This window comes from Sciurus carolinensis, chromosome 15 (assembly GCF_902686445.1).
Source record: "Sciurus carolinensis chromosome 15, mSciCar1.2, whole genome shotgun sequence".
NCBI classification, from domain to species: Eukaryota; Metazoa; Chordata; class Mammalia; order Rodentia; family Sciuridae; genus Sciurus; species Sciurus carolinensis.
In genome coordinates, this window is record NC_062227.1 from 38,619,373 (window position 1) to 38,763,551 (window position 144,179).

The following is a 144,179-nucleotide window of genomic DNA, read 5'->3' on the forward strand; positions in this document are numbered from 1 at the left end:
TGGATAAAGAAACTGTGGAATATATACACAATGGAATATTATTCAGCCATAAATAAGAATAAAATTATGGCATTTGCAGGTAAGTGGATGGTATTGGAAAATATCATGCTAAGTGAAAGAAACCAATTCCAAAAATCTAAAGGTTGAATGTTTTCCCTGATAAGTGTATGATGATATATAATGGGGGTGAGGGATGGGGGGTGATAGAAGAATGGAGGAACTTTAGATTATGTAGAGGGAAATGAGAGTTGGAGGGATATGAAAAATGGTGGACTGAGACAGATATCATTACCCTATGTGCATGTATGACTACACAAATGGTATGAATCTATATTGTGCACAACCATAAAAACAAAAATATGTACCCCCTTTGTATACAATTAATCAAAATGCAGTCTGTAAAAATTTAAAAAAATTAAAAAGATTATTTACTGACTGCATTTTGGTTCATTGTACACAGTCTGTAAAAAATTCAAAGTTAAATAAAAATAATAATAAAAAAATAATATGAAACAGTGAGAAAAAAAAGATTATTTACTCCCTTTGCATGTTTTGAATTTACTTTGCTTTTTTTCAAGTATGTAAAGTAGGAATTGAATTACTGATTTGAGAATTTCCCTCTTTTCCAATGCATTTTTACTGCTATAAATTTCCCTCTAAGCCCTGTTTTAGTTGCACCCCACAAATTTGTTACGTTGTATTTTTATTTTTTTTCAGCTACATGTATTCTTTATATCCCTTAGTACTATCTATGATCTGTGAGAATTACTGAGAAGGATTTTCTTTAGTATTCAACAGATAGAGTATTTTATTGTTACTCTCTTGCTATTGATTTTTTTTTTTTTTATTTTACTTCTTGTGCTATAGGAGACTTATTAAGAAAGTTGGTTCCTGAGCCCCTTTGTTGGAGTGTTGGGCTTACATTTTCTTCTAGTAAGTCCAGGGTTTCTGGTCTAATACCTAGGTCTTGTTTCCACTTTGAGTTTTATGCATGGTAAGAGATAGGGTTAAATTTCATTTTTCACTGGGAGTAGTGGTGTATGCCTGTAATCCCAGCAGCTCAGAAGGCTGATGCAGGAGCATCATGAGTTGAAAGCCAGCCTCAGCAACAGCAAGGCACTAAGCACCTCAGTGAGACCCTGTCTCTAAATAAAATAAAAAATAGGGCTGGGGAAGTGGCTTAGTGGTTGAGTGCCCCTGAGTTTAATTCCTGATACCAAAAAAAAAAAAAAAAAAATCATTTTGCTACATATGGATATCCAGTTTTCCCAGCACCATTTGTTGAGGAGGGTATCTTTTCTCCATTGTATGTTTTTGGTACCTTTGCCTACTATGATATAATTGTATTTATGTGGGTATGTCTTTGCATTTTCTATTCTCTTCCATTGGTTGTCTTGCCTGTTTTGATGACAAAACTATGCTGTTTTTTTTTAAAGTGATTATTTTTTAACTATATAAGGATGTTGCCTTGAATAGTTTCATCCAGTTTTAATCAATGTTGTAATTGAAATGTTCAGTTGAAATTTAACATTTTTTTATTAGTTTCTTATTTGTCTCATCTCTTATTTTCCTATTCTACTCTACTGCTTTTCTTTTTTACTTCTGTACACTATGTTTTATTGGATTCTATTTTTTTTTTTTCTGCCAGATGGGGACTTCGTTTTCGTTATTTAGTAGTGCATTCCCAGGGTCTAAGATTTTTTTTGACCCCTAAGTCAACATCACTTAGGACATGTTGAAGGACAATGAATGAATGAATCCAGGAACAGAAGTTTTGAGATAAATTTACCTACAGAGTAAATTCTATAAATCGTTGTATTTGAGAGAAATCATGACCCTGTCCTTTTCACTAGGGAGGTTGAGAAGGAAACTGCAAGCACAGAGGGGCAAAGAGGCGTGTGTGGCATCAGGCAATGGCTCTGCCTCTAGCCTCTCATGCACCACACTGAAACACAACAGCATGCTGTGTTGAAGTCAGAGTCCGCTCAATGATGTAGACCCAGTCAGGGTGCTGGAGGAAAATACTATCATCTCTCTTTCTGTTTAAGTTTTTATTTCATACTTCTGTAGTTACTGCTTTTATTTTTACTTTACATTGCATAGTCTATATAAATTAAATTGCACCTATGTAGAGAGAGAGATTAGAAAATACATTTGTGAAATCTAAGTATACGTGTACAGATTAAAAATGTATATGTGGAACATATTTGGAAATTTTTTTCCTGATGGATGTGTGAACAAGAAGTCTCAGAAAGCATAGTTTTTATCTTTCTATTGATTTTTAGTTTGATTTCTTTTTGATCAGAGAATACACTTTGTATGAGTTCAAATTTTATAAATTTGCTGAGATTTTCTCTGGCAAAATGCAAAATATGGCTTACCTTGGTATAGGTTTTTTGAACTCCTGACAAGAATGTTCATTATGTTGTTGAGAAATGAGTAGTCTATACATGTCAATCCTTTTGATTGATGATATTGTTGAGTTTCTTTGGTATCTTTGTTAATTTTCTGTCTAATTATTCTATGTCTTACCTAAAAGGTGTGTGAAAGTCACCAAGAATATTTGTAAATATATACTATAAATAGTACAAATATACTTTATTTATCTTTTTAGTTTTATCATATTTTGCTTCACATATGTTGTTGCTCTTTTCTTTTGCGTGTGCATAGATATTTAAGAATATTTTGGTTTCTTGGTTGATTTTTCCACTTACCATTATATAATGTATTTTCTGGAAATTTTGTTTGGTTGAAATCTTATTTGTCTGGTAGTTGTATAACACTCTTGCTTTCTTTTCATTAATTTTTGAAAGATATATATTTTTCCTCCCATTCACTTGAAAATTACCTATATTATTATATTTGAATTGAGTGTCTTAATTATTATATATAGTTGGGTCCTAATTATTAATCCATTCTCCTAATCTCTGTCTTTTTATTGTTATGTTTAGACATTTATGTTTAATATTGTATTTGATTTATTATGGTTTACATCTAAAATTTTTTCTTATCTTTTTGTTTATCTTTTTGAATTTTCCTGTCTCATGTGATTTATATAAACACATATCAGAAATCCATTTTGATTTATCTAAAGAATTTTTTAGTTCTTTTTTTGTATAATGTTCTATGTGGTTGTTTTCAGTATTGAATTATATATACATCAGTTATAAAAATACCCTTGAATCACAATTTTACCAGTTCAAATGAAGTGTAGAAACCTCTTCCTGTGTGTCCCTACCCTCTTGCACTTATTGTCTTATTCATTTCCTCCACATACATTTAGGACCATATCAAAAAACATTCTAATTTTTAGTTCAACCCTCTGATGTAAAAAAATCTAAAGAAGACAAGTTTATTCTGTTCATTAATATTTTTACTTATCATGTATTTTTTTCTTTATGTTCAAAAATGTCTTTATTTATTAATTTTTTATGTTTTGAGAAATCTTGTCTAGTTCCATTATTTCAGGACTGACCTGCTGGTGAAGGAGTATTTTAAGCTAACTTAATTTGAGAAAGTCTGTATATTTACCTTATTCCTGAAGAGTATTTTCATTGACACTTGAAAAGGTTATATCACTTTCTCACTTTCTTTGGATCTTTTTTTTTTTTTCCCCTGATAAGAAAGCCTGTTTCATTGAGAAAAATTCCCCCTCTCTAGGTAATATCATTTGCTTTTTGTTGCTTTCAATAATTTTTCTTTGTCTTTATATTTCAGAAGTCTGGCTCTGTTCCTTTGTATAGATTTCTTTAGACTTCATTATGTTTAAGGGTTCTTAAATCTGTAGTCATACATCCACTGCAGTTTGGGGAATTTTTCAGCAACTTTGCATACTTTTCAACAATACTTTCTTTTTTTCCATAATTCTCCAATTCATTTTAGGGTAATGAGATAGAATTGGTAAGTTTTATTAGAGGAACTTGTATCATTAATCTTCTAATGAGGAATAAACCATCCCACAAATTAATGCTTTAAAAGAACAATTGTTTAGCTCACAACTTGGTGGACTGACAATTTTCTGTGTCCTCTGTAAGGAAGTATTTTTCTTAGTCTCGCCTGTTCTTACTCACGTATCTTTGATACGCTGCTAAAGGGGGTGCAGACTAATTGGACTAAGAGATCTGCACAGAGATGACTTGTTTATATCACATATAGTTCCCTCACCTTTCAGCATATGATACTGAACTTTCTCATATAGTAGTGGAAGTTTTACAAGAACTGTAAGAAGCAAGAACCAATGTGCAAGAAACTTTCAAGCTTCTATTGTCATGCTTATCAATGTCCTTTAGCTAAAATAAGTCACATGAGCAACCCAAATTCAAGTGTTGAAAAAATATACTTCATTTGTCTTAAATTGCAAGGAAGGACCTTTGCCATCTACCCTGGGATTCTTATGATAAGACTTACCTTTTTAAAAAGATTATTTGATACTGTAAGGGATATTTTCAGGAAGCAACAGTTGAAACTGAAAGACCAGTTTCAATAAAGGGAGAGATATTTAAAATATATTTAAAATATACGTAGGGGTTAGCATGAACATATGATTGGTCATGCATTTGTAGGGGAGGAAGGACAGCTATTTGGAAAGATGCATGGAACTATTAGTTAACTTTTTTAAACATGCTTGTGAAGACTAGTGAAATTGAATTGGGAACCCTTAAGGTAGCCATATAAAGATGGGTAATGAATTCAGTTTTTAGATGTTTTATTTGAGGCTAAAAGACATCCAAGGGTAAATATTGACTACATAGTTCATAGGGTCAAAATCATAGAAAGTAGTTCTGGCCTGGAGAACAAAATTATGAATCATCAACTTATTGACTATAACTTTCACTATAGAAATAGATACTTTAAATCTTAATATTCATGTTAGTTGTGTGGTTCTGGAAAGTAAACCGATAGAACAAATGCAGAAATCCATTGAGTTTAACATTCTTTAGAGTAGTCAGAAAGATATGCTGTTTTATCAAATATTTTAATTTATTAAACCAAATACTTTTAACATTAACATTAAAATATATATATATTTAAAATATATATTTATATTATAATATGAAGTTTATTTTATATGTATATGTGTGTATATATACATATATATTTAAGAGACAAAAAAATGCAAAATCTAAACTTAGTTATCATCACTAATAGGATGTACAGACTTTATGAGTAGTTAGAGAGGAAATAGGTGATGTGTGCATTTGTAAAAAGGAATCAGGGTTATATGACTCTGATAATATCATATTCCTCATGGTGTTATGTAACACTTGACACAACAGCTTAAAATAGAGATTATTCTGTCTAATCAGGGTTGCCTGTAAGAATCTACTCAGTAAAATGATGAGAAGAAAACACTCCAAAATATTTGGGATAACATCTGACTTAATTTCAAGTGATGAGAACTGAGCTACGTTTCTGAAGTGTAGAAACCTTGGCAAACCAAAATTTCTGGCCATAAGTGATATTTGCAAATGTGCACACTCTTTGGTGTGTATGCACCTTTAAACTCTAGGAAGAAGGAAGGTAAAATAAAATGCAGATGTATTATAAGAGAAATAGATTATTTCTTATTTTGGGATGAAATCTAGACATCAATTTTTTGTAAATATGAAATTTAATTCGACATGTTTGAATGACAGCTCTGTTCTTTTTTATTGTATTATAAATACAATTTAAAATATGTTATTGAGTAACTGATTCAGAATGGTGATTTGTTAAAATCTTGCTAGGTTTATTTACATACATTATGGACATTTATCCAAATTCAAATTGTACCATGTTAAAAGTTAATTTCTTGGATTAAAAAAAAAAACAACAACTAATATTTGAGAAAACTTTTAATCAGAAAGCCAAAATTCTCTAAAAAGAATCTTAACGATATTTTATTCATAGTTCTTTTTTAAATTCTTGATATGTTTAACTGTCTTTGTATATGTGATGAAGTGATATTCTAAGCCCTTTTAAAGACCTTTGTCTTTTTAGGTTTTTAAGCTGAATTTTCAAGTTGAATAGAATCTGCCAGTTACCCTTCAGTATCCAACAAAGTAGGGGTTTGAATTTGTATCTTCAGTGAGTTGGGTTAAAATAGTATAAAACATTGGAAGTCTTTCTTACCTAAAAAATTACCATGAACTCAATGATTTAAGGAATTAGGTTACAAGTCTGGTGTACTGAATAAAAAGATCAGGTATTAGGGATACTAGAAGAGGACACTTTGGTGGCTTAGGGCCATGAGACACAAAATAGCTCCAGTATAAAACTCACCAACCTGGAGTCCTGGGATCTTGAGAAGGAATGACCCGAGGCTGTCCAGCGACTTGTTGAGGCTCATGTTAATTCTAATGTCTAAGAATAAAGACAAAACAGACACTAACAAGCAGAAAAGTGAGGAGTTGTTCCCCTCACCCTCCCACAGAGCCACCTGGAGCCCCATTTTAAGGGGCAACACACTTCTGCTCAGTTCTTTCACTCCCTCCAACTTCAGTCTTGCATAATGAAGGTGAGAAGAGCTGTAGGGATGAGTCTGACCACACTGATTGGGGCGTTGGGAAGGGAAGGGGTAGGAGCTAGAGAGAAAACCACGAGCTCGTAAAAGCTCAATGTGATTCTACCCATGTTGGGCTGGCTCCTGCTCTTTTCCCCAAATTGGAGAGATAACATTTGGTTTTCTCTTTTCTTCATACTTTTTTAGTCATACATGATCCACATGCCTCTGAGATTCAGCGATAGAAAACTTGCCCTTCCTTTCGTTCTCATCTACTGAGATTTTAATTCCTCTCTCTACATTCGTTAAAAAAAATAACAGCTAGCTGGAAATATTCTGCTCCCTAGATCCTTCCTCTATTCTGGGTGACTGCTTTATCACCAACATACAATTCCTTGCAATACAGTGACTGCGATTCCTTGACAGTCTCATCAATAATGATTGTTTTCCCCATTCAAATCCATGCTTTTCCTCCCATACCCTCATCCTGAATCTTCTTTCTTGGAGCTATTGTGCTTCTAATATCATAGAGGCAGTGTTACAGAAAAGTTCAGCATCCTACTTTCCTATTATCATACTTAGACTATAGGAAAATTGAGGCTAATAAAGCTGAGGTGGCCTGCTGAAGGTTTATGGTATCTGCACTGGGTGAAGTTGGGCTCTGCATTGAGACAGTCAGGTCCTGCCCTCAGAACCACCCTCATAGTCTAGCAACAGAGTAACCCCAGCCTAAGGCACAAAGAGTAGAGTTTCATATGTGAAACAGTGTGCTTTCAAAAAGCCAGCACTTGATGTGTAAATAAAATCCTATTTACTAGCTCTCTGGCTGGTTTCTATTTAGAATTCTACTTATTTGTAACCACCTGACCACCTCATGCTACCTGTGGTTCTGAACATCATTAGATATTTTTAATTTGCATTGACATTCTTGCTAAAGAGACATAAGATGATTGATCTTGGGGATGAAAATAGAAAGCACTGTTTGCCTCTCTTTTTATCTGCTAAAAAGTAACCCGAGCTCTTGAGAAAAATACATTGGTTTAATGAGGAAATATCATAGAGCCTGCCGTGGCAACACAATGAAGCTTACTGCCAAGAGCTTGTTTGAGAACTGTGGATGAAGTGCCCTTTCCTCTGAATTCCCTGAAGGAGAGTCCATTTCACTAATAGCTATAAATACTGCCGGCACAGAAATGACTTCTTTTGCACTAAAACGTCATACATGCCAATGGAGCGTGCACAATAGCCTCGCCTGATGATGTCGAGTCTCTACACCCTGTGTTATTAAGCAAAGCCCACAAAGCCAGGGACCAAACTCTCCTGGAGGAGGTTTACATTGAGTGTAACTGAGATGTGTGGGATGGGGTGAAAGGCTAGGAAGAAGAGGAGACAAATGAGACTGAATGCATTTCCCATTTTAGCAAAAAGGTAGGTGTGTTGGCATACTTTAGTTTATTCACTTGCTCTTTCCTGCATTTTTATCATTCATTCATTCATGCACTCATTCAGGTATGCATTCCTTTAAGTTTTGTGTTATGAATTCAGGCCTATGGATCTAGGAGAAACATATTTTTACTCAAAGAAAGATACAACTCCTTTCCAGAATGACTTGAACCCAATGCAGACTTAAGACTACAAAGTCAGAAAGTATCCTCTTACCATGACGTGTTGATTTAAAACAGTAAGACAAAGAAATAAGATGTGAATAATTTTCATTCATTATTTATTAATATTTGTATTATTTACATATTTCCAAATATAAAATTCAATCAAAATTAAGTCATGAAGCAGTATTAAGTTTAGAAAACTTAGAATATATCACATATCTTTGATTTTTACCAATTACTATTTGATTGAATTTCTATGAATATCCTATTTCCCAGAGTCCAAATTTATTCTTTTAGAAAATGAGGACAATTTGCTTTTTGTATTTCATGAAGATTGTGGAAAAAATTTGATAAGGCACTTTGTAGACTCTAAAGGATTATAAACATGTTTATAATTACAATGGCGTGTTGTCTGTTATTTTCCCAGTTAAGCCTAGTAGCACTTGCAATTATTAATTCAGTATTCATGCAGATCATATCATTCAGAAGACTCCAGAGATCTCTTAATGAGATTATATAAAAGCAAATATTTTATCCAGTATTGAAATGTATCACCTTTGAAAGTTAATGGATCAATTGCCTAATAAGAACAATAACGATAATGGTTTACAACAGAAATATCTCTTTCAACTGACATTCTAAAGGGAGTTAGGTGGGAGGAAAACAATTATTCAAAGTGGATAACAGTACTCAGAATTGCAAAAAGTGCCCTGGAATCTTAAATAACTTTAAGCAGACAGCTGTTTAATTGCATATATCAAAGCTAAAAGAAATGGTTTTCCTATTGTTTAATTAAAAATAATCTAAATTAAAAAAAATTTAAATTAATAAATCTAAATATACTTTCTATTTCCTTCAGAATAATTCGTGTAGAACTGATACTTAGCATTTTTGAATTTAAGTCATTTATAACTGTTTTCTTTTCTAATCTGTTAATGAAGCTCTTTTATGGAAACCAAATCTATATAATTTAAGCCGTTATTTTATTTTTAAAGTAGTTTCTCCTGAGGCTTATCCAAAGGAGCATAATTCTTTAAAGAGAATTCTTGAAAAAATTATATATATATTTTTCAATTCTACAGTCCAACTGGGAAACACTGATTATCATGCACATTTGTCAAGATTCAATAAGGCAATTCAGTGTGTTAAAAACTCTTCATTTTTCTTGTTGCAGAGAAACATATTTCAATGTGTTTTTCATGTTCCTTTGAGTACCGAGGGTCAATAGTTCTTAGTGCATAGCCTCAAAAACCAGACTGCCTAGGTTCTATCCCAGTTCCTGTCATTGACCTCTCTCTACCCAAGTTTCTTCACCGATAAAATTTTGGTCATCATACACATGGGTAACCAGGTTTGTATAACATTATGTGCAGCATCCTTTGTGAAGTTGCTAGAACGTGGTTGGCAGGTAGTTACACAAGTGCTTATTTAAAAAATAATACATAATTTCCTTTCTTGCCCATTTTTTTCAGCACCCTGCTACTTTGTGAGATGACCTAAACTGGAGGGGAAGATCTCATTTTGATAACTCCTAGAACTGTAGGCTGAAAGAAATTAAATAATTTGCCCATACCCTAGAGATAGGTGAAAATTTAAACTGAAACAGTTTTGGGTCCTGATCCTTACACTTAATCATTGCACTAAATATATCTGAGGGAAAAATAACAGAGCATAGTTTTGTGTTAATCCTCTCCTAGAAATATTTATTGCAAGTAAGTGTTCATTTTCTAAAGCTCTTAAAAGATCATTTTTTTGTTACCTCTAGATTCTAGTCAAAGAGGACCAGAATTATTCTAATCCTTTGAAAATTGGCTCAATTGCTCAACAATCTTGGCTTCCTTTTTCACTTAAATAAAAGGTGAGAATCAAAAAACAGATGAAATTGAATATAAAATTTTCAACCAAAATTTTTTCAAATACTAAATCCAAATAAGAATAACTACAGAGCGTTATATACATTGAAGTGCAACTAGGTGGTGACAGGGAGAAAGGATATTATATTAAAATAATTTTATGACAAGCAAGCAAACAAGAAAGAGTATAAACAATTCTCCTATTTTTCTTTTCATGTTGTTGGGCATTTTCAAGATGATTGCAGATTTATATTTACCATTTGGAATCATCACCATGGTTTTTTCTTGTTAGTTTTCTGAGATAGCTACTATTTTCTACCTTCCTATCTCAAAAATACTTTTTAAATAAGGAATTAAGAAAATTTTATGGCACTGCTAAAAAGAAAAATAACTGAAGTTAACATTATTAAAATGACATAGTCTGTCTTCTTAGGATATTGCCTGGTTTGCTTGAAAAATGTATACTAATTATTTTGTACCTAGCATTTGGCTACAGTGATAAGCAGAAATATATTTCTTCAATCTTGTTCCAATTTTTTTTTTTTTTTATAAATGTTTAGGAGATTCTATCTGAATTAGTTGTAGTTCTCTAGAAGGAAAGAATCAATGGAGGTATGATCCTAAAAAAGGGGATTTATTAGATTGGCTTACACAACCAGAAGACAGATAGTACACAATGGCTGCCTGAAGACTGGAGAATGGGAGGAACCAGTAGCTGCATAGTCCAAGATGCTGAAGCCTCAGAACAAGAGGATCAAAGATGCTACCCCAGTCAGAAACAGAAGGCTCTGGAAATTCTCTGGAGAATCACTGGCAAAATCTGTTTTAAAAGAGTGAAGGATTGAGTCTGATGTCCTCAGGTGATCACAGCAACAATCAAGAACCTGTTCAAGAAGAATGGAGCTTGCATCTGTTGCTGCTTCCTTGTTCTTCCAACTTTCATTCCATCCAAGCCTCCATTCTATTGGTGCTGCCCATACTTAGGGAGGGTCTGCACTTCAGGGTTATCACGCATGCCAATCATTCCTAGACACACCCTCATTGACACACCCAGAAGTCTCTTAATTTTTGACATTTATTAATCCAATCAAGCTGACAATTCAAACCAGTCATTACAGTATGTGACATGTATGGTTAAATAATTAACAAATGAAATAATCAGATTAAAATAATTTGGAGAATTCAAATAATAAAATATGTGATAGATTGCTAAAGAAAGAGATCTGAAATATCTGGACTCAATTCATAGGTAAAGTGTGTCTACATTTTGCATAAGCAAAGGTTAGGAGAGAAGGACCTGAATTTAGAATATTGATGTGAATGGATTAATTTGGGTTTGGTCAATGTGTAATGGGATGAGCTGCTTCAAGCAGTAGCTACTTCACTGTCCCACAGCATGTTGAAGTAAAGGCCTCCTGTCATATGCTGTGCAATGGGACTTTCTTTATCTAGGGGAAGAATGAATTAATTTGACTCTTAGATTTCACAGATAAATGAAATCATACAGTATTTGCTTCTGTGTCTAGTGTATTTCACTTAGCATAATGCCTTCTAGGTTCATCCCTGTGTTGCAAAGGTCAGGATTTCTCCTTTTATGGCTTAATAATATTCCATTGAATATGTGTAAAACATTTTCTTTATCCAGTCATCTCTCAGTAGACTCTTAGGTTGTCTCCATATCTTCGTTATTGTGAATAATGCAGAAATGGACGTGAGGGAACATATATCTTTTCACATGATTCAACAATCCCTGTTCTTAGTATTTGTACACATTTCTTATGCAACTTCCCTCTTATTCTATGACTTGTCTCTTCTATTCATGATCTATACACTAGTGTTTTCTGAATTATGTTACCGAATAGCCACATATGCTTTATATGCTACGTAAAGAAAAATCATGACTGAAAATCTGTATGTGGTAGATTAGGCCAAGTTATATTAATCTCTTTGCTACAGAATTCTAAAAACCTTTCAGCATTCTCATGTACAAATTGATGATTCAAAAGATGACACTTTTAGGGTTGGTTAAATGTTTTTACTTTGGAAACATATTTTATCACAAATATTACTACATAGAACTGAGTGGTTTAAGGAAATAACTTTAAGAAATGACTAGCAAAGGGGTTCTAAAGTGTCTTCCAATAGCAAATTGTTACAAATTAAAAAGTTCTTGAATTGTGAATTGTGTTATTTGATGGATAAAAATAAAAGTGCTTCTAATGAGTATTCTGAATATATGAAATGCTGGACAGTGAGCTACCTCACAGTCTTAAATGATGAATAATTTCTTTTTTAGTTTTAGTCCAGAAATTGACATTTCAGATATATGTTTGTCTTCTTGAACTTTGCATATGCCAAGTAAATAATGTTTAAGATAAAGGACATAAAAATTGGGAAAATATTTCTTCTACTAATTTATGATAACTGGCTCTCTTTTACAAGGCAAATTGCCTAGAGGTCAACAATTTCAGAAGTTAAGTAAAATTTCAGAAGATAAATAAAAATATACTTTGCTTTGCACATGTAAGTTTGATTCTCTATGGCTTTTTGATTTTTGAGGAAAAAACTGTTAATTGTCCCTTATCAGAGATTTTTTTTTCCCCAATAAAGAGAGAGTTGCAGAGTAGTATGAATACTCTTTGGAGAGAGAAGATGTGATATTATTTTATTGTAGTTTTTCTCCTGACTTGTGACCACAAGCAAAATTTTGATGGAGCAATGCAGTACACAGGTGCAAAGCATAAATATTGGAGATCTATGGTTTGAGTTGGAAGCACGACTCTATGTTGAAGACATTTGATAATTTATTTAAAATCTTTGCTTCTCATTTTTTCTGTTAAAAGAACATGATAATAATACTAAGCTTGTATAATAATGACTAGTACAAAATAAGCAATATTTAGGTCTGCTATAATTATGAATTATTCTGAGCTTAAGTATCTTCAACTGATGAAGTTGGGCTAATTATCTTTAAAGTATTTTGCTGCATATATCCTGAATCTTGCAAATTAGGTCACCAGCAAAGAAATTGAGGCACGTCTGCCTATATGTGCATGAAGAAACTATATAAAATCATATTGAATTATACATAAAATTCAATTATATAAAAATGTAAGGAATATGCTAAAATGTCATCCAAGAAGCATGGGATGAGACAGAATACCTCTTCTTTTCTCAATTTTGGAAGAATAGAGATGTTTCTCATTCCATAACCATTCCAATTACCGCCCCCCCGGACTCTCCCCTCTACAAAGAACACCAAGTGTAGAATGATTAGGCTATTTAGAAAATAAAGGTCTATGCAGCATAGAAGTTCAGTTTGACTCAATCCATTGTAATCATTAAAGTTACTATTTATAAATTATTCCACCAAAAAGAAAAAGAAAACATATGGCTTTTCTTGGAACTTAATATCTAACTAGAGATATAGTTTGTTGGAGCATTCCAGGCTATGTAACAGCCCAGTACTTGGTTTTCAGTGAATCTTGAGTTGTGCCTTGAGAGATGGACAGGATTCCAAGGAGTGGAGGTGATAGGGAAAGGAGGGAAACACACACCGCAGGATGAAGTCATGAAAAAGAGAAAAAGAAAGAATGTGTAAAATTTTTCCCACGTACCATAGATCAGTTAGTTTAAAGCAAGATTTCTTAAAATCAGTGCTATTGTCATTTGAGGCATGCTAATCCCCTTGTAGTGAGAGAATCTTCTGTGCATTGAAGGAAGTTTAGTAGCATCCCTGGGCTCTACCAACAAGATGCCAGTAGCTACTTACATAAAATGGGTAACTAGGATCAGGCTCAATTCACAATAGTTAAACTATGGAACCAATCTAGATGTGCTTTAACAGATGAAAGGATAAAGAAAATGTGGTATACATACACAATGGAATATTACTCAGCCTTAAAGAAGAATGAAATTATGGCATTTGCAGGTAAATGGATGGAGTTGGAGAATATCATGCTAAGAAAAAATAAGTCAATCCCAAAAATCCAAAGGCCAAATGTTTTCTCTGATATGCAAATGCTGATCCATAATGAAGGTGGGGAGCTAGGGAAGATCGAGGAACTTTGGATTGGGCTGCGGGGAATGAGGAGATGGAAGGGCATATGAGGGTGGGAAAGGTGGTAGAATGAGACAGACATTATTACCCTGTGTACATTGTGTTTGCAGGAATGGTGTGACTCTGCATGTGTATAGCAATAGAAATGAGAGTTTGTGCTCCATTTATGTACAGTGAGTTGAAATGTATTCTTCTGTCATGTATAACTAATTAGAACAAATAAATTAAACACACAAAAAAAATGAAAAAGAAATGGGGAACCAATAGAGACCATGGCAATGCCATTATTCCTACTGTTATTAATTTTAAAATAAGGTGAAATTGATCTTCTGCCCCCATGAGAAAACTCTACTAAATTCTTAAGAGTGTTAAAAAGAAAAATCACTGCTCATCAATGTTTCACAATAACTGGGAAAAAAAAGAAAACAGTGATATTTTGATTTCCTTTTTGTGCAAGTATTGCCTATGATGGGCGGCATGGTGCACTTGCATGGACTTGGCCCCTCCAGCATGTCTCCTGCTCCTGAGCCCTGAGAGATGAAAGAGAAGCAGCCCAGTTGTACATCCAGCAGTTGCAGGAGGCAGATTTCTGTGAGGGGCCATCCCAGTTCAGTGAGAAGGAAAAGAGGGAGGGCAGAAACATTAATTTTGGGAAAAGGGGAGAGGTCAATATATTTTGTTGAACCTTTCAGTGAGGTCTTCAGTCAGTATCAAGTAATCAAAACATACTTGCAGTTTAAACTCTGTTCTGTCAAACTGAGAACCAAACACAATCTTGGTCATAAAGCCTTTGATGCCACAAATGAGAAATGAGTAAAGGTTGTTATATGACAAATGTATATTGTTTAGCTTTTCCTGTTTAATTTTTTTTTTCAAAACAAGATGGAAGAAAAAGAAGACATGTGTTCTCCATGGGAATTATATAGAGAAAAGATATTAATTTTCAGTTTTATGAAAATCTACGGATGTGTTGTTAATTTATTGTTTTAGGAATATCTACTGCAGAATCTGAAGAGAAATCTGTGTCACTGGATAGAAACAGGATTCTGAGTTGTATGCTAAAACCGGAAAAATCATACCTCTCAAATAAAATTGTGGGCGCACACACACACACACACACACACATACACACTGACAATTAGACAACTGAGGGATTACTATATTCCTGACAAGGACTGTCAGTGTGCATGATTTTAAATAATGTTCATGGCTCCTATTCAGGTCACTATCTATAATTCAGACTTATTCAAAAACATTCCACTTTGTCAGTTTTCAGTGTGCTATTTTTAGTGATAAAGAGTTGCCATTAGGGAGAAAGAAATATGGTTCTTTCTCTTTTGTTAAAAGATACCTTTTTTGCAGCAGAAATACGCTATTTTTCACTTGTTCTCTAGCATTTACTTACACTTTGACATGGAAAGCTCGGGGTCTTTTATGGCACATTATTCCAGTCTTACCTTTCTTGTTGTTAAGGAGACTCGATGCTGTTATGAAATGCAAGTATGTCTTAAAATTCCTAGCTATTTTAGGAAGATCATTCAAATATTCTGAAAGACATTAGTTTACCATTTCCAGGGATGCTAAGTTTATTGAAGCTTTCAAATACTTTCTGCTTAGCTCGGCTGTCATCACACCATCAGTTGTGAGGTATATAAATAACTTCACTTTAACATGCGAGAAATAATAAAAAAGACTCCTTCTGGATGTTAAGATGTGGAATTAAACTCCAGGTGCTTTTCGCAGTTATTTGGGACATTTTCCAGTTGTCAATATGGAAATCCTGTCACTCAGGGCAGGAATATGTTGCCATGGGGAAGAAAAAGCTGCATCATTTGACAAGTTGGCAGTTGTTACAGTTGGTAGGAAAAGAAAAACTTGAAGACAGGTATTAAAAGATGGCTGTTCACCAGGGACTGGTGAACTGGCTTGGAACTGTTAATTATTTTTCTTTTCCTTTTACAATCATTTTGTATATGCATAAAGATTGCTGCCTTTTTGGCCATATTGATTCTAAGATTTAAAAATATCCTTTTTTTTTTGTTTGTTTGTTTGTGTGTTTGTTTCTTTTTTTAGTACTAAGGATTGAATCCAGAGACACTTAAGCACTTTAACCACATCCTCTGCCTTTTTTGGTTTTATTTAGAGACAGGGTCTCACTGAGTTGTTTAGGGCCTTGCTAAATTGCTGAGGCTGGCTTTGAACATACTATCCCCCTGTCTCAACCTCCTGAGCCAGGATTACAGGCGTACACCATTACACCAGGCCTATCCATGACTCCTAACCACATAAATGCGTGTGCATTCAAGCATCAAATGGAATCATGATTCCCTTTGGAATGATGATGTATTAAATGGAAAATTCTGTATTAACTTGGACTTGGTTATGACTTCCAAGAGAGTCAAATACTGAATCCTTACATAATTAGGTTAAAGACAGACTTCTTTTGTTGAATCCTGATGAGGTTTCCATTAAAGGTATTGCATTGCATTCCATCCCTATGGTACCTAAAAGAGCTACGCAGCAGTTCAGAGAAGAGTTAAAAGATTTAAGGAATTGAGATTTAAGGAGTTAAGAGATTTAAGGAATTGATTTTCAGCAAACCACAAACTCCACACCACACTTAAATAAGTGTGTCAATTATTAATTTCCCTTTAAATTCAGAAGGGCACCCTTTATCCATTTTCTCACTAAACACAGAATAAGACATCTGCTCTCTCTTTAATACAAAAACCCACAATAGTCCAGATTTGCCTTAAATCTGGTAGGATTCAAACCCTGCCAAACATTCTAACATTTGGAATTGCTGGAGTGTATGGATTTGTCCCTTCTCTTCTATGTAATAACATGATTGCCTGATTCTTAAAGGGTATTAAAATGTAACCCTATTTTTTCCTCTAACCAAAATTATCTTTAATTCTAGATGGAAGTACTTGGACTTTCAAATTACATTTCCAAAACAGGCTACTGTGGTAAGCAACATATATATAGCCCAGTGGAAGAGGTATTTTAAAAAGTTGTTTCCTCTATGTGTGTTGAGTAAGCTTCTGTTAAAACAATTCTTACAAAAGAGAAGGCCATAGGGCCACTCTTTCTTCCTTACAGATTGAAGCAATGTGAAGATGCTCCTGTGGCAAAGACTTGTTCTAATTTTATTTTTATTCTTGCATTGAAGCAAACAAAGTTTCAAATACAGTGAAGCCTTCAAGTAATATTCAAGTAAATATGTTGGAAGGAGGGCACAGAACCCTGGGGAGATTAAAAAGAAATTAGGGAAGATGGAGTAGCTGTCGAAATTTTAGATGGTCAAGTTCTATCTATGACCTAAAAAACTACTGAATAGATTGAATTGTAACTGGAAAAATGCACTTGGCTTGCTCTAAAAAATATAGTTTCCTTCTAAGATTAGTTTTAGAAAATTTAAAGGTAGACCTACTATTACAGATTTTGAACATTAAATGAAATAATAAATAATTGCTTACAAAGTGGTAGATTTATTTAGAATAACGTGATAAAATGAAAATATTCATAATAGTAAACTTACCATATATCTAAAAGAAATTTTGGGGTTCAGAGAACACATTTTCCTTTACAGAGGAAATGTGCTATGAGTTTTATGTATATTTTTCAGATTCACCAAATTCATTAGTGATTAAAAGAGGTGTCATATTTTAAAATGCAAATATTACGTTGTTCATTATTGCTTTCCAGTAAGATAGATTTTAAGAATATTGTATTCTTGCTCTTCCTGTAATTTCAAACTTAAATTCTTGACACTTCCATTTATTCATCTCCTCAAGTCTGTCTATTCACCCAATTGTGTTGCTTACTGCTTTTTCTTACCTGTTCCTTGCCATCTGCTCTCACATTATCCACATTGAGGATTTTCCTACCAGCAGATGTCAAGTTTTCCTGAGCTGCTCAGCTCCAATATGCTTCACCTCTGACAAAGAGTTTCTTTTGACTAAACCTAAGTCAGGTACCTTTGATCCCTTTTCTCAACTAGGTTTTGACCTTGGGTTTCCATGTCAGGCCTTGCATCGCCTCATCAGCAAAGATCATAAGTCAAGTTATAGAAAATCCTCCACCTTTAATATCTGATCTCTTTCGAAATCTGATCAAATTCCTCAAACCCCAACATGCCCAAATGATATCTGACCATCTGAGTCACCCTGCAGCAGGAATCCTATGAGGTAGGTTTAGCTAGAATCCCTCTACTAATGATGGAGCCCGTTAGTAAACTATCCATCAGCCAACCCTCCCGCTCTTTGTTTATAAATCCTGACTTGTCTTTGCTGCATTAGGAATTAAACTCAGTTGTCCACTGAGGTTTGTTTTCCCTTATTGTAATATTTCCTGAGTAGAATCTGTCTATTCTATTGTAGCTCATGTCTACCTTTTGTTTTCTTCAACACTTTCACTCCAGAAACGTACAAACTCAAAATTTGCATTTAGCATCTTTCACTCTCAAATTTTTTTGACTCTTTCTGATGTTAGGTACTTACCTTCACTTTCAACACATCCTAATTAGGGTGGAATCAGTTCTTCTCACTCATTTTAAACTCCCAAAGTGCGTAGGGATAAGAAAAATGGACACATGCCATGTAGAAAATGAAATAGTCATACTGATTCCTTCATCTGTACAGAAGTTCATATTATAAAAGATGTTTTACATAGATTTTTTTCAAGATTAGACATCAAGGGGGCTGGGGTGGTAGCTCAGTGGTAGAGTGCTTTCCCTGCACAGGTGAGGCACTGGGTTCAATCCTTAGCACCATATAAAAATAAATAAATAAAATAAAGGTATTGTGTCCATCTACAGGTAAGTATATATATAAATATATATATATATATATACATATATTTAAAGGTAAGTATATATATATAAATATATATATATATACATATATTTAAAGATTAGGCATCAAATGCTAGAACTCTATATTTTAACACATTTTCTTTTTCTCCCTTTCTCTTGAAACACACACACACACACATACACACATGAGTTCTGGCTATTGGAAATCCAAAGAAAAATGAATAAAATTAGGATTGCTCCCATATGGCCTGTTGGATAAAAACATTCTCTCTTCCTTGGAAAATCTTTAACTGACAAAGGCAGTAATATTTTCTGGAGTTCTTCAAATTGTAAGTGGTTTCATTTCATTTCATTTCAGTGGTTGTAAGTGTTCTAGAACAGGGATTATATTTTTGCTGGGGGGCAGGGGGACAACCTTTTAGAATTTATGCCTCTATGGAATTATCTGAAAATTCATCATAAATTGCTCTGCAGTAGGTACTTCTCATTATCCTCTTTATTTTCTAACAATAGTCCTAAAATTTGCATCAGATTTGCATTCTAATCTATGTGTAATACAGACTTATGCTGTCTGCTACTGGCAGTAGCACAACTTGCCCTGTTTCTACTCTGCTGTTGTTGAAAGAAACATTATTTGCTCTTGCGGAGTCATTGGTAGAGGACAAAATTCTGGTACACTGGTTGCTGTAAAGTGAAAGGTCTATGTTACAGTGCAGTGAAAAACTTCCGGACTGTGACATGAGAAAGATTTTGTGTTAGGCCTGGTCCTTCAACTTAATAGCTGTGCTACTTAAACTTCATGATATTTTGCTTTCTCAACTATAAAATGGGAATGAAAGTATCTACTTCTCTATGTTGCTGCAATAGTAGCTGAGATTAGATTTGCTAATAGCTAGCATTATGTATGGCATGCATAGGAAATGCTTTTTAACTGGCTGCTCTTCTTCATATTATGTGGTCTTTCTTTGGTAATTCTTATGAGATTGTTCAATGCAGTATAACATTTTAAGTATTTATTTTTATGGTGAAATTAGGATTCAGTTAAATTATGGAGAGAGAAAGAAGAATGGAGGAACTTTAGATTATGTAGAAGGAAAAGAGAGGGAGGGGTTATGAAAAATGGTGGAATGTGACAGACATCATTATCCTATGTACATGTATAATTACATGAATGGTATGAATTTACATCATGTACAACCATAGAAACAAAATTTTGTACCCCATTTGTGTACAATGAATCAAAATGCAGTCTGTAAAAAATAAAATAAATAAATAACTTTAAAAAATTATGGAGCCAGGACAGAATTTTATACAGTTTGCTGCTGTACAGATTTCTTATTTTTAAATTGTATCCTATACTCAGTGACAATGGGAAGGGAAGAGGTAAAGAGACCAAGAGAGATTGACAGAGAGAGAGAGAAAGGGAGAGAAAATTGAATTGACCATGGAGTTAAGAGATAGCTAAATATAGTACATTTTTTCTATTTTGGAATATAAACATCTAAGAGGGTACAGGTAAATTATGTTACTTAATGAAGAAAGGGGAGAAGTTCTGCCCATTATCCAAAGACAAACATCTTCTCATTATAACTAGTGACAGTACAGAATGAAGAATGGTTGGGAAATGAGAGTAGTCTCTTTGGAAGCTTCAATAGCTCTTGAGGCACTTTGACTGCAGTATATTTTTTAAGTAACATTTGCACATTATGCACATACAACTTAAAGACTTGTCCCTTGGTATGTTCTATCAACTAAAGAGTTGACCTCCCTCCAGATATGCCCCTGCCTCTGTCCACCATTAACTTGTAAGACCTCTGCTAACATGTTCAATTACCTTGTGCTTTTTCTAATGTCCTCCTACCTGTGAGGGTTTTTCTTGTCTCCAGTCTCAGCAGTAGAATCTCTTTCTTTACCTATCTCCTCTGCCTCATATTCACCTACACATGGGAATATTCCCTAAGGAAATGTTCTAGATCTTCTTTCAATGCATTTTGAACTGCAGCTTATTTATGTAAGTGAGCCTCTCCAAACTCTGGTTCCACAGTTATACTGGGCATTTCTTTGTCATTATCTATGATCCATACATTCTCCTAAATTCACTGTATTTTAAAAATCATAACACTATACTCCTAGTCACCTAATCTGGAAAACTGAAGTCTTGGCCAACTTTTCCCTTTCAAAACAATCCCCAAATCCTTCCCCCGTTGATTTCTGTCTCTTTCACACCTGTTTTCTTCCTTTTCAATTCTCCTTCTGAAATTGTCCTTTCAACATCTCCCAACTCAGACAAGCATTGTTGCTTCTTAGCTGTCTTTCCAGAATCTCTGTTTTAGACTCTTATACATAATGCTGCCAAACTTAACATATGTATTGAACCTACTCTCATTCTAAATGAGTGTTACTAATCCCAAGCCTGTGGAATACATTTCCAACTCTCAAGCTGAATGATCTTGCATTCCCTCTGCATCTTGAAGTCCTATTACTTCCATCCAGTGTAGCATTTCCTCCTCTCTGATATTTCCACTATTGCCTAACAGTGTTCCCATTTTTGCCTCTCTCTGAAAGAGATGCTCCTTTCCTTCCTGTAGCCTACAGCCTGCCTATCCATTATACTTCAACTCAAATGTCATGAGAGTCAATTCCCTTAATTTCCATAATGCTTTCTTAAAAATTTATCTTAGGAAATTTATCAGATTCTATCTTGCATAACAGTTTAATATTTGCTTGTGCTCTTTTTATCTCTTCTATTGTAAACGCCTTAGGGATGAAGTCATCTTATTCAATTCCATAGCAAATATCACCATTCTACTATGAGTCTTGGTTTTTATAACCAAAGTGTGGAGGGAGAAGAATTACTTTCAGAAAATGGCTATTATGTGATAAGTACTGTGTATTTTCAACATATTGACTCTGAGAATAAGTTTATTTTACTCTTTTTGTTGAAGAGAACCTATATCTCATAACAATTAAATAACTAGCACAGAGTTGCAAGCTTTCAGGAGAGCAGCCCATCTGTTTGATTCCTAAACTCAAACTGGATCATCTATTCCATATTACCACTTCTTTGGTCCTTCCCAGATTTACTGCAACGACTTAATGATAGGCCTGTCTTCTTTCACTGGTGTTGAGTTTCAGAACAGAAGTCTAACATGTAGTAGGCAAGTAATACAAGTTCATGAAATGGCGCTTGAGAAGAGAAATCTGCACCACTTTGAAAATGGATACTCTTTGGTTATAGGGATCTCTTAGGTAGTTTTTGCTTCTACTTTTGTTAAAGGCATTTACTGCTATATAACTAACATTTAGTGTTAAAAGATAAACTGAGGTTCATAAGAATATTAAAGTTTATTTGAGCTATGATTCATAAATCAGGCAACTGAGACTGATACCAGCAAGGGCTTGTTGCCCAACTCACATAGAAGTAATGGCAGTGATTTGTGCTAAACTACAAACAAACAAACAACCAAACAACAAATAAAAACCTTTAGTGCCAGTCAACCAGCCAGGACAAGAGGAGCTGAAAAGTGAACTTGAAACTGACTCACTGATAGGCTTATATCAAAGGATTTTATAGAAAACTACTTTTTGATCAGATGGCAAGAAATGGGTAGGTTTAGGGACTTTTGCTCAGGGTAGACAGTCACCATGCCTCTTCATAGATCACATGTTTCTTTTTGGTGCACTTATCATGTTATGCAGGTGGTTGACAGTGGTGAATTTTGAGTTTGTAACATCCAAAGGTCATTGATTGGACAAGCCAGCTTCTCCCGTGAGCCCCCACACTGAGTGTGTTTGAACTCATTCTTGAAAAGCTGATTCCAAGTCATCCTTGAGTGTATTCTGAACACTTTTCCTAAAAAAAAATGTAATGACTTTGTAATTTAAAGAATATGTGTTCTGATGTGTCCAGACCTCAGCTGATTTCAAGACTGCAAGTGGTTTGTGGCCTTCATAGGGCATAAGAGGAAGACTTACATAGGGTGAATGCAGGAGTAAGATGAAGAAGTTTATGGTTGTTTAAAGTGGAGCAGTAGCCTTCTTTGGATCATTCCAATAGAAAGTCACTCATTAGAAGTTAGTTGGCAGTTTTTGATCAGTTAAACTTTAAGTTCGATTTTACTTTTTCCACTGGGCTGAGTTTCATTTCTTATACAGGCACCTAGGCTCCATGTGTTCTTCTGATTAATAATTTTAACAGAACATTTGAAATTTCTGTTCAGTGAAAAGAACAAATGTTGTATTTACTATTTTTGTTTTGTATTCTGGGAGTCTAGAACTTTTGCCATGTAAAGTGTTGTCCTTAAACCAGCAGCAGGGACACCACCGGGGAACTTGTTAGAAATGCAGACTCTTGGGTCCCATCCAAGACATGCAGAATCAGAATCATTATTTTGTAAGAACCCCAGGCAATTCATATGTACATTAAAGTTTACAAAGCACTACCTAAGACTGCAAGTTTTCTGAAGGTACAAGCTATATAAAAAAAAAAAAAAATGCTATGAACTTGGCTTTGCTTAGTCAATTCCTATGATGGAGTAGCAGGTTTGTGAGCAAATGCAGATGTAGCCAATCACCCTTTTCAATATAATCAGAATTAACAGGCAGCACAGTATACAATTACTGTCAAGAGACCTTATTGCTCTCCTTTTCCTTGCCCCTGCCCAAGCGATTCCATTAACGGAGCCCTGGGAAACATTTCAATGACAAGTGCAGTAAATGGTTTGATTTCCCTTTCAGTTTACATTTGCAAGCGAAAAAGAAAGGAGGAGGAATAAAGAAAGAACATTAAAAACAGCATAATGCAAATGAGGCTGCATTAAACAGCAAGCAATCAGCATAGGTACATGCCTTATGCTGTAGTCCCAAATGCAATCATTAGACTGCCTTTCCACTAGGGGAAGGAAAGGCATTGAGTGCTATTGAACATTGCCAATTTTTATAGTGGATCAGCTTGAAAATATTTAGCACAGATGTTTCTGTAATTGTGACACACTGGGAAAATTCACATGTTCAATAGCCCTCTAACTCTCTCTTCCATCTGTGCAGTGTGATGGTCCACAGTTACTGCACAAGACCATTATATGAAACAGAGAGTAATGGGGTCTGGCTCAAGACCTATAGAAAGGTTCTCTTGTGCCATCTGTGCACCTCGATTTGCTTGCAGGTAAGTATATATTTTCACTTATTTATGGATATTGCCATCTCATACCTAAGAAGATTGCTTATGTTTCCTGCACTCCAGAAAGAGCAAAACTTTGCCCTTAACCAGGACCTGGAGAAATAGGCAATTGAAACCCAGAAATCCTTCTTTTCTTTCCTTGGCTCCAGCCTCAATTCTAATCAAGGTCAGTAATGGCTGAAAGTTTTTTTATGAGCTGCTGGTTGTTTGGTGTATGCAAAGTAAGCTAACCGACTCACTTGGGTTCCCAGTGAACAGTTGCCCAAGTCACAAGCCATTGGCTTCATGGTTTTTATCTGAGCAAAGAGATCTCCTAGCAGAGTGTTCTTTCAGTTATTCCAGTCCTCAGTGTTCTGTCTCTTCTCTCAAATCCATTATTCTCCATCCAGCTTCTGTGCCATACTGTTAGCTCCTGCTCATAACCTCTCCTTTCTCGGGTATTGTTTGTCCTAGATTTGCTCTGTTTGCTACTATCTAGATTATACATTCTCCAGGAATATAGAGGCACATTCTTATTGTACATCCTGACTCTTGGCTCACCAAATTCCCAATTTGTGGCTCTCTGAAGACAGAATTAAAACAAGTACAGTTAATATCCATAAGTTTATGTCTACTTGCATAAAATACTTTTGAAATAGTTAAAACTACTTTAGGGATATGAAGATTGGACTGTTCTCTTATGCTATGATACATTTTCCTCTAGCCATTGGCCTCTAAACATGTTGACACCAAAAACCACTTGCAAAAACTGTTTATCTCACTTTTTTCTCCTGCAGCAAGTGATAAGGGCAACAGATTTTTAAAACCACTCAATCATTTTTAATGTGACCAAAAAAAAAACTTTAGTACAGTATTTTCAACTAGAGATATAAACATTTCATACATTTTGTAAGTAATTTGCAGGTTGAATAACCTATCCTTCCTAGATTGCTCATAAATTGAGGTATGCCTCATTATCATCACAGCCACCTTAGAAGAGCTACTAAGCCAAATTAGGAAGCTAATTTTATCTTTAAACAATGTTTACCAATTATAAAGTGTTAGAAAATAATATACTTGGGTTCTGACCTAAGGAGATAAGGAACATTTCTAATTTGATGTTCAATATCAATGATTATATTACTCCTTGCATAGCCTGAAATCATACATTGAAATTATTAATATTAGATACATATTTTTTGTGTAGGGATCCTAAAATCTGTGTCAAAAGCAATTTTTGCACAAAGACTTCAGTAATTTAAGTGGAACGACTATATTCACTTAGCTATACACATTGTGAGAATATAAGAACAAAAGTGGTTGACATGTTGCTTATTTTTTCAATCATTTATTCCATTTTCATTCAACACATGTTGATTGGGATATCTGTTATGGATTGATAGAGTGATATATAGTGATATGAAGAAAATAGAATAGATATGGTATCTTTTTTCTTAAATGTGATAACTGATAAGGGAACTAAGAAAATAAGTGGGCAATTAAAATATAGTTTGATGAGTTGAGTCAACACATGGATAATACAGGGTGTCATGGAAGGCCACAGAAGACATCTAAATATTACAGCTCCTCTAAGATACAACATCTTACAGATGTATGGAGAATAAATAACATTTCCAGGAAAATTAGCAAAAGTATGTTGCTTCAAAGGAGGAGGATGTTTGAAGTTTTAGAGTCAGATACATTGCAGAGGATGCTTTTATTTTAAATTTAGTAATGTTTAACTTCAGCTTATAGTCAATGAACCCATTTCACAGATAGAGTAGGTAGAACCTGGAAGATATATCTGTATCCATATGCATATCTTTATCTATATCTAATCTAATTTTATGGAGATAGAAACAGAGAAACATACATTCTTTAAACTATGCTTTGCAAAATTGTGCAATAATACCAAAATGCTCTTGGAAAAATTAATTTGAACATAAAATTCAAAAACCACTAATATACACAAAAAGATAGGAATTTAATAAAAAGATTTGTACAGTTTTGCATGTGTTAAAAAGTTAAGAAATACACAAATGCTCAATGAATATGGTACTTTACCTTGAAAAAGACCTCAAATTTACTGGTGAAGGAGGATATCAGAAGGGTGGTGGACTGTGAGTTGTATGAAATGCTACAAGGAGAAGTTCTCCGAAACCAGATGGGAAATAGTTCCCCAGATATGGAAGGGTATATAGGAAGACATCCCTAATCCAAAAAATTAGTTTAAAATTTAAAATTTAGATTACTTCAAACCCAAACATTTTAAATGCAGGCCTGACACCACTAATTGAATATTCCACACTTGACCTCATATGACAGATTGCTATAAAAAATCAAGACAAATCAAGACAAAATTTCATAAAATATTCTTCAGTCTACATTTATAAGGTACATATGAAGCATAAATGAATTTTATGTTTAGCATTGGTCACATTCCAAAAATATTTTACTAATGTATATGTGAATATTTTCAAATCAAAAAAAATCTGTAACATGTCTGATCCTAATTATTTTTTATAAGAATTAGAAGAACTAATCAATCTGTATTAGTTTAACTTTTTTACCAGAACAAATTATCACTGATTTGGCAGTTTCCATGAGTCAGAGATCTGGGCACAGTGTGGCTCAGTTGGTTTTCTACTCTCAGGTTTTATAATGTCTTAGTTGACTGGGCTGTTCCCCATCTCGAGACTCTGGTGAACAATAAGTCCATTTGGAAGTTCATCCAGTTGTTGCAGAATTCAGCTCTTGAGGGACCCAGGTTGAGGTCTCTGTTTCAGGAAGGCGCCCTTAGCTCCCACAGACCTCTCAAGTCCTTGCACCTGGTCTCTGCATTTCAAAACCTGGAATCTCTCTGCCCTCTGTTGTGTTCTATGTCTCTTGACTCTAACTAAACAAAGTTCTTTGACTCTAAGGGCTCATGTGATTAGATGTGGTGCACTTGTGTGATTCAGGATAAATCTTCCTTACTTCAGTCAGTGTTTAATAAACTCAATTACATTTACAAAGTTCTTTCATGCTGTATTCACAGGTTTTAATAACTGGCAATAGATATCACTGAGGTTTTCTACTATATATACTATATATAGTATATAGTATACTATATACTACTACTACTATAATGAGTGTCGTTCATAAGACACATAATAGGCTGAGGTAGCTGGTAAATATCTAAGGTGTGTGTATTTTGTGAATTCTTATTTGGTTTGGTTCAGCTGTGTGATGATTTCTATGCCAACCAGTACTTCTCAAGGGTGAAATCAAGCATAAGCAAACATGAACTTTGTGTGTTGCCCAAATTATTCCTAAAATGTCAGTTTTGTTGTAACACATTTGTGTTTTCTTTATTTTTTTATGTTTATCTTTTCCAAATTTGTGTTTTCAAAACAGTCACACTAACAAACTGATGGTACATATTTTAAGGAAAGGAAATTAAAGTTTTAAAGTTGGCATTACAAATGAATGTATAGTGACAGGCTCATAAATACAGTGAGTGCAGAAATATGTCTCACCTCAGAACTATTTACTATAGAAATCCGGGTTTATTATCACATTTCCCTAGATCCTACTTTCCTTATAGGTAAAATAAGGGCTTTGACCAAATAGTCTTGCAAGATACTTTCAGATAAAAAGTAAAACCCATAATGAACTAAAGTCTTAATAAACATAATTTATTAAGAAGATTGGTAGAAGTAAGGACTGTTTTCACATTTGTGCATGAGTACATCTGATCAAAATCTGTAAGTTTATTATCCAATGAAATAATGTTTTTATATCTATGAAATCAGAGAAAAATATCTTTGAATGTATTTTATATTAATATATTCTTGACCCTTGGAATGTGAATAGAAAGACTTACAAGTCCTTGGGGTGGGGGAGGATGACAGAATCTAAATAGTAGCTGGAGATGAAATAGATACATTTTTCTTTTAGGAAATAAAAATTACACAGAAAGCTTTTCAACTGAGTTAATGCTACCGACACTTGAATTCAGCTATTGTGATTTAGGCATGATTTTAGGCATTGCCAAATATATCAGAAAACTGGCCAGAGAGCTAGCTAGTCACCCCAATGACAATATTACCCCTTTCTTGGCGTAAGTTCATTTGAGTGCCCCAAAACTGTCAGTTAAGGAAGAGAGAGAGAGAGACACCTGTGTTCAAGTATGCAGCAAACAGTGGCTGTTTGGTCAAAGGTAAAAACTATCCTTCCTGGTAATGAGGTTTTAATTTAACAAAGTTAGTGTCACTTTTTAGGTTTCTTGCTACGTTATATAGGAACTGAAAAACCATAGTCTCAGGCTCCATTGCAAAACCGATATCATAGTGCAGTTCTTTCTCACTGTACTGAGGTGTGTTACCCACAGCTAACAGGAATGAGTCAAAGGAAGTGCCATTTCATTTTGGTCATTTGTTGTTCCCAAGAAATTCCTTTCTTTATTGACTATGAGTCCTGATGAGTGCCAGTGACAGCTTGTAGGCAGATAACATCACAGAGTATCTGAGTCCCTTTTCCCTTTTTTTTCTTCTTCACATCCTCTTCCTTTACTTCCCTTCTTCCCTGGGAGTGGAATGAGTTACTTATAGATTTTCTGGTTTCCCTAAGCATCTTGTGATCTACCTCTTGGTGCATGTGACATATTGCAGATCCTTGTTGGCTTGCCTGTTTGGCTTAGCTACTAGACTGTGGACTTCAGACTGTGCCTCTTGGTCTCCTCTACATTAGGAACTCTGACTAAATTACAAGAAAGGCTCCGTATATGTGCATTGAATAAATAATGTCAATGACGGTAGCACCAGTGATTATCAATTTGATCCCTGTCAATAGGACAGGATTCAAGAAGTCAACATTCTGAACTGAACATCATTCTTCATGATATGAGGTTTGTAGTTTAAAATTCTTTCAGGTCATAGTGAAATGATTTAATTAGAGTTGATATAAATGGGAAGGAAATTTGTGTACTTAACATCTATATGGTCAGTTGGCTTCCTCAAATTTCCTCAATATATCAGGGTGTTTATGTCAAAAGTGATCATATGGGAGAATGACAAAACTTACAAAAATTTATTGCAACCCATAAGCAGCCAAAAACCAATTTAATAGTTGTATTTTAATGTTAAGCAGTATTATTATCAAATAAGAAGGTGAGAATATTTCACTCATCCTTGAAATGGAAGAATATGGGACTATATAAAAACTTGAAATGTACTAGGATTTTGTTTTGTTTTGTTTTAACATAAAAATAAGAACACACTTGTGTTTCTGTATCCAGAGAGATATCTTGTTTCTAGGGTAGGAAACATTAAAAAAAGAAAAGAGTCAGTTAAATTTGCTTCATTATTCTATGGCTCTGATTAAATACTGAGATGATCAGAGTAAAAATCAACAACAGCAGCAAAAAAATCAGTCTGGTCTCTAGGAGCATGTGAAAATTTACATAATGATAGGCCTTGGATCTCAAACTGATGGTGTCATAAGCCTTTACTAAACTGATCTATTTATTTTTTAAGAACCAGAGTATGTGGAAGGCAGTCTGGTTACAAGAAAGAAAATACACAAGATAGAAGTCATTAAATCTTTAATATAACATGAGGTTTTGAAGTTTCAGTATTATCTTAACACTTTCTTAGTTAGCACATGTGTATTTTAGTCCTGATTCTGCCATTGAAGATCCACTTAAATTGTTGAGGATCACAGTTTTGTACTTAAATTTCCTTTTGTGAAAAATGAAGAAGCCAAAACAAAATGAATCCTAAGATCCTTTCCACCGTTTTTCCTGTCTTCTTTACACACAATATTTAAACTTAGTTGAAAGGAATGGAGCCAATCTCATTTTCAACTTCCACTTCAGCTCCGCTTCTTGAATAACAAAAGAGAGGTTGGTTGCTTTCCTTCTGTCTGTCTCTGTCTTTGTCTCTGTTTCTCTCTCTGTCTCTCTCTCTGTCTCTCTCTCTCTCTCTCTCTCTCTCTCTCTCTCTCTCTCTCTCTCACACACACACACACACACACACACACACACATACACAAACAAACACACACACACACACACACACACACACACACATTTAAGTGGGGGAAAGAAAAGCATCCGTCAGGAGACTCCTATTTCAGCTAGGGTTTGTTAAGGAGTTCAGACCACATTTTGCAATGGATGTAAATTCCAAGGGCACACTTTCAAGAGTTGAGAGACAGCACAAATGCAAAGTGGATCTAGATGATGGATTGGTGAAAAAAATATGTGTGCTGAATAAGACAATTAGTGATCAAATAGGTTTATATTTTAGGAGACACCTGAGGATGGTAGAGCTGTATGACCTGAAAAGAATGGACTATTTTAGTGTAATTGTTGAGAGCATGCTTTGGGACCTAGGCAAACACAAGCAGGATGCTGTTTAATAGCAAGAGAATCAGGGATAGCTACTAGCCAGCACTCTTGTCTGTGAAATTGGGTAATTAATAATTCGTTAAGAGAATTTAATTATATACCTAAACAGCATAGTGCCCATGATATTTTATCTTATTACAAAATTTCCAAAAATAAATCTTATGATGGCACTCATAGCAGGCCAGTGCCTTGCTTTTCACTTGTGAAAGGAAATGTCTTGGGGGACATTATCCTTTCTGGAAATAAAATTTGATAGTTTTCAATTCAGTGTAGCTGAATGCCCCTAGCAATAGTCTTTCTGCCAGACATCCCACCTGTTTTCATATCACTTCTCAGTTTGGGCCTCATTCTAATACATATGTAAATGAGGCTGACTGCTTGAGAGAGAGAGGTGGACCATTCAATCATTCATTTACTCAGTAGGTAGTTATCCAGTGACTAACATGTGCTGGGCACCCTGTTGTGTGTGAAGACACAATGGTGATTAAAAACAGACATTTTCTCTGCTCTCATGGAGCTTAGAATCTAAAGGTGAAGAAAGATAATCGAATTGCCCCATATGTTAAATTGATTTTGTGGAAGTTCTGTCAAGGAAAGGGACACAGGGTACTTGGAGAATTGAGAATGAACTATCACCTTCAGGAGGTCAGGATCAGGCTGGGAAGAGGATCCCATGTTGGAAAAAGGGAATGGGGTTAACCGACATTGACTTACAATTTAAAAATTAGAGTAACAGGGATTGAAAGATAAGGAGAGAGAGGTAGAGGTAGAAATGAGAACCAGTTCATTCTGACAACATTAGAGAGCTGACTGGGCATTTTAATTAAGAATGCAGGATTATATTATCTGGCTTCTTTGTGCTTAATGGTGGGTGAGAGCAGGCTACTCAGAAGGCTAAGTTAGCGCAGAGGTGAGTTAATGGATAAGTGGTGGAGGTGAGATGGAGATGGAAGTGGTACTAACAGGAATGAGGACACCTCCAGAAAAGCTGGTTTGAGAGTAATAATAGAAGATGCAAGAACAACATTTACATAAGCAGTTGAACCCACAAGATTAGACCTCAGATAAAGAGAACTGACTGGTAATAGTAATGAAAAGGTGTGAAGCATCTGCATGTAGGTGATGACCAAAGTCACTTGCAGAATAAGATAAATAAGCAAAGGGGAATGGCTTATGCATCATGAGGCTCTTTCACATCTAGAGGCCAGGGAGAGGGGACAAAGGTTGACTCAGAGACAGGGAATGGAAAAAGAAGTAGGAGGGAAACCAGGAGAGTTTCATGAACTTCAATGTCAAATAATCATCTGATAGCCTTAAAAGTCAAGTTTGACCTAATTAATTAATACAAGACCAACTAAGATGAAAATGGCAGGTTTATTGCAGAAAGTTTATATGCAGAAGCAACTTGTTTGCATTAGCTTTACATTTACAATACTACTATCTAGCAAACTTGACTCAGTGTAATGAGGTCCATATGAGTCTTTTTTATAAAACTAGAAACCTTGAAAGTGAAGGCGAGGTTTCATTAGCAAAACCAGATTTACTTTAATCAATTCATTGCTTATTTCTATCTTTGTGTTTTCCTAAAGTATGGTAAAACTTGTTTCTTTTTATGCATGCTATTTACGTATCCTTCAGCATGTTAGGCATAGTTGTTGATCTATGTAAAATGTTTAAACTTACGTTTCAAGACTAACTTAAATCTTAAAGTCTTGGGTGTAAATTTGACAAAGAAATGCATTTTTTACCAATGAATCAGCTAGCTTTGCTAGAAGAAATTCATGGGGTGATACTTTGAGATTATCTTGATAAGCTGTTCAATTTCAAATCCATCCATCCCTCTTAATTTGGCAGCTATTAATAATGTTTGCTTCAATTAATTTTTAGTATAACATACCTGCAAAATGGTGATTTTTCTGGATCCATTATTCTTTCTATATCATTTTGTTCTGAGGAAGTGGTGGTAACCCAATATTATCTTTATTTCATTTGGAGTACCCTTTCATTTGCCCCGATTTAGCCTCTTCATGCTAACTTCTGTGTTGTTTTACCTTGCTTTTCATATACATTTTAGCATATTTAATTACATTCTGATCCATGCACCTTCCCTATATCCTGGTCATAAAATCAGTCATTTTGTTACCAAACTGGATCCATTTTGCCCACTGTGTGTTATGCCAATGTCTGAGACAAGCTTTCAAGAAAAGAAAAAGTGACCACACTGGAAAGCAGAGACCTGACTCTCAAATATACTTCCCTGAGAGCAGGGTTTAGTGCTATTTATGTGATTAAAAAAGCAGAGTGATTTAAGGCAGGTAGGGGGGCAGGATAATGGAGGTGAAGAAGCCAGTGGTCTATGCATGCATGATTAATTTCATGGTTCCTCATGGGATTCATGTTCAGAAAATGGCAACATTAATATGATCCTAGGGTGGAGTTTTCAGTCTGCTGACATAAAGGTCACCTGCTGGACACTTGTGCAGGCCCAAGTGAAAATGCAGAGGTTTCAATGGAAGTGAATTTCAAGTCCCTGAAAAGTAACCTAGGCAACCAATATATCATGACCCAAAAGCCAGAGGTGTTATCTACAGCAAAGCCAGTGGGAAACCAACAACAAATTGTTCATCTGTGTAACTCACAGAATGAATGATTTTTAAAGTTCACTGTAAGCAAGTAACTAAAAGCAAATGAAGCTAGAGGGTTTATTTGGGTTTTCCTTTGGTTTCAATATCCGTAAGAATTTCTGATTCCTTTCAGTGAAGAATAGAAATTAGATACCAAAATGTAGGTGCTAGGTATGTTCAGTAGGGCAAACCTCTCTAACCTTGGGAAAACAGATCAATCAGTCAATCAAGAAACAAATAAGAATGCGAATTGTTATACTAAGCTTATATCAGACAGTAGAATATAGGTTGATTTTTGTAGCATTGATTGAAAATGTTATAGAACTTTCATTATCTAATTATATACATCAAAAATTTATCAGGCTTGAGTCAGGAGGGGTGGCACAAGTGTGTAATCTCAGCAAATAGGGAAGCTGAGACTGGAAGATAGCAAGTTCAAGGTCAGCCTCAGCAACTTGGTGAAACCCACAGCAACTTAGTAAGATTCTGTCTCAAAATAAAAAATAAATAAATAAATAAAATTACTGGGGTATGTGACTCAAAGGTTAAGTGACCACAAGTTAAATACCCAGTACAAAAAACCAGTTTATGAGGCTTGTATTAATTAATGTAAGAATTCAACACAACCAGGCAGAAGGATAGCAAGTTCAAAGCCAGGTTAAGCAGTTTAACAAGGCCCTAAACAACTTAGCAAGACCCTGTCTCTAAAACAAATATTAAAAAAGGCTGGAGATGTGGCTCAGTGATTAGGTACTCTGGGTTTAATCCCTGGTATTAAAAAAAATAGATAGACTTCATAATACTTAATTAGGATTTTAAGACTTAGAAATTGCATTCCCCCACATCTTAACTGAATTAAAAGAAAGCTGGATGCATTTACATTTTTGTTAAATATTATGAAATACCGTTTTTCTAAAATTCTAAATTTCTTCCCACAACATGAACTAATTGCGCAATTTTAAATTAATAACTTGGTCATATACATCTTTTTCATAATGAAACATTTGAGTGAGTATAAAATGTGGACTTATTTTTACTAAGGCCTATACTGTTTTAGATTTAAACTAGTCTTTGTACTAAGAAAAAAGCATAGCTCAGGTTCAGGAGTATTGAGTTAACTAAATGATAAATTTGGTTATGATTTCATGGGAAGTTAAGAATTTATCTACTAAAGAGAAATACTTTATGATAAGCTCTCATACACTGTCACTTAATCTACCCCACTGACCAGTTACTGGTGGTTGCTGCTTATAGCACTTAATCAGACCTGCTATTGTTCAATGGTTTTGTTCATTTGTTTGCTGTCTCCTTCTTCCATTAAATTATGTTTTCTGGAGGGACTAGGACAGTTAGTTCTTAGCACCTGAATAGTACCTGACCTGTAGCAGCTACCAAATGCATAGTGGTTGATTTAATAAATAAATCAGACACAGTAGAAGGAATGGAAACACAGAGTGGATTGCTACTTACTGCTGGGAGGACTTGTGATGATAAATTTTATTCTGAGCAATCTGGCAAACCAAAAAGAGTTTAGAGGTGGGTGGCATGGGAGTATGGTGAGAAGTGGGTCAGGTTATGAAACTCAGGACAAATAGGTCAGAAATATATCAAGAAATGTAGTGGCCAGAGTTCCCATTCTTATTATATCCTCAAGTTAAGTGTTCATCTAAATGGAAAAGAAAAGGTTTTTGCTTTGGGGTTAGATTGCCTTTTATCTTAAATAAGTAAAAATTTAATTATAATTAGAAATGTAGTGTAAATTAATACGTAAGCAAGAAATCACTAAGTAGTTCAGGGAATTCTGAATCACAAATGAAGGGAAAATAAAAAAAAATTAGTTATAACATCATGGTGCTCTCTTAGCAGTATGTGGTATTTTATGCACACGTATGAAATAAAAAGAATAGTGTCCATGTGCATGGCACAGTGTTTCTCATTTTAGCCTCATAACTACATTCATTAGATTGGAATTATTATTATTATTATTATTATTATTATTATTATTATTTACTTTTGGAGAACTTAAATCATTTGTCTATACATACTTCTAGTTACCTTGTCTGATTTTTAAGGCAGCCATAATTATAGTTTTTCACTCATAACTATGTTTCTATGCTTGAGTATGAATGCAATGCTTCCTGAAACTGGAAAGGCTTCCTCCCAAACCTCCAAATCTGGTGTGTTCTGATGTGTGTGTGCAGTAATCAGAGAGGATCAATGTCTTGCAAAGTTTACAATTCAGAAATCATGGCAGATGTCCAGGCAAGTAAATCATTACACAGGGACAGAGAGAGAAGATGGGTCTTGGTACATAGCCAAGGCTCAAAGACCAGGGAGAGTACATATACGAACAATTTCAAAGGAATCTGTTCAAAGTAACGGTTCTGAATTTTTTTTTTTTAGGTTGTCTTCGACCTAAAAAGTGAAACAAAAAGAGAACAGAGCTAACAGTAGCCTAGAATGGACCAGACCACCAAATTTAATCCAAAGAAGAGAGAGCTGAGTCATCCTACCTCTGGATCTCAGAATTCCTGCCTGAGCAGGAGGAGAAGTTGAGGGGTGAGAGCTCAGTCAACACTTTGCTCTGGCTGAAGTGGCCCAGGTGGGATTAAAACTCCAAAACCCAGGGTCTGGGAGTACAGCTCAGGAGTGGAACACTTACAACGCTTCTGTTAAACCCTGGGTTCAATCTCCAGTACCAAAAAGGGAAGCAAACAAAACGCTCCAGAATGCTAAGTGCTGGACAGGACAGTTATGGATCTTTTGAATTGCATGAAATTATTAATTTATTAAATTATTAATAAGGTAAACAACTGCTCCCATCCATTAAAAAGCCACATCATTTCAGAGATAATTCTGGAGGTGGGAAACTTCCAAGACTCTTTGTAACGACATCTCTTTTTCCTTCATACTGCTGCCAGTCCTTAAATGCCACCCATGCCTTGACCATGACATTTATCTCATTGCATTGCAATTATATATTTATATGTCTTTTTTTCCGTGAGAGAGCAATGACCTTGCTTCATTCTTTTTTTTTTTTTTTAATTCAAGGCTTAGCAGAGTGACTGGTACCTAGAAAGCATTCAATGTACTTTTACTGAATCATTGGATTCTCTGTTTGCAGATTAAAAGATGCAGCAATTGTGCTAGAGGAAAGGTCATGTTTAGAGATGATGTTGTTTGAATGCTATGAGAATGAAGCCCAGAAACTGCCATTGTCCTTAAAACATTTGGCATCAAGAAATCCAAATATATGTAACAGAGGGAGTGCCAGAAATGACTTTATATTGATAGAATTCAGGGAAAGGTGCTTATGAATATTTTTGTGTTTGCTCCAAAGTTCATTAATGTTTTGAGCCTAAGAAGAAAACCTCACTAGTTACTTTGTAATGCTCACTGGAAGAGAAAGCTTCTACATATTTCTTTCGCCGAAGTACTATTTTGAAGGTTATTGAAGTTTTTGCCAAGTTTATAGAGAATAACATGTTTCCTCTGCAAATATGCAAACACTGGACTGAGATTGCTGGAAGCTCTCCCATGAACTTAGAAAGAAATACCCTTCTGTCACTGCAAAGGGTGGCATAAAAGATTGTAAGTAGGAAAAAAAAAAAAAACCTTAAAGATCAAGAAGTATTTTCTGAGATTTGATGTCATGAGGCATTCTGATTGTAGAAAGTTTTTCAACAGATTCTTCAAGAGGCCTGATGGTATTTATGACACTGGGCATTGAATTTTTTCCTAGCATATAGTTTTCTTTTTTCCTACCAGTGGAATAGTGTACAAAGTGACCTGTAGTTAGATACATAGCTTTTAGCTTCCTTTATTATGAACAAAATTCCTTTTTTACCAAAACTACACAATCCTCAATTTAAATACAGAATGCCTTGACCAGGAATTCATTCACCGGGTCTCTCTAAGTGTGTACTCCTAACTAGGTCCAACTGCAGGCCCTGTGAATCTGTGGTTTTCACATCCTCAAATTTAACCAACTGTGGATTCAAATAGTGTGACAGGAAAAAGAAATCTCTATTGAACATGTATTGACTTTTCCTTGCCATTATTCTACAAACAATATAGTATAACAATACAATATTATAATTGCAATTATATTAATTAATAGAATCACATCCTATTAGGTATTATAAGTAACCAAGAGATGATTGAAAGTATATGAGAGGATATATGTAGGTTATATGCAAAAATGACTCCATCTTATAGAAGGGACTTGAGTATCCCTTACTCAGACACCCAAATACCAAGGGAGGACTGAACAGGAGATGAGCAATGAGCAAGGAAACCATCTTCTCAGCTTTTATCTTTCTTACTGCCTGGCAGGGGAGATAGAATTTCACAACACATTTGATGGAAGGCATTGAGAAATACAAGGTGATGCAGAAGCATAGTGTGGAGCCATAACCTCATCTGGAATTCTGTACATTTTAAGAAGTCTTCATTATGAAAATATTTGGAGACTGAGACTCAAGTAGAAGAGCCTGGTCAAGAGACCCTGTTTTAGTCAGTTTTTTCACTGCTGCAACTAAAACTAAAAGGCTCTGACAAGAGCAATTAAAGGAAGAAAAGTTTATTTGAGGGCTCATGGTTTCAGAGGTCTCAGTCCACAGAGAGACAACCGCATTCTTCAGGGCTTAAGGTAAAGCTGTACATCAGAGAGAAAGAGTGTGGTGGAGGGAAGCAGCTCAAGACATGGCTAAGAAGCAGAGACAGAGAGAGAAAGAGACTCCACTTGCCAGGGACAATATATATATATATATCCCAAAGACACTTCCCCAGAGACAAACCTCTTCTAGCCACACTCTACTGACCTTCAGTTACTACTCAGTTAATCCCTGTCAGGGAATAAATTCATTCATTTGGTTAAAACTCTCATAACCCAACATTTCACCTTCAAACCTTCTTGCATCATCTCATACATGAGCTTCTAGGGGACACCTCACATCCAAACAATAACAGACTCCATTCCCCACCCCCTCATCTCAAAGAGAATCTATACATTTATATTGACAATGTATTTCTGCACAATAAACACTTTCCAAAACTTTAGCTATCTTTAATTTATTTTTGTACTAATAACTGAACCCAGGGGTGTTCTACTACCAAGCTATATCCTCAGCTCTCTTTTAAATTTATTTTTTATTTTTTATTTTGAAAAAGAGCCCCACAAAGTTGCTGCAACTGACTTCAAATTTACAATCCCCCTGCTTAGGTCTCCTGAGTTGCTGGGATTACAGGTATGAGCCAACATGCCCAGTTTATGTAAAATTAATATTTTTTGAATTATAAGGTATCCAGAATACCAGTTCCAATATTCTGTTATGGCAGCCTAAACAGATAAAGAAAGCCAGTACAAATCCAATCAGTCCCTTGATATTATTAACAAATGAAATACTAGTAGATTTTGCATATGACTGAGCAAAGCTATGTAAAATCACCTTACCCATTAAAGTAATCAGACATGTTTTTCCAAAATTAAGTTCTCAATAAACACAAGTTAACAATATAATAGTAATAATTGACACAAAGTCAGTCAAATTTATTTTACTTTCCACTCATGTTCCTTTGATTTTTGGGACTAAAACTCTTTTAAAGAAATCCGTACATAAGGGGCTGGCATTGTAGCTCAGTGATACAATGCTTGTCTAGCCCATGGAAGCATTGGGTTCTATCCTCAGCACTACATAAAAACAAATAAAAAAAAATAAAGGTTATGTTTCCATCTACAATTAAAACATTTTTTTTTTAAAATCCATAAATGAAATAGCAAAAATGATATCATTTGTTCCTCCTTCCATTCCTTTCTCTGTAATATCACTGGTTTAGAACAAACCTGTGTTGTCTTGGGACTGGTTGGCCCTAACCTATTTTCCCCATGTCACATACCTAGCAAGAATCAGATCACAGTTTTAACTATAAAATGTGGTAAGTTATCAACTCATATTTAAGGCACCATAGTTTGAAAACTACCATAATGATTTGGTAATTATACCAGGCATAAATAAACCAACACACATGGCAAAGACCATTACTAAACTGCTCCCAAAGAGACTGTTCCCATGTTGAGCATTGTAAAATGCTAAGATTTAGCTTCTTTTCTTTTCCTGGAGCTTTAATTTTTTTTTTCTTCCAACATTGAAAATCCACAACTCTTGTGCTGTTTGTAAGCATCAAGCGTAAGTGAAAAATTTTATAATAGAAAAAAATAATCATTTTGCTACTAAGAAGGGATATTCAAGGCTGGAAGGGACTGCAAAGGTCACCTAATCTAGGCTCTCTTTGAATGCCTGAGTTATTTCTACAATATACCTGCCACGTGGACTTCAAGCCACAGTTTGAATACCCTTAGTAACAGGGCATTTCAGCCCATCATTCAGCTGTCAACCCTGTCTTAGACATCTATTTTTGTTTTGAGCTCAAATATAGTTTAAGTAATTTCTACCTTTTTAAAAATTATACCTCTTAATTCAGGGTCACGTTGAATATACCTAACCCTCTGCTATGGAGGGTATCCCCAGAATGTTCATGTGTTGTACACTTGGTCCTCAGAGTGGGAAGGTTGGAAGTTGGTGGGACCATTCAGAGACAGAGCCTGGTACCAGGTAACTGACCTTCAGGGTTCTGTCCTTGAAAGTATTAAAGTAGTTCTCCTGGGTCCCTTGAGCTCTTTTAAGAGAGTTGTTATAAAAGAGCAAGACTGACTTCTTTACACTCTCTGAGTTTCTGTTCACCATGTGATCTTTCCCTCTGGCAAGCACTCCCATCATGATGACATCTTCCATGATGTGATGTAGTCAGTGGAGGTAGTAACAGAGGCCAGTTGGGGCCACTGAACTTTGAATTGTCAACTTTCAAAACTATGAGGAAAAAAAAAAAAAACTCTCTTATTTATATGTCATTTAGCCTCCGTTGTTTTGTTACAGCAAATGATAACTAAGACACCATCTAACTCAAACTCCATTAGACATTCCCTCAGATATTTGGTTGTAGCTCTTGTGAAGGCGGCAACACTGAGAGCTATGATTTATTAGGAGGCCATGGTTTATGTTGTGTGAGAGTTTGGATTTGGGGTGCTTTAGAAAAGTGCCTCTGAGGAGTGAGAGGGAAGCATGAGGGCACTAGCCACCTAGAGAAGATACCATGGGGATGGGTGAACACAACCTACTTGAATGAATTTATAGTTTGCCTAAGAGTGTGTATGAAAATTTTCATGTTAAAGTGTTATTTTACTTGAGATTATAAATTATTATCTGTCTCAATAAGAAAACTCAAGCACTCAGAGTATAATCAAATATAATTAAACCTGACTGCCAAGACCAGTGCATCATGAAGAAAATGTAATGATTAAGAGTAGAATCTGGGGTCAGACTACCTCAATTCAAATTCAAAACCTACTGCTCAGGCTGTTTGAACTGTGAGTCTCAATTCCTCATTTAAAACAGGAAGATGGTGATAATTTCCTACTTGTTCTAGTACTTGTGAAGGTTCAGTGAGTTAGTATATTCACTGTGTATTATTAATTTATTTCAACATTACGTTATGTTTTCAATGAGGCAAGTATCCCTCTTGGTATCAAACCATTTTGGAGAAGCAGGAACTTCACTTTGTATAGCAGATCAGATGGCATACCACTGTATTTCTCTTCTTGTTCATTCATATTTTCAATAAGTTCATATCAAACTAAAGTTTTGGGCAAGGAAGTTAACTGGTTCCAGAAGTCTTGATGGATCAAGGTAGTCAAAAGACTGCTCATGGCTCTATCAAATGTATCAATGCAATTTAGTTAGGAAGAGAACTTGAAAAAGTTTTCTGTCACTGAATTTTATGTCATTTTTTGGTACCAGGCTGTCTTTGCTTAAAAAATAGATTCCTGCAAAAAATCCTTGCCTTTAATGTCACATATTTTATAAGAAGGGATGTCAAATATTTTTCAAGAAAAAAAAAATCTAGTGCTGAACTTAAATTGATTGAAATATATAAAATAAGTGAACAATTTTTACCTTGTAACACTAAGATCATTTTTTTCAAGTGCAACAAGGTTTTCTGTTCTAAACAATCTTTGTAGATTTTGAATGACCTCTGTGAAAATAAAGAAGAATAAAAAAAGCCTTATAAACTCAGTTTTCACACTTAGCTGCTTGAGTGCAAACAATGTTTCATGAATAGATCAGCATTTATGCTTGTTGGTTTGTTAGCTTAATAAAGAAGTCAAGGACAAAATATTCACTTATTGGCTTTCCTATTGTATTAAACTGAATAACTGTTATATCTGTAGCTTAGAATGTCACCAAATGTTTATAAATTTTCAATGCCAATAAACTCTTCTGATTGTTATATCTAAGAAAAGACTTTGTTTGGAGGCTGTGTTTTCAATTATGTTGAATAATTAGGTATTGACTAAGGTTTTAAAAATATGTGAAAAATGAGAAAAGTGGATCAAACAAACGCTGTATGTTCCCATATTTATGACCAATTTTTAATTTTTTTGGTACTGGGATTGACAGCAAGACCTTGCACTTGGATGGGTAAATTCTCTACCATTGACCTATAACCCTGAGCTTATAGTAACTTTAAACTTGAGGAAGGAGGAGTTTCCATGTAAGTACCAAAAAAATGTAGATAGGTTTTGCTCTAACACCCAACGAAGACCCAAAAAATGACAGTAAATTGTATCTCCTGCTGTTCCCATTCTGTGAAAGAATTTAAAAATATACAAAGTGGAAGAGAATGTTAATTTTGACCACAAATGCTACATAATGATTCTGTTCCATCTTACCATACTTTAAAGTGACAGAGTAATTATCATTTTGCAGAAATTTCTCAACTGATTGTGGATCTTGTCTTTGCAATTGTCCTTCTTGCATGTAGAAGGGCATTGGTGAAAAGCTCTATTTAGGGGTTAGTCAATTGTCTTTGTTCCTTATTATCAGTGGCCATGATCTCTTTTACATGCAGAACTATAACATTCAAAATAAGATATTATGAACATAATACTTTTGTGGAACTAGAAGAAGTTTTGGAAATCATCTGTTTTAACCACAACAGTTATAGAAACATTCCCACATATAGCCTGATGTTTATGTGTATGCGTAAATTGTGGTTGCTAACCTTCGCTCTTTGACTTTGACAAGGTTGTTTTATCATCCTCAGGCTTTAATTCCTTTATTTATGTAATGATACCCCAAATAGTGTTGCTTTTTTAGGTTCTGAGAATTAAGTAAGAAAAAACCTGCTTGAAAGGGCAGTATGCTCAGCTGATTTAATCATCAAGCTGTTTTAATCTAATCCCACACTCACCATATGTTGGGGTCTTCACTTCTCTTCATAGAGCCACCCATCTGGATCTGTATGCCCTAAAAAATTAATGGGGGTAAACTTTATAGAGTGGTAAAATAGGGATCTGAAAAACTTCCAGGTGCCCCCAAATGACAATTCTATCAGATAATGAAGAGCAATGGGTTGGTCTTTGGCAACACATTGTCTCTAGACAGGTAGCAGTGGCATTGATAGCTTCTTACTGTTTTGGTTTGCAAGTGACTTGTAAGTGGCTTCTTTGTGCTGGTGAAAGAAAGTAGGTCTCTGATGTTTAAAAAGTCTTTCAATCACATGATGCTTCTTTTTCCTGTTCCTCATTTCATAAAAGCTTCTTATCTATCCCAGGAATTTGCGCGCGCGCACGCACACACACACACACACACACACACACACACACTATTGGGACCCACATTATTTTTTTCTGTCGCATAATAATTTTCATTTAAATGCTGAAATTCAAGTTGTCTTTTTGCATCTTTATTTCCATAATATACTATGATCTATTAATTTCTTATGCAACATTCATCCTGTACTTCTTTATTATAACAAAAGTTCAATGAAGTTCAGGGTATCCGTTTTCCCAGCTAAAACCTTATCACTTGTATGGATTCTCTTGTGGCTAACACTGGCTTATATTTCAAATATAGTCAATAAGATATAAGTGGAAATCAAATCAATAAAGTTTGCACATAACCTATTATTTTTCTGATTTAAAAAAAAAAGGTCAACTTGGCATAACTATGGTGGCTTTCTCTTCTTCCTAATTTTTGTGCTATTATGAGCCTATGTGTGAATCATCCATTGCCTGACAATAAAGATGGACAAAGAACAAGGATGGTACAACATAAAGTTAAAATGACTCTTAATCTTTGACAACTGTTGTAAACAATATGTTTGAGTAACATCCTGAGACTGCATAATTCAAAATTTCTCTTTCCATAATGAGATCAATACTTAAACATCTCCTTTGGGGTGGATGGGAAAGGGGAATATTTTTGGACATTTCAAAGTATAACTAAAGTAACTCAATGATTGGAGTGCATTATTACAAATGAATGCTTTAAAATGCCCTCCTGGCCAGACATGCCTGTAATTCCAGTAACTTGGGAGACTGAGGCAGGAGAATCAAGAGTTCAAAGCCAGCCTCAGCAAAAGTGAGGTACTAAGCAACTCAGTGAGACCCTGTCTCTAAATCAAACACAAAATAAGACTGGGAATGTGGCTCAGTGGTTAGGTGTCCCTGAGTTCAATCCTGGGTACCCCCTCCCAAAATGCCCTCCTGTAACATGTAAATTGCTTAGAACTATTCCTACTACATAGAATGATTTTATAAATTGGAGTTAGTTGATTATTTTTAGTAGCTGGGTAAAGACTAGAAAACTCATGTGTCCTTATTATAATTCCAGTGATCTTTTCATGCTGTCAGTATGTGGATCAGCAACCCAAGGAGCAATCACAGCCTAAAACTAGTAATTCACTATATGAATGTTATTTCCTTCTCTTGGGCAACAGTACAATAAAATAGTACATAGCTGTTAGATTGGACTCATTAGAACTTTATTTTCCGACTCCAAAGAAATCCTTCTTTTTTTTTCTAGACACACTAGACACAAACTTCCTTGTGTGATGAAACCAATTGATTCTTTCTTGACTGTTTCTGAAGCACACAAAATAGCATGCATATAATTTCCTAAAATCAAAGAAGCTAAATAGTTACATAAATATATGTGATCAAGAGGTTTATGAATTTGTCTTCTGAGAGTGTACGACTTATGACTGGAAATGTTGGATGAGGTATTTCTGTTAATAATGAGTTATTGCCATTGTGACAATAAGGCCATCTTATAGAGAAACAAATATCTGCTATTAATCCAGAGGATATTTCTCCATTAACCAATCCCATAATGAAAGGCTAAAAAAAATTTATGACTACCAATGTTCATGTGGATTTTCACAAGCACACACATATATAGAAAATAAAAATAAAGTTGTTTATGAAGCAGACACCAAGGTCATTACCAGGAGTCTAGCAGTCTTCACAATTAGCAAGAAGATGGAAGACTGCAAAATTAAAGATGATCAAGAGTAGGGACTCATGGATTGTCAGATGGAATTGGACTTTCCAAAAATAGAACAAAACTAATAGGCTATAAATTGGAGTAGGGAGAGAGAGGTCATCAAATGGGGGAGAGAAGGAATAACATCAGATAATTTGGGTATATATTTACAAGCATTCCAATTTACACCAGTTGCAAATAAAAGCCTTTCCAAGATTTGGAATTAGTATCAGATAAAATAAAACTTGAATAAAGTATTAAGTCTGTAGTTATAAAATTAAATAGCTTTATCATATTCATTAGATAGCCTAGAGAGTGGGAGGAAATCTTTGCCACTCATACTTCAGATACAGCACTAATTTCCAGAATATGTAAAGAACTCAAAAAACTCTACACCAAGAATACAAATAACCCAATCAACAAATGGACTAAGGAAATGAACAGATACTTCACAGAAGATGATCTACAAGCAAACAACAAATATATGAAAAATTATTGAACATTTCTAGTAATAAGAGAAATGCAAATCAAAACTACCCTAAGATTCCATCTCACCCCAATTAGAATGGCGATTATCAAGAATACAAGCAACAATAGGTGTTGGCAAGGATGTGGGGAAAAAAGTACACTCATTATTTCCCTTAATATCAATATTTATTGGTAAATTTACGGAAAGTAGTAATTCTCAATCATGGCAAAACACTTTCTTTTCCTGAATGATATGTATGATTATCACCCAATAATAGATTGTAGAGTTATCACCTGATGTATTTGTGTTGAATTCCTTATTAGATCCTTTATGCTTTCATGACAGTGAAAAAAATTAAAACTCATAGATTAAAACATATCATGTCATCTTTTGTTTTCCACTCCACTTTCTTCTCTTCAGTATAAGTGTCACTTAAACCGTGCTTGGAGTAGTTCCACTCAATATGTCAGCATACTTTGTATTTCACGCTTTGTATGTATTGCCAGATGAAAACCTGTAAGGAATTATTTGCACATGATTCCTTTCAACAGCAAAAAGATTTGGCAATATCTTTTTGATCCAAAGATCAATGAATGGATTGCGTAAGTATTCAACCTGGTGAGACTTGGAATCTGAGGAAACACCACATTACACCTTGAGTTTGCTGTCACTTTAATTCAGGCTGGAAATTGACCTGATTTATTTATTTATTTATTTATTTATTTATTTACATGATTGCCAGAATCTGGTCACGAAAAACCAGGGCTAGGTAGTGGTTTTCAGAGCCTGTTCCTATTACATATTTATTTTTGGTAATGTTTTGGCAAAAGATTAAACTAGTACAACCTTTAGAGACCTGTGCAGCCAAGCAAGACATGGGTCAGTGGAAATCAGAAAATAGCAGTGTTCAGAACAAGCTTGTCAGAGGTTTCTGTGTCTAAATTTGTGGAAACATATGTCCATGTCAGTGTATGGGACTTTGATCTTGATTGTGCCTCATGACGTAAGAACATTGTACAACCATGAGAGAATGTCTGACTATGTTCCTCTGAGAGTTTTATACCACACATTTGATAATATAGAGGTTTTAAGAGGATACAAGATTGTATTAGGATCATTAAGTAATGCCATAAAATAATTTATCAGGATAATATTTTTGTGACATGTACTATATCTTTTAAAGCACTAGGGAAAATTCTTTTCTGCATAATTGGACCCATCTGAATTTATGGTTCTATATTACAGACTTTGTACAGTTTCTTTATATGTCTCATAACCTTAGTTGTTTTCTTTCAGTGCTCAAAGTAGAATAATTTTTTTACTTCATGAAATAGCAGATACATTCAAACTAAAAATAATAAAATAAACTTGATTGTGAAATATAGACTATTGTATACTATTGTTGAGCCAAAGTATATATGGCATTAACAACAGAAACCAGTTTTCCCACAGAAGGATATCATTGTTTACTTTAAATGTGAGTTAAAATAAATAATTTTTTCAAAAGATGTTCCCAATACAGTCATAATATTTACAAGTTGCTCCCAATAGTTTAAACAAACTTAAATTCAAAGCATTTTGCTTACATTTTGACACTATCAAAAACACTGATGTTCAGTTTTGATTAACACTTCAAATTCAAAAGACATTATGCATATCATTGCTAAAATTTCTGCAAAGCATGTTTATATCACCAAATTAGTACAAAAACTGTATGAAATCAGGCATCTGAAAGAATAGACAAGAATTTTTAGATGTTATATTTTAAAAAGCATCAATAATATTATATTCATTCTAAAAATTACTCAACAGACATGATTGAGAAATAACCCCTTGCCAGGTTTTTTGATAGATGAACAAAATATGATCTCTGGCCTCAATGTGTCCATAACCTAGTGGAAAAAAATCTTAAAAGAAGCAATTGAAAATCATGTAATTTTTTTTACTTTTTTAAAATTAATTTTATTTTCTTTTTATTTTTACAGACTGTACTTTGATTCACTGTACACAAATGAGGTACATAATTTCATTTTTGTGGTTGTGCATGATGTAGATTCATACCATTATTGTAATCATATATGTACATAGGGTAATGCTGTCTGTCTCAGTCCACCATTTTTCATACCCCCCCACTCCCTCTCATTTCCCTCTACATAATCTAAAGTTCCTCCATTCTTCTCTCATCCCTCACCCCCAACCCCTCAACCCCCATTATATATCATCATACATTTATCAGCAAAAACATTCAGCCTTTGGTTTTTTGGGGATTAGCTTATTTCACTTAGCTTGTTATTCTCCAATTCCATCCATTTATCTGCAAATGCCATAATATTATTTTTGTTTGTGGCTGAATAATACTCCATTGTGTATATAGCACAAGAAATCAAAGCAAGAATCAATAAATGGGATGGATTCAAACTAAAAACCTTTTTCTCAGCAAAGGATTCAATCAATAATGTGAAGAGAGCCTACAGAGTGGGAGAAAATCTTTTCCTCATGCACTTCAGATAGAGCACTAATCTCCAAAATTTATAAAGAACTTTCAAAACTTTATACCAAAAATAAAAGAACCCAATTAATAAATGGGCCAGGGAACTGGACAGACACTTTACAGAAGAATACATACTGGCAATTAATATATGAAAAAGTGTTCAGCATCTCTAGTAATTAGAGAAATGCAAATTAAAACAACTCTAAGATTTCATCTTACTCCAATTAGAATGGCTATTATCATGAGTATAACAGATGGTTATTTTATTCCATAAGTTTTAGGTGACTTGTTTTCCAGTATTAGATAAACAGAACATCCAGTCAAATCACAAGACTAAATCTGGAATTATCAGCAGAAACTAGTGATGTGTGCAATCATTTGCTATGAGTGTAATCTTGTATGTATAATAGTATTAGAGCTGTACTGGGAAGGTTGGGGTGCCTAATAGAAAATGTTTAAATATTCCCTTATTCTCAGATTAAAACAAAGGGCGTAAGGCCAAAACTTGGAGAAAACTCATCATACAGGGAAGGGAAAATTTTGGTCAGTGCAATGAAAACGAAAGACTAAAACGAACTAGGATTGTAAGCATGCTGTCAAAGAATTAGATATTAAGTACTAAGACCCAGTGGTGAAGCCATTTTACTTAGTGGAACGTTTACTTTACAAGACACTGTGAAGGTGACTCTCTTAGAGTTTATAAGGAGTTTTGAACACATTATAAAAACACTAATAAAGAAAAGAGTATTATTAACAATGTAGATTTTGTGATAGCATTTATTATTGCTTACAGTGATAATAACAATGATGATGCTAATAATGATAGCAATAGTAATATATCAACCTTAACCATTTGCCATGGTTACAACTGTCCAGCAGAATAATTTCGTTATTATATTGTTCCTTCCTTATTGTTCAAAAGTAACTGAGATGAAAGATAGGAACAAGGTGACCAATATCAGTCTCCTGTCATGATAACCATAAACAGTGTACTAAGGAGTAACCAAAGGCATTTTCTTCAACTAGTTATTTTTACCATCTACCTTTAGTGTGGGAAAACACTATCAAAATAACAACTATTTACAATGTGACCTGAATGAGATGTTCAACAACCTACAAAATGAATTCCAATTAAAGTTCAGACAATGCATTACTTAAAAACAAACAAACAAACAAACAAAAAACCCCAGAAATTACACAAAATGTACAATATCATAGCTAAAGTTACTCCCCACCCCCACATCAATCAACATTCAATCCTTGGGAAAAATCCAGCAACAATACAAGGACACTAGCTATAGAGACAGCTGAATCCAGTTGCCTTGGTTTTTTGGGTAGATAGAAACTGATAGATGATTTAAGAAAGAAAGAAAAAAAAGAAAGAAAGAAAGAAAGAAAGAAAGAAAGAAAGAAAGAAAGAAAGAAAGAAAGAAAGGAAGGAAGGAAGGAAGGAAGGAAGGAAAGAAGGGAGGGAGGAAGGAAGGAAGGAAGGGAGAGAGAAAGAAAGAAAAGGAGAGAGAGAGAGAGAGAGAGAGAGAGAGAGAGAGAAATAAAATAATTACCGTGGAAAAGAAAGGGTGTTGACAGTAAAAATAAGATGGTCCCTAAAGAAGAATGGATGATTGAGTAGAGTTCATGGTGAGGCTTTCTTCTTGGAGAAGAGTCTATTTAAAGAAATGCTAAAAGTGAATTTAGAAAAATACTTAGCTGGAAAAGTTGATAGAAGAAATCGTAAATTCTGTCCTAAGTCATCACAAGAAGAATGTCACTCAACTGAAAAAACTGTGCCTCCTATGTAGAAATTATGGAAGAGAATCTATGAGATCAAAAATATAGTACTCTAAAACCCCAAAGGTTATATTCAAACTGAAGCAGGTTTCATGGACACATTTCTAAGTTAACTGGAGCAAATGAAAAGTGTATATTGTCAGTGATAGCAGGCACAACTAGCAAAATATTTCAGAGGAAATATATATCAAAAGTGATTCAAACGTTTATGACAAAGAAGAGTTTGTGAAACTCCAAGCAATGGCCACAGTTTGAGGTTGTGTGAAATCAAACATCTTAAAGATCAGGACTTCAACTAAAAGTAATGTTGATCAACTGAACTTGCAAAAATCCAATGATTTATGAAATCATCTCAATATATCTGTCCAATAGACATATACTGCATCAAATGATGACTAACTGAGCTAAATTTTCTCAAATAATTTTATACAATGACATTAAAATGTAAGGAAGAATAATGATATGTAGTTGTAGAAACAAAGTGTATAGTCATACATAGAAGAAAAATAGAGGAAAAAAAGAGAGAAATTCAGAGATAGAATGAATCATTATAAAGCAGAGTCACTAGAATAAAAAGTCACCCACTTTTTTTTTTTTTTTGTACCAGGATTGAACCCAGAGGCACTTAACTACTAAGCCACATTCCTACCCTTTTAAAATATTTTATATTTTATTTAATTTGCTTGGGGCCTCTGTAAGTTGCTGAGGCTGGCTTTGAACATGTGATTCTCCTGCCTCAGACCCCTGAACCTCTGTGTATCTCTGAAGTCACTCACTTTTGAGCAAAAGTTCTCATGTGCAGCCCCCTGCATGGCTGCTGGAATATTAGGACTGTCATTATCTTCAAAATGACAGTCTATGCCATGTAATATAACAAATGCTGCCAGTATGATTTTATAAGATCTGATCCCTGTTCTTTCTCTGAACCATTAGCTACTGGTCTTTTTCTTCTTTTCTCTCTTTCTCTTTCTTTCTTTCTTTCTTTCTTTCTTTCTTTCTTTCTTTCTTTCTTTCTTTCTTTCTTTCTTTTCTTTCTTTTCTTCTTTCTTCCTTTCTTCTGTTCTCTTTCCTTCATTTACATACTAAACACTGGACTGTATACTGTTCTTTGACCCCGTGAGGCAAAATCTGACATTAAGCTCCCCAGATGGGATGTGCTCTTTGCCTGGAATTCTCTTTAGTCATATATCTGCCTGACTGAACCCCAATCTCCTTCTTGCTTTGTTTAAATGTTATTTTCCAGGAGGCCTTCAATGATAACTAGTTTGTAAATTAAAATCGGCTTCCACTGCCCACCCTACTTTTGACTTATGTTACCCTGTACCACCAATACTTTTTTATGTGAATTTTAATACATTTTATTATTCAAAATAATTTGATTATTTATTATATTTAAACATACTGTTCATTTCTGCTTTCTAGAATATAGTCTTCTGAAGGCAGTTATAGTTGTGTGTGTTTTATCATCAGCATATCTCAAGTTTATTAGAGCAAGTGGTATATGGTAGGTCACTCAGTAAAGAGTTGAAGAATGAAACGTGATTGGATAAATGCATGTTTTCTTGATGTTATAAAAATGTACTAAAAATCATATGTTTACAGTTTTTAAACCAACATATTATCACTTAACATTGGAGGTTACCCCAGATATCCTGAAGACTTCATTCCAACTTTTTGTTTGTTTGTTTGTTTGTTTTTTCTATACTGAGATTGACCTGAGGGGAACTTTACCACTGAGCTACATCTCCAGTCCTATTTATTTTCAGACAGCATCTCAGTGCTAAGTTTTCAAGGCCGGCCTCAACCTCTTGATCTTCATATCTTAGCCTCCCAAGTTGCTGGGATTACATTGCCTTGATTTACATTCCAAATTTTTAGCAAAAATGATTATTGTGGTGTGACATTAAGTATAAGTCAAAAAGAATTTAGTTTGGAGCCAGTGTTGGTATCATGAATCTGCAAATGGTTACAACTACAGCATTCTTGTTCTAGATCAAGTGCCTAGTAAGGAGTACTAAATTTCCCCCAGATGAACCAATGTTGAGTGACACAGATAATTAAAGAAGCTTTTAATAACAACAGGATACATAGAAAGTTTGGTTTTGCTATGAAAGTTTATTTGAAATGTAAACAGAAAAAATACAAGTAATAGATGAATTAAGTAAGTGTGGTTGTTTGGAAATCCTGGTGAAGGATTAAATCACATTACTGCACATGAGAGGTTAGTAAAGGAGTATGAAAATATGTTATGATATGAAAGACACAGCTCTAATTTGCAATTTTTAAATAGTAGTACCATATCTTTCATTGTTTTAGAAGGAAGTGATAATTCATTAAAGCTTGGTGACATCAATAAGTGAAATATTTTGGGAGCAAAGTGAATCTTCTTCTATAGAGATGTTGCAATTTTGAGCAGAGGGGGGACTTTTTATGTTGAAGTAATTTAAAAGATTGAAACTGATGTTCTGGAATGGCAGAAGCCTGAGAAAGAATTGATTAGAAAAGAAATCTAGACTTCAGTGGCTTGGAATTTGAGCAGAGAGAAACATGTAAATGATTGGAACGTTGTTTGTAGAATCAGAAGTACTGAAGGTCTTCTCTATTTCCTCAGTTAGGACTTTTATGAAATAAAATATCTTTTGTTGCATTCCATAATTTTTTTTTTTTTTTTTTTTTTTTTTGGTGGAGGTACTGGAGATTGAACCCAGGGTCACTTAACCCCTGAGCAAAATCCCCAGCACATTTTTGTGTGTTTTATTTAGAGATACGGTCTCCCTGAGTTTCTTAGGGCCTCTTTAAATTGCTGAGACTGGCTTTGAACTCAAAATCCTCCCGCCTCAGCCTCCTAGATTCCTGGGATTACAGCCATGCACCACCACACCTGGCCATATCCCATAACTTTAATAAATACAATAGTAAGAATATAACATCACAATATTTTTTGCTTTGATCAGTTGATTAGATTCCCCATGCAATTTGATATTTAACAAATGATACTTGCTGTTTTATTCATTAGTAATTAAACTACTTAAAATAAGTGATTTAAGGCTTGCTTATTTCTCTCACACTATACTGTGATGTCCTTCCATGAATACAAAAGTACTTAGTAGTTTTAAATGTACTAATAAATGAGTGGGAGGATGCATGACTACATGAGAGCTTCCCAGAAATAGGCACAATAGACTGCATAACAAATATTAATCCCAGATTGATTTAAAGATAACTCATAAACCCATACATCAGATTCTCATCTTTGTCTTTTCACTTTCTGACTTTCAAAATTTCTGACAAAAGAGCAAAAGCTCTTCCCTCTAGCAAAAGCATGAATGCTTATTCTGGATATGTTCTTTCTGCTTAGGAAAGGAAACTTTGACCTTTTTGGAGAGGAAGAGATTCTAGGTGAAAGTATTTATATAAAGTCTTGGAGATATCATAACTATTTATAATTAAGAAGATGGAGAATATAAATTTACATAGTAAGTTAATTATTATAGTAGAATCATCTAGAGATTAAAATTTTGAAGACACAAGTTTTAAATCAAATCAAAGCTCCACAGTGAAGATTTTACCATGGTAGTTTTCAGGTAGTTAACTGGGTAACAATTGTATTATGTTCAAGAGTCATGAGAAACAATTTATGGTATTATTTAATCTGTTTTCTAATAATAACCAAATCTTATTATAATTGCTATTTTGTGGCTAGGCAAACTGCAACTTAACCCAAGTAAAATAGTCCAGGTCTATGCAACTAGGAATGCTAAGCAAAGGTCTGAACTCAAGTCTCTCTGTCACTAGACATGAGGTCCTAGCTAATATGCTGCACTGCATTGATTTTCTAATGCTAAAAACATATATGTAAAAATGTTTCTTTTTTTTTTTTTTTTTTTTTTTTTCTGTATGGGGATTGAACTCACGGGTACTGGACCACTGAATCACATCCCCAGCCCTATTCTGTATTTTATTAACAGGCAGTTGCTTAGGGCCTCACTAGGTTGCTGAGGCTGGTTTTGAACCCTCAATCCTCCTGCCTCAGCCTCCCAAGGCACTGGGATTATAGGCATGAGCCATTATATCCTGTTAAAATGCTTCTTCTCAACATTTGTGCCCATGAAATCTGTATTTCATTTGCCATATTTATATTGGATACAAATACTCAATTTTTCTACTGAAACTGTTTCTATTGCCTATATCTCTGATATCTACCTATGCAGACATATTCTATTTATCAACTTACATCAAGTAAAGTCTCTAGGAATCTGTTTGACTCATAAAAACGGGAAAAAATATTATGTCTTTGAATGATCCATCTATGACAGTAACTTTAAAAATAAACTTTTCTAATGCAGAGGGCTCCTCCCCTGGTTAAGAGTTTTTATAACATATAACTATCCTTTAAATGGGGGTGCCTTTAGATCAGGAACAAAGTCTAAAGAATCTTTTTCATACTAACGAGACTTGCTTCCAGTTGTTAGGTACCCAATAAATGACTTCGATACTGAATCACTTTGAAAGAACCTCAGTGCTGAGCACGTGAAAGATAATAATTGTCATATGATTATTGATGAGTTGAAAAACAAGACTACCAACTTAGAGTTGAAGGATCAGGACATTAAAATATCATTGCTCCATATCCTTTTCAGAATCAATTAAAAAAATCTTCAACTGCTGGGGGGGAAAATAACAAAGGTATTCCGTCTGCTGAAGCTAGGAAAATTGACTTCACAGCTGGCTGATTGGGTCATTCAGCACAAAATCGGTCACCTTTCAAAGACCAGAAAAAATGCCTTTCACACAGTGCCAAGACCATAAAGTTGCTGAGGCAACTGGGAGTTAAAGTACTCAGGCAAATTAGAGGTAGTTTGGAAAAATAAGAAACAGATCAAACTTTGATTGACCCTTTCAAACTAAACTAATGCTATGTCTAACACTTGGGCCAATTTCATCAACATTTCTTGTTTAACCTTTCATTCTTAGTGTGATAAACATGGAGTCTTGAAATTCTCACGAGCCCTTATGGTCCATGTTCTTCCCTTTTGTCATCTGGTCCTGATTTTCTTCCCAGGTTCTGACAAGCTAGCTTGCCTTTCTCAGCGTACAGGTTTCCTTGTTTCCCTCAAGGGAAGGGGATGCTTATGTTTGCCTAGAATATTATGACTACAATGTAGGACGTGCCTCCTACCATTTGGTATGCAACAGAAAATGTCATCTCTTTCTCTGTCTTCCTGGGACGTGGAGAGGAAGTTTTGCCATTGATAGTGTTTAATATATTTCCTGTAAAAGTGTAGGAAATGTCTGCTTGAAGATCTGAAGCAAACTACCTTGATGTTCAGAGGGATGAGACAAACTACTTGATGAAAGAAATCATATTCAAAAAAGATTGCTACGAGAGGAAGGCAGCCTATTTATTTACATGAAGATCAAAGAAGCTTCACATGAATTGAGACTATTTTTTTTTCCTGAGCGATTTGCAAAGAATAGTCCACATGGTGGAAAGAGAAAAGTGGTAAGACTTTACTGACTTTATTTTGCTTTCGTGTAGTTAAAAAAAAAAAAAAAAATACTTGGCTGATGAAAATAATATGCTTGTAAAAAAAAATTGGGGGGAAATAGTTTAGATTTTCCATAATGATAAATATTCAATTTAAGGAAATAAAATTATATTTCATTGATATTTTGGCTATTCTGCTCTTTAAGAAATAACCCACAATTTGGCTTATGTTAACACAGTGAAAGCCACACTTAACAAATAACTGCTATCAATGATTAAAGGCCTTTATAATCAAAGCTAGTAGACTATTGTACAGATGCCAAGATAATTTAATACAACAAACAGAATTCCCCTAAATACCCAAGACCATAATGATTTGCTGCCTAATACAATATTCTTCTTTCTATGAAAGAATGAATTTTGTCCCCAAATGGGAAAGTTGAGAGTGATGTTTCTTGTGAGGGAAAACCACACATTCTTAAATCATTAGCTTTATCCTTCTTTTATGTATTCTACCTCCTTTTTCTCTTACTAAGGTTGGCTGAGCTTTAAAGAATAGGAAGGGAGGCAAAAATGCAATCAACTTCAAAAATCACTTTGGCACAGCAGAGCAAACTGCATCCAATTAAAACATTAAACAGTATGCTAATAATTATGTTTCCTATAGTGCCTTTTCATCAAGGATTTCAAAGTCAAATTTACAATTCCTCAATTATGCTTTGGACATTTTTAATTCTGATTGCTGGCAAGTCTCCCTGCTTTCCTCCTACCTAACTCACGCTTAAGAATTTTAACTGAATTTGATGAAGGACAATCATTTTGCCTTCTAAATCTGCAAGACTTGGGTTCTCCATCCTCTTTGGCCTTTGCTCAGCTAGCTAAGTGACCAATTGTGTGGAACTTGGAAGCAGAAGTTGGCCAATGTTAAAATGTTAAAAATTTGAATTACAGATTTTTAAAAAAGAATGAATTTTTATGACTTTTTTTTTTTTTTTAAATCCTAAGTGCTTAACTTGAAGTGCACCACCAAAATTCTGCTTCCCTAAGCAAAGGTGGCTAAATTGAGCATGGAAATTAGTGCTCTTAAGAGTTTTATCAATAATGAGATCTCTAAATAGATTACATGTGAATATGTTGCCACTCCTCTGATAGCCTGAGTTCTTCTTTAATACATCCTTTTTAAAAACAAATATTTAAGGCTTAATCTCTATACAGATTATCAAAATTCCAATTAACTTAGTTTAACCAAAACAATTTACTGAATAATAATCCCTTCTTCTACAAATTATATTACTTATGATCTTTAATTTTTTAACAGATTCTTCCTGGACTTCTATAATGAAATTTATTTTCCTATTTTAAAAAATTATAACTGCTTTTACATAAGTTGTACATATACATATGTATTTCTTTTTTTATTTTCCTCCTTTAGAGCAAGAATGTTTATTTACTTGTTTTGTTCTGTCATTTCTTTTTTTTTTTTGAGTTGATACTTCTGAACTGATACTTCTTTTTCTTGAAATTGCTTTACATCACGTGAATTACTGAAAAAACATCCCCTAAGCTAAATTAGAGTTGTATTAAATGCTAAATTCTAAACACATCTAGAATCTAATTCCAAACTTGTCATTAACTATCCATGTTATTATTTAGCAATCTAGATGAATGCCATGGTATTTGGCATCCTTAATTTTAAAACAAAATGAATGGTCTAAATATGTCTTTATATATTAAAAATCATACATTTTAAATTTAAAGATTATTACTATGTGCCTTGAAGTCCTTGATACCTCACTACCCCCAAGCAATAATGCACATATTGTACTAGAGGCCCACAATGGAAAAAGTACTTTTTGAGAAGGATGATTCCTTCATTTGTCCTTACATTTGTGTAATTTTCCACTGTCCATTTCCATATATGTTATCTAATTTGATGGTCATAGCAATTTATGAGATAGAAGAAAAAACTATTATTAACCCCATTCAAAAATTGAAAGCAAGTAGTTTCCAAAAGCTCTGGAATTTTTGGAAAATTACAGAACTAGTGACAGAGGCAGAACTAAAGCTATGTAAGTTGTTGTTATTGTTATGTATTGATTAGTGTATATTGCTTTGGATGACATTTTCTAGGCCTATCTTCCAGAACCACATAATACTGCCCCACTGTGAAACAGGCATTACAGTTTTGTATTTACTTCTAATGATTCTCAAAGGGAACCTTGTTTAATGATATAGCATTTGTAAATCTCTGTGAATAAAGGAATCATTTAAATGCAAAGTATTCCTGAACATTATCCCCTTTACTCTCCCACTGGGTACATAAAAGTCAAACAGGGCTGACTGTGATCTTTTAGGAGCATAAAAGTGTCATAAATTGACTCTTTGCACCTTGCTACACCACCCCCCAGAGAAACTGTGCACCTCATGCAGATCTCTAAGTGAGGTTATGATGCCTAGGCCAGAAGCCCTCCATAGAGCATAGCAGGGGGAGATTGGTAAGCTGAAAACCTTTCCTAAACTTGTACTTACTCTCAAATCAGCAGGCAATGGGAGGGAATTAGTTTCTCACACAGTTCCAGCAAATGCATGGACAGAGATCAGGATTTCACAGGAGGAAAAATCAGGGCTCTTGGATTAAAAAATAATGCTATATGTCTGAAACAATTCTATATGATTTTGTGGATCTACTACCAGTAGCCACTGTATGCACCTCTTCTTTCTCTATTCATCTTAATACTCCATTAGTGCCCAAGAAGGAACATTTGTATGCTGAGCCTACTTTTCTCTTTATTCATTCCCCACTATTTTCTACTGCCACGTCCAGGAGAAGTTTTAACATGACATCCAGGGGTTCTATATTACTATTCTGATTTGCTGCTAGAATTTCTTATAGAATAATAAATTAATCTTCCCCCAATCCAACTCTCATTGATTGGTCCTTGACTAGGATGGGTCCCCTCATCTAATACAATCCTCACACTTCAGTTTAGGATTTCAAAAACTTCCATCAGTAGTGTCTGATTTTCCAGTTTTACCCAGGCTGTTATTTTTGAAGATTTCTTCTTGATTATTAATATCTCTAACTTATTTGTCATATTTACCCTATGTCATCTTTACCTATAATAATAAACCTAATCTCCTACAAATTCTTTGTTATGGTTTGGATCTATACTGCATCCCAAAGACTCATGTGCTAAAAACTGTCTCCAAATAAGCAAGGTTCAGAGGTGAGACTTTTAGGCAATGATTGGCTCATGAGGTCTCTGACCTCTTCTAGAAGAAATCAGACAGCTGATCTGATCACTGGGGTTGTACCCCGGAAGAGTTTATCTTATTCTTCCTGTCCCTTTCTCTTTTGCTTCCTGGATGCCATGAGCGGGAGCAGTTTTCCTTTGTCATGCCCTTCTGATGCCTCATCTCAGCCCCCAAAGGAACAGAGTTGGCCAACCAGGCGTGGAATCCCCTGAAGCTGTAAGCCATGATAACACTTTTACCTCTAAGTTGTTCTTGTCAGCTATTTCTCGTCATACAAATGAAAAGCTAACACATCCTGCTTAGATACGTTTTTCAAAAAATTATAAATTTTTGAATTATTAATGCAAAATTTACATATAGTAAAAGATGGAGATCCTAAACAAAATACTTGATGGCATTTATTTTTCTGAAATATGTATCTTTAAAAAATTTTTTCCTCATTTCTCTGGTTTCATGAAACCTAAATTGCTAACTCTTACTTTCATCTCATCATGGTTTACTTTATGGAATGAGACTTTAAAGGTAAACTAAATTAGTATAATTAAGCACATGTTTGTGTGTGTGTGTGTATAAATGTATGTATGCTAAATACCATTAATTAAGTATAAGGTAAAATAATTGATAGTACAGAATAACTTTTGAATTTTAATATCAATAGTTGCTCACATTTGAAAGCAATCTTCATATACAGACCAGGTCCAGGTCAGTCACAGATAGGTAGATAATAGATGTAGATATTGTTTTATTCTTTCACATTCAAATAATGAATTTTACATTATAGGATTTTCCTGATTGCCAAAATATAATATGGCATATTGTATAGTCAAAGGGTTTCAATAAAATTAAAATAAAATAATAAGCTCTGTAATGACTATGCAAATGAAAAACCTGAAGAAGATAATTGTGCCCTGCCCTTTAGGAATACAGAAAAACATTGATCCCTAATGTTAATTTCTTCCATTTTCATGGAAAAAAGACACAGTGATTTAGTAGAAGCATGTAGCCCTCTCCTTTATATCAACTGTAACATTAAGCATTAATTTACCAACCTATTCTCTGGTAGAATTCAGAGATTCTTTTTTCTTCATATTTCTTATATTTTAAAAATTTGTTCTAATTAGTTATACATAACAGTAGAATGCACTTTGACACATCATAAATAAATGGAGTATAACTTCTCATTTTTCTGGTTGTACATGATGTAGAATACACTGGTCATGAAGTCATATTTGCATATAGGGTAATAATGTTCAATTAATTTTACTTATTTTTTTAAGTTATATATAGCAATAAAATTTATTTTAACATAAATATAAAAGCATAGGATATAATTTGTTCTCACTTGGTTCCCAGTACTTTACCTTCCCTCCCCTCCCTTCTTCCCTATTCCCTTACCTTTACTGATTGTTTTGCTGTTTACTTACAGATTTTTTTTTTTTTCATTAGTGTCTTGTGGATGTACATGATGGTGAGATTCACTGTGGTATGTTCATATAGTATATAGTAAAGTAGGTCCAATTCATTCCACTGTCTTCCCATCCCATCCCTCATTCCCCTTCGTATTCTCTACTGATCTTTCTTCAATCTTTTTTTTATCCCCCCTTCTTATTTTGGATTAGCTTCTGTATATGAGAGAAAATATTCAACCTTTGACGTTTTGGGACTGATCTATTCCATTTAGTATGATAGTCTCCACTTCCATCCGTTTACTGGCAAACACCATAAAGTCATTCTTCTTTTCGACCGAGTAATAAAATCAAGAATTTTTGAATTATTAATGAAGTAAAAGGTGGAGATCCTAAACAAAAAATTTGATGGGTTTTGACAAATGTGTACCTTCTGAAACAACACCTGCACATACAGTTCAAACATTTCTCAATCTAAATAGTTTGAATCCAATAACTCCTCATAATACCATAAATTATTACTATTTTGATTTTTATTACCACAGGTAATTTTTCCTGGTCAACAAATTTATGAAAATGAAATCATGCAGAAGGAATTCTTTTGTATCTGTCTTCATTGTAATTTTGTAAAAATCGTATATAAAATTTACTGGGTTGAAGAAGTTTCTTCTATTTCTTTGAATTAATTTTTTATTTGTTCTAATTAGTTGTACATGACAGTAAAATGCATTTATACATTTTGATAAATCATACACAAATGGAATGTAATTGCTTATTTTTTTGATTGTACATATTGTAGGATCACATAGGTTCATTCTATTTTTGACTTATAGGTGCTTTCATTATGATTACATTTTGAGTTTTGTCAAATCCTTTTCTGAATCTATTGAAATGATCACATGACTTTCCTCCTTTATTCTGTTAATATCTTTAGTCAGGTTTTTATTAAACCAACTTTACATATTGAGATAAACTCAAATATATCACAGCATTATATTTTTAATATATTGTTGGATTTCATTTACTACCTTTAAAAAAATCTTGGGATAAATATTCGTGAGCTGTCTTTCTTCAATTTGGTTTTATCATAATGCCAGCTTCATAAAATCAGTTGGAAAGTGTTCCTTCTTCCTTTATTTATTGAAAGTGGTTGTGTATGACTGATATTATTTCCCCCTTAAATGTTTGATAGAAATCATGATTGCCATGATCCTGGTTTGGAGCTTTATATGTGGGAAGACTTTTTAATTACCACTTTACTTTTTTAATGTGTATAGGATAATTCAAGCTTTGCGTTCAGACTTAGGTTAGTTTTGATAACTTTTGATTTTTGAAACTTTAACATTGTGTCTAAGTTGGTGACTTTCTTGGCAAAGAGTTGTTCATTGTATTTTTTATGTCTTCATTTCATTGACACTCAGAGCTGAAGCAATGTTTGTCTTTTGTTCTGATATGTTTTACCAATTTGGTATTAATCAATCTAGGTGAATGATAATCCTTTATAATCTTATTTTTTTTTAATGAGTCAGATTTGATTTTCCCCATGATTTGCGCTTTGATTTTTTTTTTTTTTTTTTTTGGACACACCTTGTTATGTTGCCCAGGCTGACCTCAAATTCATGATTCTCGGGCCTCCTCTTCCTGAGTAACTGGATCACAGGTGTTTACCACAACGTTCATCAATAGTATTTCCTTTGTATACAAGTTTTGAACTAAATTTCACTTCTCGGTTAGCTACCTAATTGGGAGTTTAAATGGTTGAGTTTGAAATATTCTTCTTTTCTAATATAAAAATTTAAGTTAAAATTTTCTCTATAAAATCTGCTTCATCTGTAATTTCCAGGTTGTATCAATTTTGGTCTCCCCTTATCAGGTATTTCACTTTGAGTGGTTTCAATTACCAAAATTATTAAATGAAACATTTCAGAAATAAATCATACATAAATTTTAAATTGCATGTTGTTCTGATGGCAAGGTAAAATCCTTCACCATCCAGCTTTGTCTCACCTGGGACAAAACTCCTCCTTTTCTCTAGGGAATCTACCATGCAGTATATGCTACCCACTTATCACTCACTCAGTAGCCCTCTCAGTTATCAAAAGAACTGTCATCGTATTGCAGTGTTTATGTTCAACTAACCCTTATTTTTCTTAGGAACAGCCTTGAAAAACAAATAGTGATGCAAATGCCTCATGGAGGCATAAAGCATGGATAGACAGGACAACTCTGGTACTCGGAGGCAGTGCTGCAGGTATATAGTAAAAAATATGGTAGATAGACTATTTACATGAAGTTCAAAATATTTCAGAATTTTTCTTGTGATTTCTTCTTAGGATCTTAGATGATTTATCAGTATTTTTGATAGGTTTATTCCTATGTAAGTCACATACCGTACCTTTTACACATTTAAAATTTACAACAATCATTTTTACTATATTTATAAAGCTGTATATCCATCACCAAGATCAATTTTAGAATATCTCCTTTATCTCAAAATAAAACTTCATCTTCTTTGACTGTTACCCTTTAATTCCCATGTCCACACTCATGCCTAGGCAACCACTGATCTATGTTTTGTGTCTATAGATTTGCCTATTTTGGACATTTAATATAAATGGAATTATGTAAGAACTATGAGGCCCTTTTCATTTGGTTTCTTTCACTAGGTGCAGTGTTTTCAAATCTCACCCACGTGGAAGCACAGTGAGGTGTAATTACTTCCTTTCTATTACCAAATGATATTCTTTTGTATGGATACATTACATTTTGTTTTATCTTTTCATCTATAGAAGGATATTGGTTTATTTTTACTTTTTGACTATTATGAATAATGTAGTCCATGTTTTTGTCTACATATGTATTAATTTCTATTGGGTAAATAGTTAAATAATTAAAATTGGAATTACCAAATCATGTGGTAATATTATGTTTAGGGAACTGTTTCCTAAAAGAAATGTATCATTTTACATTTCCACCAACAGTGTATGAGGTTTCCATTTTTTCCATTGCCTTATCGACACTGTTGTTTTCTGTCTTTTTGAATCTAGCCATCCTAGTGGGTATGAAGTAATTTTGTAGTGGTTTGGATATGCATTTCTCAATTAATAATGATATTGAACTTTCATGCTTATTGGTTTTGTATATCCTTTATAGAGAAATTTTGATTAAGAATCTTTGTTCATTTTGAACTGGTGTTTCTTTCTATTAAGGAATGATAAGGCTTTAATTTATATTCTATATATTAATCTTGTCAGATATATGATTTGCAAAAGTTTTCTCCCTTCATAGGTTTTTTCATAGTGTCTTTTGATGCACAAAAGTTATTATTTGATGATATTCAGCTGATCTTTTTTTTTTTTACTGCTTATGCTTTTGATGTCATTTTAAAAAATCGTTAACAAATCCAAAATCATGAAAACGTATATCCATGTTTTCTTCTTTGCGTTTTATTGTTTTCATCTTATGTTTAGGTCTTTAACTTGCTTTGAATTGATAGTTTTACACAATAGCAGGTGTAGGTCCAATTTCATTCTATCCCATGTAGATTTATAGTTTTCCCTGCACCATATGTTGAAACGATTGTCCTTTTCCTTCAAATGATTCTGGCACTTGTCAAAAATCATTGGACCACAGACATGAGGGTTTATTTTTGGGCAATTTATTTTATTCCATTGGTTTATGTGTCTGTCTTTATGCCAGGACCACAGTATTTGATTACTGTAGATTTGTAGTAAGTTCTACAATTATGTAGTGTAATCTTTTCAAATTTGTTATTGTTAAAGATTGTTGTAGTTATTCTAGGTCCCCCAAATTTCTTTATGAAACTTAGTTATCAATTTGTTAATTTCTGCAAAGAATTAAGCAGGGATTTTGATAGGGATTTCACTAAATTGACTACTTTAGGAGGTATTGTTATTTTAACCAAAAATATATCTTCCAATTCATGCACAAAGATTTTCTTTCCATTTATTTAGGTCTTGTTTTATCTCTTTCAACAATATTTTTTTTTGTATTTTTTTCTTATTGTAAACAAATGGGATACATGTTGTTTCTCTGTTTGTAATGGTGTAAAGGCATACCATTTGTGTAATCATAAATTTAGATAGGGTAATGTTGTTTGATTCATTCTGTTATTTTTTCCCTTCCCCCCATCCCTCCCACCCACCTCTTTTCCCTCTATACAGTCCTTGCTTCCTCCATTCTTGTCCCCTTCCCTAATCCTAACTCTAACCCTAACACTAACCCCTCCCACCCCCCATTATGTTTCATCATCCACTTATTAGTGATATCATTTGTCCTTTGGTTTTTTGAGATTGGCTTATCTCACTTAGCATGATATTCTCCAATTTCATCCATTTGCCTGCAAATGCCATAATTTTATCATTCTTTATGGCTGAGTAATATTCCATTGTATATATATACCACAGTTTCTTTATCCATTCATCTTTCAACAATATTTTATAGTCTACAGATTGTATATTTTGCATTTCTTTTGTTAAATTTATTCATAGTATTAATATTTTGATGTAAGTATAATTGTTTTCACAAATTCATTTTGGTTTATAAGTAATTTTTTGAACATACAATTACTTGTGCTTTGCCAAATATTTGTTATTGACCTCTAATATAAGTCCATTTTTGCATCTTTGATTTTTTTGGTGGTGTTGTAGATCAAACCTACAGCCTGGTATGTTAGGCAAGCATGCTACCACTGTCTTATATCTTTATCCTTTTTTATTTATTTTTGCTATTGGGGATTGAACCCAGGGATGCTCTAGCATTGACTGATGTATCCAGTTCTTCTTCTTCTTCTTCTATTTTTTAATTTTTTTTTTTTTTTTATTTAGAAATGGTCTTGCTGAGACTGGCCTTGAACTTGCAATCCTCATGCTTCAGCAACCTAAGTAGTTACAATCACACTTAGCTTTGTTTACTTCTTTTTTTCATTTGAATACATTAAATCCCCATTAATAAGTATAAATTTATTTATTTCTTATTTTATTTTGAAAATTTTTTGCTTCCTGTATTTTGAAACTCTTTTATGGATGTGCATAATTAGGATAGTCTTTTTTATGAATTGGGATATTTATCAATATGCAATATAATATTCCTTTTTGTAACATTCCTTTTTTAGGATGACTTTCTCTGATATTAATATGCTAACTCAGGTTCCTCTTACTGTTTGAAGGTAATTATTATCTACATTTACTTTTGACTTATCTGCGTATTATGTAAAGTCAAAATTTTTAGAAAACATTTTTCTTTAATCCAGAAAACAACCACTGCTTGCTTATTAAAATGTTTAGAACTATCATATTTAATGTTATTATGATTGACTTAAGTTTAAATCTATCATCTTGATATTTTAAAAATATTTTTTTCACATCTGTGTTTATTTTACTTCTTTTTCTGGATTTACTGAATAATTTTAGTATTTAATTTTTTTATAACATTTCTTTAATAGTAATATCTTTTTATGGCTAACTTCTTTAAATTATAGCATAGCTTCAGATGTCATGGACAGTGTAAGAACCTGACAAGTCGCTCCTTCTTTTTCCTTCTCCTATTCTTTTTGCATTGTACATCTTGTACATATATTATAAAACCATGGTGCATTGTTTTTGCTTAAATATCAATTCTAAAAAATAAAAATTAGAATACTGTTTTTATTTATCCATGTTTACCAATTCTTGTGCTATTCATTCCTTTACATAGATTCATATACTCTACAGTAGATTGGTTATATTATTCCAAAATTATGGAATAGATCAAAATGGACAAAAAAATATGGTTGTTAAAATATCCAATGAGGTTTGTGAATTGTAATATTCTTTATTGTAGTCTTGTCAGTTCTTTTAAAAAGGAATTTTAGAGCTCTCTCATTAGGAGCATATATATACTATGGATTGCGATATCATCTTCATGGATTGATTCTTTCATTGTTATGAATGAATTTTCTTTATTTCTGGTCATAATTCTCCCTTATCTGATATTAATATGAATATACTAGTGTAATGGTTAATTTTATGTGTAAAGTTGGCTGGGCCATGGGGTCCCACATATTTGGTCAAATCATTCTGGGTATTTCTTTAAGGGTGTCTGGAAGACATTGACATTTAAATTGATGAAATTCAAGTAAAAAATAGATAACTCCCTAGTCCTTTTTGTCTTTTGCAGCACCTGCAGATCTTTTCACCCAAACTAGAATATTGTCTCCCCTTTCTCTAGTTTGTCTGCTCACCCTGCACTGTGGACTTTCTAATTTCCATAATCATGTGAGCCAATTCCTTACAATAAATTTATATCTTCCCTTCCCCACCATCTGTTTCTACACACACACACACACACACACACACACACACACGTGCACACACAAACACCCCATATTGAGTTTTTCAATACAACTAGTTTCTAAGGCTTTTCTAAAGCATGGTTAAGTGTTTATCCACACATTAATTCCACGTACAATCACCCATGACTGCAATGTTTTTCAGAGATTTGGACTTTATCTCTCTTCATCTTTCTCCTTTTTACTCCCTGGCCCACAAGTTTTAGACACTTCAGCAGTCCTGATCCTTTCACACAAAAGTGTATTCAAAATAGCACATTTTTACTAATTTGTACCATACATATAGAATCAGAAAATAGGCATAAATGAATAAGATGATAATAAATTCTTGATCCAGAAAAGGGAATAAACTACTTCTAGAAGCTTGATTTTTTTTTCCATTCACATAACTTGTATTAAAACTTTTCCACTACAGGTTGATATATGAATATGAATAAAACTCAGAATCTAGAAGCAAAAAGATGTAGAGTCATCTGAAGGATATTTTTCATTGATAAAGTACTAAATTTTATGAAGGAATCAGACTCTGACTCAGAAAAAGTTTCACTGAGGACTTGACATTTTAGAATACAGGAAGAGTAAACCAAATTTAAAAGACAGAGTAAATACCATTATAAGAATTACCCAGACAAGGTGTGATGGCACATGCCTGTAATCCCAGAGGCTCTGGAGACTGAGGCAGAAGGATAATGAGTTCAAAGCCAGCCTCAGCAATTCAGCAAGATTCTGTCTCAAAATATCTATATTTTGGTACAAAAAAAAATCAGCCAGGGATAGGAGAACATGTAGTATTTAGAATATCAATTTTTAAACAATTTTTTGAAGGTCCTGAGAATAACTAATTTAGGTTTTGTGGTCCATATGGTGTCTGTTGTACTCAACTCTGGTGCTGTAACATGAAAGCAGCTGTAGACAATACAGAAATAATAGGCCTTAGTTCAGTCCCAGTAAAATTTTATTTACTGGTGGTGGCTGGATTTGTCCTATGGGCCACTTTTTTGATATTATTGCTTTAAGTTATGGTAAGTAATCAATTTTACAGTGTTCTGGGATGTACGCAGGTAATACCTAGAGAAAACATTAGAGAAGAATGAGCCTCAACACATAACATTCAGCAGATGAACCAAAAAGTTCTAAAGATAAAATTATTTAGAGAGACACTGGGGTTTGGAAGTGGAGCAAAAGCACATCAACAATTTAACATGAAAGAAAAAATAGCTGGCGGCTAAGAAAAATACACATTAAAAATAAATCATTACTCTTTATCCATTTAGATTTTCAGAAATTATAAAGTAATGACTAGTGAAGATTTTCATACAGGAAACCAGGTTCTTTGGGGTGCTGATGGTCAGATTATGGATTATTATAATTATTATGGTTTGACTGTCAAGTGTCCCCAAAGCTCATGTTTGAGACAATGCAAGAAGGTTCAGAGGAGAAATGATTGGGTTTTGAGAGTCTTAACCCCATCAGTGAATTAATCCCCTGATGGGATTAACTGAGTGGTAACTGAAGTGGTAGGGTGCAGCTGGAAGAGGTGGGCTTTGGGGATGTGCTTGCTTTGGGGTATGTATTGGTGTCTGGCAAGTGGATACTTGTCTCTCTCCCTGCTTCCTGATCATCATGTGAGCTGCTTCCCTTCCACCACACTCTTCCCAATGGTATGCACCTCACCTCCAGCCCTGAGGAATGAAGCCTGCTGTCTGTGGATTGAGACCTCTAAAACCATGAGTCCCCTAACAAACTTTTCCTCCCCTGAAATTGTTCTAGTCAGATCCTTTAGTGAAACAGCAAAAAAGCTGAATAAAACAATAATCATTTGGAGGAACATCTCACGATTTTTATTCTGTTCTACTATGTGTCTACTCTACAACTCAGTTGTCCATTCTGAATGTATTCCAAAGGAATTCTTGCATTATACTTATGGGACAAGTAAGGGAGATTGATCAAACTGTCAGTTACCAAAATTAGGAGCTAGAGACAAAATAAATACAAACAGGGAAATGTAGAGTATGGTAGGTATATAGCATATCTGGCATTATTGTCAAAATAGTCATTGTGGCCAGGTGTGGTGGTGCTTGCCTATAATCCCAGCTACTCAGGAGGAGAAGGCAAAATTGTAAGTTCAAGTCCAGTCTTGGAAATGTAGTGAGACTGTAGGAAAATTAAAAGAAATACAAAAGACTGCAGATGCAGCTCAGTGGTAAAATACCCCAGAGTTCAATCCCCAGTACAGGGGGGAAAAAAAGTCATTGTATTCCTAAAATTTTCTTAATTGGGACCATCCTGTAAAAGCATTGTAATTGCCACCCAGTTCATGTTACACTTGGAAATAGAACATCACTTTGCCATTGAAGTATGAGAGAAGAGACATGTACCATTTCTGAAAAGAAGCAGATTTAAGAAACATAGCAAGGTTCCTGGGCATCTCTTTCTTCTGTCACAAGAATGGTTTATTGTAGACAGGGGCTATGCCTTAAACCTAGATGTCCTTGTGAATTGGAGATAGAGCAGAGACGCAGAAAATGTGCAATGCAAATAAGAATTAAACTTTTGTGTTTTTAAGTTACTGTAATTCAGGTGATAGTAGTATTTATAGCACAATTTCACAAAAGTGGATAGATCCACTGTGGAATGACATGTAGTAGTTAGAAGAAACTAATTAAATGTATGCAAAGTAACATGTTTGGATCTTAAATACCTAGTGAAGAGTGAAAGCAGGAAGTAAAATACAAGCTCTCTAATGCAATATAGTTAAGTAAATTAAAAGCCAAAATGAGTAAAACTGCGTATATTACACCTATTCAAAGAAACATGAAATACATTAGAATATTTGCCTAAAGAATTTACCAAGAATGAGAATGGGGACAAGGGATAAAAAGATACAAAACAAGATGAATTAAGATATGAGCTAACCTGCATGTGACTATGTGCATGTGCATAATTCTTTAAAAGAAGAAAAACATTAAACATGTGGAAAATAATTAGGGAATAGTATTTTTTGGTCCTCCTCATCTAGTGATCAAAAGGAAACAAAGGAAAATACAAGAGAGAGAAAAAATGAGGGGAAAGAAACAAATTTTTATGGACATTTATAGAAGAGGGTGTTTCACTGAGTAGGCAGAAATTTAGCAGTATCAAAATGTCATGAAAGGGCAAAGAAGATAAGAATTGACAAGTGATTATTTGTTTTGCCCATTACAAAATCCCTCCGGCAATCCTGAGTTTCTCTAATTGTAGGTATTATGAAGGCGTGGGACTGATTTAGAAGGGAGATTTGAAGCACTTGGTCAGGGAACTGTGTAATTGCATCTATCCCTCCCTCCTAACCTTTTGCAAGAGAGAAGAGGATCTGACAGCATTACTTACGTGTCTAACCCAGAAAAACCTTCTTTTCACTGTTTTTGTGGTGACTGCACCTTAGATGTGTTGGCCAAGGCATACGGTGTTGTAGAAAGTCCCTGTGGCATTCAACAGAAATTGTCAGATTGCTTTCAGTCTAGTCTTTGAGATATTGTGGGTGTCTCATTCCAGAACACACATAATAGTTACCTTTAGATAAGCTTTTATTTCCTTGCTGTGATTTCTATTTTCTAAGCCTATTGGAATTGTCTTTGTTAGCTCAATACAGGAGTGGGTGGCTCACGGGTATGGGCTGTCTTCAGTTCCAGTGCCTTCTCCAGGTATACTCTGTGTCCTTGGCAGAATCCTGGAGGACAGAAGCCTTTGTACAGCAGCAGTACATGTGTTTTTTCTCTCCTCCTGCTTTCATGTTTGCCTAAAAAAATTAAATTCATGGCCAACTAAGTTTGTTCTGTAGTTAATCTCCAGTTCACCATGACTCAAATTTTTATTGGTGAGGTTGTTCCACAATTTTTATGACCTGAGAGCTTCCTGATATGATACGTAGTTTCCCCCCATCCTCTTTTTCTATCTCTTTCTCATGCTTATTTTATGGAAAAGAAGTTGGAGAGTTTGTGATAAGAAAGAATGTTAATTTCTCAAAGCACTTTTAGCTCTAAATTCCTTATAGGAAAAAAAATGAATGAGAGAAAGGAAAGATAAGAAAATAATACAGGAACTATAGAAGATCATTATTTTTTAAACCAGAATTAAAACTAGAAAAAAGTATAAAATTCTCAACAATGAAAGTACATTATTGAATGTGAGTCAGTGGAGAGCTTATATGTTTTTAATTCTTACCCCCCCCCATTCACTTCCATTTCTTAGAGGATTCTCGTGAGGTAGATTATGTTTTATTGGAATTAGTTTGAGTTAGTGATAAAACAAAATTTTCCTAAAGTTGATCTGAAGAACAATAGTCCTAAGAGCTACTCTTGAAATACAAAGGGGAAATTCTGCTTACTATATTATCTTGGAGACTCCCAATGCACATTAATATATTAATGAAGCTTTGAGAAGAAGTGACTTAAAGGAACTTGTTTAACTTGATTTAATACAATTTTTCCAAACTTATTTATACAGAGAAAGTTTTCTTTTTTCCTTAATAGCTGTCAATAAACCTTGGAGTTAAAACATTTTGAAACATGCTGTGGTAAATGTACCAAAGGTATTTGCATATTAAAAATTTAAAACTTGATTAACAGAGCTCTTGACAGATAATATTCACTCAATAAAGTTTTTATAATCTCAAGCCAGTAAATGTCATGATTTCATTTGATTATCTAAACAATACTTTGGGATAATTGGGATAGGTGCTATAACCTCTGAACAGAAGAAATGAAAATAAGCAGGATAAGCAAGTTCTCAAAGTCACACGTCTAGTTAGTTGAGGATGTTGGGTATTAATTAAGGAAGTTTTTTTATAATTAAAGTTTTTCCCCCTACTTGTCTCACTTTACTGGATAAATATCTAATTTATTTGGTGATATGGATGAGGACACTATATAATCTATACCCCCAAAGAGTTACCGAAACTAAATGTGATGCTATCCCAGTGTTTCAGAGATCAAACAAACAGGCTAATAATGAAAATTTTGGTCAAGTTTCTAGTGCAGAGCATAGGTATCAGATAGACCCTAAGAGACAAGCTAAAGATGACATTTTAAGGAAGAGGCAAAATAAATTTTGACCAATGTGGCCTTTTAAACTCAGACTTTTAACAGAAGCCAAACGCTGGGATCATGGCATTTATTTTGGTATGAGACATAATGAGGCCAGAATATACTGTGTTGCATTGAGCAGTGAAAATGGCGCTCTGAATGCTTTCAAATATGAATACCTATCATAATACATTCTAAAATTCCCACCAGCATAAAATGACCTATAAATTGACATAAATTCTATAACATTCTACAGTCTTTCAAGTCTCTACACCCTGCAGCGACCACACTCATGAGAAATGAGCACTAGCCCATAAGATTAGCAAATAGGTAGTGAAAAGCAGCATGAGCCATCTGCTCAGACATGCATGCATACAGTGACAATGCTGCAGGAGCAAGTGCCGTGGAAAGGCAGCACAGCCCGCCCCCTGCTGAAAGGCACATGCTTGTCCATTGCTTTAGGAATACTCCATCAGTGTAGACCTATTAAATACAATTTTAATCTATCTGTATCTCCCTTCATCCATCCCAGAAGACTTCAATGTTCCAGTATGTTTCACCACCCATTAGGATCTTCAGTTGGTTTGGGCAGAATAATCAACATTAGTCTAATATTATTCATAGGATATGTCTGAGTTTTTCACTTCATGATGTTTTAATATTAGATTAAAATGGGGGCAGAAAATAGCATTGATTTGTTAATATTAAAACTGGAATACTTGCCAAACAAAATAGGATCTATAATACTTTATTACTCTACCATTTTATGTACTTGGAAGAATACAATATAATGCACACAACAAGCAGGCATTTAATAACTGCATTTCCATTCAATAGCCAATGTGGCAGGAAGCTAGGTGCTGTCCACCATCCTTGTTCCATATTTTTCATCATAAGGACTGCATTCACACTGGCAAGTGCCATCCCCAAGTCTGAATTGCTTCCTTCCTGTGGTGTGTGTGTGTACTCAAGGACAAGTAACTGGCTAGGATGGGAAAGAAAGATAATCCTGTCCTCCCTATCCCCAGATTAGGAAGGGAGAGGGAGAGAAAGAGAGGAAGATAATGAAACATGTTCATTTTAAAGATCAGTTGCAATGGCAGAGTGGCAAGGGCTTTATTCAAAGCATAAAGTGGACCACTGTTAAATTTGCCCACTGTCAATTTCTATATTCCATTTCTATGGAAAAATGGACAATGAATCTCTAAGGAGCTTCCTGCTGACAGAGGGTGAAGTTGAAGGAAGTGACCCTGAAGTCCGTGTTCTCTATTTGTATCCTGTGGACATTTTACAATCCTTTTGAAAAGGAATTTGCTACTTAACAGTATGACACTGGTATTACTGTTTCAGAGGCAAATAGTCTGGATTAACAATAGGCAAATAGGATAAACAAATTAGATAATTTAGCTTTATCTTTAATATGTTTTGTTTTATTTTGTATTTTGTTATTTTGTCTTGATGTGTGGATAAGTCATTTACCGACTCACTTTAAGATTCTTTAAATATTCTATATGGCAAATGGAATTCAGTTTTAACTATGGGGCAGAGGATAAAAAGATAGCTGTGATAAATTTATTGTGATTATATTGAACTTAATAGTTCATTTAATTCCACATAATCTGTTTCTTAGATTGCCAGATAATGACTTTGTGAGGCAATAATTTATTGTCTTTTTTATCTCATCATTTGCATATTGCCTCGTAAGTGAATGAATGAATTAGTGAATGAATAGATTGAAACACAATATGCCAATAAAACACTCCTGCCTATGTTATCATGTGCTGCTTCAAAATCTGAATGTATACTAGATCATACTCTTTGCTACCTTATACTTTTCTGGATATTGCTGAGATATGGAGAGCCTATTGTGCTACTTATGAAACAGTCTGAGATCTACAAGACTTTGTAACATTTTCAGAATCAGAGGTCTACCTTCTCTCTATGATTAGGGCATAAAATTCCTTTTGTATGCAATGTATATATTGGGTCCCCTTTGCAATAATAATTGCATATTAATATGAACTTTGTGGACTGAGAATTGGTTATGGAATCTAATTGTACTAGGGGCAGGATGTCTCACAATCTTGCTTTACTTCTCTTATTTACAAAGAAAGGTAAAAGGAAAAAAAAACTAAGTAATAGAAACATTTTCTAAAAAAAATCAATTAAGAAAATTCAAAATACCTTCAAGAATATTGAAAAGTTTTTATAAACTACTCTTTTTTACATTATTTCTTCCTTTTTTAACTTTAGTTGGCAATCTGAGATATGCCAGGATTCCTGTTTTTCCTAACATTTTCTAAAATTGACTTTATTTAAATACACTTTAGTTAAAAGTTAGAAAGGGAAGGCTGTTTTTAATCTCTGGAAGCCAAATAAATTATTTCAAGACTATTTCAGGAAGTTAATTAAAATATACATTCTCCTAGTCAGGTGCAGTGGTGCACACCCATAATCCCAGCGGCTAGGAAAGCTAAGGCAGGAGGATGGCAAATTCAAAGCCAGCCTCAGCAACTTAGAGAGGACCTACAAAACTTAAGGAGACCCTGTCTCAAACTAAAAAATGAAAACAGACTGTGGATGTGGCTTAGTGGTTAAGCATCCTTGGGCTCAATCCTTGGTGCTAATCAATCATTTGATCAATCAGTTAAGATATGTTTTCTCAACTGATTGGAAACAAAAAACAAGAGGAATGACTGATTGGAAACAAAACAAACAAAAAAAAAAAAACCAAGAAAAAAGAAAAAAAAAAAAAACAAGAGGAATGTGAGTGAGTCTATTCAGAAGCAGTTTCATGCTCTCTGGTAAATGAGGCAGAATCATATGGAGTAGTCAACATATACAACCCTAGGCGATTTCTCCTGGTCTGAAGGAAGTACCAGAAAAGCAAAGGAGAGTACTTACCATTACCTTATTTTGGAAGATGTATCAGTAAGATGGCATAACTAAAAGAATCTACCTGAGTTTAAAGAACCTTTGAAGCTACATCTTAAGGACTATGGATCAAAAGTTATTCTAAATCACCTAACTGCCCAAATTTACCTGGAAGCTTGTATGCTTTGCTTAATTTGAAAAAGAATTTTCTACTTTGAACTTGGAAAGTGTAATGATTAGGAAAAACCTTTAAAACTTATTGAAATATCCTCAGAGTCATGTTAATTTTTTTCTTAGGTGTCAACTTTTGAATATCTTGCCCTTCCCGATAAAGTTTCATGAATTTATTAAATGAATGGGCTTGATCAATGCTTATTTGACAGTAAAACTCTTTGTTTTTAGGTCACTTTGTTTATAGTGACCATAGAGCATTTGTGGATGAATCTTGATCTTTAAAAATACATTCTGTCTTAGGGTAAATGCATTCCTGCCATGTCAATGTGATTAAGATTACTTCTCTCTTTTAATTATCTCACTTGGAGGAAATTGAGCAGGATGATCCAGGCTGACAAAATCAGGTCTCACTCTTCCTCTCTAGTGACAATGTACACATTATATTCATTCTTTCCAGGAGGAATTAGGAAGTTTCCCATGGAGGGCTGACCTTGTAAATTCAAAGCCAAAATAATAAGCAAATGTCACAAAGTATTAAACAAACAAAAACATACCCTGGGTATCTGAATTTTCCCACTTGTTTTATTGTTCAAAATATGTCAATTATTGTTACTATTACAGAATGTTATAATGCTTCTTAATAGTAGTACAAATGTTTATAAGAGCTTGATAAGAATATTATCAGCATGGTCTTCAATTACATTGATAAATGACCCAATGTAATTGGGTCCTTGGGTATGTCTGCAAAGCTGTGCATATAGAGAAGTTTCAAGAGTTATACAGGGATAAGATCTTCTATTTTCTCCATCATTTTTGATTCTGCGTTTATATTCCATGCTTCTTCGTATAAATATGAGAGAATGAACTCCCAGATATATTTTTGTGTTTTCCCAGATAAATTGTTTTGATGAACTGTACTTTATCAGCTTGCTCTGGTCTTGGTTATTGCTTACATTTTACAGATTGTCTAGTCATGTAACCAGACTAATATGGCTATGTCAAGTCAGTAGATTTAGTTCCCACAGAAACTTTTACAAGATAAGAGGACATTTCATATGATTCAAAACTGTTATAAAAAATAAAAAAAGAAAAGAAATGCTTGCAATCTAACTAAAAGACCTCTTATTTAGGAAAAAAAAAAAAACCCTCAACTCTCTCTTATCAACCACTGGCCGTGCACTATAATTTTTCAACAATATTTTAGCACAGTCTTTCTTTTGTGTTCAATGACTGGTTTAAAATGCTGCTCAGCCTGTGGACCAATGACTCCTGATTAGCTGTGTCAGATGAATCCTCTTAGAAACACTGCACAGTTGCACTTGAATGCTTCCATTTTGACACATCCTGCTAAGGGTTACACAAAGTCATCTGAAGAGTTTAGTAATGAAGGAGGATAAAAGGAAGGAGAGGAACAGGTTTTGCAAGAAGTTGGAAAATTTAAGAAAAAATGGTAAAAAATTGATTTTGGCTATTTAAGTGATAGGCTTGTAAATGCTGTTTATGTGTGTCCATTAGAAGGAGAGAGATACAGGTAAAATTCATATACTATTCTTGTATTATATTTGTATGCAAAAGTTTTTCCTTTGAAGATAAATGAAATTAGAGGATTAATTTTACTGAAGAAACACTGTTCCAAAATCATTCTTTGGTATCCTGATCATTACATGGAAAGGTGTAACAATTTTACAAGTAAATCTTTATTTTTATTTCAGCTATAAACAAGAAAATTTCATTCTATAAGTTCTGTTTCCCTTTCAGTTCAATTGCTTTAACTTTGTAAACCTATTCTGATTTTCTTTCTTTTGGTCTTGATTCTCTGGTTTCTCATTCCTATATCTCTTCACTTTCTTTCACTCTCTTAGTTTTACTTCTTATGCCCTTTTGTCTTTCTTGCTGTTTATTAAATTAAAATCAAAGAATGAATGTGATCTTTTTAGTTACTAAATCGGTATGATTCCTGTGGTTACTTAACACATAATTTGATTATTTGAATAATTCTTCTTAGTTCTTTTTAATTAAATAGGTGTAAAACTAAAAAGCTATACTGTAATGTTCTTTGAATTGCAGACATGTCTGTTTATTATTAGAAGAATAAAAGTCATGAACTGCTTTAGGCTTTTAAAGTGTGTGTGTATTTATAGTTCATCATTTTTGTCATGGTCTTACTAAAAGTCTTGAAAAATTTCTCAGTCTATGCATAAATATTACATTAATGACTGGACATGATTTGGTGCCTGCTACAATGACAGTATTTACAACAACTCTTCATATACCCTCGACTAGAATCACACAACTGTTATCCCTTGGTATCCACGAAAGATTGATTCCAGGACCCCTCATGGATACCCAAATCTGTGGATGCTCAAGTGCCTTAAATAAAATGCTGAAGTATTTGCATGTGATCTATGAAAAACCTCTTGTATATTTTCAGTAATCTCAGGATTATTTATAATACCAACATAGGTGCTATATAAATTGTGGTTATACCGTATTGTTTAGCGAATAATGAAAAGAAATAACATCTGTACATGTACAATACAGATGCAATTTTTAAAAAAATAGTTCAGCCTATGGTTGGTTGGATCCTTGAATTTGGAAACTGCAGACAGAGAGGTGAAACTCTACTCAATCTTCAGGTCATAAACAAGACAATTTCTTCTCAGAGAATAAGCTAGTTTTTACATTGATAGTCTCTCCTAGCCACTTTTCTGTCCAGGAAACTTGTATTGATTTTTAGGACTCAGTTAAAGGGGAAACTTCCTTTCCCATCTGAGAAGAATAACTGTTCTCTTTCTCCTACAGTCCCTGGTATTTGCCTGTATTCTTGTCACTGTTACTACACAGTTCACGAGTCCTAAACACATAGAAGGCACATATTTGTCTTATCTTTATCTATTCTTGGGTTTTGAATTTTACGATGCCTTGCATGTGGAACCAGGTTAATACATTGCATGTTTATTAAGTGACTAAGACAATAAATGATGATTATTGTAATAACAAAATATTATATACCCCTTAACTGTATGGCAGGAACTGCTGAAAGTACTTTGGATATTTTAACACAATAAACGTAATCCTCACATCAGTCATATGTATTTTTCTTAATTTACAGATGAGAAAGCTGATATATAAAGATGGCAAATAATTCCTTCCGGCCACACTGATATTGGGACAGATCCAGTATTGAGTCCAGAGAGGTTGTTCTGGACTTCAAATATATAACTCTCACCAATTTGCTTCTTGATTTTAAAAACTTTATCATTTTCCCATCTTTTCCAGAATCAGTTTCATTCTTACTAGTTGAGCTAAAAACCTCTGTTCCTTTTAAGTCTTCTGCATATTTTCAGATACTTATTTTCCAGATCCTAAAAGCAGATAATATACAATGTTTTATCATGTCAGTGTGTGTGTTGGACAGGGGGGCGTGGGTTGTACTTCTTTTTTTCTGCTTGATACCCACCCTAATCCCTGCATTTATCTGCCTGAGAGAAGTAATGCTATTGTGTAAGAATGCCCAACTACTAGTATTTCTTTGAAGACTTCAATGTCCTCAATACCAAAGTATACAATAAATGTAGGTTAGACAGAGGCAAATTGGAAGAACTACTGTTAATCATAGTTATATAAATAAATGAAAGTATTAGAGTCAGAATTTAGAGAGACAAAGTAGGTACTAAGGTGTGATAAACCAAAAGAACAAAATAAATACTTCCTTTGAACAAAACTACAAGTTCCAGTTGATTCTCTTTGTTGCTTTTTTAGCTTAATTTATTAGCAATACAAATTTTTACAACAGGTATGACAGAGTAGTAATAAAGATCAAGTTGTCAACATATGGTTTCCTATTGAGATAGCATGCAAGATTAATGCATCTGCCTATGGTTTATGCATTGCTAACTACAGCTTCACAGAAATGAAATGTCATGAGCAGCAATGTGTGCTTTATTACTTAATTTGTAACCTATCTTTGGATGGGACAGGGAATCAATGTCCTTCTATTAGTTTCCATATTTTGTTTTATGAGTCTCATCCCTGAACATTCTGGTCACTGATGAATACTCTATGTTAAATAGCTGGTAATCTAATGGAGACAGCTTGAGGCAGGGGTTAGAAAACTATTGTTAATGTGAGGGTAACATTAGGTAACCTGCAGGTATTCTGCAGTCCACAGAAAGGAAAGAGAAAGTGTACACCCACTGACAATGGCAGGGAAATGGCCAAATAAAATCAAGCAAAAGGAAACAATGTAAAAATAGAGAGTAAAACAAATAAATCAACTGGCTTGAAACAAGACACAATGTAAGGTTTCACTCTAAAGAAATATCTACTTTCAACCATTGCAAGTTTTCATCTTGGCTTTCATTTCTTTTTCCCCCTTATAATTTCCTGAGAACTGGGAACTGAGATCTTACAATTTCTAGGTAACTTAAAAACATTACCAGATTAGGGGAAGGGGAAGATATGCTGGTGAATAACAAATAGGCACAATTTCTGGTACCATTCGGAGTCAAGGCATAAACTATTCAAGTTCTCTCTTGGAATCTATGGGATTCAAGTTGAAATGCTTTGAATGACAAGGGAAATGTATGCCATTGACCACACCCTACTCTCTACATTAGAGTACACTTACTGTGGAGTATGGTACAGTATAGTCAAAAAGAGTGTAAATTTTGGAGTTAAATCTAAGTTTAAAATTCTGAAACACTACTTAGTTTTATGAACTTCAGCAAGTTATGTAATTTCTTTGAACAATGACTTTATTACCAATAAAGTATGAATTAAAAAATGTATTAATGTGAAGCTTAAACAAAAATGAACTAATCATAGTTATATGCCTGTAAATACTGGTACAATCAAAAAAGTAGATACCCTTTTTATAAACCAAAAAGATTTTTGAAACTTTCTTGCATCATGAGGTCAGCAACTTAAACTACACTATTTAAAACAATTAAATTGCTCAAAGTACAAATTCAAAATAAATAGACTTATGGGAAGAAAAAATATTTCCCTAAGAATAACACAGTAAAACTCATATTCTAGGGGGAATTATTATTGCAACAAAGTATTTAATATACTCAAATAACTACAGATTTAAGAATTTTGCATTCCTGATATGAATTAAGAAACCACGTTAAATACTGTTATTACTCTTTTATTTTGTTATAGATCATGATAGTGAATTAACCAACTTTATTTTAAAACTTTGCCTTTCTCTTTAAATTTCTAACTTGGTAATCTTTCTCCTCCATACCCAACTTTAGATAACCCTATTTCTCATTCATTTGACATTTTGAGTTTCAACAGCTATTGATTTAATGGGTTTCTAGAATGCGGTCCTTTTAATTTATACTATAAGACAGCAATGGGACAGCGAAGGAGGATTTTATTAGTAGTTATGGTTAGTTGAGCAAAGGTCAATATTAGAAGAGATGAGGCTGAGAGGTTGGATTATTAAGACAGAGGTAGGTGTCCTGATGTTGATCTGGATGCAACAGATCAGAAAACCAAGCTGTACATATGTTGTTCAAAACAAATAATAAAAATAAGTCACTGGTTGTGCTGGCTTCCTTGCAAAGGTGATTGCTGGACATTTAAGGTCAATGTCTGAATCTTGTAAGTGTACTGACTGTAGACAAATTTAATTCTCTGTGACTATAGTTTAATATTTATAGTGACAATGATACAAATGCAATTCAAACTCAACCTGCTGGATACTTTGTCATTAACTAAATTTTCTCCAGCGTCTTTTGGATGTAATGACTTTGATATAACACCAAGAGTGGATTCAGTAACTACCTCTGAACTCTGAATTCCATTTTTTTAAATAATGAAGACTAAGATATATTTATTGGAAATAACATCAGGCTAAATGAGGAATGATGAATTAATCTTCAGTTTAAAGCAAAAGAGGAAAAATCAACCAAGGGCTAGTTTCAGTATCACCTAGCAGTAAAATATAATAGAAAAGTATTCATCTACTAAATTAAAAAGACATGGACTAACAACACATATACTTATATATCACAATTATTTAAATATTTTATGACATTTAAAAAGATAGATGTAGGGAAAAAAGAAAAACCTTTGAAGTAAAATGACAATTTAAAATAAAATAAAGTCCTTGCATTCTTGTTCATCTCCCCCCAAGTGCATATGTGTGTGTGTGTGTGTGTGTATACGTATATTTTTTTTGTATATGTATATATATATTTTTGTATATATATATATTTTTTGTATATATATATATATACAAAAATTTTGTATATATATATATATATATATATATATATACAAAAATCAATGACTATGTGTCTTTTCTTTATATTAGCATGACTTAATAGAAACAGAGTTTTCTTAATACAAAAGAATGTCATAAAAAGCTCAAGTAAGTTTAATTCACAGTCCAAATATATCAGTGGGAAAAAGAGATAAAAAAAAATTATGAGGGACTCATTAATTTTTGACAACCTGATAGATATAAAATGAAATTGCATTATACTCTTAACATACAATTTCCTGATTAATACTTTGAGCATGTTTAATCAGTTTAGTGGCAATTTGGGTTATTTTTCTATGATTCTCCTTTTCACCTTCCTGTTTCTCTTGAGTAATTTATCTCTTTCGCTTATTGATGTAAAATTTATTCTGGATACTAATTTCTTGCATGTTATATGAGTACCCTAATAAACACGTATTTACATATAAAATGGTGTGAAAAATGTGTGATAGTTATATAAGTTCTCAAGTTTAGGATGAATACTAGCCATGAAAAAGAAGGAGAGGAACGGATTGAGAGAGGGTAAAACATTAAGTATTTAACATTTTGGATATTAAAAAATTTAAGTAGCAGGTGAGACTTCCCAGCCAGGGAGGTACGCCCAGAGACCCAGGCCCAGACCAGCTGGGCACCAGGCCACAGTCTAGTGCACCTGTGGTTGACCATCTATCAACACATGAAGCAGCTCTGCCCACTAGCAGGGAATATATTCCACCTGGAGGTCACCATCCCTAAAGAGGCAGCATCCTTTTTGGGTCACTGCATTATCAAGTTCCTCCACGACTTCAGGCTACTGAAGACTAGGAGATAAGTCATTGTAAACCTGCAGGGATACTATAAGTCTATAGGGGGGAAACTGCAATACCTCAGATTTGCACTCCTAGAGGGGAAGATACCTGAGCAATATGAGAAAACAAAGGAAGAAACTGTCCCAAACAAACCTAGATGCTACATCAATAAAATACAATGACAGCATGACAGAAGAAATGTCTGAAAGGGAGTTCAGAAAGTACACAAAATGATCAGAGAAGCAAACAATGAGATGAGAGAGCAAATGTACGCATTGAATGATTGCACAAATCAATAGTTAAAAAAGCAAATGCAGGAAGCAAAGGATCATTTCAATAAAGAGATAGAGATAAAAAAAAATCAAACAGAAATTCTTGAAAGGAAGGAAACAATAAACCAAATTAAAAACTCCATAGAAAGCATAACCAATAGGATAGAACACCTGGAAGACAGAACCTCAGACATTGAAGACAAAATATTTAATCTTGAAAACAAAGTTGACCAAACAGAGAAGATGGTAAGAAATCATGAACAGAATCTATAAGAATTATGGGATATCATGAAAAGAACACATTTAAGAATTACTGGGATTGAGGAAGGCACAGAGAAACAAACCAAAGGAATGAACAATCTAGCCAATGAAATAATATCATAAAATTTTCCAAATCTGAAGAATGAAATGGAAAATCAAATACAAGAGACTTATAGGACACCAAATGTACAAAATTCCAACAGACCCACATCAAGGCACATTATAATGAAAATAGCTAACATACAAAATAAAGATAGAATTTTAAAGACTGTGAGAGAAAAAAAATCAAATTACATTCGAGGGAAATGAATACAGATAATAGCATATTTCTCAACCCAGACCCTAAACGCTAGAAGTGCCTGGAATAGCATTTTTCAAGCTGAAAGAAAATGAATGCCAACCAAGAATCTTATACCCAGCTAAACTTACCTACGGATTTGATGACAAAATAAAAGTCTTCCTTGAAAACAAAAGCTAAAAGAATTTACAAATAGAAAGCTGGCACTATAGAACACTCTCAGCAAAATATTCCATGAAGAAGAAATGAAAAACAACGGCGTAAGTCATCAAAGAGAGGAACTACCCTAAAGAAATAGCCAAATAAAGGAGAAACCAAGTCAAGTTAAAAAACAATAATAAGCCAAAATGACTGAGAATACAAATCATATCTCAATAATAACCCTGAATGTTAATGGCCTGAACTCATCAATCAAAAGACACAGACTGGCAGATTGGATTAAAAAGAAAGACCCAACAATATGCTGCCTTCAAGAGACTCATTTCATAGAAAAAGATACACACAGACTAAAGGTGAAAGGATGGGAAAAAACATACCATACACAAGGATTCAGCAAAAAAGCGGGAGTATCCATCCTCATATCAGATAAAGTGGACTTTAAACCAAAACTAGTCAGAAGGGATAAAGAAGGACATTTCATACTGCTTAAAGGAAGCATCAATCAGCAAGACATAACAATCATAAATATTTATGCCCCAAACAATGTCTAATCCATGTACGCGAAACAAATTCATCTCAATTCCAGGAACAAAATAGACCACAACACAATAATACTAGGTGACTTTAACATACCACTCTCACCACTGGACAAAGAAACCATAGATCTCAATAACACAATTGATAATTTAGACTTAACAGACATATATAGAATATTCCACTTATCTGAGTGAATACACTTTCTTCTCAGCAGCACATGGATCCTTCTCTAAAATAGATCATATCTTATGCCATAAAGCTACTCTTAGAAAATACAAAAAGATACAGATACTATCTTGTATTCTATCAGGCACCACCTTGTATTTTATCAGATCATAATGGAATGAAATTAGAAATCAATGACAAAATAAAAAACAGAAACTACTCCAATACCTGTAAATTAAATAATATGCTATTGAATGATGTATGGATAACAGAAGACATGGAGGGGGAGAATAGAAAGTTCTTAGAGGTAAATGAGAACAAAGATACAACATATCAAAATCTCTGGGACACTACGAAAGCAGTATTAAGAGGAAAATTCATTTCATGGAGCACATTCAATAAAAGAAGAAAAAGTTAACAAATAAACGACCTACACTACAGCTCAAAACCTTAGAAGAACAGATCAACACCAAAAGTACTTGAAAACAGGAAATAGTTAAAATAGGAGCTGACATCAATGAAATTGAAACAAAAGAAACAATCAAAAAATTGACAGAATAAAAAATTGGTTCTTTGAAAAAATAAACAAAATTGATAAATCCTTAGCCACACTAACATAGAGGGGAGATATCTCAAATTATTAAAATTCAGGATAAAAAAATGAAAGATAACGAACGACACTATTGAAATACAAAACATAATTAGAAGCTATTTTGAAAATCTATACTACAACAAAATAGAAAATCTTGAAAACAACAACAGGTTTCTAGAGATATATGATCCACCCAAACTGAATCAGGAGGACATACACAATTTAAATAGATCAAGTTAAAGCATTGAAATAGAAGAAGTCATCAAAAGCCTACCAACAAAGAAAAGTCCAGGACCAGATGAATTCTCAGCCGAGTTCTACAAGACCTTCAAAGAAGAGCTCATTCCAATACTCCTCAAAGGATTCCATGAAATAGAAGAAGAGAGAACCCTTCCAAACTCATTCTATGAAGTTAATATCACGCTGACACCAAAACCAGACAGAGACACATCGAGGAAAGAAAATTTCAGACCAAAATCCCTAATGAACATAGATGAAAAATTCTTTAAAAAATTTTAGCAAATCGCATACAAACACATTTAAAAAGATAGTGCACCACGATCAAGTGGTTTTCATCTTAGGGATGCAAGGATGGTTCAACATCTGGGAATCCATAAATGTAATTTATCATATCAACAGACTTAAAGTTAAGAATCACATGATTATTTCAATAGAATCAGAAAAAGAATTTGATAAAATACAGTTACCCTTCATGCTCGAAACACTAGAAAAAATAGGGATAGTAGGAACATATCTCAACATTGTAAAGGTTATCTATGCTAAATGCATGGCCAACATCATTCTAAGTGGAGAAAAACTGAAAGTATTCCTCCTGAAAAATGGAAAGAGACAAGGATGCCCTCTTTTATCACTTCTATTCAACATTGTCCTTGAAACTCTAGCCAGAGCAATTAAACAGACCAAAGAAATTAAAGGGATATGAATAGGAAAAGAAGAACTCAAACTATCCCTATTTGCTGATGACATGACTATATATTTAGAGGAGCTGAAAAATTCCACCAGAAGTCTTCTAGAACTTATAAATAAATTCAGTAAAGTAGAAGGATATAAAATCAATGCTCATAAATCTAATGTATTTTTATTCATAAGCGATGAATGCTCTGAAAGAGAATTTGCAAAACTACCCCATTCACAATAGCCTCAAAAAGATAAAACACTTGGGAATCAATCTAACAAAAGGGGTGAAAGACCTCTTAATTGAGAACTACAGAACGCTAAAGAAAGAAATAAAAGAAAACTTTAGAAGATGGAAAAACTCCCATGTTCTTGGATAGGAAGAATTAATATTGTCAAAATGGCCATACTACCAAAAGTGCTATACAAATTCAACGCAATTCCAATTAAAATCCCAATGATGTACCTTACAGAAATAGAGCAGCAATCATGAAATTCATCTCAAAAAATAAGAAATTTAGAATAGCTAAAGCAATCCTTAGCAGGAAGAGTGAAGCAGGGGGTATCGCAATACCAGAACTTCAACTATACTACAAAGCAATAGTAACAAAAACAGCATGGTATTGGCACCAAAATAGACAGGTAGATCAAGGGTACAGAATAGAGGACACAGAGACAAACAAATAAATACAGTTTTCTCATACTAGACAAAGGTGCCAAAAACATATAATGGAGAAAAGATAGCCATTCAACAAATGGTGCTGGGAAAACTGGAAATTCATATGAAGTGGAATGAAACTAAACCCCTATCTCTCACCCTGCACAAAACTCAACTCAAAATGGATCAAGGACCTTGGAATCAGACCAGAGACCCTGCACATTATAGAAGAAAATGTAGGTCCAAATCTACATCATGTCGGCTTAGATTCAGACTTCCTTAACAGGACTCCCATAGCACAAGAAATAAAAGCAGGAATCAACAATTGGGATAGATTCAAACCAAAAAGCTTTCTCTGAGCAAAGGAAACTATCAGCAATGTGAAGAGAGAGCCTACAGAGTGGGAGAAAATCTTTGCCACACATACTTCAGATAGAGCACTAATCTCCAGAATCTATAAAGAACTCAAAAAACTTTACACCAATAATACAAATAACCCAATGAACAAATGGGCTAAGCAGACACCACAGAAGAAAATCTACAAGCAATCAACAGATATATGAATAAATGTTCAACATCTCTAGTAATAAGAGAAATGCAAATCAAAACTACCCTAAGATTTCATCTCACCCCAATAATGAATGGCGATTATCAAGAATACAAGCAACAATAGGTGTTGGCAAGGATGTGGAGAAAAAGGTACACCAGCAATGTATATTGCTGGTGGGGTTGCAAATTGGTTCAGCCACTCCAGAAAGCAGTGTGGACATTCCTTAGAAAACTTGGAATGGAATCACCCTTTGACCCAGCTATCTCACTCCTTGGCCTATAGCCAAAGGACTTAAAATCAGCACACTACATTGATGCAGCCACATCAACGTTCACAGTTGCTCAATTCACAATTGCTAGATTGTGGAACCAACCTAGATGCCCTTCAATAGATGAATGGATAAAGAAACTGTGGTATATATACACAATGCAATATTACTTAGTAATAAAGAACAATGAAATTATGGCATTTGCAGGCAAATGGATGAAGTTGGAGAATATCATACTGAGATAAGCCAATCCCAAAAAACCAAAGGTTGAATGATCTCTCTGATAAGTGGATGATGATACATAATGGGGTTGGGAGGGAGGCAAGAATGGAGGAAGGATGTACTGTATAGAGGAAAAAGAGTGGTGGGAGGGTTGGGGGGAAGAAAAACAACAGAATGAGACAAATATCATTATTCTATGTACATGTATGATTACACAAATGGTATGACTCTACTTCATGTACAAGCAGAGAAACAAGTTTTACCCCATTTGTTTACAATGAATCAAAATAAATAAATTATTAAAAAAATTTTAAGTAATATGGCAAACTGACAAAACTTCTTTAAAACCGCCTGAGAATGAGTATGTTATCAGGGTTCAGACTCCTTAAGATTAAAGGTCTTTGTGGCTTACCAGACTGGCAAACTGGGTGAGAAGAATCTGAAATAGCATGTTCTAGAAAGGGGAGAAAATGAAAACCACTTATAACTTGAAATCAGAAGTAGTAGCAGGACTTATAGTTCATCATACTGACCTTCCTTCTTTTAAATTTTCCCATGTCAAGCAACCAATCAAAATCCTGAATGAAATGCTTCCAGATGGGGTGGACCTACTAGGAAGCTTGTGGATTGAAGCACCATAAGAGGTGACTTGTCCTTGATGCTGTGGCTTGTCATTCAAATCTTCCATCCCTGACTGCTGGGGAGGTTGTTTCTTGCACCTCAGGGCCACATGCCATTGTGGAAATTGTTCTAGTCAAAAGAAGCTTCCCCACCTAAGGTTAGACCCTTCTCCCTGGGGAAGTTGGCAGTCAATGACTGGACAAAGTCGTACCAACACCCAAGGCCCTTGCAGGATTTGAGTTTCTCTGATAGGTTTCTGGAGGTGCAGAGCTCCCTGTATGAAAACTGAAACCATTCTTTCCACTGTGACTCATGTAACCTTACCTAGTGTCCAGTTTTGCTTCCTAAACATCATTGTTCTTGAGAGCATACCTCCATCAACCCAATCCCAGCCTCAGACTCTGTTCTTTGGAAGGCTTATCTATGACATACCTCTGCATTTGAAAAGATAAAGAGAGAGGAAAATTATCTTTATTTTTAAGTTGTCAGTTTAATTCAATAGGTGGGGAAAAGGTGAGAATTCAGAGTAGACTCTTTTCACAAATAAGTCAGAGCTTCTGAATGCAGTAAGCTTGTACTTAACTTCTGAGGAATTTGTGCAAAATCGACAAAGAAAGGTTCAGATGCCTTGAGATTGATCTTTGTTCATGAAAGGTGTGAAGAAGGATTGATCCATTTTCATATAGTCAGAGTTTTAAGCAATATACCAGTCCCTTTTTTATTTGTTCATTTACTCAACATCTATGAAACTGTTCTTGTATGACAGTTAACTGTGCTAAGCACAGATAATTCAAATAAGATGCAGTTCCCAAAGGCAAGGAACTTACAAGCTAGTAAAAATATAGACAATAAACTAAAACTGACAGAGTAATGGATGCTATAATAGCCAGGTACATGAGATCCTATATTAGTGAAGGAAAAAAATAAATAGATGTGAGGGGGCAGAGGGCAGAGGGAGGCTTCCTGGAGCAAGTGGAGGTTGAGTTGACTTTTGAAGGACAACTACAAATTATCCAGAAACAGGATAGGGGAAGAGGGATTTGAAAACATTTTGTCTAGAAATAACAACTCCTTCTTAAGACATTGAAGTAGTAAGTTAGATAAAGTTTAGAGTAACAATATGGAAAAGAATGTAAAATACCTCTACAGGGGTAGGGAGTGGTTAGGTTATGACTTTTCCTCACTTTACAGGAAACAGGTTTAAATTTAAGCTTGCCAGAGTTGGGATGAGCACTCTGAAGCAGTTAAAATAGAAGAATTAAAAAAATCAGACTTATTCTTTACACAGATTACTCTGAACACAGACTACTATACCTCTATCCCTCATTTAAAGGTCAAAAAATGTAATCTCACAGGGTCCTGGATAACTATCCATTGGCATATAGAGTCATCCTTCTCTTAACCATTCAGAGCTGTCAGTCAGATGCCTGGTGATGTGGGCAGCATTGAAGGAGTGGTGAAGCAACCTGACGCTGCCACAGGAACAACCCACCATGACAACTGGAATTGAATGACTACCAAAACCCCGTTTTGCACTAATGCAACTGAGGCATTAGATAAAGTTAAATTAAATTTCAAATTACATGAAAATTAAATTTTGTTGCATAGGAGAGTGACGTTGAGAAAAGTCTAAAAAGGCCCCTAGGGTCTGAATGGGGCTTGACAATCATGAAAAATATACCATGATATACACTATCCTACAGGAGTCTCCTGGTGGTCAAACCTAGTTCAATGGAGATCAGGTGGTGCCCAGTGTACAAGTTACACGACATTTCAAGGAAGCTCAGATTGGGGGCCTCCTTAGAAGTCACTTTAGGGCAAAGAACAGATGGATAAAGTTGGAGAGTTTGTGCAAATGGAGATGTACATTACTCAGCCAAGGTTTTATACAACTGTACAAAATGAAGCATACGGTCCATTTCTCTTCCCCTCTCTCCTCTCTCTCTCTCTCTTTTCTTTGAACCAGTAAAATTCAGCAAATTTTCCTCAATTTTTGGAACACATAAACTTCTTAAAATCTTTGCTAATTATAGTCATGAGTTAGATAACAATGTTTTGTTCAACCATAGACCACATACTTGATGGAGGTCCATTTGAGTATATCACCAAAGTGACATCATAGTTGAAGGATATGAAAAATGATAATCCCCAGGACAGGGTAATGACAATCCTCCAAAACTGTCTGACCTGGAGGAAGATGGAGGAGTAAGGTGTTCATTAATCCTCTCCCATTAAATACATTCCCAGTAACAATGGGCTCCAAGGAAACAAAATCAAACTTTAATCCCTTCCTGGGTTTGATCCCCAGCATCTCCACCAAAACAAACATTCATCCCTTCCCAACCACAATGTGTCCTGAAGGAAGGAGATAGATACTGAACTGTTGGGCCACTTGTACCCTTCCCCATTGCCAATGAGTCCCAGAAGGAAGATAGTAAATAGTGAAGCTCTGGGTAACAATGGGTCCCAGAGGAAGAAGATAAACAGTGAACTCCAGCCAAGTTCTCAGCTTTCATCCCTTCCCAGTAACAATTTGTTTCAGACTTTTTATAGCTTTTCTCCTGACTGCCCAAACTGACACATTCTGCTTCAATCTCCAAAGGTTAATCCACCCTCACTGTAAACTATAAAACTCAGAGCTCCTCTATAACCAGTGGCCATTTTTCCACCAAAAAATGAGCCCCTCCAAGGGACTGAATGATGGAATGCACTATGGAATAAAGGAAAGCTTGCTGATCTGTTTGAGGTCTGCTTCCATCCGGTTATTTGTGCTTCCACAATTGTGTCAAAACCATGTTGGTTATTTTTTCTTACAATATTCATCTTAGTTTCTGTAAGAATACTATGTAATGTTGAGCCAGTGAGGAAATCCATAACAATACACACCTCAGAATGTTGCTCTGTGGTTGAACAAAATGGGCCTGGATTACATGTGGTCCTTGGTTTCCTGTTATGAATTGTATTTGCTTTTTATGTAATGCCAAACCTTGTGCCTAGAAGAATCTTGGAGGATTCAGATGATGCAGTCTTCTACCCCAGTGGATGACTCCCCTTTGTGGTTAGGTAGTAGCATGGCTGAGACTTGGGTCCCATCAGGGATTGTGCTGGGTTGGGGCTGAATAGTAGTTTTGGTGAAACTCAGTCTACATCTGCCTTGTTTGTAGCATGAAGTCCTTCCAGAATATTTATCTACTAAACCTTAAGACGATACCAGGAAACTTTATTTGCAACTTCAAAGGTTTTTAGCATGGTTCTCTAACCTCTTGTCTTAGGCAGCTTCAAAATTTTAGAAACATTTTATGGGTGTCTCTGATTGCATATCAAAATATACTACAGAGCAATAGGAACAAAAACTGAATGGTATTGGCACCAAAATAGACAGGTAGACCAATGGTACAGAATAGAAGACACAGGGACAACCCACATAAATACTGTTATCTCATACTAGACATAGGTGCCAAAACATACAATGGAGAAAAGATAGCCTGTTCAACAAATGGTACTGGGAAAACTGGAAATCCATATGTAAGAAAATTAAATTAAACCCCTATCTCTCACCCTGCACAAAATTCAACTCAAAATGGATTCAGGACCTAGGAATTAGACCAGAGACCCTGCACCAAATAGAAGAAAAAGTAGGCCCAAATTTTCATGTCAGCTTAGGACAAGACCTCTTTAACAAGACTCCCCAGAATACAAGAAATAAAAGCATGAATCAATAAATGAGATGGATTCAAACTAAAATGCTTTTTATCAGCAAAGGAAACAATCAATATTGGGAAAAGAGAGCCTACAGCATGGGAGAAAATCTTTTCCACATGTACTTAAGATAAAGCACTAATCTCCAAAATTTATAAAGAACTAAGAACTTAAGAAAACTTTACACCAAAAACACAAAGAACCCAGTTAATAAATGGGCTAAGGAACTGGGCATACTCCTTTCTTTTATTGTTCCCTTGTCATTGAAGCATTGAAGGAGATTCTCTCCGCGACTTTAGGAAGAGTTCAGTTGAGCTCTTCAGGCTTCCATACTTTCCTGAGCTCTGCAAATGCACCTGCATTTGAGTTTCCTCTAGAGTCCAATTCATCACCATAGTTTTAGGTAAGAACAGAACATTTTCTGGTTTCTCTCTTCCCTCTTGACAGACAGAGTCCCCTGACCCCCAGGCTAAGGTTGAGCCTACGTCCAAATTCAGTATCAGAAAATGACCACAGAGCTAACCCATCCTCTAAACCTCAGCTCACTTGGATAATGCTATCTTCTCAATAATTATGTCACCTAGTCAGCTTTGCTTTCACAGTTCTTTGATGCCTTTAAAATTTGATTTCATATGGTAGTTTTAGAGTTTTTTAAAAAAGTGGTTGCAGTAAAAGTATTTGACCTTTTTGTCCACCTTGAATACCAAATTTAAATGTCAAAAAATTTCGTGGCAAATTTTACTCCAGCATAATAATTTCACTCTCACCATGTATTGATTTAAAAAAGAAAAAAAAAGTGTAATGAAGAAACTTACCATGCATTCATTAGTTCTTTTAGGCAAATTTGCATTTTAAGAATCACAATAGAATTTATAAGTTTTCAAAAAATAATACCACACATGGTTATATTATACTTTCAGACTGAAGACTAACTATTTTGGTGTGTAGATTAGTAGAGCACTTTCATGGTCACAATTTATAGATGGAAAACTATGGAATCAGATGTTTCATTCAAACATACAAAGTCAATAGCCTGGCAAGAGTGAGATTCTGCCAATTCTAAATCAAACTCAAAGCTTGAAACTTCTTTGCTTAAATGTGAATTTGTGACTAAATTAAATATTGGTATATACCTTTTGTGAAAAAGTTTTTCTTTTGGGAAATTTTGGCTTAGCAGCCTACTTTTATCTAAGCTACTTTATATGACATCAACAACCACGTGGATTTTTAATTACTGCTAAGAAATCTACAATTTAAAGAAAGGAATTAATGCAATGGAAAAATTCTGGAGATAGTAATTTGTGTTTGTTTTACCTAATTCTGTAAGAAATTCAGGTTCTTTGTGCATCCCTGGCTCTAAGCATTTCTGTTGTTAGGCTAAAACACAAATTGTTCTCAGACAATCTGTTTTCTAGGCTTTATTTTCTGAATGCCTGACTCCTAAGTGGGTATAGTAAATGGGAATAGGAGGAGGTAGGACTTGGAGGGTCTTTGTTTCTGGGTGAACTCTGTTGTCTGCAAGGTCTGTTAGAGGACTGACTGCTGGATCTTATGTGAGATCCCAGAAAAAAAGCTCCCCATCATTGATGGTGGTGTGCCTTGCAGTAACCCACATTAAATGACCATGAGGGAGAGTATCAATGGAGATTCCTAGTTCTTCCATATCTGGCAAGTTTCCTTAATGATTTTGTTATCCTAAGGAAAGGAAAGCAAAACCCAAAGGAATAAAGATTGCATTTTTGGTAGGTCAATTGGTTAGGATTTTTAAAAAATTGACAATATTTGCTTTTCAATTATCCCATTTCAAATTCATACATGTGAAGATGATATAAAGTGTCAAAATAGACTAAATTAATAAAAGTGTTTGTCAGTGACAATAAGGAAGTGAAGACATCAACATTGTGAAAATCTTGGATTCTGTGAAAAAAATTTATCATTTCCCAATGAAATTTGCAAAAAGGAAAAGCCCGAATTCTGAACCATACATTATTTACCTGAACTGAAATTTTTTGAGTATTCTATATATGCCCAAATAGCTAATGACTCATTGCTGAATTCTTTCAGCACTACAAAATGAAAACTATAGATAGTAGTAGTTGTAGTAGTAATAGTAGTAGTAGTACCAGGGGTTGATCCCAGGGGCATTTAATGACTGAGCCACATTCCCATTCTTTTTTGATATTTTATTTGGAGACAGGGTCTTGCTAAGTTGCTAAGGGCCCTGCTAAATTGCTGAAACTGGCTTTGAATTTGCAATCCTTCTGCCTCAGCCTCCTGAGCAGCTGGGATTACAGGCATGTGCCACCATTCTGGCCAGAGTAATTTAATTAAAGTGACTTTTAGAACTGACCCAGCAAATAATTGGGTGAGAAAAAAATAGTAAAAGTTTCATAATAGAATAAAAGGTAATATCAATATGAATACCTTACTGAAGTAATGACCGTGGGATACATCATTAATAAGCCTTTAAATGAGGTTCAGGACCTGGTGCCTTTACTTGCACTATAACTTTTTCTAGCCAGGGCTCCACCATTTTTTAGGCCTGAAATTTGCCAAGTGAAATACAGTACATGAAGAGTTAATATTTTGAAGCAGGAAAAAAGTAAGTTTTCATATATAAATTATTGACAAAAATAAGTCCCACTGTAAAATATAAGGATTAATGTATTAATCAGAGCCTTGTGAATGCTCACATTAAACAACTTTGTTATGCTAATTCACTTGTAAATGAAGAATGCAATGATTCTCCCATTATTCAATATCCTTGTTAAGGGTCTGATTTAAAAAAAAAAAAAGATGTCCTTTGTACTTGCAGATGATTTTAAGTTATGAATTGGCAGTCTATTTTAGTGAAAAGTCACCTTATTTTTTTTTTCAAGCTGCTACATAGCCATTTAATTTTATACTTACTTTACCTTATGAAGTTTACAGAAGAAGTGTCTGCTCAGGAAGAAAACAACAGAAGAAACTTTTAGAAATGTATTTTCTCACAATCACCAGTTAAAAGGTCAATGTGCCATGACTAAAACAAGTAAGTGTATCTACACCAAGCGTCAAGACGCCTCCCATGGGGTTATCAAGTCATAAGGGATGCATTGTTTTTCCTACAGAGTTTTGTTTTCATTTTAAAAAATCTGAATTATTTTAAATTTTTTTAAATGAGAAGTTACATACCAAAACTCCAATTTCTGGATTTTTGTAGAAAATAATGAAATGGGACAATACTAGCATTCATATTTGGCAACACTCAGGGGGTGCTGAATAGCGAATATTTTACTAAACTGATGTTTTCCCAGGTCACTCCAGATGTTGGGTGCAGTGTGCCATCAAGATTTGTGTTATTGTTCCTCTTTCAACAGAAGTACAAGGAGAGAAATATATTTGTATGATCTCTGTCAAAAAGTGGGATGATGAGGATAAGCTGAAAGAGTGGCCGTCTCCAAGAAAACATCAGGGTGGAGCCCTTGCTGAACATGTGCAAGGCCCTGGGTGGAATCACCTGTACCGCTAGACACAAAACAAAACAAAACAAACAAACAAATCAGAAAGAACATTTTTGTATAAGATGATACAATATTTTTATATCAAAATAATATTAAGGAACAAAATCTATCACATGTTGGGTTAGGAGTGTGGCTTAGTGATAGGATGATTTCTTAGCACATGCCAAGCCTTTGGTTCCATCTTCAACACCACAAAAAGTGAACAAGAGCAATAACAAAAACAAGCAACCGAAATAAAAGGTAACTCGCTAATGAAAATTTCAGTGAACTGATAAAGAACCAAATTTCATCAGGTTTTAGTTTTGCATTTTATAAATTTTTTTGTTTTCCTTGTGGTACTGGGGATTTAATCCAGAGCCTCACATGCCAGGCAAGTATTCTACCACTGAGGTACATCTCCAGTTCTGTTTCACTGATTTTTTTAAAAAGCTTTTATGTAAGACTAATATGTTGTAAGTTTAGGTATTTATTATAAAGATATTGTCAAAATCTTTTTCTCCCTTTAAATTTATCAATTCAGGTCTACTGAATATAACACAAAATTAGTGTAAAAAACATTGGCAGTTATGTATCTCTCAAAATACTGTAGCTCAAATTATTGATCATAGTACTGTGAATTGACCCAATAATGAATGGTAAAAAAGCAAAATCCTCTATTGAGTTAATTAGAAATTAGATATTAAGAAGGCCACCTAGTAACCTCATTTCTTCTGTTGCAGTGAAAATTAGTGAACATTTTATGCATGGAGATTCTAAGAAGTATAATACCAAGCAATGACATGGTTTTAGTTATTGAGAAATATTCACTCATGAATAGGTTGAGTAAGCAAGAATACAAATAGTCCTCTCATAGTCAATTATGACATATTTGATATGAAAATTAAAACCAATGTTTCAATATTTTCAAGCTCATGGTACTCAAATCCTGTTACTGCTTTCAGATATTCCTTTAAGATAAAACATTACAATGGAATATATTAAGGCTTGACAATTAGTAGTATAAACTGAACACTCAACAAACCATCTTTACTTAACTTGATTAATCAGTGCACAAGAGAATAGTTTAGAGTGTCAACTGTAATATAGGTAACTGGATCCTGACCCAATTAAGGAAATTGACTTGCTCATGTATTCAAAGAGAAAATCTATACCTTTTCACCAAACATTGGTTGAAGCATCTATACATTTTGGTTAATATAATCAGTATCATTTTAATAAATCTTAGATTGTTCAATCAATTATACAACTATATGCTCAGAATTTCTTAAGTATCATCAGTTATACAATTCTTGTTTACATTTTGTCTTTAAGAATCTCATTAGGCAAAAAATAATAAAGATCATTTTGTTTTTCTGAAATCAGTTTCCAGAAGAAACAGTGATGGTACAACTATATTCTAATACTGTGGACCACAAAATTAAAACCCAGTAAAGGTTTTCTTATCTTTGACTATGTGAAAATGAATGTATATTTCATAATCAATACTGATAGTGGATCATAAAAACAAATAAGAAATTGAATTTATTAATACATGGTGTAATGAGAACCAAAAACTAAGTATTACAACACTAAAATGATAAAGTTTTACATTTATCTCTGCATTGGTTACCCTAAACAACACATGCACATGTGTGCACAAATACTTACACTCATACATAGTTGGATAATACATATTTGTGTACAGCTGTTTCCCATCACTAAACTATTATTCCAGATGAAAAGTAAAAGAATGAACTATTCACTCTTGTCACACAAATAAGTGGAAAACACCAATGGCATCTTTGTACAAAAGAAAAGTTGCTGGATCTCTAGTTCCAACTGAAAAATAAATTATGAAAGAAAATGAATCATTGATCAATTATATATTTTCCCATTGTGAAATTTAGGTATATAATTCCAAAGCATAATGCTTTGTCATATTAATACATCATATTTCAGAAGGAGTAAAGATGATATTTCTAGCACTGACATGAGTATTTTAGCTACTGAGTTTTCTAATAGTAGCAATATTGGTTATTTATAATATCTCCTCATCGTTACAGGTATTTGAGTTTGTAGCTCTGATTCACAGTAAAGAACTTATTTATAATTATTATAGTATCATGCTATTAATTCAAATTGAGTCAATGTAAGTAATGCATTCATTAATTAAATTACTGTTTAATAATATATTTTCTCTAAACTACCAACTTGTGTTGGTTTTGGTGAATAATAAGCCAGCCTAAAAATTGTGTAATATAAAAATAATATTTATCTTCCATGTAACTATAGGTTTCAGCTTATTTTGCTTGGGTTAAAAAAACAGACAAATACTTCTTATATATAAAATATTGATTGGTTATTTACTTAATATCTTCCAGAAAAGTGAAAAGAATGTTACTGAGCCTTTATAAACAATAGTGAACACTATCTTACAGTGTTTTCCTCAATTTTCAAGTTACATTCTTAGCTAATGTCACTGGAGATGGCCCACTTCCTCAAATGGTCCATGACCACCTGCAGGTTAATGTTGTCAGCTGGGTGAGTATTCCTTTCTTGTCTGTAAGCATCCAGGCTATTGTGTGGCTTGAGATAAATTCACTGGACAACAGGAATTAAGCCTAGGTACCTCCATGTTCCATGTTGATGTAAGGAAGCACGCTTGCATTGGTGGATGCAGACGGTGCTTAAAATTTTGTGTTTAGTTCTGATGCCCAGCTTTCCACAACTGGGATGAGGTCTTTCCAAGACAAATAACAATTAGGTTTAAGACAAATAACAATTAGGTTTAAAAAGAAAGAAATGTATACATACACACACATATATATATCATTAATACTATATTATTATACTTACATATAGCATACATTTTTAAATATATATATATAGGTAGATACAGATAGATATAGATATCTTCTCTATTAAAAGGCTGCCAGTTGAAATGCTGCTGCTGATATTGCTAAAATAATGGCTCTGGAGAACCATTGAGGGAGTAGGAGTAAATAATGGACTGGATCATGATGAGAAACTAGATCAAATTTGGGGGCACAAAGTGATGTCTGTAATATACCTCATCAAGACTGTTGTTAAATATTGAAGAAACGGGTATCTAAGATGGAACATAACTGAGGATATACAGAAAGGGAATTTGATAACCTAAGAGAAGGAGGGAATTCTTTATTTATTTTGCAAATTTCTGACACAATTGGATGAGTTGTTGGTCCAGCCACCAGAACATGTTGGCACCTTTCTTTGACTCTGCTCAGAACACTTCAAACTATTCCCTTCAGGGATGCTGCAATATCCTAGTCGAGTGTGGCTTCCATGTGTCTGAACTGACTGCATTTTCCCAGTTTCACGCAATGGTGGTCATGTGGATGCATCTCTGGGTCCTAGAGTGTTGAGACAATGTGACATACTCAGTGGCACTTTTGTCTTCCTGGGAGATTGGAGGGTTGTACTGACAAATTACTTCAGAGAAGATTCTGAACGTAGATATGGGATCCAGGATACAGATTTTCCATTGACTCATGTCCCTGATACCAAGTTCATTTTCTGACACGCCTTGTCCTTTCATTTCCAGAATCACCTATACAGAGAACAATAGCTCCAATAATCTTCGGATCTCTAGCAATATTTTCTTCCAAAGTGTACCAAACACCATTTGGAAAACCTCCATTAAAATCTTTATAAAAGTTTTCTGGAATATCTATTTGAGGAGAGAAATGTGGAAAATATTTCTCATCACAATGTGGTCTCCAGTAACATTTGAACATTTACTCTCCACAAGGCTACTTTGATCAAAGTTGCAAAAGTACTAAAATAGTAGTCTTTTGTAGAAGTTCATTTAACAAGCATATCATAGTGCTTAGTTTCCTTTTTCATGAACATGCATGATCTTTTTCTATATCATACTGAAAGTGAATAAGAATTTTTAATTCATCTCCAACCCTCATGTAATGTCCTCAGGTGGGGAGACCACCAGTAGACAACATGACACTGGCTCCTCTTTTTGGAATAGTGCTCTCCAACAAATCAATAGCATTGAATGAAGACATACCCATGGATTTCAAGGCTCTCTTCCCCTGGATTACTGGTTATGTGTCCCTCTGAAATTTAATGAGACCAGCGATATACATATTAATCTTGTCAGTGGACTTCAGGTATCTGCTTGAAACAAAAGTGTGCCCTTGGGGTTGAGAAAAAGATTTTGCTTGCTTTGCAGTCATGACTAGTTTGGGAAGTTTCAGCACATCTTCTATTGACTGTACAGTTAAAACCTTGGTTCTTTGGAAGACACAATTTTTGGATAGTCCTTCACAGCTTGATTTGTGAACATGTACTATTCTCCCAAAAGTGATCAAATCCACTAGAGCATCTGGAGAAGATGATTCAGGGACAGTGACATTGACTCTTTGATTGCTTGTAGGTCATCTTCCTCCAAGCATGTGTCGACCCAGAGAAAGATCTCAGGGAAGTGAGCAACTCAATGCCTCATGTATTCAAGTGTATAAAAGGTGGTGGTGGGGGGGTCAATTCAGCATGTTCATTCCCTCAGAAAGGCTGCTATAAACTGAAAGAAAATGATCTCTTTGGGAGGAGAAATTAGAAGCCCAAAATTTTGCTCAAAAATCAACCTGACAAAGTGGATTGAAGACAAGTTTGTGAGTTGATCTACTAAAGCATAGACAGGTCTAGATGTTCTCCCAAAGGAGTAGGGAGACAAGTAGAGGGAACAAGAATTCTTCCAGTCTTAAGTCAGCTGGAAGGCTACACTGTGAAACTAAAGTGTACATCATCCCATTCTTTATTCTGCTATATAAACTCAAGTTATGCTGTCATATTCCGAAAGGACATTGACCAGAACCATCTATACCCACAGCTATCTGGGGTAAGCTAATCTTAACTCAGGTCGGTCATATTCAAACATTTGTGGGATGATTCTTTGTATGTGTTTTTCACTGTTCTCCTAGGATCAGTTATTAACCCAGGTATACTACTTTGGCAATAGCAGAAGCACAAGAGCGTAGGTCAATGTAAAAATCAATTTCCACCCTCTGTTTTTATCATGACATTAACATTCCATTGTCCAAAACAAGTCACATGATGGAGTAAAAAGTTAAAAGCAGGTTAAGTTCAGCCTAGACATGTGAAAGAGTGCAACAAAGTTATGTAACAATGGGTGTGGACTCATGGATGGGTGATGAATTGGGACAAACTGAAATTTATCACATTCATTTTATGTCTGTAAAAATGATGAGAAGTAAAGTGTGGTTAAAAAAAATAGGGAAAAACATGGTTCAAGGGAAGAGGGACAAACAACATTTTCCAGAGGTTCTTATTTGTTTGGTTATATAAGGACCAAAACACTATGCATTAAATAAAACAAATGAAAAGCATTAATTATCATGGCAAGTGTGGCAGAATACTGTAAATAGAAATAAGAAGTATGTGAAAACTGAATTAGTACATCTGTTTCTGGAAATAAATTGGAATAGATAGTTAAAATAGTCTCACTGAAAATCAGCAAGAAATGACACAAGCACTATATTCAAATACTTTCAAATGGATAATTAAATTTGAAAAATTATAGGTAAAATCATTAGGAGCCAAATCTGAAAAATGAGTTTGGAAAAGAGTCAGAAGTATGCACTGATTTTGTGGGGACTTCCTTTGGATATTTTCCAAACTCATTTTTTTTTTTTTATTCTAAGGGACTGAAATATGTTCTTAGACCTATTCAATGTACAATGTTATTACTGAAGACCCTGTGTGATGCCTGGAACCTCAAAGACCTCCAGGTTCTTTTGTAATATATTAAAGAACATGGATTTTGGCAGAAGCAGCCTCTTACATTAAAAATAATTCCATAAATAGGGGCAGGTGTGGTGGCACACACCTGTAATCCCAGTAACTTCATAGGCTGAGGCAGAAGGATTGCAACTTCAAAGCCAGCCCAGCAATTTAGTAAGGCTCTAAGCAACTTAGCAAGAACCTGTCTCAATTTTTTTAAAAAAACAACTGGTGATATGACTCAGAGGTTAAGCACCCCTGGGTTCAATCCCCAGTACCAAACTAACTAAATAAATAATAAAATAAAAAATTCCACAAAGAAAGCCTTCTAAACCCAAATTTGCAAAATAAAATTAACCAAAAAATCATTATGATAAACACCATGAAGAATAAACAGGAAAAGCTGTCAAAATATTGTCTCCCAGGAATGAAAGTCTCAGTAATATTAATAGAATTCTGAGATGTAAATTTGTAAAACTATAAAGAATGAAACAAAGGATAATCATGATACAGGAGTAGGAAACTTATCAACTTGAATTTAGATAATGAATTAGAAATTCTAAAAGTAAACTATATGAAATTATGTATAATTTGGAAAACATGTGAACAGGTTAAACACATTGACCATTGAATTAATGAATAAAAATAGAGTGTTAAGGACCACTGCATGTTTGCAAGTATATGAAGTCAATAACAGAAGTCAATGACTCATCCATGGCACATTCTAAAACACATAAAGGTTTAATGTGTATTGCCCACTTCCCTATATCTTACAAAGTTTTAGTGAAACACTTATTTTAAATTTTACAGCTTTGTTTCTGGTTACTTTCTAGATTGAAACTATGCATGTGGTGTAGGGAAGTCATGTGAAGAAACAGGGACATCAAATTTTTAATTAAGACTAATTAAGTACAGTCACTTAAATTTGCCTGAAGGTGATAGAAAAGGCATTACAGCATAGCTAAGTTTGAGCTAAAACATAAAGTATGAGTGAAATGTGTCAGACTGACTTAGCAGGACATTGTAAGAAGCAGATAAAAGCCTGAAAAAAGCAGGCTCTACCCTAAACAGAAGAGATCCTAAAAAAAAATTAAAGACTATGCCATATTAAAGGTGACCTAAGCATTGACACATCAATGCAGCTCAACTCCTGAATAGATTAACTGATTCCTCACATCAATGCCTAACAGGAAAAGGGGACATTTTCCAAGCATATGATCTATCTACCTCAATTGCTGTTGAGCAAAACAACTTGTCTAACTTTCAACATAAATTTCTGATGCACATAAGGAAGGGAAAAAAAAATTGAAACAGTTAAAAAACAAACCAATCAACAGAGTGTGACAAATATGATACAGAGGTTGGAAATATCTGATAAGAAACTTAAAAATGACTGATTAATATATTATATGTGTTCATGGAAAAGGTAGATAGTATGCAAAAGCGGATAGGTAATTTTAGCAGTGATAAAAATTATTAAAATTGGAAGAAGTGCTAAAAATAAACACACACCTGTACACACACACTCACATGATGTAACAGACAGTCTCATCTGTAGGCTTAACACAGACAAGCGAAGAAAGTGTCAGTGAACTTGATAGAGAAATACAAAATTATAAATGGAGACTTCAACATTCTTTTCTCAGCAATAGATGAAGTAATAATAAAGTCAATTTGAATAAAAAAGGCTTGAAAAAACTATGAACAAATTTTTTTTAATTGAAATTTATAGAACTCTCTACATGAATGCAGAATATACATTTTCAAATGCACTTGGAACCTTCTCCAAGTGAACTATATGATCAGGCATAGAGCAAAGTTTAAATTTTGTTGTTCTATGTATGAAAAAGTAAGGTAAATATAATAGAAAGTAAAGCACTACCTATCTTAAAAAGATACTAGATCAGTGTTTAGGCACGGGAAAGTGGTGGTCATGAATAGGAAAAAATAAAGTTAGTTGTATGTTTAAACAATGAGTATCTATTCCCTGAAACTTGCTATGCAAAATCTCGGCTTATACTCTTCAGAGAGTTAAAAAAAAAAAAAAAAAAAAAACCTACATGGAAAAATTAATCATAGTTTATTCTAAAAAATGGAAAGACAAATTTAATTGTATTCACTATAAAGGAATGATAAAAACTTAAGGCATTAGATATATATTAATTGCCCTGAGTTGATCATTAACCAATGTTAGTGAATTGAAATATCACATTAAAATTTATAAATGTTTGCAAATGTCAAGCACTAGTTGGGCAAGGTGACACACACCTATAATTCTAGTGACTCAGGAGTATGAGGCAGGGGGATAATAAATTCAAAGCCAACCTCAGCAATTTAGAGAAGACCTAAGCAACTCAGCGAGGACCTGTCTCTAAATAAAATAGATAAAACAGCTGGGGGTATGCCCCAGTGGTTAAGCGCCCCTGGGTTCAATGCTCAGTATCAAAAAAAAAAAAAAAAAATGGTTAGGCATCAATCAAAAAAAAACTAAGTCTAAGACTTAAAACAATAGAACCTTATGTATAAAGCGTATTCTAGAATAACAGAATAAAGTAAATTACAATAACACCAAGAGACCTGAAAATTCCCCAAGTGTTTGAAAATTAAATAATACATTCCTGCGTAACTCTGAATCAAAGACAAAATAAGGGGAAATTATAAATAAACTGAAAGAAAATGAAAATACAGCCATAAAAATTTTTTTGATATGTAATCCAAGAAGAGATTAGAGGGGTATTTGTAGAAAAAAAAGTTCATATTATTAAAGGAAAATTTCAAATCAGAATTCTAACCTTAAAACAATCAGATGAGAGAAAATTAAAGCATAAATCAATGGTATAAAAAACAGAAAAACAAGACATTACATCAATGTAACCAAAGTTGCTCTTTTGAAAAATCAATTAAGTAGGCAATTCTTTAACCACACTGAGTACTAAATAAGATATAAACTATTAATAGAAATGAAAGGAAGGACATCATTATAACCCAGTAGACCTTAAAAGTATGATACAAGGATGTTATGAAAATCTCAATACCATAAACAGGACAACTTAGATATAACTTAAATCTATTCCTATTTCTTTAATGACACAAACCACTAAAACTCAGGAAAAAAAAAACGCAATGAATTGATTATTCTACTTTTATGGGAAAAATTTCAGTAACAGTTTAAAACTTTTTGATAAAGAAAATTACAAGCACAGATGATTATAACATATTTATGGTAAAAACTGTGTCAGGTATTCAGAAACTATTTTACTACTTGTCTACTATTATGTAATTCCAAAACAGTGTTAAAAAAAAAAAAAACAAAAAACACAAAGAAGGAATAAGATACAATCCTAAGAAGAACTGAATTTTGTGAAGAGAGCATATTGAGGACCCAAGCTATTGAAATTTTAACATTTTGAGTCTTCCAATTTTGATTTTCTTCTTTGCAATCTTTTCCAAGAATAATCTTAGCTATTTAAAACTTCTTTTAAATGTCTAATGATTAAGACAGTGAGGAATCATCATTGAAATAGATAAATAGATCAATAGAGCAGATAACTTAAGAATAGAGTGATTATGCTAAGTGAAAAAAGCCAATCCCCAAAAACCAAAGGCCAAAGGTTTTCTCTGATGATACATAATGGGGGTGGGGGGTCAGGGCTAAGAAAAGAATGGGGAACTTTAGATTACACAGAAGGAAATGAAAGGGAGAGAGGTATGAAAAGTGATGGAATGAGACAGACATCACTACCCTATGTACATGTATGATTGCATAAATGGTGTGAATCTACATCATGTACAACCATACAAATGAAAAGTTGTACCCCATTTGTGTACAATGGATCAAAATGCAGTCTGTAAAAATAAAATTTAAAAAAAGAATAGAGCTACACTCCTGGTTACTGTCTCCCACCCTGCTCAAAATCTGACAATGTAATTCATTAGAGAAAAGTAAAATCTTTTCCAATAATATTACTGTAACAACCGGATATCTGAATAAAATGGTAAAAGATTTGTGAGTCTTAACTCACACCATATAGAAATATTAATTCAAATTGAAATAGACCTCAAGTGAAAACTGAAGCAATATGACTTTAGAAAAAGACTGATTTTCTTCAATGCTTTTGGGTAGTAAAGATCATAAATAGGTAGCAAGGTCACCAAGCAAACACAATAAGGAAAGAAAAGTCTATTTAATTAATGATTGGAGATATCATATTCACATGGGAAAAAATAGAATACTATCATGACATTCACTATGTTTCCATAGAAATACATAGAAAATGAGTGCTATATTTATTTTAAAAGTAATAAAATTGCATTTTAATCAAGAAAAATTAGGTCCTATAAAATATAACATTATGAGGACCTATGAAACATTGATGAGAGAAATTAAAGAAAATGCATATAAATGGGTAAATATCCCATGTTCATGAATAAGTAGAATTAATATTATTAAAATGTTCATGCTTCCTGAAGTGCTGTGCAAGTTCAACATAATCCCTATCAAAATTCCAGTGATATTTTTCACATAAGTAAAAAAAATAGATTCTAAAATTTATGTGAAACCACAAAAGATCCTGAATGACTAAAACAATCTTGAAAATGAAAAATTTGACTGCAAATTATATTACCAACTCTAGTAATTAAAACAGTATGGAACTGGCATAGAGTAATTAAGACAGTATGGTACAGGACTAGAGACAGATACAGTGCCCAACAGAATGAAATATAAAACTTAGAAATCAATTCAAGCAAATAGTGAAAACCTAAACATAAGACGTGAGATCATAGAAAGAAGCATAAAGGAAAACCTCCTTGATATCGACCTTAGTAATATGTTTTTTCTTACTAACACACCAAAAATTTAGTTAACAAAAATCAAAAACAGACAAATGGGACTACATCAAACTAAAAACTTTCTGTACAGAAAAAAAAAATCAACAGAATGAAAAGGCAGCTTATGAATTGGGAGAAGACATTTGCACACACTGTATTCAATAAGGCATGAATATGCAAAATATAAAAGAAATCTACAACAATACAATAGCAAAAAAGCAAATACCCTAGTTAAAAATCTTGCAAAGGACCTTAATAAACTCTTTGTCAAAAGAGACATATAAATGGCCAAAAGGTATATGAAAAGGTGCCCAACATCAAAAATCATCAAGGAAAGGCAAATCAGCACCACAATAAGCTACCACCTCAGATCTATTTGGATGGCTATTGCCCAAAAGACAAACTCACAAGTACTGGTGAGGACATGGAGAAAAGGGAATTCTTGTATACTGCTGGTGAAAATGTAAATTGGTTCAGACATTATGGAAAACAGTTTGGTTCTTCTTCTAATAATTAATAACAATTATTATATGATCCAGCAATCTCATTGCTGGATACATACCTGAAGAAATGAAAACTGTATCTCCTATACGTATGTAAACTCGCATGTCCATTGTAGCCTTATTCACAATAAACAAGATATGGAAACATGTTAAGTGAGTGGATAATTGTATACAGAAATTGTGGTAATATACAAATGTAATATTTTTCAGCCCTAAATAGAAAGATAAACTCCAATTTATGGCAACAAAGATGAACCTGTAGAACATTAGGGTGAGTGAAATAAGCCAAAGGGGAGAGAGGGAAATATAATATGACCTCACTTACACGTGGAACAACAAAATAAATTGAATGTATAGAAATAGACAATAGAGTAGTCATTATTAGAAGAATGAGGAAATTGGGGAGAAGTAGTTTAAATGGTACAAACATATAGTTATGCAGGATGAAGAAGTCTGCAGAAAGAACTAATGTAGAGTAAAAAGAATGGAGTTAATAACATGTTATAAAATACTGAAAATTTGCTGAGAGAGTAGATTTTAAGTGCTCTTACCACACACAAAATTAGGTCAATATAGACTGTATGGATAGGTTTATTTATTTAGCTTAGTATTAATTCACTATGTATATGTGTTTCAAAACAGCATGTTGAATACCTTCAATAAATAAATTTTTAAAAGAAAGTTAAAAGTCAAGCCAGATTGGGGAGAATACTCTATAAACGCAGTTATTGGAGCTGCATCAAGAATATAAAAAGAAAACATTAGCCTATAAGAGAAATAATAATACAAACAGTCCAATTTAAAATGAGTGATTTGAAAATACATTATGCATAAGAAAATATACGAGTGACCAATAAGTACATTGAAGCACTCTTTAAATCATTAATCATCAAGCAAATTCAAATTGAAACTACAATGAGACATGACTATGTGGATCACACTACATGATGAAAGCAATCTGAAGCAATTCATTATTTGTTATAGAGGTGTGCGATGGTAGAGTCACTTCTGAAAATGTCTAGGGACTAATATTAAAGTTAAACATACACCCTTCCTATACCTCAGAAATTCCACTTCTTTTAATACTGAAATTCCTGAGATGAATAAAATAAATTTAAAAAAGAAGACTTGTGGTATTTTCATAGCATTTGAAAGCAACCCTAATGTGTAGCAACAAAACAGTGAATGACTAAACATGGTCTATCATAAAGCAGAATATTACATAGGAAGGGTGAAGGCTAAAGCCAGATTCATTGGGTTGAGAAAAGAAAGGGAACACATGCAAACATCCTGTAAACTTTATCTTTCACAAAATTCATTCTCAGTGGGACATTGTTGTTTTCCAGGGGGGCAACTTTGTAAGTACTTCTGCAGGTGTGTTTTTACTATAGTTGGAAGGTACTTCTGATAGTAGAAGAGTGAGAAGGGGAAGCTAGACATTTGGCAATCTGGACAGTACTCTGTAACAAAGCTGTGTTCCTACATCATGGCCAGCTTCTGAAATCATATAATTTTTTTTTAAAAATTGAGAAGTAGGTTTTAGGAGTTTTTCTTGTCTCATACCAACTCCATCAACATATAATAAAAATGTGTTTGGCATGATTTTACATACAACACTGTAATTTTGGGGAAAGCAAACCTCATGTAAATCAACACATTTTACTTTGTTTGCCAAGAGGTATTTACTGTTTCAGAAAACCACACCAATCACAACATTAATGTTTGAAACACCAGTGCAGTACATGTGTATCAGCTTGCATTTGTAGCTAGTGCATGAAAATCTTTTACACACAACTGCAAGTATCCTATCATTTCTTTGTGTTTTCTGTGTGGTTCTGTCCAAGCATTTTCAAACTGAAATGCCTAGTGTTTAATTAAATCTTTTATTTAGGTGACATTGAGGGCTTTCTGTTGATTTTTAAAAATATACTTTAGGTAGTTTATTATCTATGCATTTCACATTTCATTTTTGGAGATAAATTTGAGTGTTAAAATACTTGTAATAAAAGGAAGGTGTGAAGTTTGCTGCAGCCTAGAATCTCTGTTTTAGAAACTTGCGAAAAGAGCGTGATGGTAACTAAAGGTATATTTTTAGTGATTTTAGTTTAATGTTCAATCTGGAAAGTTGGGACGGTCGCAAGTGTATTTCTAGAGATAGGAAGAGGCAGCAATAGAAATGAGTGGAACGTACAGATGGACAATGGTAGCAGCACCAAGTCAATGGGATTGAACAGGATGTTAGAAATACGGTGAATTTTGCATACCTATCAGATATGCCTGATAACACCTACAATAGTGACCATCAGTATCAGAACTGTAGTATATATTTCTAAGTAATCTGTTGCTGACTCACTTTATGACTTTCTCCCCATTTGAATCTAAGCTCCCTAAAGAACCATGTGCTTTAACCACATGTTGCCAATCACTCATTACATCGTTGACACTTGTTAAGTGCTCTCATATTTTCCTGTCCCTTTGAACATGGAGACCAATAGGTGCTGAATGCAGAATGGTGCTGGAATAGAGAAAGGCCTGAAGGAGATAAAATGCACAGCCACCTTACTGGCAGTATGGGATGTCTTCTGCTTATTTCTATCCCTGACTTTAAACTTCAGACAATGAGACCATGGATGAGAGTGAGAACCCAGCAGAACATAATGGATGACTTGACTTTGAACTTTAAAAAAACATTAGGCATTAAGTCACAGTTGTGCCTCATGGAATAAATTGTTTTGGTAGTAGAGGGCAAATACTTTGTGTGCCTGATCAGCTGAAAGTTACTGTGTCTTGTGATACTGTCTTAGCATGCCTTGATTCTTCTCTGTATCAAGGCTTTAGAGCTTTTCACAATTGGATCCTAATGGTAGCAGCAGGAAATTCTTCTTATCTCTGGTTTTCAGATGAGGAAATCAAGCAGGAGGTTCTGTGACTTGGGTAAGATCAGTTAAGAAATCAATGGGTTGAAAACAAATATTGGATCACCAAAGGTCTAAACTTATATTCCAAAAGACATGTCACCAAGTCATGCAGAAATATAATAATTGAAAATAAATACCCCTGAAATTATTCTTTCAGATTTGCTTACTTGGAGGTCAGGTTAAATGAAATAGTGGACAATATAGAAATCTTGAGTATTTACATCATAATATTAAAGAAAACATGCAAAATTTGAGAAGTGCCATCTCAATTTTGTGCACATCATGCTTGATGTATTTACTGAATTTTTTAATGAAATGCAAATTCCACTTCTGAATCTAACACTAAATTGTTTGATGTCACTTTAATCATTTTAATAATTTAGCTTTAAAATAATCCATCAATGAATGTCTATATATAGTGAGATACAGTGAACATATATACAGACATATATGTGCTAATGCCTTTTAAATATATTGTTTAGAGTATATTTTATAAGAATTACCCAGAAGTAGTTATGAATCACCATGATTTTTAAAAGATAGAACAAAAGACAAGGCAGTTAAGCATTCTCAGGAAAATAGACTGGGACTTTCTATGACAAGATTATGTTCAATATTTTACTGAGTCTATTAGATATGTGTGACACTAGGGAAATCATCATTAACTCCATTCATTTTCAGGGTGGGACATGCCTGTAATCCCAGCAACTTGGGAGGTTGAGGCAGAAGGATTGCAAGGTTCAAGTCAGCCTCAGTAATTTAATGAGACCCTAGGCACTTTAGTGGGACACTGCCTCAAAAGTAAAAAAAAACAGAATTGATTGGAGATGTGGCATAGTGGTAAAGCATCCTTGGGTTCTATACCCAGGACCAAAACAAACAAACAAAAAATTATCATCCTAATCAACAGCAATATTATTATTATTGTCCCCTGGCATTTTTAAAAATTATTTCTTCTTCTTCTTCTTCTTTTATTTCACACATAGTCCTTGTCGCAGTCTAATCTTTGTATTCTAGAATTGCAAGTCCCATGAGAAGGAAGTTTTTTCCCTTTAATTTTGTCCCTTTTATGTCCCTGCCCCCCAAAAAAGTGGTCTGCAAATAGTGTGCACTTAAATACTGAATGTATAAAAAGAACATAAGAAATTATGAGAAAGAGATTAATTTAATGAAGAATTTTCTGGGTTCATATATTTGAGAGAAGTTCATGTAAGTCAACTATGTACGGATATGTTTATTGAATATTTACACTGGGCTTAGAAACTATTTCTGCCAAATCAGTCACTGCAAAAGATATGGTGTGATATTCACCCTGTTCTCAAGGAGATACAATTCTGTATATAAAACAAATAATCCATTGAACCAAAGTATGATTGTCAAAATTTGTCAGCCAGACAGTAAGCATACTTGTTGAGGAGTAAATGGTCTTTTATTGGAGTAAGAATCAAGTTCCACAGAATAGAAAAAAAGAGGAGTAGAAGAAAACAAGGAAAAATTCTGCCATGGACAGTTTTGGAGCTAACATATTTAGACCTTTATCTCAATTTAGTGTTTTAACAACTAGTTTATAGACAAATATATTATTGTGTGGACATAATCTATCCAATACAGAAAGTAGCATTTAAATTAATTCTATCAAGTGTTGGACTGATATGGCAATACATTTTAAATGAATTCTATTATGCCAATTCCCTCCTAAATCAAAGATAAGGTTGTCAGTCCTACAATTGAATGCAATTCCTTTCTTGTGTTCTTAGGGTCATATACCTAGGTAGAAGCACAGCATATTATTACTAGGTGTACAATAAGTTCTTCCTACATAAATGAATTAGAATAAGCCAAGGAAAACAAAAGTTAGGAAATTTCCCCCAGTTACTATACACAAATGTCATAATATTATTATATTTAATTTTTACTGCTAACATGTCTACATTATTTCAATCCATATGGTTATTGTAATTATAAGCATCAATTATATGCAATATATTACACAATAGGCTTAAACCCTGCCATTCATTTATTTAGCCAATATATTTTGCGTAACTATGGATACATGACATTACCTCTGCCTTCAAAGAGCTTTCAGGGAAAAAGAGCACTTGAAAATAGACAATTACAATGTATATTGATAAGTAAAAAGAGAAAGATGCTATAGATACTCAACCCTTTCTTTGGGAGTTAGAGTATGATTCAACATAGACTAGACTTAAGCTATATGTAAAATGACCTCCAACTCCCAAAGCTTATATATAACATTATGTTTCTCTCTCATGCAAGTTCCACTGTAGGTCTTTATGGGTACTTTGTTCCACATGGTTATTCAGACATTCAGACATCCATTTGTGAGATGCTGGCCACCTGCTGTTCTCCTAAGCACAAGAAGACAGAGGCTGGAAAATTACTCAAGGTCTTTTACAACCTCAGTTTCCATGTGTCATATATCATGTACTTCACATTCCACTGACCAGAAACATACAGATGCTTAGAAGTATATTTTCTCATACACGCATGGAAGAAAAGAGAGTTGGATGACTTTCAACAGAGTAGTATTCATTGTTAAGGCACTTCAGAAGTGAGAGCTGAAAATTGAGTTATTATTTCTAGTCAATTATGGCCAATACATTCTCTGTTCTTTCCCAAGTTGTTACACAGATTTCATCACAGGAATCCATGTTTATATATTGCCTGAAACAGTCACTATATGAATATTGTGTCTCCCTAGAATTCATATGTTGAAACTTGATCACCAATGTAATAATATTAGGAGATGGAACTTATGGTAGGTGAATAGGTCACGAGAGGGGAACCCTCACTAATAGGATTAGTGTACTTATAAAAGAGGTTCCAGGGAGTTGTGCAACTCTTTCCACCAACTGAAGACACTTAGAAAATGCCATCCATGAATCAAATAAAGAGTCTTCACCAGACATAAAATAGCAGGCACATTGTTCTTGGCCTTCTCATTCCCCAAAACTGTCAGAAATAAATTTCTGTTGCTTATAAATTTCCCATTTTATGGTATTTTGTTTTAGCAACCCAAAATACCATACAATATCAGACTAAGACAGGCCTTAATCCTTGGAGGAAAAATGTTGACAGTTGAATTGACTAGACACCTTAGCCATATCTTAAAAGTAAACTAATAAGTATTAACAGATTTTGTTCACCAAAGCTAAGAGTAAGCCATCAGGCCAGGAACCATTAGGAAACAAATTGGTCTCCATGCAAGAATCCTAGTGAGCCTTGAGAATTTAGACTTTGAAGTCATATTCTGCTGCATGGATCAAGAATTAGGAATATGGAGGACTTCTGAATTCAAGTTGTTAAATAAGTCTGTAACCAAGTTTGGTTGAAAGACTTTATAATGCATTATTTAGAAAGGCACAGCCATTTCTTCAACCACTTAGTCAATAAAATAGCAGAGAAGTCCTGAAATTTTGTTCTCAAGGGTAGTTGAAGCAAAGCATCTCTGAACACTAGGCCACCAGAGCCAGAGGCTGTACTGAAAAATGGGAACTAAGTGTAAATTCAGTAAAAAGTTGTGAATGCTCCCTTTTCTCCCAACCTCCTTTCTTTATGTCTCAGAATCCTTGTATTCAATTTTAGCCAGGTAATTGGAAGATTCTCATTGAGAGGGAAAAATTTCTATTAATCACAATTCGAGATTTCTCAATGAAATTTAAAGTAGGATTATGTCAACACAAAATATTATAATGGCCTGATAATATATATGAACTAACATTTAAGGATCACTAGATATTTTAAGAAAACATCCAAATGAAAGAAAAATATCAATAGAGTAATAAATGTCCTTTGTAGGAAATAGATGCACATTAATCCTCTATTTTAAAACAGTGGTTTCATGAAAAAATAAAAACATAGAAAAGAAAGCCAGAGCTGGGGATGTAGTTCAGTGACAGAGCACCTGCTTAGCAAGTATGAGGTCCTGACTTCAGTTCCCAGCAGCAAAATAGAAAGGAAGGGAGGAAGAAAGGAAGAGAGGAAGGAAAGAGGGAAAACAGCGTTAGATAATTTCTTTAGAATTAAAAATATGAGAGATAATAGGAGGGATTTTTGATTCTGATTAGTATGCAGAAGCAAAGAATAGATTTATCCTTTTGCTTCAAATTACCAAACCAAGGACAAAATATATGAAAAAATAGATGACAAGTTAATGTACATCAGGCAACGAGAGACAATGATCCCCAAATTGCCAAATGAGAAGAACCCCATCATAAGCCCAGTTACAGTCTTGAGAGGATTCTGTGGCACAGGGAAAAGGAACTAAGGTAGAGTCCAGGAGACTCCCTGACTGGAAGAAAGGAACTGAGTACCTGGGGAGAACAATCTGGACAGAGTATCTACCAAGGGTGCACCTCAAGTGTTTAGCCAAGGGACCATGTTCACATAACTTGTATTAGTTATTAAATTGTTTGATTTTATTATTATTGTTCATCTCTTACTATGCCTAATTCATAAATTAAACTATATCATAAGGATGAAATCGGCAGGGAAAAGCATGGTACATTTAAAATTTATAAAGAAAAACAACAAAAAATTTGGTTACTATCCATGGTTTCAGGCATTCACTGGAGATCTTTGACAAGAGGAAACTTGGCCTAACTATAAAGACTCCATTTACACAAATACTCTGCATCTTCTTTCTAAAGAAATTTAGAAATCTTGAAATTCTAATACATTATTTTATTATTGTTAAAAGTCTGTGGCCAAAACTGCAACCCTATATCGAAAGGTAAAAGGCCAAGTAAACTTTCTCCTGTGCCAATTACGTTAATGAATGCAAAGAGAAAACTCCCCCTTAAAAACATGGTTAAAACCTGATATAATTAGGTTTTCCCTAAGATGCATGAATTTTAACAAGCTACTGACAGTTTTGCTTTAGGTCATCTTTTTTTTTTTTTAAACCATAAGAAATTTCTTCTATTTTTTTTTTTCAGACCGTCGATTGGTTTTAAAACAAATGTATGTCAGTTTCAAGAACTCTGAATGAACAGGGAAAAGTTCCAGGTAAGCTAGTTTTATGTATTGTTTTAAGAAAAATTCATATTATACAAAATAATTGTTATTAGAAAAAAGAAAGGCATCAAACCAGTTGGCATCACTTCTGAATGGAGAGCCACATTTACAAGAATGTGCTATTTAATGGTAATAATGGCAATAAATCACCACGTGCTAGTGTACATATTGCATTGTATCTTTTATCTCATTTAGTTTTGTGGGTTTCAAATCCCTAAACTTGCATAATACAGGAAAACTAACATTCGAAGCAATCTTTATGAACAGTTTTTCTGTTTCATAGCTTGCAGATAACAGCTTCCATCTGCTGCAAAAAAAGTCTCTGTCAACAGAAACCACTTGATCAAAGAGTTTTTGTCAGTTATTCAAAGAGGGAGAATCCACAAATTGGTGATTCTATGTTATCTTTTCCATTTTCTGTTTGCAGCTTATACAATTTTCATGCTTTTAAATTGTAACAATGGTTTAACATTTTAAGTACATTTTTTAGCACATTATTGATGGAGCATTAGGGACATTTGCGTCTTTTTTTCCTGTTCTTTAGCAGCTCATTGATGATTTTCACCACCACCTCCTGCCTCCCTAAAGGAAATTCAGCCTTTTCTTTGCCTATATAGCTACTCATCAGCTCTAGAAATTTGTCATCTAGTTCCAAATGACTTACTCAATAAAGTTCTTTGCTTAGTTCCCCCCGACCCTGTTCCCAGAAGCAAAGATATTACAACATTTAGGCAAGGATCAGTTTGAGATTTTAAGACACTAATGCACTTGAAATAAAATCCTTTCCTGTAGGTGAACTTAAACTACATCCTGGTATGAAATGAGAGAATGATCTGAATGTTTTTCTTTGCCTAGAATAAAACAATATGCTATGTGGGGAAAATAAAAATAATCACCTTTTAAACATGCATATCTTTAAATATTTCTTTAAAAAAAATAATGTTCTATTCTGACCCACAATGTCATTGTGGTAAAATCTGACCTTTTTGATATACTCACCCAAATTATTTTAAAATAAATACTAATTCAGTCATTTGCAATTTTTTTTTTGTCTATGGTATATTTAAACATCTCATTTGGTAGTCATTATCATGAATTGTGATTAGGAGTAAGGGCTAATATCAAAAAGTGTAGTTGTCCTATCAAGTTTTGATCACTCCTGTGTAAATCTGCTCAACGTAAAATTTGATCTGTTTGACAACTCTTCAATATCTCCCATTGCTTGAGGAATGAAGCCCAAGTTCACGAATCTTCAAGACATATTGTCCACTTTTCCCAGTCTACTCTTCAAAATTCACCATATCCAGCACAAGGCCCTGGGTTCAATCCCCAGCAATCCCCAGCACCGCAAAAAAAAAAAAAAAAAAAAAAAAAAAATTCACCATATCCATCACCATACATCATTTTCACCCATGACACTTTTACTAAGGAAGCTCTTCTTTCTTCTGGCTAATGTATATTTTAATACTATTATTTTAATGTAAATACTTTGTTTCCAGCAAACAACATGTATTTCTCATTCTAGAAGTCAAATGGGATTGTTTGGGAAACAAAAGTTTCCCCTTTTCACACTCCCGCATCCCCTCAAATCTTGATCCTCTGAGCAGAGCAAAGTGCAAAATGAAAACATGGGACCCATTTTCAAAAAGCAGGAATAAATATTATTACTGATATGTAAAATATGAAGTGTTTTTCTTTCTTCTTTGTTTTTTTTTTTTTTTTCCCAACTCCTTCCGGTATTTATTTGTAACTTAATGCTATTTATGTCAAGAAAAATTAAAATTAAAATCTTTAGCATGAATCTTGACATTCATTTTTATACCACACAGTGACAATAATAAATGCACATATAAATCAATTACATCTTCCCAGAATAATTATGTAATAATTTTCATAAATTAGTAATCAGTCTTCAGGTCATGACTGTATGTCTTACAACTAAGCAAGGTAGCATATTAGAGTTACATAAGGACTTTTCTTTTATAACTATTTTCACTGGAGTTAACTGCCTTATTTACTTGATTTTCTCTTAACTCTCAAATCTATAATATAAATTTCCTCTCCTAAACTTAGAGATGAATCAGCATATATATAAAATTAGGTGAGGTGGAGTGAGAGATGGCACAGATTTGATCACACTACTCAGAATGTCACACAATTTAAAACTTATGAATTGTTTATTTCTGAAAATTTCCATTTAATATTTTCAGACTGTGGTTGACCGTGGTTAGTGGAAAACACAAAAAACTGCAAACAGGGGAGGACTATTATAACAGATATTTTACAAACAACCACCTTATGACAGAGAGTCTGGTTTTAGAGTGTAAATCCCATAGTGGGATTATTTTATTTCCTGTCATATGCAGCAGTGGTCTTAATATCTTGCTAGGAAAGTAGGTTGCAGGGTGATGTGAATTGAGACCCACCTTGTGCTCAATGTTAACATTTAAGCGTTAATTCAGAAGATTTCTAAATAAAATGAACAGCAAAACACTATGTAAGAGAAGATATAGAGACATGATTATTAGAATTATATGCATTATTTATAAAGGGCTTGGAGTTGTTTAATTCTTTTTTTAAAAAAAATTTATCAAACTTAGAAAATTCTCAGAGAAATAAAGTAAAATATCCAAAGAAATCTTAAGACCTCGAAGTCTTCATGGCTCTGCTAGGGGCAAAGGAAGCATAGGGTTAGGAGAGGTTGATATAACTGTGTAAACATTTATTTGGCTTTTTATCTGGGTGATTCTCAAATGATTGTGGGATATCTTGGGGTCTCTCATCTTTTCATTTCCTTTCATGATTCATGGATCTTTCTTTCTTTCACTCAAGTAGTGTGGACACTGATGTTTAATGAAAGCTGTTTTCTGTGCATCATGGGTATGCCATCCTCTGGGGAACCATTAAGTACAGAGGGAGATAAGTGCTACAAATGGCTTGAATTTAACCAGTTGAAGACATAGGGAGCAAATACTGATGGATCATTTGGTGACTGCATCTTACTGGGGAACACCTAGGGTTGCAGAATATTGTAGGATCCACTTCTGCACATCTTCCTCCTCTCCAGCTATGGCTTCATGTCTTTACATCCTGTCTTTAAAGCATCCTATTCAGTTCAGTTTATGATTAAATCTCTTATTGAAAGCCATTTATTTTGCTTCAGGTGATAGATGGCTTGTGGAAAGAAACTGGACCACATTAATACATCTACTCTTTCATGTACTAGGAGAATCTTGTGATCTACAAAGAAATGTCACAAATATCCAAGGAACATTATAATATCTGCTGCAAAAACACTTCTATAACTAAAGCTTACTATAAGAAAAGACATGAAAACACTAATATTTCATTTCTTTGACAAGCTCACAAAACCACGAAATAAATGTTAATGTGTGTTTTTATCTGTTAATGGAGACTGAGGGAAGTACAGTGCTTTTTGTTGGTAATAATCACAGTTTGTTGGGGCAGTGGAATCTGTCATCAAGAATACTTTGGTCAGAGCTGATGATATAGCTTAGTTGGTAGAGTGATTGCCTCACATGCACAAAACACTGAGTTTAATCTCCAATACCACACACAAAGCACGCACGCATGCACGCACGCAATGCTCATCATGTAAGGAATTATATGTAGGTTTTCATGTTGTCATATGAGATCTTAAAAGGGAAATATTTGCTCCTGCTTTTCACTTCATTAGTATTAAGTATGGGGATTATTTTGTTTTGTTTTGTTTCTTGTGTCTTTTAAACACAGATGACTTCCATTTATTCCAGGAAAACATTAGCTTTCTTCATAACCAACATCTGTCATTTGTGACCTGGTGCTTTTAAGAATTGAAAACTCCTGGGATGTTCAATTGCCATAATAAGAGCTAACATTAATCTACAGCAAGAACTTTCCCTACATAAACTCATTTTAACTTCACATCATCCTAGATACACTATCATTATACCTATCACCTAGGCAAGAAACTAAGACAAAAAGAACTTTGCTAAATGTTATGAGGTAGGAGCTAGGATCCAAGACAGATGACCTGAGTCTGAAGCCTGTGCCCTCAGTTTTCTTGCTACACTTGACCTTCCCGTTTGGTACTGGATCAATCTCACCTGATGACACACTGGATTCCTGGTCTTGTGTTAACAGGGAGGACTTACATGAATATTTTTTGCTAACCGTTTATTTAATCAGGGTCTTTTTAGCCAGTTGGTCTTGTTTATCTGTCTGTTCTATTTGATATTCTAGTGCTGGGAATATATGGCAAGTGGGAGGAATGGACATTTAGGGTTTCTCAAATTGTTTTTTCAAATATCATAGTAATTTAGATTATATTTTATTAATTAATGTGATAATATGAGAAAATAATTTTGAAAGACATGTTTAAGAGAACAGAGAGATCTTAACTTACATGTACACTTTCAAAGAGAATTTTGAAATAAGAACTTTGCCACAATAATATCCTGATGAAATCAAGGGATGCCAGACATTTGCTCAGACACAATTTTTTGGTTATTATAATCTTTCATGACCAGAAACCGGATTTCTTCAAATTCTAAAACATACCAGGGATTACTATCTGAATTAAGAAGCTAACAAACTAATTTACAATAAGAATTTTAGTTAAACAAATGGACTGAATCTTTCATATTTAGTGGTCAGTGCAGTCTCTCCCTGTTTACTAATTTATGTTTGAAGACAAATTATAAACTGAAGATTGATCACTAAGTACAAAAGGAATCAGAAGATTTGGAACACAACCCCAAGCTGATGTAATTATGTTGTCAAACTACTGTGACTTCCTCAGGGCTTATTACTGAAGAGGTAGAATTCAATTATAATAAGTAGTTTTTCTTGTTACTCTTCTCCACCTTGTAATATTTAGGGGTCACTAACTCATTGATGAAAATATTTTTATTTCTAAACTAAGTAATCTATACTTTTTTCAATGTTATGAATAGTTGAGAAATTATGACTAAGCATACATACATAGGTATACTTCAAGAAATACTATTCATATTAGTTTTGCTGTGCTTAAGTTCTTCAGAGGATACAGCATGAAAACTTCTCCAAGTGATTTGTGAGAATATCCTTTCTATATGTGGGAAACATTACATTTCATTCTAATGTCAAGCTAGACACTAAATATTATATGGATAGGGAATAATTTACAGAACTCTTTTTTATTTTCCAATTATTTCAATTTTCCCTGTCATTTCACTGTTGCTAAAATTGTCATTCAATGACTATTAGAAAATTATGAAAGACTTCAAAACTTTCCTAGGTTTAAGGCTAACATGACTTCAAAAATGCAACTGACAATTGCTCTGAGTAGTCATCTCTTTTCCTATTCAGACAATCAAATTTGGTTCCCACCTTGTGAGACCCAGTCACCCATCATCAGTCACCTGCGTCTATCATTAGTCAATGGGAAAATGTAAAAATTCTCGTATCAGAAAAGAGCTCTTTCATCTTGAAACCTGTGGAATATTTTGTTAACATATCATAGCAACTGTACATTGAAAAAGTATATTTTGTGCTTGACCTTTTTTCCAAAATGAGGTGGAAAATAGAGTTTTTGAGGTTAAGCTTTCATTAGTACAAACTTTCTAGAAAAAAAAAAATTTTGATTCCTCCCATCTCTTTCTGTTTTTGTTTTTGAGATGGAGCCTTATTGTATCACCCAGAGAAAAAATTTGTGCTAGGATTATGGGCACATTCCACCATTTCCAGCTTCTACCATCTTACTTTGTTTTGTTTTGTTTTCTTTGTTTATTTATTTACGTATTTATTTTCCTTATTTGTTTATATATTATGCTCTATTTTTTGTACTGGGGATTGAACCCAGGAGTGCTTTACCACTGAGCTACTTCCCCAGTCCTTTTTATTTTGAGACAGGGTCTTGCTAAATTGCTGAGGCTGGCCTTCAACTAAAGATTCTCCTGCATCAGTTTCCCAAATATCTGGGATTATTTGTGTGTAGCACTGCACCTGGCTTATTATCTCACTTTTTAATCTGCAACAATTGTATTTTTTAAAAATCTATTCTTGAAAATTGGTAGAATAAAATCTGACCTACAAGTATCTGTTATATTTGGGATCTTAAATACTCCCCAGATATCCTTGTCCTTTAGATTTGGTTGCCAGCCTGTGGTATTTTTGTAGGTGACAGTAACTTTTTGGGGTAGAAAGTAGTGGAAGGATATTAGGTCACTGGAAGCTACAACATGCCCTCGAGTGGGATAATGGAACCCCTGATCCCTCCTCTCTTTCACTCACCCTGAAGTGAACGGTTTTCTCTGCCATGGTTTCTCACCTTGTGGTAGTATTCACCACAGGTCCAAAGCCAACAAGGCTAAGCAACCATCCTCTGAAACCTCAGAAACCATGAATCAAAATAAACTTTTCATCTTTTTAAGTTAATGCTCTCAGGTATCTTTTCACATTTTTGGATACCTGACTAACCCAGTATGTGTCCCAGTACACTCCTCAAATCAGGGTAGAAAGCAAAATGTCATTTAGTATTTAGCAAATAAAAAATCATGCTTTTCTAATCCATCCATGCTTGTCAAATGTTGCCAAAACAGAGAATTAGATGATCATCCAAAGCACCCTTACATGTTTGTTCTAGAAATGATTCATAGTAAGTAGCCTAAATTTTAAAGTAAACAAATTGTTTGCAAATCTGAAGAGGAAAGTACTGAAGAGGGAGAAGATTCAAACTAATTGAGTTTTAGATTTTAACGGCCAAAATCATAAATTAGGAAAAATAAATCCAATTAAACATAATCGATATTGTTGCACTTCACACAACAGGGCTCATAAGTGCTCTGAAAGAATTCATATATATTGGCTTAGGGCTGGTAATTATTAAATAGATAAGATTTTCAATTACTCTCAGTGTTTTATGGCAAAATAAGTCTCATGTTCTGAAATTAATTTGGATTCATTTATGATTTTCACATAACTGCTTATGGGGTCTTTTGACATTAAAGAAAAAAAAAAAAAAACAGAAAAATCAATGAGGGAAGTCAAAGCCAAAACCAGTTGAAACAATATAACTTTAAGAAGAAGAATTTCAGTCTGATACTCAGAGATATGAAGATCATTTAATAAAATTTCTACGAAGGGCAAAAAGAATAACTGAGGGATAGATCTCATGAAGAACGTTTTTGAAATCATTTAAGTAAGATTTCTTTTGAATGCAACAAGAAAGTAGTTGGTACAAGAACTTCATGATGATATGGTTCTCAGCAAGAATAGAGAAAAAAGAGTTAGAACTGAGCAGAGTTTTAAGGAGTTCATCTCCTGTGCACAAGTTTTGAAGAGTTTTTAAATTATTTAATATGTCTTTTTAATGATAATTTAAAGCAGGACCCATGTTGAGAGTGCAAGAAATGTGCCAAGTGACCCATCAAACACAAAGAATGTGGCTTCCAGGGCTAAGCATCTTAGAGCTTAGGACCCTCTTCCCAACTGCTAACCCCTCCACTTCTCAGAGGTCCTGGGAAATGGGCACTTTCTTCTCACTGGATAACATTTCCTTTCTCCTTTTGGATTTCCTCTTTTCTTTATGTTGGCCATCTTTGAGGCTTATATGGTTTATTCAGTAGAATATTGATTCTCCCCCAACTGGGTGCTAGTCACTGATGCCAAAAGATGTGGAAGCCACAGTCCCTGTTGTTGAAGAACTCACACAGTGAACACAGTGCAAACAAAAGCAAGAAGCAAGCCCCAGACACTAATCACGGGTGACTTATGAACATCGGGCACTTTTTCACATGCTCACTGGTCATTTATAGATTCTTTCCTGAACTGCTTATTCAAGAATTTTGACATATTTTACTGGGCATTTTGTCATTTTTTACTATTGACAATATATTGTGACTACAAATTCTGTATCAATTATTTGTGTCACAAATATTTCTCCATTCTTTGGATAATGAAGGATATTTTCATATTTCTCTTGATATTCTTTATTGACATTTCAGTTATGTTCCTTTGAGTAATTTAGTAGTTGTGTATATCCAATTTAAACTATGTACTTTCAAAACTGATTTCACCATTTTGTGAATAATAAATGAACTTTATGCTATTATATTTATAATATTACTGTTGGATCTTCTATGTTCTTACTTGTTGTAAAGTACTCTTTAATACTATCAACTCAAGGAACATTACCTTTTTTTTTCTTAGTCAACTTTTTGAGAAGTTTAAACACACAAACACTCATATAAAATAATTTTTCCAGGTCACTATATCAAACAGCATATTCATCTTTTTTGACCCATCCTCAGAACTCTGAGTTCTATCTGTTGTCAGATGCCTTTAATCTTAAAATTTTCAACTTGTACTGTAGGACAAATGGAGATTTATTTATTTTTTCAACTTACATCTAGGTGAAAATGTCTTTGTCTTTTTAATGATGGCATAATTTAGGTATAATAAATGTTCTCTTTTTAGTATATGTAGCATTTCTCTTCCTGTACTGGTCTTTGGTGTGAGAACAAAGTCAATCTAAGCACAAGCTGATGAAGTTTTCTTGCTGCTTCTGTTACCCTCAGTTTAATCACTGTCATCAAATAAATCCAGTTCTGTCTGTGTTTATGATGGGGCTGGTTTGGCAGGTGTATTTTTCTTTTCTCCATTTCAGTCCCACCCTCAGCTCAGCAATGATCTACCTACCCTGTCTTCTCCTGTAACTGACATGTGCAGAGGTGGGGGGACAGCAGGGTCATTTTGTTGTTCTGTTAAAGTTTCAGTCTCCAATCCTGGGTCTCGTGGGTGGATGAGGCCAGTTTGTTTTCCTCCTCTTCTCAGACATGCAGTTTTATTTTTCTCTTTCCCAGCTCCAGTTGTACATCTTCCCCTGGGCTCTAGGGGAAATGATATTTGCTGCTCTTTCACCAGAACCTCAAGTTTTTTATTTCCTGAGGAGAAAGAAGAAAGGTTTGTTCATTTTTTTCATAGGAGCTTCATAACCCAATCTTGCAACACCAGAGACCTGACTATTCTTACAAAGTAGCAACCAACACCATCTCTGCTAGTTTTACCACCTCAACTTTCTATGAATTTATATTTTACTTTTGTTTGTTTAATCTATCAATCATTTTTTCTGTTTCCTCCATAAGATGATGGATAGCCCCATTAAGGAAGTGAATAAATCTAGTTTTTGACTTTCATATCTACAACACTCAGTAAAGGATCTAAATCATCATTGAAATTCAGAAAATATACTTAAATGAGCCAATTATTGCCTTTTTTGGAGGGGGATTTATTTTATGTTTCCTGTAACACTTTTTTTAATTTCAAATTTACAGAAGAGTTGAAATAGTACTATAAGAAGAACACATACCTGTTAACAAAAATCAATCAATTAATTATACATTGCCTTTGACTTTATTATGTTTCTTTATCTCTCCCTCTGTGTGTGTGTGTGTGTGTGTGTGTGTGTGTGTGTGATGAACATTTATCCCTTTTATCCTATTCAGTCCTTAACTATATCACTACATAATAAAACCAGGTTTTTAAATTGCATAGTTATAGCATAATTATCAAAATGAGGTAATTTAACACTTTAAATTGATGTATTACTATTATCTATTATGTAGCCCATATTCAAATTTTGACAGATTCCCAGTACAGTCCTCCACAGATTTCCTCTTTCCTCATTCAGCATTCAATTAAGGATCAAGCATTGATTTTATTTGTCATTTAGTTTTAGTTTCCTTTTAAAATGTAATAGATTTTCAACTTTTTGTTATCTTAAATAACTGATATTTTGAAAGGGCACTTGCATTTATTTGTAAAATATACCTCAGATTAAGATGTGCAATGCTTCCACAAGATTAGATTTCTATCATGTTTTTTGGCATGCATATCCAGAAGTGGTGTTGAATCCTTCTCAGTGCATCGTATCAAACAAAATAAAATGTCTGCTCACTGCAATAAGTATTCCGAGTTGGCTTTTCTTTCAAGGCACTTGCAAATCCTTAAATCAAAAAGGGCAAGATGAAAAGAGATTGGAAATCTGAGTTGAGCTCTTGGTATATCATATTAGAAATATTAACGTTAGAGTTCAAGACCTACCGAGAGAGTGACTGAAGTAAATATCCCAGATTCACTTGGATTTCTGGAAAGTAGATATTCAATACATAGAATGAGACAAAGTCTGAAACCCTGAGTTCAGTCACCTGGATTCCCTACCACTGCATTGCCATCAAGAAAGGAAATTTCATTATAAAACTGGAGTAATAAAAAAAGCAAAAAAAAAAAATTCTTAACTGAAAAATATGACATATTTTACATGTTTTCTACATAAAATTGAACATAGAATAATAACACACTTAAATTATCAAATGAATGGCAAGTAGAGAAAAATTAATTTGTGATAAATAGAAAAAGAGTAATAAGATATTGAAACTAGGAAGGAATGATAGGAGGGTGAAACAGACACTATTACCTCATGTACATGTATGACTGCATGACCAAAACTAGATACAGACAACCAATAATAACAAAATGTGCATGGACTAAAAACTATTGTTAAAAGGCAAAGATTATCTAACAAGAATAAAAATAAACTAGACATATATTCTGATTATTGGATATACTTTAAAAAGCAAAGAGATTATTGAAAAAGAATTGAGAATGAACATTGTACCATGCAAACACTGCTTAAAAGAAAGATGACATATTTAAACATACACTAGACCAATGGTAAAATAAACATAAAGGTGAATTAGTTAAGAGAAATTAATAGTAATATTTTATAATAATAAAATGGGGATTAAAACAGGAAATTATAATACTTACAAATTTATAAGCAACTAATAACATAACTGGAAATATTTAAAGAACAAGTTGGAAGAGGTAAAAGAAAAACTAACACATCTACAAAATGAGAGACATTAGTACAATTCTGTCATTTCCTGGATTAGATAAAACATCAGTAGATGAATTATAAAATCAAAAATTTTCACATGATTTATATCTATAGAATTTTACATGCAACATTTACAAAATACAGATTATGTTTACGTGAAGAAGAAATTTGTATCAAAATTGATAATATGCTTCGTGAAGCAAGTCATAGTATCAAAGAATTAAATCAGATATTTGTTCTTATTAGCATGAGTTTAAGCTATTAATTGATACATAAAAAATTCAAAATATTTATAAATTAACAAATATATTAATACCTAAGTTATGAACCAAGAAAAAAATCACAATGAATTTTTAAACTATATTAAAGTGCATGGTGATACAAATGTTATATATCGAAGTGAGTGAGATGCAGGAAAAGCAGAGATTGGGAGAGTTGTATAATAATAAGTGCCCCTGTTAGGAAACCAGAAAGAATGCAAATCTATTATGTGTACCTTAAGAAGTTATTTTAATCATTATAATACAGCATAAATCTTTGAAATAGTAAATATAGCATAAAATGCAGGAAATCAACAAAGTCAAACATTTATTCATTTACATGCCTAATAAAAATTTATAAACTGCTTGAAAATATGACAAAGAAAGAAGAACATGGACCAAATATTACCAAATAGGAAATAACATAAGAGGAATCATCATAAATATGAAAGATATAAAAAATGTATAACATGCTATAGATTTAACAATTTAGGCATAATGGACAAATTCTTAGAAAAAAAAAGTTATCCAAGCTTACTTACAAAGACATAAAATTTTTAAAAAACTCTTTTAAGTATTAAAGACATTGTATCTGTAATTGAAAAATATCCTGCAACAAAATCTTAGGCCTAGATGATGGCTGAAATGATGTTTTCCAAACATTTATGGACTACATAAAACAATATTACACAAACTTTTCCAGAGAATTAAACAAGAAAAATTACTATCCACTTTTTATTACAAGATTTTCCAAATTTTAATATTGAGTGAAAATTCTCATGAATATAGAGGATAGTCCTAATTGGTTATTTCTTAGGAAATAACATCCAGAAATATTTATGAATACCAGAAATAATACTGAGCTGAGATTATATTAAGAAGGCAAGACTATTTAATAATTAGAAATTAGTGTAATTCACCACTTATTTGGAATAAAAAGTCATTTGAACATATTCCTAGATACAGAAGAAAAATTTGATAATTACCCAACATCATTTGTAATTTAAAATTACCTGCCACTATCTGCTGGTCTCTTAATTTAATAAAGTATACAAGAATAACAAATAATAATAAATATCTTAAAATAAACAATAAATTTAAATATACATAAAATAAAAAATCACATAATTATAATAATAAAATGGAGTATATTTTAAAATGGCACCTAATTTAATGATGAAATATTAAAAACTTTCTACCTGAGATTTTTTTAACCACTCAAAACACTTTTATTTGTTTGCTTGAGGTCATAGATGGTAAAATAAAGCCAAAAAAAAAAAAAAAAGAAGTATACAGGCATAAATTGAATATATAGAAATCAATTTTTCATTTTGTGTGTATGGTGACTTTCTCTCAAAGACTACAGTATGGGGAAAATATTATAACTTTATCATGGAAAATTTGGCAAGTACGACTTCAGTCAGATAATCTAGGATTACATCAATATTCACAGCTCCTTTGTTCTGTATGTGCCATTGATTTAATGTGATTAAAAATAGAATGTATCCTCTGTGGTCTTTCTCTGCACAACCTTTAACCTTGTTTTGATCATGAGGAAAGTATCAAATTCAAATGGAGAAGCATTCTACCAAAATTGCTCAAAATCATTAGGTCATTAAAAAAGGAAAATCAGAAAAAAAAAAAAAGAGATGCAGCTCAGACTAAGAGAACCTAGAACAAATTTCATAAAATTATGTTGAAAGTAAAGAAATCCTGATAAACTATGGATTTACATTAATAATAATGTATCAATTTTGGTTCCTTAATTGTGACAAGTGTACCCTGGAAAAGTAAAATATGATAGAAGGATTGATGCAGGATATAGACGAACTCTGTGTGCTATCTTAACATTTTTTTTAATCTAATATTGTTCTAAAATAAAAAGTTACAATATATGAGCTTTATTATGTATATGTAAATATATATACATATGTATATATGTGTACATATGTATACAAAAATATGTCGGAAAGTTTCTTTCTCAAAGCAGTCTGTTTCTTTGAGAATAAGTATTCTAAATCTAGCTGATCCAGGTGTAAGTACATGATATAAAAAATACTGACGATTCATACCACAAATTCCAAAAGTGTAGTTAGACTTGGTCAGTATATATGACACATCATGAAAAAAATGTTGTGTGGGAGAAAACAAAATTAATTTTTCATCACAATTTGGACAGTTATAAGTGGAATGCTTTCTTTAATTGGAAACAAAACCGTTTATATCATACTCATAAGAGTTGGTTTTTAAGTGGGTTGCAGTAACAGATTTCATTGTTCATCCTTTGGGAGTCTATTTATAACATTATTTATATGTCAACTTGATGGTGTTCTTTCATCATAAAGCCTACTTAATTTAAAGTTAATTGGGTCATAAAACAAAACACAAACCAAAGGGAAAACCTTAGGGGTGAAGTTATTTCTAGCAGGTGTTGGTAGAGAAAACTGTTGGCTGCAGAAAGTTCAAGCACGAATTGAAACAAGACCTTTTTGTGACATTTATAAAACATAAATGTTACATAGATTGCAATGAAAATTTAATGAAGACATGTAGAAGTACTTCAAAGTTTAACAAACTTATATTACTTTGAATAATGAATAATACCTATGATATTAGCCAATGTAGTGGGTGTTGCTCTGTATTTCTTAATTTTTAATTTTTATTCATTCTAATTTTAAATTAAAAGGTGAAACATGTATACAGCTCATGTTAATATATAACCATTACCAAAAATATACTTTTTTCTAAATAAAAATATAGGACATCATGTTTATAAATACCTTATGACAAAATAAAATTAGCAGTAGGGTTCGTTAGGAAAGAAAACCTCATGGTCCCTTATCATGTTTCTGAAGTTTCTGTTCTCTCCACAAGTGAGAAATTATTGGGGGGTCATTCTGGGTCACTTCATTTCCCTCATATGAGAAGTGAGTCATTACTAATTCAATTTTATTAGCTGCAGAGCATGCTTATTTACATTCTTGGCACCCAGTTCCACTTCCTCTTAAAAAAATAAAAAATAAATCCTGCATTTTCCAATCTTGATGTTTAGACGGGAATCACCTAATTCCAAAGGTGGACCATTGCTAACTTAAACCATCACCTCATTATTTACACATTCACTTTCCAGTTTCTGGCTCAAGGTTGGACATGGCAATCAGATCTAAACAATAGTTTCCTCTTAACCACAGTGATTAATTTAATGATAGGTATGGAACTTTGTTCTATAGGAGGAGTAAGCTAGCTGTGTGAGATATGTCCTGTTACATGATCTCTTCATCTCTATCCTCTACCATCTCTCTCTTCCTTTTATACTCTCTGATTATGGATGAGAAATCAACTAACTTAGAGTTTTGGTGGCTATGTCCCTACTACAAAAGAAGATATCTATGATTAAAAATATCCCTCAAAATCCAAATGTATGTAAGGAAATAAGTTACCTTCTTAGTGACATGAAAGATTTATGAAGGTATAACTCCAGGTCCACCTGACTAAAGACTTCCTAGTTGCATAAGCTACTAAGGCCTGCTATTACTTAAAGCAAGAGGAGGTGGTTAAGTCGTGAACAGTGTTAATAATAGATATTTCTAGAGATAAATCTGTTTGTGGAGCACAATAAGGTATTATTACTCATGCATATCATGGCTGTATTTCTCCCTTAACTTCTCTCAGCTCAAGCAGAGTAGGTTCTGTTCTGTCTCTGCTTTTATGTGGTAACATTTCATGGGCAAGGTCTAGTAGGTGAGAAAGAATATTTACTATTTCTCTCTGCATAATTTTTTAGCAAATTCCTATGATACAATGTGCTTGGTATATAAAAGTCTGTACCATGCACCAACTTTACACATGGATGTATGCACAAATTTTTTAAAAAAATATTTTTGACAAAATTTTATGTATTTATGGGGTACAATGTGATTTTTGATGTTTGACTACATAGTGTAATGATTATATCAAGATAATATATCCATCAACTCACATATTTTTAATTTTACTTTTTATTTTTTTTTTACAGACTGCATTTTGATTCATTGTACACAATTTTTTTGGTTCTATGGTTATGCACAATATAGATTCATACCATTTGTGTAATCATACATGTACATAGGGTAATAATGTCTGTCTCATTCCACCATCTTTCCTACCCCACCCCCTCCTTCTTCTCATTTCCCTCTAAAGTTCCTTCATTCTTCTCTCACCCCCCCCCACATTATATATCATCATCCACTTTGGTGTTTTGGGATTGGCTTATTTCACTTAGGATGATATTCTCCAATTCAATCCATTTATCTGTAAATGAATATATATCCAGTATGGGATTTCTGAGTCTCAAAATTTTAATATTTTGAGAAATGTTGATACTGTTTTCAGTGATGATTATAGTAATGTACATTGCCACTTACAGTATATAAACTTTTCATTTTCTCAACATCCTTTCCAATATTTTCTGTCTTTTGCCCTTCTGTTAAAAGACATTCTAGTAGGTGTGAGTTGATATCTCAGGAATAAAAATCAATTTAGGTAGAACGTAGTAGACTCCCATTTTAGCTTCAGTTCCAACCCACATTCTTAGGTACGGCATTTATCAGACCTTCTTCTACTTTGAGATTTATAATTATGTCCCTTTTGCAGCATTAATGTGTCCCACAATTCTCATTTGGTCATCAGTTCCTTCAGTATGATTCTTTACAATTTAAGATTAAAGAGGAAAGGGGTTCCCTTTCCCATCCCTACATAGTAAATTTATTTGCTTTTGCAGATTATCTATACTATAAGTCAAACCAACAGTAACTAGAAGAGCACATGATATATTATCTATGGATTTTGGCATTAGTTGCCATGGAACTGATATGAGTGACCAACTAGACTTGTGATTGCATAGCTGCATTGTGTCTTCCCCTGTATGGGTGATGGAAAATGGATGAGCAATCAAGCAGCGGTTTTGTATTAGTTTACCATGCCGAGTGTCAACTGTTAGAAAAACTCAGTGCTCCAGACTGTGAATATATCCTTTCCTCATGAGTATTCCAGATATATTTAAAGAGGTTCAGTAATGTGGTTAATGACAATGAGGATTTGTCGGAGCTGACTTTCCAGAAATAGCGTGGGTTTCTGTATTCCTTGTGACAACTACAATAAAGACATAAGTGACATTTTAGTGCCTGATGACTGGTCCTTGTTCCCCAAATATTATCAGTGAAACTCCTGAAAATCTTTCACCTTCTTAAATTGCCCACAGAATTGCCCTCGGTTGTAGCTTTCCTCATTTCTTCCCAGAATTGCCTTCAGAGTCTCCTCAAACTTTTCACCACTGTGGCTTTCAACTTCACCACCAAACGCTTAGTGCTTGTGTGATTTGGAGCACAGTATAAAAATTTTACGAGCACAAATGTAAACCATGCATCATACATCCAATATAGAATAAGGACCAGAATTAAATGTGTCAGAACACATGGAAGTGCCAAGGAAAATGACTGGCACTTAACAAATGCCATTTTAACATTTTGTTCCTTCTTTATACAAGAATTCTAATGTCTGTTGAAAGTTTACCTTACCCAGGATACATTAGTGAATCTATGTAACCTACAAAATAAAGCCCAAACTCTCGGCTGACACTCATGATTCATCATCAGCTCATCCCTTTACAACTTTGCTTCCCACACCAATTCCTCACCACACCATGTGTGGTTCTTAGATCCTCTCCAGCACTTACAGACTTATTCATTCAGAGGTGCCCCTAGATCTGACTGGAGTTCTGTTGTCCTCTTCCTGTCAAAATCTTACTTATTGTTAAAAGTTTACCTTATGTTTTCCTTTTCAGCAAAGTTTTCTTTAGTCTCTAGATTATCATTGCCATTCCTAGATCCCATAACACCTGCATTTGGAGAAAACTCTCATTTTTGTTTAGATTCTGCCTCTACTCCTAGGATGGGTCTCCATATCTCTTCCTTACAATGAATCTAATATTTTCTTAGCTAATATTTGTTGAAATTAGTCATGGAAAATAAGCTTAAAGAATAAGAAAGTTATATGAATAATTTTCAGCAGTCATAATTACATAGGAATCAGATCTTGGGAAACAAATCCCAGGTGCAAGTTGAGGTGTGAGGTATGAGGGAACTGAAGTGAGATCTCTGGTTAAAATATAATATTCATTTGTAAGTTGTATAGAAGGAAGTATTTATGGTATGTTGATCTCCCTGCATATACAAATATCTGGGAAGAGGATTTAAATATGCTTAAGTGCTTGAGAATTTGGGAGAACCTTTAGTACATTTGTGAAACAGCGAGTACACAGTGTCTTGGAGGCCACGTTTACCTGACAACCTTTCCTGAGAATTAGTTGTATAGGCACATGGAATAAGTCTATTTATTCATTAAAATTGTAAGTATAAATGCCCTTTGAAATGCTCTGTTGTGCACACTTTGAAGATTAAAAACTCTGATGCACACTCCTCAATCATAGTTGCACTTTAGGAAGTAAACAACTGTCCTGTGATCCTTTTACTTCCTTGATGAGGAGTGAGCAATCCTGCCAAGGACAGTGGAGAAAGAATGTGCCCCAGTTACCCCCTTGTCCACAGACACTTAAGTAAATAGTTGAATGATATATTCTCAAAGGAAGAGAGCTGGTCCATGAACACCTTTAGCAGGATATTCCTAGTTAAAATATTAATCAAATTCAGAAAGTATAGAGCACAGGTTCCTGCAGAAGATCAGGTAAGCCACATAACTCTCTAGATTATAAAATACATACTTTCCATAATTTAATGATCTCTGCTATATGAGGTAAACACACAAAAACTATTTAGAAACTTCACTTATTATTCTGAGCCAGAGGTGAATATCCAATGCAAGAAAAATATTCCATGAAATATTTTAAATTGTCTTCTGAAGGACAAATGTTATGGTATTTAATATGTTATTGGAAATGAAAACCTTGATATTTGTATTTCACCTATGAAGTATGGCAATGGGTTGATACATAAGATGTGCATGTAGAAGTGAGCTATGCATTTTTTAAAGTGGTTAATTAATACTGACTAGTTATAGGAGTAAACCAGGGTTTGGGTCTGAATTGGTCTGACAATGAATTTTAGGACCATTTTCATAAAACTTTATTTTGTTTTACACACTTATCTACTTCTTGGTCAGAACATTCAAAAAGTCCATTTTGGTTCCCACAAGTACTCTTTGAGCCTTGCTATGTTTTGTTGTTTAATTTCGAAAAAAGACATACTGCCAATATTACTTTCTTCTAAATGAAAGTTATGGTTTGGCTAATGTTGCTTTATTTTATATATATATATATATATATATATATATATATATATATATATATATATATATAATGTTTCCAGATTTTATTTTAGTAAGGATTCTAGGAGAAATGTCCATATAATAATGGAAATATAATTTTTTTCAAAAATATAATTAACTAGCATGAATAGCATATATAGGAGTTAGAGCTACAGACAACAAATTTTCTCTAATTTAGTTCAAATATTTCATGCAGATAATCACATCCTCATAAGTACACCACTTATAGTAAAGAAAAATTGATGCTTTCATCAAAGACATATATCAACTCTCTTGAATTAGATATCTTTTGTACAACTCAAGAGTTTCTTCAATACTTAATCTGAAGTAGCATGGAAGAACAATTAGCTCAATATTTATGTTGAAACTAGGAAAATAAAAGACTGCTTTCCAACAAATAGAAAATGAAATAAGGTGAAGCAGGGAAATTGTATATTTTGCATCTACAGAGATATTTTTTATTTGCAAAAGATAACATATAACTGTAGAAATTTAAGCTCTGAAATGCACTATAGAGATTAAATCTCCTGAAAAGGAAAGCATGATTTAGAGATTGATTTACAAATAGACACTGTGACTTCTGCTTTAGACCAAGGTGTAGAAACAGGGATAGGATATATCTGCACTGAACAGCTAAGAAAATGACACACAATATGTAAAACAATGTTTTTTAAGACATTGAACATGAGGGACTAAATGAACTTGAGAGACTGGAACGAGTGGGTTGAAACCTCTGATTAAAACTCTCTGATTGCCACAGTTGATTGTCCTGAGTTTTTGGGAGACCTACAAGGAGAGGTTAGCCAAGCAGAACCTGGTGGGCTCCCTGAGTTAAGGAGATAGAGCTGTGAGGCAGAAGATCAAACAGACTAGATTTCACAGAGAGAGTACTGGAGAGGAAAAAGTTGCAGAGAGAAAACTCAAGAGACATGTGGAGGATCTGCCTTAAGTATACAGCTATGTACTGATCAGTGTATATGTGTAAGAAAACTACCAGACACTGGGGAAAGAATCACCTAACATGCTTAAAAGGAATAGGATCTGTTGCTCAGAGACCTGGGGAAAATGCATATTGCCATCAGCCAGACTGAAAAACTATAATTCACTGAGCACCAGGGTTGGTGCTCAGAAGTGTTTCACTTCAATAGTGGGACATAACAGCAACAGAACCTCTGGTCATAATTAAATATATACCATTAAATTTCATAATTTTAGGTATGAAATATTTAACAAATATTAGCTAATCTTATCCAGCAATATTTATAAAGATAATATATTTTGACTACTATACATTGGGTCTCAGCTGCCTCCCCTGCAAAAAAAAAAAAAAAAAGTTTATGTGTTAAAGGTTTGGTGGCCTGGCAGTGGGCTTACTGGAAGGTGGTGGAACCTTGAGGAGAGGGGGGCTGGATGGAAGTTAGGTCATTGAGGGTGTGCTCTACGCAGATACTGGGATTTCTCCACTGCTCAGTCTCTGCCATGATTTTCTGCTTAGCAAAATGAGTCCTTCTTCTTCAGTGTGTTTTTTTCAGGCACTTTGTCACAGCACCAGAAAAATGGGTAACAGTGACCAAACAGAGTTATCTTGAGAAAGTAGGGCTGGTTCAACATTCGAAAGTCAAATCACCCTATCAACTGACAAAAGGAGAAAAAAAAAAACTGCAGATATTATCTCAATAGATACAAACAAATTATTGATAAAATCTATTATACATTACTGAATAAAATTCTTAGTAAACTGAAGATAGGTGTATACTTCCTCAACTGATAAATTATACCTACAAAAATTCTATAGCTAGCATTATATTTAATAGTGACAATGGAATCTGTCACTGAAGATGAGCAACAAGGTGTTTTAGTCAACTTTTTTGCTGCTGTGACTTAAAGGATCTAACCAGCACAATTATAGAAGAGGAAAAGTTTATTTGAGGGCTCACAGTTTCAGAGGTCCTAGTTCATAGAAGACAGGCTCCATTCCTCAGGGCTCAAGGTAAGGCTGAATGTCATGGTGGGAGAGTGTGGCATAGGGAAGTAGCTCACATCATCATCAAGGAGAGAGAGAGAGAGACTCCCCTTAACAGATACAAATATATACTCAAAGCCCCGCCCCAATTCCCACCTCTTCTAGCCACACCCTACAGAATTGGTTACCACTCAGCTAATCCCTATCAGGGGATTAAATCACTGATTGGATTAAGACACTCACAACCCAATTTGTTCTCCTCTGAACCTTCTTGAATTGTTTCACACATGACCTTCTGCGGGACACCTCACATCCAAACCATAACACAAGGCAAGAATGTTTAGTCTTACTATTATTGTTCAACATCAATCTTGAGTCCTAGTGAGACATTGTAAGACAAAGAAATAAAGTGGTAAATAGATATGAATGGAAGAAATATGGTGGTCATTATCCACATATGACATGCCTGTTCATGTGGAAAATCCAAAGGAATCTATAAAAACAATCTATTAGAACCAATAAGTGAACCAAGCACAGTTGCCAGATATGTCAGTATTAAAAATTCATTATAGTTCTACATACTAGTTGTGAACAATTAAAATTTAAAAATTAAGTACATGTGCAGAAAAGATTAAACACAACCATCTCAAGACTTATCCTTGAAAAGGTCTGTTTGCAAGTTTGGCCTTTGTTTAGATTCTGGGGAGCTGAATTTCAGGAGGATTCCCCTCATTCCCTGATAGAAATGGATTAAAGAGCCAAAACTCTTCATGAAAACAATATGATTTGTAGAGAATACCTGCAGAACTTTTTTATACCCTAGGCAGAGTGGCTGTAAGACCAAATCCCAGTAAGAACCTTGAGTATTTGATCTCTATTAAGCTTTCCTGAAAGAAGATTTCATACATGGTCTCACAACTTTTTGCTGGTGGGGATTAAGTATGTTCTATGTGATTCTATTAGGAGAAGACTCATTAAAAACTTATGCTTGTTTTTCATTAGATTTACCTCATGTCTCTTCTTCTTCGCTATGTGTTAGTCAGCTTTCTGTCATTGTGAACAAAACATCTGACAAGAGCAAGTTAGAAGAGGAAAAGTTTATTTGGGGATCACCATTTCAGAGGTTCAGTGCATAGTCAGCTGACTCCATTTCTCTAGGCCCAAGTGAGGTAGAACTTCATGGTAGAGGGCATAGAGGGGGAAAGCTACTTAGATCATGGTAGCCAAGAAAGAGACAGAGACAGAGAGAGAGAGAGAGAGAGAGAGAGAGAGAGAGAGAGAGAGAGAGGGAGAGAGACTCCCAGGGCCCTACTTCTGTCAGTCACATCCTACCTGCCTACAGTTACTACCCAGCCCAGTAATCCTTTCAAATTAGCAATCCATCAAAGGGATTGGTCTACTGATTAGGTTACTGCTCTCATAATGTAATCATTTTGTCCCTGAATATTTCCACATTGTCTAATATGAGTTTTTAGAAGACACCTCATCTTCAAACCATAACATGCTAAAATTCTTTATATCTTTTTGTTGTAATAATTCTTTTTTAAAGTTTATTTTTAGTTGTAGATGGACATAATACCTTTATTTTATTTATGTGTTTTTATGTGGTGTTGAATATTGAACCCAGGGCCTCACACATGCCAGGCAAATGCTCTACCACTGAACCACAACTCCAGCCCTGTTGTAATAAATCTTAGTCATGAGTACAACCACATGCTCTCTGCTATGAATCCTCTTTATCAGTCACTGAAACTGGGGATGATCCTGGAGATCCCTTCCTCCATAGTATTATTTACAGTAGAACCAAAAATTATGAGGTACTTAGAGATAAGTCCAACAAATATGTGTAAAACTTTCTTTTGATGACATCTATAAAACATTGATGTGAGAAATCAAACAATACATAAATCGAGGAATATTCTGTGGACATGAGCAGAAAGACTCAATATTTTTTAGATGTCAATTCTCCCTTAATTGATTATTGCAAAAACAATAAAAAAAATTTAACAGTATTTTTGATAGAAATTGACAACCTGATTATAAAATTCTATAGAATTTGTAATCACTGAAATGATTTTTAAAATGAAGAACAGAAATAGAATGGTGCATATGATAATAGGTAAAGAAGAGCCATACAGATGGAAGAGATCAGGGTTCAGAACTAGTTCCACATATATATTATAAATTACTTTTCATAAAAGTAATTTTTTGAAAATTACAAGAGGGAATGGAAAATCAGAAAAGCAGAATATTCATAAAGGGGAAAACAGGAATTTCACATCTTGCATCTTACAGCATGGAAGAAATATCTCTACATTAGTCTTAAACCTAAACAGAACATATAAAATATAAAACTCTTTGAGGAGACTATTGAAAGTAAAACTGGATTATGTTGGAATAGACAACAATTCTTAGATAATATAAAATTATAAAACCATGACTCATAAGAATAATATGTTTGTCTTTGCAAGATTAAATAAGACTTCTCTTCAAAAGACATACTTAAAATGAAAATAGGAGAAAGTTTTGTAGAGAAAATATTTTATATATATGTAAAAGGACTTGTATGCAGTCTATTTAGGGAACTCTGACAACTCATAGATAATAAGAAAAAAGGTGCCTCTTCAAAAATGTGGGCAAATGAGTTGAACAAGATTCTTCTCAAAAGAAGATATGAAAATGGCTAATAGGCACATGCAAAGATATTCAATATCATTAATCTTCAGGAAAGTGTGAATTAAAACCAAATTAAATGCTGCTATCTACCTATTAGAATGACTCGAGTTAAAATAACTTACATTAGCTAGTAATGCCAAGATATGAAATAATTTGATTGCATATGCTGCTGGTAGCAATGATATAACCACTTCAAGAAACTGTTTGCTTTTGAAAAAGCGTTTGCTTATGGTATGATTCAGACCTGCCATCCCTAGATATTACAAAAAAGAAATGAGAATATATATAGCCACAAAGACTTTTATAGCAGTTTTATTCAGTATCGCCCCAAACTGAATACACTTCAAATGCCCATCAACAAAATAATAGATTAACGAAAATTTGGTGTATTCCTGCAACAAATGAGTACAAGTTATTTGTCCATACAGGTTGCACACCAATCATAGTGACCACTTGCAGAATGGTGATCATGTCCTGATGTGGACTGTGTCCTTTACATTTCAAAAGGGCATGAAGAATCCTTTTAGGGGGATGGAAATGTTCTGTCTCTTGTTTATGATGATAGTTTTAGAACTGTACACACTCACAAGACTGATGAAATTGTATCATTAATTTAAAAATTTTTATTAATTAATTTGCTCTTGGCACATTATAATTATGCATTATATTGGGATTTATTATTGCACATGCATACATGCACATAACAGTCAATTCTGTTCCCCTGAACCTTTTTTCCTGCCCTCCTCCTCTCCTGAATCCCCTTCCTCTATTCTACTCATCTCCGTTCTAATTTCATTCAAATTGCATTATTTTTTATTTTTTAAATATGTTTTAGTTGTAGATGGACACACTATCTTTATTTAGTTTCTTTATTTTTATGTGGTGCTGAGAATTGAACCCAGGGCCTCACACATGCCAGGCAAGCGCTCTACCACTGAACCACAACTCCAGCCCCTCAAATTGCATTATTTAAATGGATCCAGCTTGTATGTATATTATTCCTAATGAGATTAATAGAGAAAATGGTTGGGATTAAAGAATTCCTCTATATGAATACATGCTGTCAAGGAAGAAGCATGAAGAAGACAAAATTCATTTATTCAGGTGCTGAGTATAAAGGAATGTAGGTTGAAAAGAGATATCACACAAAGAATGTAGAAATACTGAGTTCCTTCCTTTTTTATTTCAGTTTTTGTCCCAAAGACAATCCTATGAATGATAAAATAAGCAACTTTATGAAAAAATTAATATTTAAATATATTAAATAGAAAACATTTACAAGTTTAAAATAATTTCGTCTTCAGTCTCAGATACAATATATCAAGATAGACTGAAATACTTTGAAACTGTAACTGGAAATATTATATTCTTAATCCTAGAGATTATTTTGGGGAAAGGAGATAGGAGAGGACAAAAAAAACTACAATTTTTTAAAAACAGACAATGTGAAGGTATTAACTAAAAGGAGTAACTAAGACTTTGGTTCTAGGGGAAAAAAGTTACCTCTGCAAAAGGCTGACCAATAAATCATTCTGAAGTGATTATTTGTAAATACTTTTAGAAAAACAGGTACAGGGATCTTTGTCAGTATGATTTCACCCAGAACAAGTTGTTCAATACTATCTTAACTTTTTAAAAATACATTTGAAAACATTATTTTTTATACCTTTATTTTATTTATTTATTTTTATGTGGTGCTGAGTATTGAACCCATTGCCTCATACATGATAGGAAAGCACTCTACCACTGAGTCACTGAGTTGCAACCCCAGACTCCTAACTTCACTTTTTAATAAGAATAGTTCACACACAAATAAGGAAGGGGTCTTAGGTAATACATTTCAAAAATGTCCCAAATCTTGAATACAGAAAAAAATATGGATATAATAATATTACATTAGAAATATTAATGACATTAATGCTTTAGGCCAAGAAAGCCAATTTCAGCTTCCCATTCTACATTATATCTTTAGATTCCTAATAAGGTAAGATTAACCTGAAAAATTCTCTATGATATGATGAATAAATGTTCAATAGTTACAATTTTTGAGGTTTTATCTATGTGACTTCTAATATACTCTATTTACAAGTACCTTCCTTAAAATAATTTCCATTTAATATGATACCACCTCCCCAATGTCTAAAGATGGGTATTAGAATTTGTAGTAGGTGAATAAATATGATATAAATTATTTTGTAGTAGGTTAATAGGAACCCTGAAATATTTGAGGTCTTTATTAGCATAATAACATTTTTATACCATTTGGAATTACCCTATGTTTTAAAATATCGAGTATCATCTTTGGGCTTCTCTGATGTAATAAGACGATAAGAATAATATTAAAATAGTGATATACCATATTATATACAGTTTACTATGATAACTTTTTACTATAAAGAATCATTATTTTTTCAAATTAAACTGTGCTTGAAAAAGTTAATTTCAGAAGAGGAAATAATTTTTATTATTATTGAAAATGTAAATTTTATAATACATTTTATTAAGAGTAAAAATGCAAAAATCTCAGCAAATTTTATAATATAACAACCTAAAGGGGTATGTCTATTTTATATAATACTTTTTTACTCGGTTATTCTTATATTTGAAAATGAAAAACAAAGTGAAAATCTCACTCCATCTTTTGTATAAAATACTACATACTTAATTCCATTATAAGGGTTCAATATGGGCATCATCAAGAATTGCTAAAATGTCTGAAAGACACTGGTACCAAAATCAATAAAAATAACCAGATGGAATATAGAAATGATAGCTATAAACATTTGGGTTGTTCTTTAGAGAACACAAGTGCTCTGGTGAGTACTTTCTGTCCTGATGAGACTATAGGTCTGCTGGTAATACAGTTTCTGCTTTGATATTTAATTATAACTATAATATCATTTCTCATATGTATCTTTCTATGATTATAAGAAACTAGATATATGAGGGGGCTTTTATCTATAGCATGACTCTGATCACATTCCTGCTTGTTGCCACAGAAACCCAGATCATGGTCGTTCATTTCTGTAAAAATAGGAAATACAAAGGCACTAAGACTTTTAGCTCTATTTAACTCTGGTTTTGTTTGGACACAAAGTCAGACCTTCACTTGATCTGACTGCCTTATTTGTATCACATTTCAGATAGTACATCCTGATTCTTATTTTACTCCATAAAATGGGTGTCTTGGCAGTTTGTGCATCAGCAAATTGCCATTGAGCAGAGCAAACGTGTTTAACAAATGTGTTGAATTTTCTTTTAAATATGTATGCTGGGCATATTCTTGTAAATCTAATGGCCATATCATTATATTGTAAAAATTATGCTGACTCTGTTTCTGATCTATTAACTGTATAATTATTCAAAGCTATCAGCTTAGCAGATGTTTTTTTTTTTTTTTTTCAAAAACTCTTATTGAAAATACCTTCAAATAGATTAAATTCATTTTTATTCCCCTTGGCAATAGTATGTTATGTAGGTCACAGTAACTGAATAACCTTTTCTGATTCATTTTAATGTACTTCACATATGCAAAAAAAAAAAAAAAGAAGAAAAAAGAAAGAAAAATGAGGTCTGTGTTCTGCTTTGCCTCATATTTTTAAAGAAGTTTGTATTTGTCAGCAAGTCTTGTTATTGTCTGTTGTGTGAAGGGTAAGACAGAAGTCTTTCAACAGAAATAAAAAAAATTGTTTATGAAATACTTTCATTCACTTTGTTTCTATTGATATATCAACTACTGCAAAATTAGCAATTAAGAGGCTACAAAACAGTAGGTTTATACCATATCATTATTTCTTTTGATCATCCTAAAAAAAATATTGTTCATTCTGCAGTTTGACTTAAGAAACAGCATGACCTAAAACTAAAATTGAACCAAATTATACTGAATTTCTTTTGTGTGCCAGTTTTTTAGTAAGAAAAAATAGAAATTGTTCATATTTTTAATTTGCTTTTTACAATCTTATCCAACTAATTTGCTATAAACTTTTCAGGTTACCTTTTCATATGTATGGATTTTTGTTATTGTCATACAATTTTTGTACAATAAAATACACACATTAAATGTATAGAATAAGTTTTGATAAAGGATTTAACCGATATCCAATCAATATATTGAACTCTACTACACACTAAAAATTCCTTTCTTCTCCTTTCCTGTTCTCATCCACATTCCCTTCATAGACTCAGCCATTATTCTAATTTCTTGCTTCAAAGATTAGTTTTGCTGTTTTATAATTCATAAAATGAAATTATACAGTATGCATTGCTTTGTGTCCTGTTTCTTTTGCACAACATGTTTTTGAGATTATAACATATATGTTACCTTCCCTATTTTATAGCATAACTTTGGGTAAGTATACTACATTATGTTACTCAGTCTTCTATTAATATAAATTTGTATTGTTTCCCTCTGTCTCTCTCTTTCTCTGTCTCCCCCCCAACACACACACAGTCCTCCCTCCTACTATAAATACTATAGCCTTATAAGATGTTTTTCAATGAATATAAGTCTTTTTTGGAAATTAAACAAGAATGTGAGCTAGTAATGTGAGCTGGCTATTGATTTGTAACATCTCTAGTTCCAAATCACAAATGTGAACTGCTCTGTCAAAATAGATCTGGGCCATTTCAATGTTTTGTCAATTGACACGATGTTAAATTTTGTCAATAGAGGGCGCCAGAGACATATTACAGGAGAATGGGGGTGGCACGTTGCAGCCTGCCTCGGGGTTTCTACCACCTGGACCTCTTTAGACTCTCTGGCTTCTGCAACACTTGCAACTTCTTCAACCCATGAGTCCTGCCTGGCAAGGCAAACAGTAGCACCCAGTCACCACCATCTTTCCTTGGCATCCCACTTACCTGGGAAGTTTTGTGAGACAGTGCCTTTGATGAGAGCATCTCTCCATGAAACCACTTTCTCCAAAACCCTGTTTCCCTATCTCCACCCTAAGGATGGTAGCTGCATTGTATATGTGCTGTTCATTTATTCGTTAGAGTTCTCTTTACTTTTCAAATCTCTAAATCCTTGCTATACTTAATTATGTTTATATTAAACTTCACCTGTTCAAATTTGCTCACAATTTCTCAGTTCTGATTGAACCAGAACTGGTAACAAAGTAGAACTGCTGGATTTTATAGCCAGTGCAAGTTTAATTTTGTTAGAAACTGCCAAGCAGTTTCCCAAACTGGTTGTAATCATTTAACACTCTCTCCAAAATAATAGGCATTTTCTAGATACCCCATATCATCTCAAGCATTAGATATCACATAGTTTTTAAAAATGTAATCATTTTCATTGTTTATAGTAGCTGTGATGGCTTTGATTTGCAGTTCCCTGAAACCAATCATGTTAAAACATCTTTTTATGTGTTTGTTGATTATTTATATGATGCAGTTTCTGAAAAGCCTTTCCAAGCCAGTTGCCCATTTAAAAAAAAAGTTATCTTTTTAATTGTCAATTTACAGGAATCTATCCTTACACTGATCTACTGTCAGATAAATGTATTGCAAGTATTCTGCCCTAATCGGTGTCTAATTTTTTAATTTCTTTACTTTGTTTTGAGGAACCAAACTTTTTAATATTAATGAGTTCCAATTTGAATTTTTTTAAATTTTAGTAATATCTGTAATTAAATTAAAATCTACCTCAAATTAGTGTTTGTACACAGACTAAATAATGGTCAAAGTTTATTTTTTTTCACATTGCTTTCTAACAGACCCAGAACCAAATAATGAAAAGATTTCCCTTCTCCTTTGAATGGCATTAAATCTTTTTAATTCATTTTCTTCCCTTATTATCATTGTCTATACCAAGGCTGTGCAATGTTGAAAGGCAGTCATGGAACCAGATGTGCTGCTCTGACCCCAATCTTGGTGTAAAAGTTTTCCATATTTTACCAATAAGTGTTCTCTTTATAGTTTTAGTTAATGGTATACATTAAAATACACATAATAAATGGACAACTGATAAATGTTGACATGAGTACATGTGTAAAGTCCTCACCCCAATCATGTTGTTAAATGCACCCATCCCCCTCATTCTTCCTAAAGATCCTGCAGTTTACTTCCAAGCAACAACCACTACTGCTGACTAGTTTGTTTTTTCCTGGAATTTAACATAAATGGAATAATCCTACATGTGTTCTTTATTATCCAGCTTCTGCTACTCAACACAATAATTTGTAGAACATTTCATACACTGTACATATTAATAGTTCAAACTGTTTTTTTTCTTTTTTCTTTTTTTGCTGAGCAATATTCCATTGTTTAGATTTACCATAACTGTTTTCATTTATTTACTTACCTTTTGATGGATATCTGGGTTGTTTCCAGTTTCTGACTATCATAAATAAAGCTGCTATGAACATTTATGTGTAGGTTTCTGTGTGTGTAGATTTGCTTTCATTTTTCTTAAATAAATTCCTGATAGTTAAATGGTTAAGTCTTAAAGTAGGTATTTACTGAGTTTGTTAAAAAGCCCCCAGATTTTTTCCAAATGGGTTACACATTTTATTTTCCATCAGCAATGTATAAGAATTCCATTTGCTTCACATCCTTGCCAGCATCCTAAGATCGCAGTTGTAAATCTCAGTGGTTCTAATAGATGTGCACCAGTGGTGCATAGGGCTATGAATTCACATTTCTTTAATGCTAATATTGTCAAACTTTTTCATGCTATTTGTCACTCAAATAAATTAGTAAATTGTCAGGTCTTTTCCCCATTTTTAAAAACAATGTTCATTTTCCTACTATTGCTCCTCCATGTCTTCAACCACATGTGAAGTTTTGTAAATGTGTTCCCCATTTTGTGACTTGTATATTAACTCTTTTAACAGTCTCTTTTGAAGAGGAGAAGTTCTTAAGGAAGTACAACTCATCTTGTTTCTTTGCATATTGTGTTTTTTGGTGTCATATTGAGGATATCGGTTTTAGTCATATTTTCTGTTGCTGTGCCCCAAAAAACCTGAGGAGAACATCATAGAAAACAACGAGTTTATTTTGGCTCATGATTTCCAAGGTTCAGTCCGTGGCTGGCAGATTCCCATAGCTCTACACCTAAGGTGAGGGGGAACAACATAGGGGAAAGGTGCAGCAGAGAAGAGCAACAAAGGACATAATGGCTAAAAAGCAGAGAGAGAGAACTCTGCTCACTGAGGACAAAATATAAGCCACAAAGGCATACACACAGCCACACCCTACCTGCATATGGTTACCACTCAGTTAATTCATATCAGTGGGTTAATACAGTGGAAAGGATATATCTCATGGTCTAATCCTTTCACCTCTGAAAATTCTTACATTTTATTACACATGAGCTTGTGGGGGACACTTCATATCTAAACCATAACACAATTTTTGCACAAATAAGCAATGATGTAAAGGATATTATATTGGGAATAAGATTCATTTTAGTTAATTTTTTTAAATATTGGGGAATGTAGATTTTGGATTTTTCCAGAAGCATTTGTTGAAAAGACTACATTGCCAGTCACAGTGGTATACTGTTAGAATCCAAGTGGCTCAGGAAGCTGAGGCAGGAGAATTGCAAGTTCAAAGCCAGCCTCAGTAACTTAGTGAGGTCCTTAGCAACTTCGAAAAACCCTGTCCCTAAATTCCTAAATAAAATATAAAAAATGGCTGGGGATGTGACTCAGTGGTTAAGCACCCCTGGGTCCAATCTCTGGTACAAGAAAGAAAAAAAGAAAAAGAGAAAGAGAGAGAGAGAGAGAGAGAGAGAGAGAGAGAGAGAGAGAGAGAGAAGAGAGAGAAGACTACTTTGTCTTTTTTAAACAACTTTGTTTCTTTATCAAAAAATCACTGGACTTTTCTTTGAATGGGAGGGGAAAGGGTTTTAATCACATATAAATTTCATTTTTTTAGGCTGTTGAATACATTAATGTTCACTCGACTTTTATTCCTTTTACCTAAACGTGCCTTATAAATCTCCTTGAATATGTAATATATATATATATATATGTACACACATATATTATATAACATAAATTTTGAAATCCATAATATATTTCAGTAACAATTAAAATGAAGACAATGGAGTAATATTTTCAACTTTTCAATGAAAATTAAATATATATTGCTCTTATATACACAAGGCACCAAGTAAATATGAGTGAAATAAATATTCTTTGAATGAAAAGACATTAGAAGTTTCATCACAAAACATTTGTTTTAGAAAGTAGCAATCTTTAATTATTTCAGTAGGAAGACATGACCAACACAGGGAAGGCTGAGCTGTAGGAATTAAGAGTATATATTGGACCATTTTTCCATTGCCATAGCAGAGTAACTGAGTGCAGATAATATTGGTAAATTTTATTAAATGGTAGATTATACCTTTGTTAATTTCTAGGGTTTGATACTATACTATTATTACACTATTATTACATAGGGCATTAGCATTGGTCACATAGGACTGCCCTATAATACATTTATTCAATTTCTTTGAAATATCCTGTGTACTTATAATTATTTCAAAATGAAAAT